Source organism: Cuculus canorus, chromosome 1, assembly GCF_017976375.1.
Source record: "Cuculus canorus isolate bCucCan1 chromosome 1, bCucCan1.pri, whole genome shotgun sequence".
Taxonomy (NCBI): domain Eukaryota; kingdom Metazoa; phylum Chordata; class Aves; order Cuculiformes; family Cuculidae; genus Cuculus; species Cuculus canorus.
The window spans coordinates 204,241,365-204,385,543 of record NC_071401.1 but is presented as its reverse complement, the minus strand read 5'-3'; the positions used below and the strand labels follow the sequence as shown (position 1 = coordinate 204,385,543).

Here is a 144,179-nt window from a genome sequence, read left to right as displayed (position 1 = left end):
GTCCATAGGCCTGTTGTTCCCTTGGGCCCAGCAGAGCTCAGGAAGGAGGCTTTTCCATGCCAATAGCTCCCTTCATCTGGGTGAAAACAGCATTGGGAATAGAGCAGATTGTGCCCTTGTAACACCATTCAGCACCCCTTCCCTGAGACTTCCATAGAAGCCCCACCAGGTGGGCACGTTACTGGATGAAGCAACATTCCTCCTGAGGAGCAAACCTGCCATCTAGATCAATTCAGTTCCAGTGGCAGACCTATTAAAGGGTAAACTGCATGGGTCTTTAGGACTTCCAGCCCTGCAAAGTAGGCAGAAGACTGGAGAACGCAAGTGAAACACTGAGCCTGATGGCCTTAAGTTATTTCTATATGGCTGCCTTTGGCCATCCAAGGATTATTTTGATAAGAAAAGGAGACAATATAAACTAAAATCAGTCCCTGAGCTTTTTCTTTTTGGTTGGAATAATCCAAAGAGCAAGGCTGGACTCTTCTTAGATGACACCTAGACCATCGTGTCATGTTAATTTTTTTGGAACCGTGTTGCCACTAAGCAGATGATGAGGACAACAGAGTACAAGACAAATGGCAAGATTCATTTTCTCATGTAATTGTGTTATGCTTCCATCCAAAAAAAGGATAACATTGTATGCTGCAGTTCCAGCCTTAATGAGGCCCGGGAGGGAGAGTTGATAATTATGCTTATGATTCATGCATTTGGTACGAGTTTCTATTTGAATGCTTTGCCAATTAGCGCACACTTCCTGATCAATAGTAGGGTAATTATGAGATTAGGGTTAATGGGTCATACTTACTGAAAGCTTCCTATTCTATGCTAATGACAGATTAGCTGAGTCTTGCTGTCATTAGTTTTACCTTTCCAGGCTGCTGGCTACAAAGGAACAAGGAGCAGAAATAGTTTGTAATTACTTCTGGTTTGCACAGGAAGATTCCTACACCAAGGTTCATAGATGTGAGATATCTAATTTCCCACCAGCCGAGATCTAATCAATGGAGTCAATGATGTCTACAGAGAGATTCATCCTGCCCTGGAGAGGACAGCCGGAGTGGGATTCCATTGCCTAAACACAACTGCCAAGTGCAAGGGTTACCCTGGACATCCACACAGGGTTGGCTGATATTTTCAGCCTGGAGAAGATAAGGTTCTGGGGGGGATCTTATAGTTCTCTCTGAGTTATGGGTTGAGTAATCCAAGACCCCATATGTGAAAGACAGCACTTGAATGAGTCAAATGAAAATGAAAATCCTTGCTGGTGGGTATGGAAGAGAAACACCTTCTAACTGATGATGCCAATCTCCAACCCCAGGAATAAGATGAGAAGAAGCAGGTTCTTCTTGTCATTTACGGGATAGTTTTGCTGGCTCCAGATAGAGCTAAGCACCTACAGGGACACTTATGAATTTCCAGTGACCAAGTAACTGTCAAGACAGTTTTGCTTCCATGACTATGCCTTGGCCCAAATTTTAGGTCTGCTAAAGTCTTCCAAGTCATTCTTTTCTCATGTCCATTGAACCCTTTGCTTTTTCTGCTACACAGCAGGCAAAAATGGTTCCTCTGCAGGATTATTCTAATGAGGTGGTGTGAGGGGACCTACTGTGCTACAACAGGTTCTGTTGATGTAGCAGCTTGGCTGAGAATGAGATATTCGTTGCACAGTTTTGCAGTGTTCATATTTCCCTTGTGATGGGACCTGAAGCAAACCTTGACATTGGTTTCAGCCAGTGCCATGACAGTTTCAGTCATTTTAACTAATCATCTGCATAGCTTTTAAGGTTTAAAGAAGAGTGATTTGATCATGCCATATTATGCCAGTTCGATTTTCACACTTTCTCCAGACTTTTTTTCCATTCTTTTAATTCCAAAATCATTTAGTGGTCTTTAAAGGCTCAGACTTCTTTCAAGAGGCACAGCCATGCTGTAGCTTCTCTTCTGGGATATTTGCAGCCAAACATTAAAATAACTGACACACCTAGCAACAAAATCTAACATCTGCCTGTGAAGACAGACAACACAGGCATCACTTTTTTTGGGGACACAAAGAGGCTCTTATCCAGCATTTCAAAGAGCTAGATTTGCCCTGTAGAGCTCATGCATTAGTACAGCAGCATTGGCTTGAAAAGAGTTACTCCAGATAGCAGGGCTCAGGCAAAATCCTATTTATTTCACAGTAGTGGTCCCATTAGTCATCCCTAAATATCTCAAATCCGACCTTAGAAAAGACATAGTTTTAACATCTGAGGCTTTCCTGTGCCATGTGCTGTTGTCCTGTTTCCCTGGAACCACAATTCTACCCTGGGAGACTGCTACTCATGGTGTTACAATGTCTTTAAAGCACAGGGATGAAAAGAAAAGCTGTACATATCCGCGGATATTCTCCATTGCCAGGGACATATTTTCCATCACTAAATACGCCACAGACAGAGTCCTGCTGCTTTCAGGGTTTTGAAATTTATTTGGACAAATTCACTGGGAGAGGACTAAGGAAAAATGTGGCTGTATGTTTATCTTGTCATATTTTCCCTTAAGTCGCCACTGTCAACTATAATACTGGGCTAGATGGCCACGATGTAGTCATTTTTATGTTGTTTTGTACAAATGAAAGCAGCAGTTGGGTTTGCACTCTTTGTTTCTAGACCACAGTGTAAAAGACGAGCGCAGGAGTGGAATGAGAGTGGGTTAGTCCAATGCCATCCCTGAAATTAGGGATGAAATTATACAAATATGTAAGAACGCAATCAGCACAATAGAAGATATACAGGGTTAGATCAATGGTCCACATAGAACATTGCCTGCAGGGACCCTCAAAAGTGGGGTTGGATGACTCTAGCCACAGCTGTTGGGTGTTTTTGATCCTGTTTTCTTCAACACTGGGTCTCAGCTGTTCAGTGCAAAGAAGGTAACTTAAACAGCAGCAAGGAACTCTCCGGAAATTCAAGGGGACCTGTGGTACAATGAGCGAGTGGTGTTAACACAGTTGTATCCACAATTAGGTGCTGCGCAGGATAAATCAGGAGAGCTGAGAGAGCTCAGGACAGAGGGCACACACAGAAGAGGTGCTTTCATTGCCTTGAAGCCCAGACCCTAAATGTAGGTAGCATCAGGGACAGGTACTCCAACCTCCATCCATGAGCAGAAGAGTATCACCTAAGCAGGGACAGAAGGATGGTGAGTGCTCACGACCCATTGCCAGACTTGGTCAATAAACCTGCCTGGAGTAGCCCTGGAGGAAAAGTCAGCAAAATCTCTGCTCTAAAAGTTCATTATTGGCCAAGATCTCTTCTCCAAACACTAGGCAAGATTTCCCCAGGTGGGCCTGCTTTCTTTGATCCCTCAGCCCCAAATCCTCCTTTATTAAAACAAAACAAAAAAAAAATAGTAGAAAAGGTACCCCTTTGCATTTGCATAGGAATATTATTTCTACCTTTTATGAGCAGGGTAGCAGTTTTCACAGAGGAATAACTCAGGATAGAGTTATTAAAAGATTAAAAAACACACCCAAATAAAACAAATCCAGGCTGAAAAAACAAATATCTTTACCAGAACTCAGGGGCGTTTCTCATAACATCTTGCTTATGTTATGAAGCCTGATTTTTTTAGAAAGAATGAGGTAGACTCAATTACTTTGCCGAAATTCATATGACCTTTGGATAAACCAGTTTAAAATTCTCCTGATGTAGCTTTGTGTAGTGCTGCAAGAATCTCTCCAGCTCTGTAACCTGGTTGGTTCCTTTACCGGCAGGTGAGGCTTTGTTTTGCTTCTGTTTTTGATGGCCTCATGCCTTATTCTCATGACAGCTCATAATTCACCTCCCATGTGGGTGTGAGTGTGTGTTACCTGTGGCATCGCAGGTCCCCAGGACTTGTGACTCCTGGCAGTGCTGCATCACGGCCACGAGCAGCGCTTGTAACGGGCAGGGGATCTACTTGTCCTGGAAAGGAAAGGTGATGCAGTTACAAGTGGCTCTGTTGAAATCTAACCAAAGGACTGAGGTTTCAGGGCAGTGAACCTGCAAAATTGTGAGGAGAGCTAAAAAATAAGAAGAAAACCTTTAAAAACTATAAAAAAAAATTTGTGATTTCACAGAATGGTTTGGGTTAGAAGAGATCTTAAAGATCATTAAGTTCCACTCCCCCTGCGGTGGGCAGGGACACTAGTAATTTGCAAGTAAATCTCAGTGGAAAGTGAGAGTTTGTAAAAGGATGAAGGATTTTAGATGATTTGTATTTGGGCTGGTGCAAAATTTGCTGCACTGAGAGCTGCTGTAAACAGCATCGATACCAACATGCTGCATCAGTGCTGGCTTTGCTTCTGTAGGATGAAATAAATTCTTCTTAAAGGAAAAAGTGAAGGTATAACAGCAAGAAAGGAAAGCAGGTCTGTTTATACAGCTAGTAGTGTTTGCCTGAGCCGGCAGATGCTAGGCATGTCTCAAATACCTTTACCGTTTCTTTTTTTCTTAAGTTGCTGAGTGTCACAGAGATGAAGTCACTCTCAGAGGTGAATTCAGGACACGCAAATCACCCCGAAGCTGTGCTGGACTTTCGCCTTATGTCTATACCAGGTGTTTTATAGCACAGTTTGCTTTATATGTACTTCTGGTCTCTTGAGATTCCAGAGACCAAAATAAAGCAGGGTGTTTAGTTTTCTGTCTTTTGCTCATTGAAACCATACAGATTCCTTATAGCAGGTGTGCACAGGTCCAAATATGTATATTATTATGTATATTTAGTGGAAACAAAACATCCCCACTCTTAAAAAAAAGCCAAACAACCCTCCCTCCCCTGTAATTATGGTTTGACATAATGAGTGAGTGATATTTATTAATTTTAGCTCTTGTAGCTGATGTCACCACAGAGTCAGGGTCCGGGAAATCTCTGAGTCACGTGGAGATGTAGAGCCAGGAAACACCAGTAGAAGAAAAAGAAGTAAATATTAAGGCAAAAGACGTTAAGACGTGGTGGCAACTTCCTGAAAGAAGCTGTGGGAGCTGGTTGAGGCTAAAAGCAAACTGTGGCCTTGGGTTAAATGCCAATATTAAGTTTGGTTGAGAAATTAAGGCAGAACACCTCCCTGATGCAAATGCCTAATGATGTAAAGGAGGAGGGAGGAAACACTCTCAAATATGACCCACGGTTCTGGAATGTAAACTGTTCTCTTTCTTTACAGCTTCAGCTAATTGAAAAAGCAATCAATGCCTCTGCAGGGGGGTAGAGGGGAAATATGACCCGTTTCCATCTCTGTTACTATTTCCACCAACCCCCTCTCTCGCAATATATGGATTAGGGTTGGATGATACTGAGTGGTTTCATCTCCCAGTTACTTCAAAGGCTCAGGACTTGGGCTGAAGCAAAGATTTGGATGGGCAGAAGCTCCATGTGGTTCCTGCCTGAATTCAGCAAGTAATTGCAGATGAAAAACAATTTGGAAACATATTTCTTTTTTTAAAGCTAAGATTCAGTAACCTTTTAGTATTCACTGACTGCTAAATTTTATGCAATTTTTAATTTTCCTTCCTTGTTTTTATCCAACTTGTTGGGAGTTTTTTTCATCACTAGATAAGTAGAAAGAAGAAAATCTGGAGCGGGGGGAGGGGGAGAAGAGAAACCAAGGACCCATGAGAACCTGCTGCTCTGCATTGAGTATAAATGCAGGCTGAGCTGCCTGTACTCCAGGTGGCTTGGTGGGGTGTCTGAAACCCCATGGGACTAAGTCAGACCATGACTTCCGAAAAAGTAGGAAAAAAACCATCAAAACCAAACCCCAAAGGTTGTTGGTTTTGTAGTTTCTTTTTTTTTACTTTTCTCTTATTTTAAGTTTCTCATGAGATCATCTCAGTTACATTGATGCAGGACTTTGTATAGACAAGCAGCGGGACTGAGTAAACAGAGAAGAAGATCTCTCCTCTCCTGCGTCAGTGAAGAGAAAATATCTGTCTGGTGACTTCAAGTGAAGCTGGCATGTTTTGGCCTGATCTGCTGAAGACACTCAAGTTTCGCTTCACTGTGGGAACTTCGCCTGTGGTCTGAGTTTGCCATCACTTGCAACACGACGTGCTTTTGATACAAAACTTTTGCTTGTTTGTGCTGAAGCACAGCAAAATTTAATTCGTTCTCTCTTCTGCAACTACATCCCTGGCTGGGGAAATGGAAGGCTTGAGTTCTAGGGTGGTTCAAGACTTTGGTTTCAACACTGGATGTGCCTGGCTGTGGAGCAGAAAGGACACATTTGCACTTTCCTGTCTCAACTCCTTGCGTACAACAGCACATCACAGCCTGCAGCAAGGAGGAAGCTGCTGGTTTAGGCTTCCTTTCAGGTGCATCCTTTTACAGTATGACTCATTTCGTGTTCATGTTTGCCACATGATTATTTTTTTTTTATCTCTCTTTGGTCTGAAATAAGAAAGTCTGTAGCCTTGGAGAACAACTTTTGCCCTTCAGGGATATGTCTATGAAACCTGAAGAGAGATGGTGGCATTTAAGAGCTATTTCCCAATGAGATGGTCCCATGCCAGCAATCATGGACCTTTTCTCCAGTTTCTCAAAGCCATTGAGAGAAGCTTTTCATAATCTCCAACCTCTCAGAAATCCCAAATTTGATGCTGGCAGCCTCCTAAGTGGTTTGGTGAAAATCTTGGTTGCATTTCTTCTGAACTGAGTTTTACGGTGGGTAAAGCACGACTTTATGGAGATGCTTGGGGATGGTTTCTTTCCTGTTGCGATTATCAGTGTTATTTTGCAAAGCCCAAAGGTAACCAGTTAGTTCTAAAGACAGGAAGGGCCTTAAGAGAGATGCAATGCCAATGCCAAAGACCCTAGATTGCATCCATGGGGGCATCTAGACCCTTGTGATGCTGTGGGCAAACACGTTTTCACTGCAAAGGGAGGAAGGTGAACAAAGAGGTAATGCTGAGGAGACTGGTGCTCCATCCTTTCTTGCTCTCGGCTTCAGACCCCTGTAGCACTCTCTGAAATTAAGTGCTTACTTTGTCCCTTGGGCGAAGCCACCAATCACTCTTTCCCTTGCAGAAACAGCAGTGCCTTAACTGTTGTTTTACAAATGCAAGGCTCAGAGCCATGGAGCTTTCTTTACTTTGAGAGCTACAGACTTGCCTCTCTGTTCCCCTTTTACCCACTGGAGAAAGCACATCCCAGGGGGCTCGTGCTGTGGGACCCTCTCTGACCTTCTTAGTGAAGCTGTGGGACTTCACCTCAAATGCCCAAGAAGCTGAGGAAATGCTTAATTAATGTACTGTGAGCTCCACAAAGACACAGCTATGTTAAACCACTGGTGCCTAAGCCATGCATTAGGTCCTTATTTCCTTTGAGCATGGTTATGCTTAAGCTGCATGTTGATAGGCATGATTTGTACTGTTAATGACAACCAGAGCCTCAGAAAACTGGACAATGAATTGCAGGATTTCAAAATGTACATACTGAGATTTTGGTGTATCTATAGCATGATATCTTTTACTGGTAGTCACAACAGTGGGGGTCTTTTGGTGCAGGGACCACTTTGTTGTTTGACATCCCAATGGACAGCCTAGGAACAAACCCTGATTGCAGGGCATTCACAGTCACAAAGGCAAGAGGCAAAGATGTACCCGAAGGTGTAAACGGACCTAGGAACACGGATGTAAATAGGTTTACGTAGCTGGGAAGTGCAGTCACTATTATCAGACCATGCTGTCCCCTTTTCTCCTGCTGCCCTTCCTCCTGTCACAAGCGTCACAAGGACTCCTCACATTGACTCCTACAGTTGCGTAGTTTAGACAACCTACTCTTGCACAAGGTCCAAAGTGAGCAAATACAGCTGCATCTCACGCACCTTGCAGTTCAGTCTCATGCATTTGCATTTTTGTATCATAGGCCCTTCTTGCCTTTTGTCCTCATTTTGCTCCTTTGAACTCTTTATGACCTCTTATGAGGCATATCTCTCCCTCACGTCAACTCCTGATACGCTCTGGGAAGTCTGTTTCTGTAATGGCAGATGCTGGATAAGGCCGTGAAGGCTGGCATAATATCGTGTAAGCACATGTGGAAATAAAAACTTTGAATGAAATAAGCAGGATTCAGGTGTTTGCAATTTCCTCTTTTTGCCTAACTCCAAAGAAATCTTTGGCCTGTTTTGAAGCACTGTGAAAACAAGAGGAGGTTCTTGTTTTCTTTGGTTTGTTATATTTGAAATATATAGTGAAAATGATTTTAAAATCCCTTCCAAAGGGCTTTGTTGCCCAAAAGGCTTGGCTCAAAGCCTTTTGCAGAGTAATTCCTTCAAGACTCAGATTAATGCTATTTACAAGATGGTTAACGATTAAAGGACAAGTTTAGCATTAAGCTCTCTGGTCATTAATGCCACATGACTTCAGATTGCTCCAATAGTTTGACAACTCTGTAATCCTAGTTTTATCTTCCATTGCTGTAGCCCAGCTGGATAAAAAAAAAAAACCATGGGAGATAGCAGCAGTGCTTCTGGTTGCTTTCTTTAGGAGAGAGCCAAAACATGTAGCACACTGTATATTACTACACGCTAAAAAGTGAAACCAGGACTTGACTGATCACAGTTGTTCATCTTCCCCTCTAAAAGGACCAGTCACTCATGAGGGGCTTTGCAGTGCCTTTATTTAATCCAGGGGACATCTGTATTTCTCACCATGTGACTTCTAAAGTAAAATCAGCCCCCATAAAATTGTGCTCTGTACAAAAGGAGGGAAAAAAGCACTGAAGGCTGGACTTTTCCCCCAGGCCTCTTCAGGCCTTCAAATGGTGGTACGTCATGCCCTGATCTTCTGTACTGATCCAAATTTATATTGTGTTGAACTCTTCCCCCTTGTTTGTTTCAACTATGGGATGTGACATCTACCCTACTGCAGTGTCTGTTTTAAGGAGGTGAAGACATGCCAAGCAGAGAACAGTGTTCCCCAAGGGAGGAATTAGGATGAGGATGGAGGTATGCAGCAGCTTCATTCTTGAAGAAAAGGTTGTGTGGATAGGAAAGGGTAAGAAATGAGATCAGATGTGTAATCCTGAAATGACTGGAAGGGAAGGATGAGAAATGTGAACTTGATGCAGAAAGAGAAGGACTTGGGGGTGGGAGAAGGCCTTCGGGGTGCTGGTCAATGAGAAGCTCACAGCCCAAAAGGCCAACCGTATCCTGGGCTGCATCAAAAGAAGCACGGCCAGCAGATCGAGGGAGGTAACTCTGCCACTCTATTCCTTCCTTGTGTGACCCCATCTGGAATATTCTGTCCAGTTCTGGAGTATTGTGTCCAGAGAAGGGCTACAAAGATGATCGGAGGGCTGGAACACCTCCCAAATGAGGACAGGCAGAGAGTGTTGGGCTTGTTCAACCTGGAGAACAGAAGGCTCTGAGGAGATCTTATAGCGACCTTCTAGTACCTGAAAGGGGCTACAAGAAAGCTGGGGAGAGACTGTTCACAAAGGCTTGTGGTGATAGGAGTAGGGACAATGGGTATAAACTGGAGAGAGGTAGATTTAGATTAGACATGAGGAAGAATTTCTTCACTGTGAGGGTGGTGAGGCACTGACACAGGTTGCCCAGGGAAGCAGTGGATGCCCCATCCCTGATGTTCAAGGCCAGGTTGGATGGGGCCTTGGGCAGCCTGATCCAGTGGGACACATCCCTGCCCATGGCAGGGGGTTGGAACTGGTTGATCTTCAAGGTCCCTTCCAACCCAAACTATTCTATGATTCTATGAAAGTAAGTAGAGGCCAAAAGATTCAGAAGAAAATGCATACTATCTATCATCTGCTGTGTTTTGGGTGGAGAAGTATGGGGGAACAGGCAGGAAGAGTGGTGGGAGCTCACATTTTTTGTTCTGATGTGTAGGAGTTACATGTCTGCTGTAGAGCTATTTGTATATTTCAGGGTGTGATTCTGAACTTTACAGATATTTGTTCTGGAGTGGGATGAATTGTGTCCTAAAGGGGCCTATGGTGAGGCCCTAAAAGGTACATATGTCTGCACTCTGTGGTGGGATTCAGAGACCTCCCTTTTCACACCAACTTGAGTGTTGGTGTCCTCATGTGATTCTGATGTCTGAGCTCCTAAACTGAGATCCAGGGCACCTTTCAGCTGCCTAGGCATAGATGTCCGCTGTCACCTTAGACATCATGATATATCTTGTCTGGTCTTCAGTTGCTGCTGTAGAAGAGCAGATGTCCTCTGTGTTCTTGGGCAAATGCTTTAGATACTCTTGGATACTGTGAATGCTTCTAGACCCAGATGTTTAAGTGACTCTATCCTGCTCTTGTTCAGCATATTCAATAGGACTCGGAAAACTAATTCCATACAAAAATACCCAGGGCCACTTGAGCTGTATCCTATGCGGCTTCAAGGTGCCTCTTCAGCTGCCCCTGACCTCCCACAGGTGCTGTGTCACATCCAGAAGTCCTTTGCAGGTGTTTCAGGCAGACATGGGTGTCCAAAAGGGCACTAGGTGCATCTATGATGTTGAAACAATCAAATGAATTGAGCTCCTGAATCTGATCCCATAAGGCACTCCATAAGGCACAGAGTACCAAAAGTAGCATTAATGTGTCTGCTTGGAGAAACTGATTAGTTGGATGTGGATGTATCAGAACTCAAAGCAGTAAGGGGCAATTAGTAAGAGCAAAAAAAGAAGGGCAAGAAAGTAGTGGTTTGGCTAGAAAACAAGGAGATCTCTCCGCTGTGATTCCTGCCTCATTTGTGTTGTTTCCTGTTTCAAGCACTGGTGCTGGTAGCACTGTGGACCCTGCAGAGAACTGGGTGGTTTGAGCATATGTTTTGCATTGCAATTACAAGCTTCCTTCCTGCTAGTCTAAGAAAAAGGAAAAGTCAAAGGAGGACAGAGTGCAGCAAACACCATCAATGTATGAACACCTTCCCCACTTACTAAGGGGTCGGTGTCTCTACTTAATGGTTCTGGAAAACTCTGGAGGGCTGCACTAAAGTATGAGTAATAGAAGCAATATTTAAAGACAGATAAGTTATGCAATGACTATAGTTTGAAGGCTGTGAAATATGGCCCATGGGGCAGAAAAGATGTAATCTTAGGCTTGAAGGAGACAGAAATGTGAAGCAGAAATGAGTTTGGGGAAGTTCACTGTTCCCATCTCTGACAGCCATTACGCGGAGTCAAAATTAAATGCATATCATACCTCTTTGAGAACATGCATGTGAAGATGCCAGCACAGTTTGTAGGACTTGGTGTGGGGAAGGCTCAGTGTCTTACTTTTGCACCTACCCCTTTCAGGTGGATACCCCAAAGATGTGTGGGGTTGGAGGTGGCGATTGCCTCACTCCTCTTCAGGACCTTGATTCATGTGCTCAAACTTGCCCCAGGTACAGGACGTCCACGTGGAGCGGGCAGATGTGACCCAGGATGCACAAGACAACAAAGCCGCCTTTGGGACTGGCAATTTGAGGCTAAACAGCTTGTGTTAATTGACACTGGGTACCCACTTCGTCAAGGGATTTCAATATCATAAGGGTGGTAGAGTAGAAATCAAGGGGCTGGATCCACAGAGATAACGAGATGTGGGACCTCCATTAGAACTCAGTCACCCACAGGTCTTTATGAAGGCTTTCTCTGAGTTGCCCTCACCCAGGGAGAAGTGGCTGCTCCAGATAAAGCCGAGCTATTATGAACCTGCCCTGAAAGCCAGTACTAGAGATGACTAGCAGATTAGAAACACAGTGTGAGAAGCCAGCCCCTGCTCTGAATTACTGTGCATGAGGCTTGAACATCAGCTTTGAAGAATGAGGACCCTGACCTCTCTCTCAAGCACCCCATGAATTTAAAAAAAGAAAGAAAGCTACAGATGGAATTTAATAAAATACTCCTTTTTTCCTCTTCCCCACTCCTTAGCTAAATTCCTTTCCTTATTCATTTATCTTTTCCCAGACTTTTCATGCAACAGCCAAGAGTCATCTTTATATTGACTTGTTTCCACTGACAGCACCTTGCTTCTGGTAAAATCACAGCACATTCCTTTTGTTTTCAGACTCATAGACAATCACATTTATCTGTTCACTGCCCTTCAATAGCAGACAGCTTCTAATGGATTTTTGTATGAGTACCGTACCCCCTACCTACTAATTGAAATTCAGAGCACGGTGTCACATTAGTGCAGTGTGATGGTGAGGAATATCAATGCACAAAGCCAGGAGGGGGAAAGGGCAGAGAGAAGTTTCGAATTTTCAGAGCCTTGCAGCAAATGCAACTGGGACTTCCTTGTGGGACAAAGCAGTGTAATACGGTTATGTGCTCCAGACTTTCCTCTGAGGGTCCAAAAATATTAATGAGGTGGACATCTGTCCTCCAATAGGTTCAAGAGTGTGCTTAGAGGCTTAGATAAACTGAACATTGGAAGCTTCATTACTTTTCAACCTAGAGTTACGGGAAAAAGGGCAGCCTTCAGCCAGCAACTGAACTCCACTATCTCCTGTGCTGGATCTGAGAATCAGAAGCTGAGATATACAGTTTCACCTCTTGGTTACAGTCCTGGATTGACGGTCAGGAGAACTGGGCTTTGCTCCCATCTATGCCTTTTGGATGACCACAGGCATCTCAGTTCACCTCTCTGTGCCGTGCCTTCCTCATCCTTAGAATAGCTCATTTTCCTTTCAAAATTCATTTGCAATGCAGCTAAAAAACAGTCACAAGAACAGATGAACTTATTTATCATATTTTTTTTAGTAGTAAAACTCAATATAAGAAAGAACACGAAATATTTTTAAGACCCAACAGGGAAGGTTATACTGGATAGCTGGGGTTTAACTCAGAGGTTAGGGACATGATTCAGTTTTCCAGCAGAGATGCCCGGTGCCATGCATGAGGCCTTACAGTGCCTCCCAGCCTTCAGCTGCCACTCTATAAGGGAATAAATTTCCTGAAGGTCTTATGTCTCATCAATTTATGCTGCTTAGATGTTTCAGGTAAGCCAGAGGATCTCAACTATGTTTGGGCACCTCTAAGTGGGCATTTGGGTAGAGCACTAGGTCTCCACTGACTGTAACAGGAGATCAGATGTCCACCTCACAGGGAGGCATGAGCACATAAAGAAGGATCTGTTACTTAAACAGTGGTGCCTGTTGTCACTTGAGATGTTTCTCCATGGGACAGGCAGGCATGACAGAGGTTTAAGACAGCTGTGCCCTTGGGGTGACACAGATGAAGACCTGCTGGGAAACTGTGAGGTGAAAAAAACGACACAATGCTTATGCTTAGTCAATTGAGTCCTGTCCATGCACCATTTTAGACAGGGTCTCCCATATACCTTGTTACCCTGATGCCCTAGAAAACAGATGCCTTTTTTGAATTCATAGAATCCTAGAATAGTTAGGGTTGGAAGGGACCTTAAAGACCGTCTATTTCCAACCCCTCTGCCACGGGAAGGGACATCCCACTAGATCAGGCTGCCCAAGGCCCCATCCAACCTGGCCTTGAACACCTGCAGGGATGGGGCATCCACAGCCTCCCTAGGCAACCTTTTCCAGGGTCTCACCACTCTCATGGTGAAGAAATTCTTCCTAATATCTAGTCTAAATCTGCCTCTCTCCAGCTAAATCATCTCTAAGAACACAAACTGGTCTGCAGTTTGGGGACTGTGATTAGCATGGAGTCAAACCTCTACTCTGGTACGTGCACCACTTAGGAGACCAGGCCAACCACTTGACCTTAGTGGGTCTTGCCTTGAAATCTTGGTTTCAAGAGATGGGTCCTCCTGGATCAGACAGCCCAGGCACTGGCTTCTGTAATCAAACTTGGTTTCTGTGTGTTTCAACTAGGAAGGGTGAGCTTAGGGAGATCTTCCTGTAGGTTTTGGGGCAAGTTGCTTCATCTCACTGTACCTCAGAAGGGGACAGCAATACTTCAGTCTTTCTACCTCTTGCCTACTAGGAGATAAAACTCCTTGATAAGAGGAGCTATCTCTCAGACAGACAATTTGGGCTGCACTTAGCATAGCTTTCTTGCATACCCTGAAATCAACTCTGCTTGTACACACAAGGCAACCTTCCTGTTACTGAAAAGGAATATTTTTTAACAGCTTTGTTTACTTTTTTTCTGGGAGAAGGGACTGCCTTTTGCAGTATTTGCAGGCAGCCCTTGCTAAAAGGAGATCTGATCTCAGACATGGCCTACAACCAGAGCTATAATTCTAGTGGTGATAACAATAATAAACATGGCAATAAGCATGCCCAATATAGCACTTGGCATTGTTTTTCCTGTTCGAAGATCCATTCCTGTGACTGCCATTCTTTGCATGCTTCCAAATACTGGCATTTGGAAATGACAGTGGCTTCCAACAACAACTTTTGTCCAGAAGAGATTATTTCCAGTAGACTGCACTGCAAATTGCGATGCTGCACTTCATCCCTCCAAGGTAGAGATGGGGACAGCGTGTGACTAATGCCTTTCATATGATCCTGAAAAGAGAATGCATCACTGGTGTGGGCTTCAACTGTGTGTACTGATTTCACCTTATAAATTTCCCCATTTCTACCAAAAGAATTCCACTCTCATGACTTTCCTCTATTGGCTTTAGAAGCTCTCCAGAGGTCTTCTTTCCCCACTTTTCTTGCAGTCCTTTCCTCAAAATCCTTCCTTGCTCCACCTTTTCCACCCTCCAAAAGTCTGGTCAAGGGAGAAATGCATTTCTCATGGAAGATGTGCCTTGTGTTCCCAGGTGTGGAGACTATTGCATGTGAGGCTCCATTCCAGCTAGCTGGAACAAGAACTGTGGTCTCAGAGGAATGTTATTGTTTTCTTCCCAAATAAATTCAAAACAAATTCAAATATTAGAACTTTCCAAACTAGCTATCCCTCGCCTAGAATACGTCTCTGTAAAGACCTCATTTTGATATTTCTAGTCCAAAGGAAATATTTTCAAATTCCTGAATTTAATAGATTTTCTGGGTTTTGTTTTTGGTGTTTTATGTGTGGGTTTTTGGTTTTTTGTTGGTTTTGTTGTTTTGTTTTTTTTTTTTTTTGAGGGAGTGTTGATGTTTTTCCCTATGAATTAGCCTGAATATCTCTAAGCTGTCACCATCTATTTTCTGGTTTATTTCTATCAGGCCAGGCACTGCACTCGCTTCTCTCACTGGATGAACATGGCACGATGGGAATAGAAGTCCAGGTCATACCATGGAAAGTGTTGTTGCCTCAGAGCTAAAGAAAAAGTCTAAGAGTCTGGAAAGCACTTTTATGAAGTCCCTGTATAATGAAAATAGGCAGAGCATGAGGTCAGTGTGACACAAGTAAAATACTTCCTTTCTGCTTAACAAAACAAACCAAACGGATTCAAGTGAATTTAAGCAGAATTGGAGTTGGTTGTTTTCATTCTCCCCAAGGGAAAAAAGTAAAACTCTGTCTGTGAAGATTCACAAATAAATTATAGAAATATTCAGTTATACAGAAACCGCTTTTTTTCTAGGAACATAATGCACAGGAAAAGGGAGACAATCCTCAAGCTGATGGAGTGATGGGACTGCTCAGACATGCTTGATTTCATGACATTTCAAGAGAAACCAATGAAAATTACAGAGAAATTTCAGGAAAACCTCTTCATTCAGCAAGAAGAGCAGATCATCAGCTTCACTTGCAACGTGGAAGGCAATAAGGAGAGATAAAAAAACGTCAACAATATCCTAGATGGACAGGAACATGGCAGGGCTGGGAACAGCAGTAAGGAGAGAGACGAGAGTCAAAGGGAAGATGCTGGAGGAAGAAAAGAGAGGAGATGAACCCAAAGACAACACTTCTCCCTGATTTGATTCAGATAGAAGATTCTGCTGGAGACATAAAGAGGAGTAGACAATGTCTTCACCTCTTCTTCCCCTCTGTGCTCTGACTGTCTCATGATGACAGCATGGTGTGATTGCATAAACCTTGGAGACACGCTTGCACAGCCTTCTGACAGATCTGGAAGGCCTTCCTACCAAGCGCAGCAGCTACCCTCTTCGGCACCATCCAGCCCTGCTGCCTGAAGTTTCTCAATTGCCCAGACATGCTCAACAGCTGATTGGTGGGAAGAATCCTGTCAGCATTTAGACCTAGGCTTGCTGCCGTTGAGGGAAGCCCACATCTCAGTCTAGACCCATAGACCTCACACCCAGGACAGATTCAGAACAGGAAGCTGCCCTGGATAGACTCAAGGAAATACCCAGAAGAAGTTGTGCCTGGAAAAACCCTCCCACAGCCTGGAGTCACCTGCATCGGGCTCATGTAGGTAACTCATTTCCTCCCAGGAGTCGTACCCGTGAACTCCCCTTGGTGTTACAATGCTGAACTTCCTTTACCTTGCTGTGAGGCAAAAGGAAAGATCAATACTTTATCAGCCATGACCAATACACTTGTGACTGCCAGCATCGGTAGCTTTCTTTACCAATTTAAGCATTTCCCAGTACCTAAAACTAATGGGCAGGTTCTAGGCACAATGCTGTAATAACAATCATCCGATCTCTTGTTTCCTTCATTCAAGGAAATGCAATTGTTTCTTTTTTATCATTATAACTGCTGTCTTGGATGACAGGTTGAATGGGTCAAGCTTGGACACGTCTTTGCTCATCAGCACTGAGAGACAGACCACCAAATTAACAGACAACAGTAGAGGGCGTGGGCTTGCCAGCCCCCTTTGGTGTGATTTATAAATAATCACAGATAGTTTTGTAGGTCAGAGAGAAGCATCGTGATAATCTCATCTGGCCTTCACGCCTATCAGAAGCCAAGTGATTTCACCCTATATTTTCAGCACTGCAGCAAGGTCTTTGGGTCAGCTCTCCCGGATTCTCCATGCAGCTGAACCTATGGCCCAGAAGAAGAACTCTCTTCTTTTGCTTTTCCAGGGAAGTGATTGAAAGATATTCCCTGGCTCGTAACCTGGTATGTTTCCCTTCCCGAGAGGTAAGAAGGCATTCTGGACCATTAAAACTGCTTTGAAAAAAGGAAGTAAAGGGATAGAGGTTTGCTTTTCCTTCTGTAGTAATCCTGCTGAATCCAAGCAGTGCACGTCCTTACCCAACACAAGGGATCTCCACTGAAAAGCCAGTGCTGACCACACCTGCCCTATTGGTTGCACTCACATGGGAAGGATGTTTCCTTACTTGCTGTCCTGGTAAGAGAGGCTCACGGATCGTGGGGAGCTGGCTGGAGGCAAGGGCAGAGGGAACTGCCTTCTAAAATCTGAGGAGCTGTGGGAATCCAACAGAGCAGTGTTTGAAACCCAGCCATCCTCCTCCCAGCCTGCATTTCCTCCCAGCTGCCCAGAGCTCCCAGTGAGCACTTGAACCTCCTGCAATCTTCAGGAAACCACATGATTTTGGGAAATGACGTGTGAAACAAGGGGGATAGCATTTAGGTGACTTTTCTTCTTTAGATGACAGTGTTTGAGCAGCTAACCTGCACTCTCAATGTTTCCTGTTCAGACGTCACTTCCATGCTGACCACTGACAGTTCCCCTCTTAATCCCTGGAAAATATCAGGCACTTGAAAGTGTGATTCATTTGCCCTACTTAGGTCTGGACACAGCTGTTTCTTTGTGTTGACAATATAAACGAGTAGCTTAGATGCTGATAGAGCTGTATATATTTGATTTGCTGTGTCCCATCCCTACATCTTAAATCAAGCTGGATGTTTTCCTATAAAGTGGTCCAGCTCAATCAAGAAAGGAGAGTTGAGTCACTAGCAGGCTCATGAGATGGTCATGATGACCTCTCTTGGGTTCCAACATTTGCACCTGTGAATAATCACTGCTGTGTGGCAAAACCAAAGTCTTAATGAGATTCAGAGAGGTTTTCTTGTCTCAGTCCTCAAAAGCTAGCAGTCATCATGTGTTATGTTCTTCCTAATTTGAAGTTAGACTCTGTAGTTGCTGAGCTGAGGATTCACACCAATAGCAGCAAAATCTCCTCTTCATTTTCACCTTCCATGTCAGAGTTTCAATACAGATTGTTAGAAGGAGGGGAGTAAATCTTAAATGCTAAGATATTTGGCTTTTTTACCTGTGTATATGTTATTTTACTCCTGCTGTCAGCTTTTCTACACTGGAAAAGTCCTTAAAAAGCTTTATCTTGTTTTACACGTGCTGTGGGGTGTTTGATGATGTGTCAGAGTCACGATCAGTGCAGGATCCAGCAAAGGATGCTGGATTTATCTGCCCCTGGCATGATATCCTCGATCTGACAGTTCCTGATATTGTATACATTAGTGTATGATGAAAAAAACCTTGTCATCTACTTTCCCCACTTCTCACCTTCTGCCCCCTTTCCCTGGCCTCTCTACATGAGTTCAGGTCCCACACTCTGCCATGAGTGTGACCGTGTAAAAAGATCAACTCCATTGCCTTTCATTAGTCTAGTAAAACACAACAATTTAAATTGCAACCAAGAAAGTCAACCATATCCTGGGCTGCATCAAAAGAAGTGTGACCAGCAGGTCGAGGGAGGTGGTTCAGCCCCTCTGCTCTCGTGAGAGCTCACTTGGAGTACTGTGTTCAGTTCTGGAGTCCTTAGCACAGGAAGGACATGTCCAGAGAGGAATAAATCCAGAGGAGGGCAACAAAGATGGTCCGAGGGCTGGAGCACCACCGCTATGAAGACAGGCTGAGAGAGTTGGGGCCGTTCACCTTAGAGGAGAGAAGGCTCTGGGAAGACCTTACTGGACCTTCCAGTACCTAAAGGGGACCTACAGGGATGATGAGGAGTGGCTTTTTATCAGGGAATGCAGGAGTTGGAAAAGGGATAACAGTTTTAAGCTGAAAGAGGGGAGATTTATATTAGATATTAGGAAGAAATTTTTTATTGTGAGCCTGGTGAGGTACCAGAACAGACTGCCCAGAGAAGTCATGGCTGCCCCATCCCTGCAGGTGTTCAAAACCAGGTTGGATGGGGCTCTGAGCAACTTGATTCAGCGGAAGATGTCCCTGCCTGTGGCAGGGGGGTTGGAACTGGATGATCTTTAAGATCCCTTCTGAACAAAACCATTCTGTGATTCTATGAATTTATCACAGCTCAAAACTTGTTTATCGCTGCTGCAGGCATGTTGCCAGTTACCACAGGCTATGATTTTCACTAATTTGGTTATGTTTTTAGGGTTTGTTTTTTTTTTTAAAGTAGCCTTTTTAGGTAGGAATGGTTATTCCTTTGTGTAAGAAACAAGTGTCAGGAAGAACAAAATCTAAAAGCTCAAGAGGTATCCAGAGAAATTGCTTCCCTGGGTTTTAGCAAGGAAACCTGGAAGCTCTTCCTGTTAGTTGCAAGTGCTGGAGGGCTGGTTTGCCGAGACTCAAAAAAATCCCTATTAGACCAAGTTGGGGAGCAGTTAAAATGACAGAAAAGAAGATAATGATAGAAAGAACGATATTTGAAGAGGTAGAAAAGAGAAACAAGATTGTTTCCTGCTAATTTTATTTTCCAGGCTGTTAAATCTTCCCTTTAAGTTAAGTTTAACCTTTACTTTCAAAGGCGGCTGAGGAAATGCATTTTCACTTGAAAAACAGGCAGCTGCTCTCTGAGACAGACTTCCCCTTTGGGGCTGCCAAATCCCAATGCAGCCCACAGTGCTGTCCTCATTTAACCTCTTCCAGAGCCAAAAAAATATCCAAATAACTGGCCGCTTCATGTCCTGGCCATTAACTTGGTTAGCGACAATCAGGCAAATTAATTCCAGTGAATTTGAACGAAACCTTCCTGCGGCTGTCAGACAGCTGGTTAAGTTTTCCAGTTTACTGGAAAGAAAGTGAGAAAAGTAAATGAGTCAAACCCAAAGCCCTCTCCAAGCGTGTGAGTGCAGCGGTCCTGGTAGTTCTCTGTGTGTAGAGGTGGAGGTCCCACAAACAAAGGGGACCTTGTTGCCCTTGAGGAACACACCTCAGCAGAATGTTCCCACCAGGCTGGTCTTGCCAGTGCAGAGATGTCCCAGGACACACTTGGATTTCTGTTCTGTGCCCAGAAGCTCTCTCCTGAGTGCCTTAGCCAAGCACCAGTCAATTAGCACAGTGAGGTGGGTCTTCTCATCATATCAAGAATGGTGATGGAAGAAGCTACAGAGAGCTTATTGCTCTCTACAACTACCTGAAAGGAGGTTGTAGAGAGGAGGGTGCTGGCCTCTTCTCCCATAAGGCAGATGACAGGACAAGGAGGAAGGGCCTCAAGCTCTGCCAGGGGAGGGTCAGACTGAATAGCAGGAAAAAAAATTCACAGAAAGGGTCATCAGGCTCTGGCAGAGACTGCCCAGGGAGGTGGTTGAGTCCCCGTCCCTGGAGATGGGTAGACGAGGTGCTCAGGGACATGGTTTAGTGGCAGATAGGAATGGTTGGACTCAATGATCCAAGAGGTCTTTTCCAACCTGGTGATTCTATCATCCCCTGATTCTAAGCTACCTATTGCAAGGTGACTCCATCTGGAGAAAATCAGGCCAGGCTCTTCCACGGCATTTTAACAGAAATCCTAAGTATTTATTGTGGCACAGGACCTTATGAATACAGTAACACCAGTTGCTTGATGCCAGTTGATAGTACAAGTGTCAGTCTTACAGCAGGAGACTTGGTGTCTGGCTTTTGAGGGTACAGTATGAAAGGCCGTCAGCTTGCCTCTACACTGCAACCCCAGTATCAGGCAGAAACAAGTTGGCTCCATGATTTCAAGTACACTGTTGGTAGACATGCTTCTTCACATCCCTTGATCCTAGAAAAAAAAGAATTAGAGGATGACTTTCCTTGGAAGCACTTTGCAACTTGCTGATGAACAAGGCTTTGCATAAGCTGATCTAAGTCTTCTTATCATTGCAATTATCAGTGTTAATACATGTGCAATCATGACATGAGATTTTCAGAAAATTGCTTATCAACGAGTGGCATCTGTTGGTAGATACAAGTGCTAGAAAACATTTTGGTTCTATTTACATGTTGTGCAGGGAGTGGGAAGATGAATGCAGGAATCCTCCAAAGGCTTACAGGCAAGAGTTAGAGCAAATCCCCATTAGCCCTCATCTGCTTGATATTATTTAAATAAGTGTGTTTTTAATTTAAATATATAATTTTTGTTTCAATAAATAAAACCTCCAGAAAAACACATAGAGGTACATGGCCATTTCCATATGCATACACATAGATAAGTATATAGACAAATATATATATATACACATATATATGGCAGGGAGGTTGGAACTAGATGATCTTTAAGGTCCTTTCCAACCCTAACTATTCTATGATTCTATGATTGCTATGATTCTATATATACACACACACATATTACCCCCATGTATCATAGAATCATAGAACCATAAAAGGCCAGGTTGGAAGGGACCTCAAGGACCATCTGGTCCAAACATTTTAGGAGATACATAGTTTAAATGAGATGGTGCAGCACCCTGTCAAGCTGAGCCTTAAAATTCTCCAGTGTAGACGAATCTACCACTTCTCTGGGGAGATCATTCCAATATTTGACAGTTTTCATGGAGAAAAATGTTCTTCTGGAATACAATCAGAATCTCTCCAGAAGCAACTTATACCCATTACCCCTTGCCTTTTCCATGTTACTCCCTGTAAAAAGGGAGTCTCCATCCTCTTGGAACACACCTTTATGTACTGGTACATAGTAATAAAGTCTCCCCTAAGCCTTCTCCTTTGAAGTCTGAATATATATATATATATATCTCTGTGTGTGTTTATGATAGTTTATGTGTAAATATGGTAATATATTTAACTTTTAATCTATTTGTAGAGACAGAGTAGTCTTTTGATGCCTGGTGCAGTAGTTTTAGCTTCAATGCGCTAGATTCCTAATGAAACTTGCATTTGGTACAAGTGCCTTCTGCAGACTGATGTCTGGTGTGAACCCAGGCAGCATCCAGAGCTCGTCGAGGGCCTTTTTAAGGAAGAGGAGGCATTGCAGTGAGGCTTAAAATGAGGACCTGTTGTAGAGAAACATGGGTTCTACATTTTTCAGCAGATGCTGCAATATTAACAGCTTCCTCAGCAGAGAGTGGACAAGTACAGAATGACATGTGAGCACTCTTAGCTATCCTGGGGCAGAAAGAGCTATTTCAGGGATAATAAAATGAGAGGGAGAAGTGAAACCAAGACAGATACGGTGCAAGGCCTTTGGCACTGCTCCAGTGAAAATCCACACGGAGTTTGGGTTTGGGATTCTTCAAAAGGACTGTGATTATCACCATGGCTGAGGCAAACAGGCACTGTTATTACCAAGCAGCATGGATATGTTGGTGATGGTGGTCGAGCTCCTCAAACACCTCATCTTGAGCTGTGATTGTAGTGGCCAACTCTACCACACTTCTCCTTTGTTGTTGCTTGGTTTCCTGTCTGCTCAGAGGTCACCAACTGCAGCTGGGTCAGAAGCCCTGGAATAGTTTGGCAGGTTGCTGTACCAATCCAACACCTCTTAGTGAAATGGAGCTGTGAAATGGCATGGTGCCATCTGCATCAGGTGGGCACAAACATGTTACTGTCCATAACGGAGACCTAGCTCCCTCCCAGGCATGCTCTACAGGAGTGTCAGGCTTTGTTTGGGATGTCACCTTCTGTCCATCCATTTGCTGGTCTAGTATTGACCGTATTGTCCTCTTGAGAGCGAACATACACATCCATAGCACTGTGGAAGAAGTTATAGCCCCAAGGAGATGGTCTTCAAGGCTAAAGGTAGCTCCGTCTCTTCCCTCATTTCTGCTCTGATTTAATTTCTTACTCTCTTCTCCAATCATTCTGACTCATTGATGTCATCACCTATGGCTGTCAACCTGGCTCATGGTTTCTGGAGCTACCAATGGCTTGGAGAAAAGAAGCATCATGTTTAACTTTTGATCAGCTCTGAGCTGGTCAGACAGTTGGACTAGGTTACCATTCTGGGTCCCTTTCAAGTGAAATATCCTCTCCTCTCCTCTCCTCTCCTCTCCTCTCCTCTCCTCTCCTCTCCTCTCCTCTCCTCTCCTCTCCTCTCCTCTCCTCTCCTCTCCTCTCCTCTCCTCTCCTCTCCTCTCCTCAAATGATGCTGTATAAACTTACGTGGGTGTCAGATAATGATGTGACTGTGGAGTGGATCCTGAAGTCCTTTCCAGCCCCATGTTTTTGCAGACACTGAATTTCAGAGTTTAACCAAGCAAAGCGGGGAGCTGAGCGGGTGCAAATCAGGAAACTGGTTGTTTGGGAATACTGGGGCCAGACTGCAACTGGAACGGGTTAAATTCCTCCAGCAGGAACTGGCGATTGCTGGACATCTTTGCTTCCATTTCCTAGCTGCTTTCATAAAGAGTTTGTTGCTGTCTGAGTCTGCTCCAGCCTGACTGTCTGCAGCAAAGTCAACAGTCCTGAGCAGTCTTGGCCAAAGCGCCTCAGCTTAGAGGAGCGACAGGATCTGCAATACCTGCCCTGGGCAACGCAGGATGAAATCCTCTTCTGCCTTCACACTCCAGCTCTTGACTTAACAAATAACTCACAGTAGCTGTCACATAGCTGTGCTGAAGTCCCCTGACAGGGTCAGGCTGAAATGAAAAATCTTCTAATAAATGAGAGTGCTTTGAATGACCTCATGATATTTGATTAATTTTATTCTGCTTGTTGCTGGCTGATAACACAAAGGGATGAATTGTGTGTTGTTGCCTAATTCTGAATAAACCCACTGCAAATTTCACGAGATGCATGTAACATAATCAGATTCAAGGGGTCCTTTCTAGCAGATGCCTGAAGCCAAAAACAGAGAAAAATTTTTAGCGGGGGGTTGATTTATGGTCTGGCTTGACAAATATTCATATGGGTGTGAAAAAGCTTCTGAAGATGTGCCATGGAGCATTGCAACCCCTGTCATCTTCCTCACTGCTTGTTCTATCTCAAATTAGATTTGGTATTTCAAGTGGTTTCAGCTTCAGGCTGATTTTTTTGCTTCAGTTAAATCTCAGGTTTTAAGCTGAAGATGTTTCACACATAGTAGATTGGCACTTGTTATCCAAGGGTCCGACAACACTGACCGTGACTGAGTTTGGACCAAATTATACACTGAAATAAATCAGCATGGTTGATAAAAGGGATTATTGCTGTACCGTTTTACATGAGATCAGTTTTACTCTCAGCAGGATTGATAACAGGTCATTTTCTAATGAGCCCATGAAGTTCTGCCTTGGTGTAATATGAGATCTTTGCCCTTTTCTTCCAATAAAACCTGCAGTATGCTTCTGTGGCTTCAAATGCCAGGAGCAACAGAGGACAATCTCACTTAGTTTTAATTGCCAAATGTGCATGCAGAAGCCCAGCAGAAGGCTGGATGCAGAGCACAGGCATCCAAGGATAGGGGAAGAGGAGAAGGCAAAGGAAATGTATGGTTATATAGCAGTATGGAAAAAAGTAATGCAAAGACAAATATTTCATGCACACACAAGAAAACTTTTCTGCTGCAAGTAATTTCCAAAAGGATGTCAATTTGTCATGGACTGCCCATCCCTGGAGGCGTTCAAAACCAGGTTAGATGGGGCTCTGAGTAACCAGATCCAGTGGGAGGTGTCCCTGCCCATGGCAGCGGGATTGGAACTGGATGACCTTTAAGATCCCTTCTGCCCCAAGCCATTCTATGATTCTATGATTTTCTGGAGTGTTTTTTTTTCTTTTTGTTTGTTTTTTTTTTTTTTTTTTGACTGAAACAATTAATATAGCACTATTTCTTTATGTTTTGAAAGAAATATGGAAGAAGGCAACACTCACTCTCTCACGCACTCATACTCCTGTGTTTTTCTAGCAACAGCAATAGCAGCTGAAAATGTTTCCCTAAGAGAAAGACATGAAACCTAGGTAGGGTGGAGATAAAAGAAAAGCAAAACTCTTGCTTGACAGCTTGTTTTCCTCTTGTGACTAACACTGCATCTGTGCATTGACTGTTTTCCTGCAGAGCTAGGGGAATGACTTAAAACCAAATATTTTCTTTGCAAGACCCAGTTCCCTTGTTTGTGTAAGTAAATAAATAGATTGCCAAGGTTTTAACCAGCGTTTACTTCTCTTGATCTCAAAGAGCTTTACAAAGAAAGGGGAGGTCAGAGTGAGGAATCAGATCTTCATTTTACAGATGGGAAAACAGAGGCATATAGAAGTAGAATGTCTTCTAAGTGCACCTTGAAGCTTCCCTGCAGCTGGTGAAACCTCTGCTACCTGTTCTGGCTGTGCTGCTTCTAGCAAAGATATATATTTTTAAAGCACCTGAAGAGGGCAAGTTACACAAATCCCTCTGACCTGACCAAAATTCTGATGTTTTGAATGTCGCTTCTAGCCTAAATATCCATGTTTGTTTAAAGGACAAGAAATTTTATGCCTACTCCAGGCAGGGATGCCTGGAGGACCACTGACCCAATGAAAGACATAGCCTCGTTTGAAAGTTTCATATTAAGCCAGTTGGCGACACAAACTTTTTACCAGAAATGTCTACTGAAGATTTTCAGATGGACAATTGCCATGAGCTTATGACAGCTCACACAGAGTTGTTTTCGGAAACTAATACAAAGAACAAGCCAAGATGGAGAGTCTGCAAGAGGGAGGGCCACAGGTGGGTCACTGGGACATTGGGTGTTGGAGCACAAAATTGATTAATGAATGACATCTCAGAACTTGCAAGAGAAATGTGTAGATACAGCCTCTCTTTTCACCCACCGTCCTCCATGTCCTATTAGGGAAGACCAAGGGAAACAAAAAAAAAGTTTCTGAGTGCACAAATCTTCGTAAAATCTATTGTCGCCTATTTTTGTCTCTGGTTAGTTGTATTATGACATGGCTCGAATTTCCTGAGAAATGCTAGCTACGTTTGAGTTTGCTTTCAGGCAGAGTTACCAATCCCCTTTGTGGCTTGGGATAGGAAGTATTGATAATGGAAAAGGCCAATTTTTTATGGAGCATCCACTAGCTTTGGAAATCTGACTTTCTCAAACACACCTGTTGGGAGCAGAAAACAAGGAAATCAGAAAGAAAAAGAGAAATAAAGGGCAGAAAGGCAGTCAGCACACACATTGTGCATTTTCCCCTGTTGCTATTTGCTCCTATGCCTGCTGAACCAGCATTTTTTCTGCCAGTGTATAAAGATAAGACTAAAGAGGATGGTAAAATTGTCCAAAGAAGCCCATTCCACTCTCTTCTGCTACTGCTGACCTCAAACTCTTTGGATCAAGTAGAAAGTCTTCATTGATCTGATGGCACAAAGCCTGGACAGTCCTCTCTGAAAGCCTGGCTATTGGTAAAATGCTTTCCAAGCATGCAGAGACCTCTGAGTCCCTCAAGAGGGGGAGCCAAGCCACTATCCTCAGCTGTCATAGCCATCATGGCTATGTAAAGATTGTAACTCAATGCAAGAGAGAAAAGAACTGGCAAAAGAGAAAAGGGTATTTCTAGGCAAGAGAAGTTCTTGGAGGGAAAGTTGCTTCTCACATCACTGGTAAAATGTCCAGGTTGCAGAACAAAGGCTTCTTGGTCCTCTATTACTGAGAGCTGAAAATAACTTATTTTCTATGAATTCAGATGCTCTATAGACCTGGACCTGCTCAGTGCTTGCACATGTAGACACCACAAGCATAACTGAAGAAGTGAGGGGTCAGCATTATACTCCACAAAATGCTGAGCTTAAGAAACAAACCCCACCCAAACCCAACAACAACAACAACAACATCTTTTCAGCAGCTTTGGACTGGCAGAGGGGAAATGAGAACTTTGCTGAGTTGACTCACAGGGTACAGACTGTGTATCATTGAATTTGCTCTCTTTTTGCAGGGATTTCCCTTCTATCAGAGAAGTAGCAGCTGGGCTTTAGCAAAAAGGAGAAACAGATACGTTTGTCACATGCTGGTGATAAAGACAGGCTTTACAATGAACTACTTTCTTCTTGACCTGAACAAAGAGCTTCAGTCACAGAGAGAAAACAATATCATCTGAAAACCTCTCTGTTTCTTCATCCTGCAGAGGCTATCAAGGATCAGACAGGCTGGAGAGAGTTACTTCCAACTCCAAAGTCCCAGATCAAATGTTTATAGACTGGGGTGACCACAAGATGCCAGGGGATTTATGCATGTTGCCACACACCACTAAATTCCCTGAGGTTTTCAAAGTGCATGGCATGGATTCCCATGTCTAGGAGTAGAAGAAAAACTTGTTGGACCAAAGTCACTCATCAGGGACACAAAAAATGATGGGGAACCTTCTATTTCATGGGAGAGAAAAGTCATATGAGGAGGCAAGCTGGCTACGTGAACTGCCCTGTGAGGGCTCATGGAAAAGCTGACTTTCTGCAAAAAATACGAGCAGCCTTGGGCACAGAAGGAGAGAAGCTATTCTGCCCTGTAAGGTCTGACTTTTTCCCCGTGGAGTCAGGGAGGCAGATGGCTCCCCACATAATTTCACCAGCTTCTTAATCTGCAGGTTGGGTATGAAGTGGCACCTGCTCAATGAGCCTTTCTGTGGATTTGTCGTCAGGACTGCACATGCCTCTGTAAAACTTGTCTCTGTTTAATTGATGGCAAATTGTTAGCTGAATCTTTTTAGGCTTCTTTAAATTTCTGCAAAACTCATAACACTAAACAGGCCTTAGCATTCTCAGTAAGAGACCAATGGCCCCTTCCATCCTGGCTCTTTTTGGGGTGGAAAATATATCCATATGTGTATAAAAAGCACTTTATGACAGATTGGCAGAGCCGATTCAGCCCATTGCTCAGGCTCCAGGGCTGTTGTGTTTGGTAACCTCTTGAACTTGTATCTTCACCAAGAGGGCATGCAGAACGTGTTGAAGTCAGGGAGAGTTTTTACAGGATCTGATCCCTCCAGGCTCCTCAAATGTGTCACAGTGTTCAGTCAGAGCCAATTTGTGGGATGCCTTGTCAAGTGGCAGACAGCAGAGAGCACCCCACAGGCTGGTTCCAGTGATGATTTTGAAGAGCTGAGGTCTCAAGAGACATGAACAGACATCTTTCTATAGTCTGAGAGATAATTGCCTGGCTGGAAGTATTGCACAAAGCCGTCTTTTGGAGCACATCTCAAAAGCAAAGCAGTACAGCTCAGTAACAGTCTCAGTCGGTAGCCACATGGGGTCTCCTACTGATGTTCATAGTCCAACCTAAACCCCCAAAAGCCATAATGCAGTCAAGTCTTATCCCAGTGGAGAGGCTGTGAGAGCCCTGATATCTTGGTCATGGCTGTGCTCTGGTAAATCTGGTGGACCGCTGGCAGATCCATTTCCCTGGAGAGGTCTGAGCCATGCCAAAGAGCAGAGATGGTTCGTAATGTGTCGTTCGTTAGGAGGGAGCTGGCCTCTTCTCCCAGGTGACAGGGGACAGGACAAGAGGGAATGGCCTGAAGCTCCGTCAGGGGAGGTTCAGGTTGGATATCAGAAAAAAATTCTTCACAGTAAGAGTCATTGGCTACTGGAACAGGCTGCCCAGGGAGGTGGTCGAGTCGCCTTCCCTGGAGGTGTTTAAGGAACGGGTGGATGAAGTGCTTAGGGACATGGTTTAGGGATTGTTAGGAATGGTTGGACTCGATGATCCAATGGGTCCTTTCCAACCTTGTGATTCTGTGATTCTGTGATTCTGTGATTCTGTGTCACCTCCTGGTGCTCCTGTTCCTGGCGTCCAGCTGTGGCCTTATGGACATGTGTGCTTGTGTCGCCATCTAGTGGCTGTCCCCAAGCCTGCAACATGTCCCTTCCTCTTCTTCAGGTGTCATTTACTTCAGTGGGGAGAGCTTTGACTCTGCTTTGGTGGTTTTGTTTTTGGGGTGCTATGTAGCTTGGGATAGTGTCTTTTTGCAGTTGGGCTTTGTGGCATATTCTTTCATTACTCGTGCACAAAAATCCTGGGAGTGGGAGTGTGGGGAGCTGGGCAGAGAATCGAAATCTGATAGCAGACATTCAAGTGCGGCAGAACTGTTGTCTCTTACTATTGTCCAGGTTCCCCACACATGATCTGGCCCAGAGGAATATTTCCTTGCATGGAGCTCATCACCTCAGCTAAAACTGCAAAGATGGGGAAGAACACTTTGGTGATGATAAACCAGGTTTTCCCTCACTCTCATGCTAATGGTTTACTTTTGTGCAAGAAAACTTTATTTTGCAATGTGATTACAAATTAAAAAAGTCCCCCCCCAAGCCACCACCAGCAACAAAAAAGGATGATGGGTTCAGAGGTGAGCTGCTTCCCCAACTGCAAGACAAGCTTTCAGGCAGATATGACAAGTGAAAGTGGAAGCTGCGTGTAAACATTTGGCTGCTTTGTCAAACGCTGGGAAAGAATATGATGTGATTTTGGTGCCAAGTGTAACTGGAATACCCCAGCGAACATGAGACACTCCAACAGTCATCTGCCTTTTACACAAGTATGCATTACTCATCAACTCTAATAGTAATAAAAAGGGCTCGCTGTTTTCTGTAGGTACTTTCACAGCTCTTGTTACAGAATTATCTTGACTTTTTACAACCTTTATTGTATCTCTCCCACAACTCTTCAGGCCGGACGTCAGAGCTATTACCATTAGGCCACTGGGAAAACTCAAGTACATTGATATTTCTATGATCCCAGAGGAAATAACTAACAAAGTAAGTAGGGAACTTAACTTAGATCTTTGGCTTTCACTGACCTGTGTTATCTTAGACAAATCTTGAACAAAAGCCACAGTATCTCTCGAATTCAACAAGACACAAATGTCACCACAGGACTCCAAGAGGCGTCCCCAGCACTGCTTAAATGCTTCTTTGAAGTTGAAGGTAACTAACTGTGAGAGCGAGGCAATGGGTGCTCAGTGGGATCCAAGAAGGATCACTTACTTGGCACTTTGAAGAGGAGGGCTTACAGGAAAGCTGGAGAGGGGCTATTCATAAAGGCTTGTGGTGATAGGACGAGGGGGAATGGGTATAAACTGGAGAGGGGCAGATTTAGACTTGACATTAGGAAGAATTTCTTCTCCATGAGAGTGGCACAGGTTGCCCAGGGAAGCTGTGGCTGCCCCCTCCCTGGAGGTGTTCAAGGCCGGGTTGGATGGGGCTTTGAGCAGCCTGATCCAGTGGGAGGTGTCTCTGTCCATGGCAGAGGGTTTGGAACTGGATGATCTTTAAGGTCTCTTCCAACCCAAACTGTTCTATGATTCTAAGATGCCCATTGCACAGGTTGGAAATCACCTCACCAAAGGATGGTGGCAGCCACCGGGAAAAGAGAGCAGAAAGTCCCCCTTGAGTATTATCTGAACTGAGTTGCTCCAGGCTGATTTCATCGAGCAGTTACAGAAATGGCTTCTGATAGTGACTTCAGTGCCCTGGAGAAAGACATAAATGAAAGAGAAAACATTAGAAAGAGCCTTCTGCTCTTTTTGTCTTTGCTCACCACTCCAGTCTGACAGAGCTGGACCTGCCATGCTTATAATAACAGCAAGTTCATAGAGATCTTAAATTTGCTTAATGAATAGATGTCCTCTAGGTACATCCCCAGGGCTTTCTGGTTTCTTTTGCATTGCATACCTTGGCTACCTTTGGAGGCATACAATTATTTTCATCAGAGACAGCTGACTGACAGCTCTGTCAGTCAAATACATTGGCAAGGATGAGGCTCAGGACCTGAAGACGGGCTTGATGCTTGCCCTGGATTTTGTTCTTACAGCTGGTGGTAAAGCAAGTTATCAATGCACAGTGAGTATCTGTGTTTTCCTGAAGCATTGCTTTTAGCTCTCTGATGTATTCTTCTGGGCTGGTTTGAAAAAATCCACTGGGCTCTCCAGGGATTTGTCCAGTACCTCCTTTGCTTTCTCTGTGTTGGGGCTTTTTGTAGGTGGGCTTTCAGTATCAAGGTTTCTCCGTGCAATGCTCAGCACACATCACAACATTGTACAGGAGTGGCTGTTGTATGGAGGGCCAAAGTGCTGTCTGAGTACCACACTTTCTCTGTTAATAATGGTCAGTCACTCCTTACTCACCTTTTTCAGGCCTCTCATGACATTCTGGACATACTACGCCACTTGCAACACTCTGTTTCTAGCTGAAATGCTTAATTTCTTGACATGCAGGGTCAGATCCATATCTCAGCCCTCCTTATTGTACTTCTCTGTGTCTCTTCCAGTTTTGCTTTTCTTTTTTGAGAACAAGAATTGCGCTTCACACTAGAGATGTGGAGAGGGGCCTGGATATCCATGGTACTCTATCCTTTCTTTTACTTGATGAACACAGTCAGCATGGGTCAGATTTCCTCAATCTGGCTCAGATATATGGAAGAAGGATCTCAAAACATGATTCTCCCTTTACAGTTATTAAGGATTCATCTCAGGTCTAGCTAGAACTTCAGACAGGACCGATCAATCACACTCTAGAACAGTGTGTTTTTCTCCTCAGATTGTCAGCTTCAACTCAGATGAAATTGAGACATCCTAGTCATAGGACCCGTTTGCTCTCAAATCATATCTTGCTTAAGAAAGCCTACCTGAATTGAATTTTTCCTTTATTTTGGACCCCTTTGGTTTCCACCAAAGGAGGATTAGTCCCTGATCTTCTCCAACATTCTACAACTCTCCTTCAACTGGATGACAAACCTCTCATCTCAGCTCTTACTGACAGGAGTCCCCTTTCCTGTTTCAGAAGTTTTGGAGCAAGGTTTTCTTCTTCCTCTTTTTGTTGTTCCTTCTTTCCCAGGATTACTCACAAATCTGCCTTTCCTTCCTGTTCTTCCAATGTCCTTCTTCACCACCCACTCTGAGTTGTCTCCAGTTGTCTCACATGAGAAAATGGAGAGATGGGTAGTTTCTGGTATACACCTTTCTCTGGTCTTTTTCTCCCAGAAAAGAGCAACAGCATTGCGTAATCTCCCAGGATTAAATCCTCCAGTCAACACCTTTCTGGGAATGTAGTGGGGAGCAGGATGATCCTCTGAATTTGTTTCATCATCCTCTCAGCTGAAGTTCATCAACTGAGTAGTTGTCTTGCCAAAAACTGTCTGTTTCAAACTAATAAACAAGTCCCCTTGGATGCAGGCTAGTTTACACTTGGGCTGGAAGAGAGAAGGAGAAAGACTGTTTTCCAAGTCCTGCAGTGATCCCAGATTTGATAAACCAAGTCTTTTCCTTTCTTCTCCTTCCCTCACCTCCCGGGGGTACAACTCAACTGTTTATGAATGTAAATGCTTCTTGGGTCAAAAGCAAGTCAGAAAACGCTGTGCAGGCAGGATAATGCATTCCCTGTGCCACCAGGGCACATATTGCAACACAAAAATAGTGCTGCCTGTGCCCTTTAAATGCTCTGTTCTTACCCACCTTCCTCCACTGACTTGAGCCCCGTCCTGCCCCGCAGAGAGTTTGGCTTTCTCAACTCATGAAAGATGAATCAATATCAGACTGATCTGTTGAGCAATCATGAGTCAGCATTTCTAAACATAGAAGACCTTATGTAATATCTTCTGGAGGGGGAAAGTAAAGGATGGAAGAACACCATTGAAAGCTAAGGCTGTGCTCGTCAGCTATGGCTCGCAGCAAAGGCGGAGAGGTTTCTCAGGAAACACACAAAGTGAGCCTCCTGTGATAACATGTCTTTAGTGCCAATGGGTTTTGGAAGAGAAAACATGATCCTTGGCTTTCCGAGGCGCAGTGCCTCATGCAGACTGTGGGCCAGGCTGAGATCTTGTTTTGGTTCCTCATTCACTTGCTGATAAGCCTCTTGGGGTTGTTTTGACCCTCATTCCCTGCTTTTGTCATCTGAGTGTAGAGGACTGAGATCTACTGCTCCCCGACAGGGAGCAACCTGAACCTTCCCTTTCCATCTCTCTTGGTTGCCAGAGCAGTCCCGGTGATTAAATGAGGTGCCTTTGTTGTATGAAAGATGCTGTGGGCTTGGCTTGGCTTTCATTGAAGCTTGAATCCAGAGAAAGTTCTCCAGATCCATGCTGGCATCCCTGCCTTTGTATCATAACCCAAGCACATCCTCGCATTGTCTTGTGTTTCTGTCTGCCTGGGGGACAATGACACCTTTTTAACTAACCGGACCTCATGACAGACCTATGATGCATCTGTTCCAGGTCAGGGAGAGGGAAAAACCAATTTCCACCATTGCCTGGGCAGTCAATGCCTAACAAGGGGTGCAGATCCATCCTCCTTAGCTGCCAAGCATCCAGCCCTCTCCTGTCTGTCCACAGTGCTTTCAGATATCCCTTGATGCTTGCAACAAGGACATTTTTGAATGCTCATTACGCTCAATCCTCTGCATAAATTCTTCATGAAATGCAAGCAGGCCCTGAGCACGTCATAGTATATTTATACACTAGTTATTCTTTCAACTTTGGTCACTTCTGATCTGTAAGTACTGATGCTCTTTATGTATTGGCTGTCAAGCTAAGCAGTGTCAAGCTAAGCAGTGTCGTAGTGACCTGGCTGCCCTCTATATGGAGGGCTTTTAAGACTCACTGACAGCTGGAAGGATAGGGTTAGCTGTCACTGTGATGCTTTAAGAATGAGTTTATAGATAACCCAAGAAATCCATACCCACTTTGCAGGTAACCCAAAAAATCCACTCCCTTCCTTCCCTGTTTGTTATCTGCTGAACAATAGTGGATACAGATCATGTTGTTTTGTGAACAAAGGAGGCCACACTCAGTGGAAAAGAAAGTTGACTCCTGAGACTGTGAAATCAGCTCTGAACCAAATTCAGTTTTTGATGTCAGTGGTAAAGCATTTCCAGCGTGGGCTGTACACGACACTGCCCTGCACTAAAGTGACCCATGTGCAAATGAGCCTGAAATTGCACTGGTTTCTTAGAAAAAGGTGATACAGAGATAACACGGAAAACCTCATGGAACTATTTGAAATCATCCTCTTCAGAAGCGAGACTAGCAGGGAAAATTCACCTTTTAGAACAAGTAGTTGCTTCTGTAACTTTTGCTTCGTTCACTGCTCTCCTTCCTTCCCCAGCAAAACATTGACTCATCTTTGACTTCATCTTTGAAGAGTAGTTGATTCTGTGCATGCAGAAGGAAGATGTTTTTGGGAAGAAGAATCCAAAGACCTAGTCATGATGTGTGAGGAGGTCAAATTTCAGTTCCCCAAACATCAATAAACTGTTTCCAACACTTTACCGTCACAACCTGAAAGTTCACTTATCTGATGGAAAACACAAGAAAGTGATCCATACCCAGTTTTGCAGTCAGAGATTAACTTTACTTCTAACACTCATGGTCTTTGTAAAGAAAAGGATAGCCAAATGCAATTCAGTGGATGTATTTCTATTAAAACCCGTGTGCCTGCAACTGTCTGGGTTAGAACACGCGCAGGCTGACTGTAATTCCACTCCAAATGAGGTCATTTGAAATGGTACAACAAACATTACTAATGCTGCTGTATCATGCCTGGCTGTCAGATAGATCCTAGGGCTTTCATGCAGCGCTATACATATATTTATACTGTTGTCCATACTTCTTTAATTAGGAGATGCAAATGCTAGTCAGAGACAAAGCAGAAAATGCCAACAAAGGCAGATCATGCTTCCATTCACATTGAGGCATTCACTGTTGACATGATACAGCTGCATCAGCTGTTTCTTTTGGGGTTTTATTTGGCTCTGTTAAATCCTATTGATTAACAGTAAATTGTCCAGAGTGATGTCATTTCCCAGGGGAGGTAGAGGGCTGAGGCGGGAGGGTTGGGACTGTACCTACACGGCTGGTTCTCTGGGGGGCTGTACTCAAGGCTTGAGACACCACTGCCTGGACTGAAAAAACTCATGATCTCAGACAGAAGTTTGAAAAAGTTGCCTGGCATGGGCCAACCTGGAGGTGGCTATCCCTGCTTGCTCTCTTATCACAAATTCCTGGTTCTGCAGCTGGGGGTAAATGAAGGCATGAGAAAGGTGAACATAGTGCCCTTTTCAAATCACAGCATGGACATGCAGGATGGGGCTACAACAAGCAGTCCAAATGAAACATGTTTCAGCTCTTTCTTATCTCCTGGTCTTCTCTCGGCTGGGTGTGTGCAGTCATCTGCAGCAGTAGTGGTGGGGAATGTCAAAGATTGGGATCGAGAGGTTTCGTATTTCAACTGCTTGGTGTGAAAATGGGAAAGAGGGGAAGAACTGAACTGTAACACCTTGGTGGGACATCCAGACACCTGCCTGCAGGCAGACTGGACCCTAATTCTGGTGTTGAGCATCTCCGAGTCTGAAGATGATTGGGAGCTACCATAGCTCTCTCGGCAAAATCCCTTTGCAGAGGCAATTAAGCTAGCAGGGCTTGTGTTGGCCTATTATATTATTGTAAGGAGGTGGCAGAATTACCTCAGCAGCTAAAAAGCCTTTATCAGCATTCAAAGTCTCTACAGCTCTCCTTTCCCTGGGCAGGTGGGAGGTCTGCTTTTCCTGAGTGAGTGGGAGGTGAGGGTGGAGTAATGAGTGGGCAGCAGCCCTCACTTCCCGTGCCTTTACTGTAGAGTGACTATCTGGGTTCCTCTCTGCAGCTTCTGTGGCTTAGACCATCATGCATCATGCCCTTGTCCACAGCAGGTTGTGTCAGTCCCACTCTGTTCTCTGAGAGTAATGCTGGGAAGCATTACTCTTCCAGCAATGACAGCATCCCCTGATGTAGCCACATCCTGCAGGCGTAGTAGTGCCCAGGGATGCAACGGTGGCTTGATGGACAAGATATATGCCCATCTGATTAACCTTCAGGACATTCCCAGTGCTCCCGTTTAGCATAGCTTTCCCTAGCAAACTGCACTCGTGCTGTTAGGAGCAGGATGGCTGAGGGCAGGGACCAGGGGCAAGGCTGTGTACATACTTAAGGCTATGGAAGTCACTATAGGGAAGAAAACATAGAAACCACCTGAAAGCTCAGCTAAGTTTAGTTTCATCCTAAAAGCAATTACTATTGCAACCTTCATTTGGCTCTGAAGTAGGATTTGAAGTGAGTCCTTCACTATTAAAAATAACATTCCTTGGCCTAGAAGGCTAAATTATCTGACAGCTGGAGGATGCTCATATTCTTCCCTATAGCACAGTTCAAACTTGAAAGACTAAATAGCCATGCTTCTGATTTCTTAGGGCTGTGTCTTTGTGGTAGTTAAATAAAATGTTACTGATTAGCTGCAGAAGCACTTCTTTTAACAAAACCACAGTGCAAATTGTGCCTGCAAGAGAGTGATGTTTTAACCAGAAGTCCAGTGTAGACAAGTCCTCTGTGTGGAGGCTAAAACTAGGATTCAGTCCTGGCTGAATTTCCAGCCTGGGATTTTTCACTCCTATGTTTTTCTTGTCAAATGTGTAAATCCTGAAGTTAATAAGTTTTCTTCTCTGATTTCAAAGAACTTGATGTTATTCTCTCGACAGGAGGGTGGTGAGGCAATTGCACATGTTGCCCAGGGAAGTCGTGAATGCCCCATCCCTGGAGGTGTTCAAGGCCAGGTTGGATGAGGCTTTGAGCAACCTGATCCTATGGGAGGTGTTCCTGCCCATTGCAGGGGTACTGGAACTGTATGAGCTTTTAGGTCCTTTCCAAACCAAACCATTCATGATTCTACGAAATAGTCAGATCCTGAAGTGTTCATTCTTACTAAATCCCCAGTGAGTTTTACTTTGAAGCAATAGTGCTGGGATAACATTTAGTACCCAAGAGGAGATTAGGAGAAAAGTCATTCTTCTATCAAATTTGAAGTTCATCAGAGTTGCTACGATACAGATTTAGAACAGAATGAAACTTTTTGGAGGATGTTGTTATATTTAGTTTTGGCAAATCATGCTGGTTTGAGCTGCCTCCTATTCCCCAAAGAATCCTGAAAGTAAAAGAGAAAATTGTTTCCAAAATAGAATAATTACAGCTTGCATAACACAGTGTTGCATCCAGTTACAAAGTCAAAGAAAGCAATCAGGGCATCTCATTTGTACAAACAATGTCTTAAATTGCAGTGAGGAATGTTTCATGATGCCCTGAGTTTCACAAAATATCCGGCTTCATTTTGTTCTGAGTTTGAAAGTTCAAAAGATTCACAGGACCTAAACAATCCTCATACTTTTCCTCACACCCTCTTGCCAAAGACCTGCCCTGAAAGTGGATTCTGAAAAGTTTGGGTAGAGTACATAAAGGTAAAAACATCACAGTTTCATCCTTGCATTTCTCTATGCTTGCTCTGAAGTCTTTAATTAGCAAATAATCATGCACATTTTTCACACTTACTTCTTTCCTTTCTCATTTTTTTCAGTCTGCACATCCTTTTTGGGTCATGGATGTCCATGAATCAAGGTTTTTCTCACAGCATCTAGGGAGGTGGGGAGAGGCATCTCCAATTCTCTTGCTATACCCTTTATAAGCAAATAATAACCGATTCAAGGGTGGTTGGCTCTTTAGGGCATAACACTATAGTACAGCCCATCCTAAATAACTCTGTCTAGGCATATTTTGGGAATAGTGCCTAATAACGATAATTCTGGGGAATTCTGTTTCTCAAAGTGAAGGCTTGCAGAGCAATGCCCTCCCACTCTAAAGTGTATCTATCTGCCAACAACCTGGGACGCTGCACTGTGGTGGCAATTACTGAAAAGGCAGAATAGACTTGCAGTAGTGCCAGCAAATTCCATCCCGTTGAGAAGGAGGGGTGGCAGTGTTGGTAAGAGCCGGACCCAGATAAGCAAAACACTGCTTTTCAATAGCTGGTGCTAGTGCACTGGTGCACTGTTATGCTACTGCTTGCACATGTTAAAACCCAGCTACCTGCAAAGAATTTTCCAATACTGGAAATCACGAAGGTCCTGAAGTTCTGTGCTTAGGTCAGCCACGACCCCAGGGCAGTGTGTGCAGTTAGGGGACAACGCTTCGAGGGTCCTTCTTCTTCAGATCTGAGGTACAGTGTGACAACTGATCAGACAGCATTTTCCCAGGTTTTCCACAGTCTGGGATAACTGGAGGACTTGTCTTGTCATTGTCATAGATTCATCATAGAACAGTTTGGGTTGGAAGGGACCTTTAAAAGGTCATCTAGCCCAAGGCCCCTGCAGTGGGCAGGAGCATTCTTAAATAGATCAGGTTGCTCACAGCCTTGTCCATTCTGACCTTGAATGTTCCTAGGGATGGGGAATCTACCACCTCTCGGGACAATCTGTGCCAGTATCTCACCACTCTCACTGTATAAGAAAAACCTCTTCCTTATATGTAGTCTAAATCTACACTCTTTAAAAACTTTTTGCAACAGAGCTTGTGGAAAATTTGTTGCTATTGTTCTTACAGACCGCTTTGAGTACTGAAAGGTTGCAATAAGGTCTGCCTGAAGCCGTCTCTTCTCCACGCAGAACAACCTAAACTCTCTCAGCTTTTCCTCATAGAAGAGGTCTTCTATCCCTCTGAACATTTTCATGACCATCCTCTAGACTTTCTCCAACAGGTCCATATCCTTTCTGTACTGAAGGTTCCAGAGCTGGCCACAGTACTCCAGGTCAGACCTCATGAGACTGGAGTAGAGGAGTAAAATCACCTCCCTTAACTTGCTGTTCATACTGCTTTTGATGCAGCCCAGAATATGGTCAACCTTCTGGGCTGCAAGAACACATTGCTAGCTCACATCCAGCTTTTCATCCACCAGTATACCCAAGTCCTTCTCAACAGGCGTGTTCTCAATCCCTTCATCCCCCAACTTACATTGATACCAGTGGTTACCCTGGCTCAGGTGCAGAACCTTACACTTGCCCTTGTTGAACCTCATGAGGTTCACATCAGCCCACTTCTCAAGCTTGTTCAGGTCTCTCTAGATGACATCTCATGCCTCATGCATGTCAGCAGCGCCACTCAGCTTGGTGTCATATGCAGACTTGCTGAGGGTGCACTCGATTGCACTGTGTCATTGACGAAGATACTGAAGAGTACCTGTCCCAATACGGACCCCTGAGGAGCACCACTTGGCACCAGTCTCCACCTGGACATTGAGCCGTTGACCACTATCCTTTGGATGCAAGCATCCAACCAATTCCTTGTCTGTCTGTGAGTCCATCCATCAAATCCATATCTTTCGAATTCAGAGAGAAGGGTGTTGTGGGGGGCCGTGTCAAAGGCCTTATAGAAGTCCAGATAGATTATATTCATAGATTTTCCCTTGTCCACTGATATAGTTACTCCATCATAGAAGGCAACTATGTTGGTCAAGCAGTACTTGTCCTTGGTGAAGCCACGCTGGCTGCCTCAAATCATCCCCCTGCCCTTCATGTGCCTTAGCACATGAATAGGAGGATCTATTCTGTGATCTTCCCAGGCAAAGAGGTGAGGCTAACAGGTCAGTAGTTCCCAGGGTCCTCCTTTCTACCCTTTTTAAAGATGGGCACAATGTTGCCCTTCTTCCAGTCACCAGGGCCTTCACCTGACTGCCATGACATTTCAAATATCATAGAGGATGTCTTGGCATCTACATCAGCCAATTCGCTCAGGACTCTGGGATGCACGTTGTCAGGTTGCTTATCCTCGCTGCCTGTCTGGAAGCCAGGTCACCATTTCCAAATAATTGAACAATCCTGGGGAAAGCTACAGTTTCATGTCCTCTTATTTCAAAATAGTAGAGTATCTAGATATTTTCTCAGGTCCTACTACTTCAAGGAAGGAAAAACGCTGGATTCTTGTTGGAATGTCATGTTGGAATCTTGTAACACAACCTACCACAAGATAATCCAATGTGATTGAAAAAGTTTTTGCAGTAAGGATGAACTGTTGTGTCCATGGAACAAGCAGTGAATGATCTGCAAATTCCAGGGTCATTTGTAAGGAAGGAGAAATTTTTATTTAAGTTTTTTGCTTCTTTTGTGTGAAAAGAAGAGAGATCCCATGGACCAGGACCCAGATATGCCTTCATTATTGGAAAGCCAATGTAGGGATCAAGTTCAGCTTATTGGTATAGACATCCAGCGTAGGCATCTGGATACAGGTATCTCCATATCATTTGGGATCCCAATGGAGATTTACTTAAAACAGGTAACAGAACATAGGCAGGGATCCACATGGTCATAAGCAGGTGTGTGATACAGACTGAGTTATGTCCCTCTCCAGACTACTGACCGTGTTGACTCAATGTTTGATTCAGTTTTCTAAATACAAATGTGTAGCAAATAAATTGTATGCTAGAACAGTTGTCCTCATTGGCTGTAGAGGGAACGTAACGCTGCTGTTTCTTATGTAGAGGACATCTATGGGGAGTTGGTTTGATGAGCTCCATCACACTGAGAAGGATGACAGCTCAGTCTCTATAGAGCAAGCAATCTCTACTGCATTGCTTTGACAAATGTACAGAAGGACAGACAGACAGACAGATGCTTGTTCTGCTCTTCAGATTATGCTAGTAAGAGTTGCATCTTCATTCTGAGCCTTTCCCTGTCAACCCATGTTTCTAATTAGATAATCTGGGTAAATATCTCTTGTTTTCTCACCTGTTCCCTCTTCCTCTTAATCCAAGAAAAGAAACGGGGTTTGAACACCCACATGGAAGTCCAGGGAATATTTTCAAAAGACAAATTGTCTGTGTTGCCATTTTCAGATAGTTTTATGAATTCCTGTGGTTTGTGTTTATTTCCAGAGGAAGATGTTAAAATACTGATCTTTTCCAACAGAAGTAAGGATCCATAGACACAGATAATGCAGTGTGCAGTACCCTTCATGATGTGCTCTGCAGCCCTGGTCACCACCAACACATTGTCTGCCGGGACATGGAGGGGTCCCTTGTGTCCAGGCAGCTTCACTGTGACACCAAGAGCATGAGACCATGGCATGGGCAACAAGCGGACCAGGACTGTGGAGCACATAGTCCATCCCTGCAGCATCAATACAGCCAGGGACCCTCCCCAGACCTTTTCATGACCATCCTAAGTGATCCACAGCCAGAAGGAGCTTTGTGAGCACAACTTGGATAGTTGGGGAAACCCAAAAGGGAGAATGACAGCTAGGAAGGCAATGCCTTGCTGGCTCACCACTCACATTTTTGTCTCTTGTATTTACAAACAGTTTTAAAACTGAAGGTAAGCCAATAGGGTGAACTCTACAGAAATCCCTCCTAATGGGAGTGGTGAAAGCCACTTAAGGGCAGGAGAAAGCCTCAGCTCCGGCCTGCAGTGCCAATAAGAGATAATATGGGACAAACATTTATCAATCATTTTCCATCAAGCTTTTCTGCACTGGAAGCATTTTACACTCAAGCTTTCCTTAAATCCAACATATTCTATGTTCAGAGTTGAATGTAGGAATTAATTTTGATTTTGGGGCCATGACTCTGCTTCAGAATAAATTGTCTTTGAGTGTACACAGGAAAGGAGCAGGGTACATCATGTCCTTCTGCGTTACCCCCCAGCTTCCTGGTCAAACTCAGGCAAGAACAATAAACAAGACCAAGCCCTGCTGCCCTCCTGCCTGAATTCCCATGGCACGTGATGCTCTCACGCGGCTCCTACCTGAGACTGGAGAGTTTCAGAATGAGTTCAGAATGAGTTACAATAGCTTTAGTCAGTGCCTCTCTCCTGCCCTGTGCTGCTTGATCTTATCTGACTGCGAGAATGATGACGGAAAATATTTTCTTGCAAAGGGGAAAACACCAGAGATGTTATGAAATGCATTCCTAGTGCTTCTCCTGCCTCTGTGGTGGGTGGAATGATTTAAAAACACAAGTGATTTCTCTTTTTTTACCTGGCTTTTCTCTGTGTGAGTATCCTAACCTTGCTTGAGGAGACTGAAAACTCTCCAAGCTGGAAATGCCCAAGTGTCTTGCAGACTCGTTGCTCCTTCAAAATTGTTTCTGTGTTTGGGTTCTGTCCCTACTCATCTGTCAACAGGGCAGAACACGTCTGCCAGCTTTTCCCATGAGGACAGTGAAGCTCACTTCCCTCTGCGTGGCCTCAACTTGTTTTGGGTCAGATTAAAAGCTACATAAGCCTGATGTTGCCTTTTTAATGCATAGTTGTGGGCTGAGTACCAGGGAGCAATGACTTTGCCTCTACTTTCTTGGTAGGGAATAAGGGTAGAAGGAAAGGAATACACCAGAGAAGAGCAATCAGCTCTACAAGCATCTCTCTGTCCATGAATTAGGAGCATCTCAGGTAGACAGGGTAAAAAAGCATGGCCAGCACGTCAAGGGAGGGGATTCTGCCCCTCTGTCCCTCTCTTGTGAGACCTCATCTGGATTATTGTGTCCGGTTCTGGAATCCTCAACATAAGAAGGATATGGAGCTGTTGGAACAGATCCAGAGAAGGGCTAAAAGGATGATCAGAGGACTGGAGCACCTTCCCTACGAGGACAGGCTGAGAGAGTTGGGCTTGTTCAGCCTGGAGAAAAGAAGGCTCCAAGTAGACCTTATAGCGACCACTCAGTACATGAAGGGGGCCTACAAGAAAGCTGTGGAGGGACTTTTTACAAGGGCATGTAGTGATAGGACTAGAAGCAATGAGTATAAACTGGAGAGGGGCAGATTTAGACTAGACGTTAGGAAGAATTTCTCCACTATGAGGGTGGTGAGGCACTGGCACAGGTTGCCCAGGGAAGTTCTGGCTGCCCTGTCCCTGGAGGTGCTCAAGTCCAGGTTGGATGGCGCCTTGGGCAGCCTGATCTAGCGGGAGATCCCTGCCCATGTCAGGGGGGTTGGAATTAAATGATCTTTAAGGTGCTTTCCAACCCAAACCATTCTATGATTCTATGAAATCAGTCACACATTTGCAATTAATATCATAACAAATATAACTTTTCCCTAGATTTTGTGGGGCCAGTGACTGACACATTCACGAGAAAAGCCTCATTTCTAAAGCAAGCCAAAATCACAGAATTTTCCACCTTTATCCTCAGTTTGCGGCTGTCAGCATGCTGTACAGGCAAGGTGAGTTCTTCCACCCTGGCAGCTTCAGGATGCTGCTGACTGTTTAAACTGAACTTGGCAGGGAGGCAAAGGATGCAAAAGTACTCATTCCAAAGAGTGTAATGAAAATAGGTAGCCAGAATAAAGACAGAGAACATAACAATGTCTCCCCTGAGGAAAGGACTGTGCCATGAATTCAGGCCTTACAACACACTAAAGAATTTAGATTAAAACTTGAGGCAGAAGAAAAGCCTCACTGGAGTTCACAGACATTGCAAGTCCAACCATGAGCTTCAAATCAACAAATCCAGGCAGGTCCTGCCATCCAGGAACAGCTTGTTTAGCCCTGATTAGAATAAAATGGATTTAGAAATAATAAATAAACTTTCCCTTCTACCCCGCCCTGCTTAGGATCTTCTAGAGGCTGCGATGGTCTTACACTTCAATAGCTACCTTTCACAGTAACCTAAAGGCTTTGAGCTGCAGCTGCTCAGTCTTGCAGAAACATTGCTGATGCATTTGTGATGATAAACACAGTACTATTAAAATGGCTTTCTGTGATTTGCCTACCCATAAATAATAAGAAGATGTGTTTACACAATGATTCATTTTTAGACCACTTCAAGGAAGCAATATTCAAAATTATGGCTTCTGCCAGTGTGAGGAGGTGGAGAAGCCTCTCTGTTCTTCTTTTAGAGGGAATGCATGAAAACTTGTGAGTAGTAGGTCTGGAAGAGTATGCTGAAGGAATTTATGGAGTCATGAAGATGAAACAAGATCATATTTACAGAGAAGTTTTGAGCCTCTATAAAGATCTGCAGGACCTCACCAGTTGCATGGGAAAGAAGAGGCAAAACAGCTCGAGACCATGACAGGAGAAAGGACAGTCTTCCAGATCTGAACACTAAAGCTGCAATCTAGCAAAGTAATATCACAGGTAATTACAAAAGGAATTGCTGGAATTCAATGAAGAGTCTCAGCTCTCCCACTGAACAGGAGAGGGTAAAACAACCCTTGAAGAAGACTCGTGGTCTGAGGGGTGGATGCAGCCATGCTATGGAGAGGTGCAAACATTTCTATATTCAACTGTGAGACCAAGTTACACCACTTGGTGTGAACGGGGATTACAGTTCCTGTCAGGTAAATAAAGTTTTTGGGGAAGTGAGAGATGTTTCCAGTCCTGGCATTTATTTCACTCTTCCCACCTCTACTTATTCATCAGTCTTTCCACCTCTACTTATTCATTGCTCTTTCCACCTCTACTTATTCATCTTCTTTATCCACCTAGTCCCCTCCTGGGTGTGACTACTGTGAGAAAGGAGAAGTACAACCACCAAACCGTTTCTCCGGGCTTATGTCTGAAAAGGGGCATTGCTGAGGGTGTAGCTCCATCTACTGCCGTAAAGAGAAATGTCAGTCCTCCCTTTACCTCGTGTATCAAACAAATTGAATCCAGCACAGAAATTACTCCCTTACCTTTTTTTTTCCTTAAAAAAAAGCCAGCAAATCCAAACAATAAAAGACGACAAGATAATAAGGAGCCAGTTATAATTTCTAGATAATCAAAATTCCAGTGAAAAAAATTCTTGGAAAAGAGAAAATAAAAATACATAAACTTTTTTTTGGTGCCCGTTCTCCACCTCATCCTAGAAGTGCCATTTTACCTCCCATAATGACCCCAAACTGAAGAAAGTTCTGGAAAATCTGGTCCAAAGCACAATAGCTTAATCTTACAGAAGAAATTTGAGATACATGGCTGGGTCACCTGCTTCTGTTGCTGAGAAGGTAAGGACTTAGAATAAAGTACTGGTTTGATTCTCCTAGTAGCCCATGTGGGAAAGACAACAACTCCAGAGGGCAACTCATCCTCCTTCTCTTGGATGCCTGGTTCAGTGTTTCATGGCTGTCCCTCTCTCCAAGGAGACACTGTAGGTGGAAGCAGGAGCAGGAGGTATCCAGAGATGGAAAGAAGACTTTTTCTTTTTAACTGTGGTAGGAAAACAACTCCCATGGGACGGTGTCATTGGAAAGGAAAATGGATTGGGTTCTTTCCCTTAAATACACAGTCTTCTGGACCTGAGTTTGAGGAAAGAACTTTTTGGATGACTCAAGCAGAGCTATGTGGGTCTGGAAAAAGGCAAAGGCAACAGGCAATGGGTCAATGGGGCAGTGCTGGTGGGCAGAATATGCTGGATATAGATTGCCACAGCATTATTCTTCCCAAGAAGGCCAGCTGCATCTTTAAAGAACCCAGATCCCTTGTGACACGTCCCCAGCACTGTGATGCTGCTTTATATCTTGGTGCAAGCTCTCTGTTGCTTAAAGGACTCCAGGAAAGGATCAGCAGACATGGATTGGTTGCAGGACTTGCAGGTGAAGTTTTTTGGCCTTGCTTTTTTCTTTCCCCAGATCTAAGAATCATTGTAATATTTGTCAAGGACTAATTAATGTCAGTGATGTTATTAATTACACAAAGCCAGTGAGAGGAGTAGAGTTTCCAGCTGTTCAAGAGAAGAATCCTGCACAAGGATGTAACCCAGAGGATTTTAATTTTGAAGATGAAACGAGTTCTTGGCTCATTTAAAACAGCCAGCAGACATTTGTTTGTCTAGCCCCTCATTTCCCAGCTCCTTCTTGCACTAGAAACGGTGTTTCTGTACCCCAATAATGGTTTCATATGACACTGGGGGCAACTTCCAGGAGAAGCAAGCAAGCTTTGAAAAAGAATTATACAAAGGAGAAGATGTGGTTGGAAGAAGTCCGTCTGAGGGCAAGACACCCAGAAAACAGTAAAGATATGTGGGAAATCTAAACCTTTACCCTCTAAAACGTGTGGAAAAAGATGACCACAGATTTCAGCATCACTGGGCCTCCTGAGGGGTACATGCTATGGTCCCATTTGAATTCAGTGGTGATCACTGGTAATATTTGTATTCATTACAACAAAAGCAGAAGCCAGTCTAATTTTGCAGAATCCAGGGACGGTGCATTTGTCACCATCGACAATGACAGCCTTTCTATTGACTTCACTGGGCTCAGGGTACCGCTATGAAAGCTGGTCTTGTGTTGCACAGAAAGGGAAGGGCTTTGAGACTGCATAGCTCCAGGGATTAGTAATAAACAAAGAGCCTTTAACTTCTAGGTCACTGCTTCGAACCCCTGCCAAGCTGCTGGTGAGTGAATGCTATTACCATTTGTGCAGTTGATGAATACATTTGACAGTTCTCGCATGGTCCTGGACAGAAAATGTCTATATCATTGTAGAGTCAGTCTTCTGTGCCTTCCTTTAGGAATCAAGGAGACTAGACAGATAGATCGTTTAGCCACCGGCAGTATCCCTAGATGTACGGTACCTGCCGTCAGGGAGTGCAGCAGTGCTTGACCCTTGAGGAAAGATGTCTCAGCTTTAGTTGAGAGTTTAGGTGCTGCTGGAGTGTGTGCAAAGAAGGGCAAAGAAGCTGGTGAAGGGTCTTGGACCCTAAGTCTTATGAGGAGCAGCTGAGGGAACTGGGATTGTTTTGTCTGGAGAAGAGGAGACTGAAGGGAGATCTTATAAGTTTGTAGAACTACCTGAAATGAGATTGTAACGAGGTGGGTGTTGGTCTCTTCTCCAAAGTAATAAATGATAGGACAAGAGGAGATGATCTCAAGTTGGCCAGGAGAGGTTTAAACTAGATATTAGGAAGTATTACTTCATGGAAAGGGTTGTCAAGCATTGGAACTGGCTGCCCAGGGTAGGGGTTGAGTAGCCATTCCTAGACGTATTTAATAGATGTGTAGATTTGGTGTTTAGGGACATGGTTTAGTGGTGAACTTAGCAGTGTTAGGTTTATGGTCGTACTTGATGATCTTAGAGGTCTTTTTCAACCTAAAAGATTCTGTGTAATTATTTTACTGGCCATGGATGTGACTGGAATAATGTTTATTACTGCTTAGCATCGAGCCCAAAAGTTTCAGCTGATGATATATCAGCTTAAAAGTGCAACTCTAAGGACCTGAATTTCTGATCATCATCTTTCTTGGAATGCAAGTACCTAACAAAAAAATGCCGTAATATAGGAGACTTCCAAGCATGTTATGATCCTCTACATCTGTCCCTGACAAGGTATAGTGGTACCAGGAGGTAACTCAGAAAAGCAGATGCTCTTGTCAGCCACCAGAAGTTGTCAGGCTTGGTGTGGTTTCTACCCCAGCGGCTTTCCTTGGTCTACTTTTTTCTTTCTAAAACCTGGTCACCTGCTTAAAATTTAAAAAAAAATCCAGAGCTCTAGGACTAGTGAGCTGTGCAAGTCTGCCTGTAATGGGTTTTTGTCACCACATCCCCACCCGTGTTGTATTTATTTTAAAAGTATTAGATATCACAGAAATAGCAACAGAAAGGAAGAAGCTTGTGTGACAGTGGAAAGGTATCAAGTAATTGCAAGCAGTCTTTTCAGGTGGGGCAAGTCTCCTCAAACAAGCACCCATGAAAACAAACTAGCATAAAGTAGTAGATTGGTTATTACCAAAAGTCAAAGTAATTTCAGGGAAGTGGTAGCTAAATAGAGATCTAAAGGATGAGGATTTGACCATAGTAGTCAATGTTCACCCTTTGAATTGATGCAGATCCGAGCCACACCATAATTTTCTACTGCTTGGTTTATTCAGCTCCAATCACTCAGCTATTAACTTGATACACTATCAAATTGCAAGCGATTCGCAGAGCCTAGCCTCAAATTATAGGCACTTCCAGGTGAGAACTGACATTTAGTAATGTCTGTTTGTGCCTTGTAGGAGGAAGCTTAGAGACTTCTAGGAATGGCATCAAACCAGTTGTGGGGACTGAAAGAAGATGGTTTGGTTCGTGTTGTTGTGCAACTATCAATAACAGCTTGCCTGTCTTCCCTGTGTTACTGACACCTACCTGGACTGCAATTCAGATGTTACCAGGATGGCAGCTTGAGGTACCTCCACTGACCCACTGATATGGCCATGGGAGGGGGAAAACATTCTGGTTTTGATAGGGGAAAAAAAAACCCACCTGAGAAAATGTGAAGACCACATCTCTGCAAGACACAGCCTTCAGTCCTGCCAGAGCAAAGCTCCATAAGTGTGAGGAGGACACCTGTAAAAGATCTGTTCTACAATGGGAAGCCAAGAGATTAAGAGCTAGTCACTGTGAGCCTCAGAGCCAAAACCCACAAAACAGCTCTCTTTCTCCTTGTGAAAAGGGTACCCGCGTTATGCTTTTGAAGTGTACGTCCCCAATGAGGAGAGAAATGTTCCTGTAGCCTCATTTGCTTCAGACAGAGGCTTACACAATGCTGCATGTCCCACCAAGACCCATTGAACCAGTTGGCTGGGTTTAATTGCACTCAGCAGAGAGTAGGACAGATCCTGGGAAATTACATTCCCAAGGATTTTGCAACCAAGTGTCTGGGTAGAAAGAAGAGTTGCTAAGGGCTTGTAAGAGCCCCTAAAGAGGGGACGGCAAAGCCCAATGTAAGAACCATGGGCACAGTTGTGTAGACCATAAATGTCTTAGTCACCTGCCTACAGAATTTATGGAGTCATAGAATCTCAGAATATCCTGAGTTGGAAGAGACCCACAAAGAGTGAGTCCAAGTCCTGCCCCTTCATAGGACAACCTCAACATTCACACCATATGTCTGAAGTTATTGTCCAAATGCTTCTTGAATATTGTCAATCTTGGTGCCAGGACTACTTCCCTGGGAAGCCTGTTCCAGTGCACCACTCCTTAAGTGAAGAACCTTTTCCTAATACCCAACCTAAACCTTCCCTTGCACATGTTTCTGTCATTCCCTCAGATCCTGTCATTGCTTGCCATAGAGAAGAGAACAGTACTTCCCCCTCCTCCTTCCCTTGTGAGGAAGCTGTGGATTCCGATGAGGTCTCCCCTCAGTCTTCTCTTCTCCAGGCTGAACAGATCAAGTGACTTTAGCCACTCCTCACACCACTTCCCCTCTAAACCCTTCACCAACTTCTTGGCCTTCTCTGGACACTTTCCAGTACCTTGATATCCTTTTTATACTGTGGCGCCCAAAACTGTACTGAATACTGCAGACACAAACATCAGGAAAGGAAGGTTTTTGAGTCTACGAGGAATTGAATTCCTGTATTTTCATTAAGAATTGTTAGTTTGGCACATCTTTTTCCTAGTGCTTCTCATCATAATCTCATGACTCTGGAAGCAGTGAGTTGCTCTCTGCTCCATCTCCCTCGTACCTCATGCCTCTTTTCCCTGTTCCTTTTTTGATGTTGGCTCAGCTTTGTCCATTCCTCAAGTCTCATACACATCAATCATTAGTTTTTCCTTTGAGAGGGTCAAAGTACTGGCCTGGGAATTTGCATTGCATTCGCAGTGGATTGGGAAGTCTTTCCCAAATGCTGACAGTGGTGAGAACACTGCAGACACAGCAGATCTGAATTTGGTTACAGTTTAATCCTGGACGGTGCATTTTCTGTTGCTACTTTATACTCAGTTTGTGTTGCATTTGCCTCTGGCACTTTCTGCCTGGACTATTGAGGATTTTGGTGGGTATCATGGCATTAACCCAGCTCATCTCCTACAGAGACTCATCACAGGAGATCACTGCAGTGGTCATTTTTCCCTGGGGAATTTTCTCCCCGCAGTGAGAGTTATGGTGAGTCCTTGAGAAATACTTCATGGCATCTTTTCTTGCAGCTCTTGTGCAACATGAGTTTAACCCTGTCCATTTGTGTCAGGCTGCCAGAGAGATGTTTTAGCTTCTCATTCTCAGTATCCCAGAGACTTCTTGGCAAGTTTCATCAACAAAGGATCCAAAGTGGGCTTGTTTTTAAACACCCTAAGAAGTAGAAACAGTGTAAAGCCACATGCAAGGCTGGCTGTCGGTGGATGGCAGCACCATCTTGTGTTCACTTCTGGAGAAGGGACAGAGGCCGTTTTCATCATTGAACACGCTACAGATTCTCAATCTCTTTGGCAGTTCTCTTGAGAAAAAAAATAACTTTTGGCAAACCCTGGATTGACACAGGACAGAAGCATAAATTATGGGCCAGGCTCCAAGCCTCCATCACCCCCCAGGTCTTCAGCCAGCACTTTTCTTCTGTTTGCACATCAGAATTGATTGAAGATGCATTCCGCTCATACCCTGGGAAGTGCTTTAGCTCTGTGCTCGTTCCTGTCACATATGGTCCAGCAAGTCACTAGAACCACCCTTTAAAATCAGGCATTGGAGGATTCCCCCACCCTTTAAAGTTTTAATGCATAGGAACTTTGTATTATCTAGTCTGATGGGATATATCTGGACTTGATTATCAAGTTATTAAATCCAACAGGCAATTCCCTCCCAGGGCAGCCCTTGGAACAATTAAAGACAGTTTCAGCCTATTTTAAAAGACACTTTGTACAAAAAAGCTTTTACCCAGGCCACTGAAATAGTAAAATGAAGTTAATTAATGACTCCTATTATTTCACATTTGCAAATTCACACAGATCTCCCAAATCCCTTCCCCCAAGTTTATAACCTCTGTGTATTTCCTGCCTCCAGATTCCCCATGGGCAGGATCAAGTCTCACTCATTTACAGAGCAGCACCAAGACACCTCATTTTTGATGTAGCAAATCACATTGTAGACATCTCTATATGATGACAGAGGGGTGGCAGGGAAAGAGAGGGATTGACATGTTTGCAGGAAAACAGGAGAACACAAGGAAGGAGCAGGGAGCAACTACCTCCTTGGAGTGTGAGAATTCACCTGTCTGGTGAAACAGGTTCTCAATATCACCTAAGTGTTTTGATCACCAGGCTGTCAGAGAAAACGACTTAAGGGAATTGTGGTAGGAAAGATGGATTCACCTTAGTCACAGAGAAAAAGTATGTAATTTTCCATGTGTCTGAAAGAAGTCTGCGGGAGAGCAGATGTGCAAAGCTCTTTTGGGTGTACCCATGTAACACACTATCTGCTGGTGTCTGAAGCAACAGGACCATGGCACAGCTCTATACCAGCTGACAGGGCTCACTACAAGGTCCTGAGCCTTTAGGGGCTCCTGCTCAAAAGCACCTTCCCAGGCTTAGCCTAGTGCTGGGAGTCTGTTTCCCCACCCTCTGGCCTCACTTTATCTTCTGCATTGAAAAAATACCTCCATAGGAAAGTCAAGTGTGCGCCGTCTGGCCAGAAACATGGAGCACTGCCACATTAAATCTTGTCCAGTGAATCTATGTATGAAAAAGGTGCTCCTAGCAATTTTTTTTACATATCATTGTATGTAACTGCTACCATGCTGTCACTTCGGTGACTGTTTTTTGACCCAGACCTGCGCTAGAGATCTGCAAGAGAAACCAGATGACATTTGGCCAGATTTGAAGCAATGACAGATTTGCTGCTGGTTACAAAACGTGTATGTAATAACTTGTTTGTGTAAACTGTGAGATTAGAGACCATGGTTTGGAAACAGTGATAAGATTGACTCTGTACTATTATTTTGTTTGTTATGTGATCTGTTTTGGGGCACAACTAGGAATTCCCAGTGTGGATCAGCTCCTCCTGGCCATTACCACACTGGAACATACACTCCATAGATAAAAACTGGTCAAGTGTGCTGTGAACATTGTTGACCGCAGTTCGTGTTTGTGAAGTGTTAGAACATTCACGTCCAAAAATTTGGCCTATTTCTGTGAAGAGCTGCCCCATAACTGTTCTCACATTTGGCAATTAGTCCATTCCAGGGACCATTCCTAGCTTGCAGCTTGCCCACAGCCTTACTTTTTCAGCTTGCAGGTCAGTAGCACAGAGCAAACCTGTGATATGCAAGGTGGTCTCAGCACATGGGAGTATCCCCTGGCATACCTACATTAGTAGCTTCGATGGTTTCAGCCCAGTGCACTGGAAATATGAGAAGTTTTATAATCCAGATAGAAAACAGGACATGAGACATTGATACAGGAACAGGGAAAATGCAAAAAATAGCAGTCCTGTTTCAGGAATTACCTTCTATCCATCCTTATTTATTTGCATAATGTCAAGCTGGGAAACGATGCTTGCCTCCACAGAGCTGACCTAGCAAGTGGTGAGGCAAAAACACCTCCTCGGGAGTGTGGGAAGGAGGTTTAGCACTGATGTTGTGCACCAGCCCATGTCAGTGTTGGAAGAGATAATGCAGCTGGAGAGCATTTGTAAAAGCCTTTCATATCCAGCCACATGGTTTGGGAACTGGTTTCTAACCTAGGAGCAGGGCAGGTTGCAATTACTTTAAATCATTTTTGCAATTCTTTAAAGAAAATTAATCTCTCTGATGGTTTTGCTTCAGCTGAGTTTTTTTCCAGACAGCTTTGCTGAGGAGCTGCCACCATATTCCCAAGACACAGTGAATAACAACAGTGACCAGGATGGGTTTAGGCTAAATGAAGGAATTCAAGGGTGGAGGCTGGGGCTGAACAGATATATCCATGAGGACAATCTATTAATCTGAGGCAAGGAGACAAGGCTTTGGATGCCACAGAAACCTCAAAGAAAGGGATAAAGAAGTTGGAAACATGTTGAAAGTAAAGCTATGTGAATTAAGAAGGACAATCAGAAAGGGAATTGACTGCTCTAAGGCAAGGGGTGCATCTAACTACCTAATGCTGATAGGAGCTGGGACCCCTCTTAGGGGTGGCATAGCAGAACTTGAAGATTTTTCTTCCAACCTGTCCAGTATCCCTCATTTATCACCAGTCTTACTCTGCTGAAGCCAGGCTTTAGTAGTCATTTTAAGTCTGCAGGACTGACAGCCTTTTCCTGGGCTGTGACTCCTGGGGTCACACTTATGATATTCATAAGAACAAGTCTTATGAGAAGTGGCTGAAGGAACAGGGATTATTTAGCCTGCAGAAGAGACCTTATCACTCTCTACAACTACCTAAAAGGAAGTTGTAGCAAGGTGGATGTTGGTCTCTTCTCCCGAGTAACAACTGATAGAATGTGAGGAAGTGGCCTGAAGTTGTGCCAGGGGAAGTTTAGATAGGGTATTAGAAAAAAATTCTTTACTGAAAGAGTGATGAAGCACTGAAACAAGCTGCCCGAGGTGGAGTCTCCATCCCTGGAGGTGTTAAAAAAAATGTGTGGATGTGGCACTTGGGCACATGGTTTAGTAGGCACTATAGTGTTGGGCTGATGTTTGGAGTGGATGATCTTAGAGGTCTTTTCCAATCTTAATGATTCTATGATTCTGTGATTGACAGCCAGGGAAAATGAGGAAGAGGCAGTGTTTTAAGATCCAGGGGTGTGTAGTGTCATTAGATAGGGCTGTAGTGTACTCTCAGCAAGTTTGCAGATGACACCAAGCTGAGTGGTGTGGTTGCCACACCAGAAGGATGAGACCTGGACACATTGGAGAAGTGGGCCTGTGAGAACCTCATGAGGTTCAACAAGGCCAAGTGTAAGGTCCTGCACCTGGGTCGGGGCAATCCCAGTTTTCAGTAGGTTATGGGAGGTGATGTGCTTGAGAGCAGCCCTGCAGAGAAGGACTTGGGGGTGCTGGTTGATGAGAAGCTCGGCATGAGCCGGCAATGTGTGCTCGCAGTCCAGAAGGCCAACTGTATCCCGGGCTGCATCAAAAGAAGTGTGGACAGCAGAGCGAGGGGAGTGATTCTGCCCCTCTATTCCTCTCTTGTGAGACCTCACCTGGAGCACTGTATCCTGTTCTGGAACCTTCAATGTAAGAAGGATATGGAGCTGTTGGAATGGGTCAAGAGGAGGGCTATGAAGATGATCAGAGGGCTGGAGCACCTTCCCTACAATGACTGACTGAGAGAGTTGGGGTTGTTCAGCCTGGAGAAGAGAAGGCTCAGAGGAGATCTTATAGCGACTGTCCAGTACCTGAAGGGGCTACAATAAAGCTCAAGAGGAGCTATTCATAAAGGCTTGTGGTGATTGGATGAGGGGGAATGGGTATAAACTGGAGAGGGGCAGATTTAGACTAGAGGCTAGGAAGAATTTCTTCACCATGACAGTGGTGAGGCACTGGCACAGGTTGCCCAGGGAAGTTGTGGCTGTCCCATCCCTGGAGGGGTTCAAGGCCGGGTTGGATGGGACTTTATGCAGCCTGATCCAGTGGGAGGTGTCCCTGCCCATGGCAGGGGGTTGGAACTGGATGATCTTTAAGGTCCCTTCCAACCCAAACTATTCTATGATTCTATGATTCTAATATAAACAAATGGTAGTATTCCCCAGCCATGCAGCTCTTCCACAGGCAGCACAGAGGAGGCCCTGTGGGAGAAAAAGTGACTTGTGGTCCTCCTGTATTAGAGTGCATCATCATGTAATAGTTCAGTGGAGTGTGAGCACCCTGTTTTCCTGCCCTGAGAAGGGGTGGCATCTCTCACTCCCTCTGAGGTCAGAGGTGACCTTGGGACTAAGAAGCAATCACTCTGATTCATCCAGTTTCAGGCTTCTCTGCAGGGAACAGTGTTAGGGTTGGCAATTATTGGTATGGCCTCTCAGCAGCAGGAGATTAGCTATGATTGCTAGCTCATTTTTATTTAAACTAACAAGCGGGTGTCAGGTGCAAACAACTTTCTGTCATGTGCAACCTCAACCGGATTCAGCATCTGTAGAAGTGAAGAGGAGATATATCCCAGACTCAGACACCTTTAGTACTCAGGAATCATTTGTTCCAGCCATCATTCCCACCCCAATTTAATACTTCATGCAATTACTGTCAAATAAGTACCACAGACATTCGTTCTAATTTCAAGACACACTCACAATTCATATTCTTCTGCATTTACCTTCCACGTGTATTCTAGTAAATGAGTTTGCTGGTGGAAATCTCCACTCATTGCTAATTAAAGCAATTCATTAGGAAAGGAGATTTCAAATTGCAAGCACAACATACAGCCCGCTGGAAGTGTGATATAAGTGTAACAGTCGACAAGGTGGGTACAATTAAAAAATGCTCTATCCTACCTAAGTTGGGCTCACAGCCTTGCAAGGGTGGCTTCAATCACAAACGAACACACTTGGTCACCCAGAGTAACGAAGTATCCCCTTAATTTTCTCCTTTTCTCATCAAAAAGCTTTGCCTAAAAGCATTGTTGGAAAGTCACAAAATTAGAGCTCTTTCCACCAGCATCAGATGACAGTTGATGTGATCCACACCTACAAGTTGGCCTTAGTCGGTAACAGTAGGGAAGTGTTGCTTGTGGAAGAACTACAACTGATTTAAGGGAATTAGGCAATAAGTGACCATCCTCTTCAACTCAGTCTGAAGGAAAACCCCCATCTGCTGATTTTAAGGATGCAGGCAAACAGAGAAAGAAGCCATTTGGGATTATTATTTGTCATGTGTTCTCTGTGTAGTTCATGCTGTCTTCCACATTAGAGCAATTTGGTAAGGACCAGCTTCTTTCAGAAAAGCACTCCTCTTCCCTCTTCAGTATTCTGAGAGCATTTGAGGCTCTCAAAAGTAGAGATATTTAGTTATCTGGCAATACAAATTGTCTTGTAGGCACTTTTTTCTTTCTGTCCACTAATTTTGTCATAAATAGGCCCAGAAGTTGAATGGAGCACACTGAAATAAGGAAGGAAACAATCAGAGAACAGCACTGTAATCCATATTTAGCTAGAAAAGGAATAGGATAACGAGGACTGAAATCCTTCCTTTGTCCAAATTGGTTTTAATAAGGTATCTGGGGTACTAATTTTATAAGCACATTCCACTTCACAAAGTCTGCTGAACCTTCTGTGAAATCATCCCATTTAATGGTTGGACTTGATGACCTTGAAGGTCCTTTCTAATCTAAATGACTCTATCAATCTATGATTCTATGAATCTGAGGAGTCCTCAAGCCTGGATTACATCCTGACTTCAGCTCTGGTGCCTGAACTTTAATTACTGTTTTTCTCTCCACAGTACAGGATGGCAGACACTGTTAGACTTGTGTTTTCAGTGGCTGAAATCACTTACTGATGCTTTCACACTGGATTTATTGAAGTCATGTTGATAAAGCGGGATTACAGTGTCTGACTTTAGGACACAGGTACTTATCCTAGTGGCTTGAGATCAAGGTGCTGTCCTAAATGGAGTCATAGTCCCTGCAAGTCATCATGGTTGTAAGTCACACGCCTAGCTGGGATTTCCCTCTTTCTCTCTGCCTTGCATGGGAGCTGCTGTGGGTTGTGCTAGGAGAAGTGAAAGCAATAACCTGTCAAATCTTTGCCTTGCAAATTTATTCTGATAAAGAAGAAAAATAGTTTTTGAAATGAACTCAAAATAGGAAAAAAATAATACTCCTTCTTGTTTGCGAGAAAGAAAGCTTGAAGGAAAGGACGTGATTTGCTTCCTTCGTGAAGTGTGACAGGAGTGCAAAGTGAAAGTTGGGAAATAGAGGAAAAAAATGCTCTTTTATTTTTCTGTGGGCGCATCCCTTGAACCATCGGGATCTGCCAGACTTAGCCTCAAAATATTTTAAGCACATGTACTGCCTTCTCATCAAGGGTCTCCAACTGGACATCCCAAACTTAAATAACTACACCACTGACTAAGGAGTTCCTTCTTCCCCAAACAGAGGGTTTCAGCAAACCCTTTGGAATTGGAGAGCTGTGAGCACAATGGTGTTGTACTGGAATTAGACTAATTTGATGTCATGGGCAAAGATCACCCACCACCCCTGTCCTAGCCACTATCTGCTGGCCCCTTCTTTCTTTTGTCAAGAAGGCACTGACACAGCAGTTCTTCGAGAAGACTATGATGGCAGATGGGTATTGCTGGATATGTCCTTTTCTAATCAAAGGGGTTAAAGAGTAAGCTACTTAGAGTCAATATAGTAGCACCTAATATAGTTAAGACTGGTGTCCTTGAAGGATTTCTCTGAGATTGTACTGGAAATGGATCAATTATGAGTCATCTCTGTCTTTGAGAGCCTTCTTTCATGCCATTTTTGGTTTTGAACTTGTCTGTACTTTTTCAATCTGACTCAACTATACACAAAGGTGACCTACTTGCAATGTTTTGCGTTTTTCTGTTTCAGAGAAAAAATATCTCTGAACCATGAAAAAAAAAAAAGGCTGGTGCCATTGCCACGTGAAGAGGTAGCTGTAGTTATAAGGAAGAGGAGTTCTGAGAAGAGAGGACAGTTCTCTGGCACATAAGAATTAGAAAGTTCCTAAGAAGGTATCTTCAAGACTAGACTTCAAAGCTGTAGGACATTTACGCTGTTTAAAAGCTCAGACTGAAAATAAACATATCTCTGCATTTTTACCTTGTTTAATACAACTTTTGATTTCATTCTGTTCTCAATCCAAGAAGAACAAAGTCAGGCGAGATAAAATCCATAGACAAAAATACACCTCAAAAGTCTCAAACGACCACCCATCAGAACACCATGGGGAAGCTTACAGATTTAATTTTACCTCATTTCTCAGTCAGGGCTATAAACAAAACCAGACTTTTAATAGCTGAACACTAGGGATTCATTATATGAAGATATAGTGTATAGTTATTCCTGTAAACTGAGTGTTCCATTTAATTCTTAGTTCAAGTTGTTTACCGAAGAGGGGTGCCTAGAAGTGAAGTGTGCTACGGACTCAGAACCAGTGGATGAAGGGAAGATTTACAGTGAGAACATCATCCAACCAGGCTAATGAAGTGCAAATGAAAACAGCTGTTGCAAAAGAATAGACTACAAAGATAAACAATACGATGGATGCACAAAGCACTCTTCAGAGAACTGTGACTGACAAATGAGTCACAATTAAAAATCTGTGCACAGATAATTGTTGAACAGAAGATGCTGTGGGTTTTTTTTTTCCTCCCCAGTGTTTTGATATTTTAACTGGCTCCAACAACCAGATGCTGGACATGCAGCTCTGGAGCTCCTGCCTTCACGTATAATATTACCATGTTTGGAAAAATGAAAACCACCATCTCTTACGTTCCAGTTATATCTAGAGAATCCATCCAAGACTCTTCTGAGTTTTTCTAGATATATAGACACAGAGAGACTAGATCTGTGCCAGAGAATAGAGTAACTACACTTTGCTGTGTTGTCTAATGTTTCTTCAGTTTTTCATCTCCCAGGGAAAGGAAGTTAAGCATTTCACTGTCTTAGATAAACAAGGCAATGAGTTATAATCTGAAACCTAAATTCTACCTAATTCTGTGAAACTTGTTCTTCCGACCATAGCTCTGAAGGCTTTGAAACAAAGATGGTAAACACTAGACAAGTGGGCTGAAAAGAACTAAAAGCTAATTCTGGCTTGAGTGACTTCAACCCTTCTTTTATCTGGGAACATGGGTATCTAGAGGGTTCAGTGATGGATGTTGTGGGTCACAGGCTCTTCTAGTGTCTATTACTGGAAACACAACTGTCAGAAGTCAACTGTGCACAGGGAAGGCAAGAGACATACGAGAAGGGACGTGGTTCACAAGAAGTCAGTTGTCATTTCAGCCTTTATGTACATTTCCTTGGTTGAGTTATAATCTGGCTGTGCTTTTTCATGAATCAATAAGCTGTTTGTCCTAGTGCTTTCCCATTGCTGCACATGCTTTTTTGCTACTCTCTGATTTTCTCTGCATCTTCAGATTTTTTTTACAGACATCCACATTCAATGAGATCAAAAGAAAATACTGAATAATTCATTTGAACGAATAATTGAACTGCAGTGACCTTTATGTTAACAAAAGTGCCCCTTTCCTCTGTGCAAACACTTTAGCCTTTGCAAAGCAGGGAATTCACTGCATCTGTTGAATTCACAAGTGGCTTTTTTTTTGTTTCTGTTTGTTTTGTTTTAAATAACTGCCTAATAGCTGGAACCGGTATTGTGTTCCTCCTGCTGACTCACTGGTTTCCAAAAGCTCTGCAATGAGTGTGACATCTTTAAACACCACAGAATATACTGTTTCCTTTCAGCCCGGCATAATCTGCAATGATTCAACTCACGTAAAAGAACCATGTGGTTACAAGTATTCCAGCTGAATACATCAGCCTCCACACCTCCAGCCTCTCTGCCTTACACTCGATGACATTCAAATCGTGTTTACTATGGCAATCCATAAAAAGACTTTGCCTTAGTTTCAAAAATCATATAATGAGTGTGGAACTTGACTGAGGCAAAAGAATCTATGGTCATTAAAGTGGGTAATTCCAGTTTTTGCCTCTGCTAGGATATGAAGTGTAATAATATTAACTATGAAGTATATATAGGGTACCCTGTATAAGGTGGCATGTTGCCTGGAGTTGTGAAAGTGTGTGAAACAAACAACCCACACTTTAAAAAGTCTCCAAATCACTGCCTGGTTAAAAGTATCTAGATCTAAACATTGTGTAAGGAAGAGAATTCAGAGAGAGTAGGGGTTAATCCTGTGATTCTTCCATTTATTATGTAATTTAGGACAAGCCTTTCCACTGTAGTCAACATCAGCTCCTCCTCTGTAAAATGAGGACAGTATCAGGTCATTTCTAGTGCCTTTAGTATCATAGAATCACTAGATTGGAAAAGACCTCTTAAATCATTGAGTCCAACCATTCCTATCTGCCACTAAATCATGTCCCTGAGCACCTCATCTACCTGTCTTTTAAATACCTCCAGGGATGGGGACTCATCCACCTCCCTGAGCAGCCTGTTCAGCCTGTTCCTTTGGACCAAATTCTTCAGGAAGGAGGTGATTTTTCATCTGTGCATCTCAAGAGCTGAACACAAGAGGGCTTTTCTTCGGGGTGAGATTTCTAGATAGTGCCGCAAAATAAGCAAGCTGCGAGAGTTCTTGTATTTATGTGCAAAACCTTTTTATTTGCTTTTTTTTTTCCCAAGACTGTTTGAGTGTTTACTTGTAAGGATGTCTGCGGAAAGTTAAGTTGTCAGGGAATTGTTGAGAATAAATATTCATGAGAATGCTCTCATTGCAAAGAGTTTTGTGGCCATCTGTAAAAGCTTTTTTTATTATTCAAACAAAGCTGAGCTTTCTGTAGATAATTTGCCAACAAAAAAAAAAAAGGGAAAGAGTTTGTGTCGGTGTGTCGGTGTGTCGTGCCTCCCCTTTCCCCCCTCCCTTTTAGTTTTTTCTTAGATACAGCTCATGCTGTAGCAGCACAGTCATCATCACTGGTTTGTGCTTTAATATCCAACACGTGGCATATATAGCCAGGAAAGAGTGATGAGAACACTACTGCTCTGCTATCAGAGAAAGGAAAATATGTTTACACCAGCTATTTTGAATAAAGAACAAATTAGTTAAACTACCACCTGTTTGTGAATAATTAAGGGAAGCAAAGAAAAGATTCTCCATTTATCAAATAACTTGTTTACAGCAGTAATTCCCTTTAATGCTAGTGTGATGCCTTAGTGGTGTTATTTGACATCCTTCTGCTCTGCAGGAAAATTTTTCATTGTGGGTATTTCCGTCTTTATTTTTTTTAACATGAATATGGAGAAGCGTGACTTTACTTTTCTTTTGTTAGTCTTTTCATGTAGACGTCTGTGTTTTTCACCATCGTGCATGTCCAAAGAGTTATGGCTTTATGCTTACAGCACCTTCTTTTTAAAGAAGACTTTACATCTCTATTTTGTAGGAAGGAAAATGTGGTGTACACATAATATTATACTTGCCTTTTGTTGAGAGCACCCCAGAAATCTCTGGCAAATCTGGGACATGGAATTTTAGCCAAATCCTTCCTGTACTGCCATTACCACAAAAACATCTTTCGTCTTGACAGGTCTATTCCTTCTTTATTTTCTTCTATGGAGCTGAAAGGGAGGATAAAATTGTAAGGATCCCTCTGTTCTTAGTCTTCCCTGCACAAGGACTTCTCACCATGTTTGGAGAGATGTTGGTGTACCACAAAGGCTGACCCAGCTCTGAGTTTTCTCATTATTTTTTTCCTATCCCATAAGAGTTTCACCAAGAATTACTAAAACATTTGATGTGCTCTTAAACTCCCTACTGTTCTTCAGCAGTGAGTTAGGTATTCATTACATGCAAAGTTATTATTTCAATTTTTGTAATAGATATTGTTTCTTTCCTGCTTAAAAGAGTGCATAGGGTTTCTTGCTTCACTGCACTGATCTGTATTCCTGCCTGTCCATATCTCAGATTACCGGGTTAGGGCTTCTGCTGCAAATCCTGGAGCCACATATTTGTCTCTCAAAAGAATGTTTATGGTATTTCAGCTTCTCTGAAACCAGCTGTTGAAAACTTCTGAGCAAAGGAGGGTTTCCTCCTAGCTCATTGCATCAGCATGGGAAGAAAGCAAGGAGCTCAACCCCACATTGTGGATGAAATTCAGGACTCAAGAAGAGTGTTTCAGATTGTTTAGCAATTAGGGAAGCCCCATAAACTTTGAGTTGCTGCTCTGTTTGGACAATTCTCTCTAGGGAGATGAAGGCAGTATGATTCCCGTGGGATCCCAACTGGAGTACTGCATCCAGCTCTGGATCCCTTATCATGAGAAAGACCTTTTGGAGTGCATCTAGAGGAGGGTGACAGAAATGATTGGAGGGATGAACACCTCTTCTATGAAGACAGGTTGAGAGAGTTGGCATTGTGCACCCTTGAGAAGGATCTGTCAAGACCTTACTGCATCCTTTCAGTACTTAAAGGAGGCTTATCAGAAAGATCGGGATGAACTATTTACCAAAGGGTGTAACGATAGGACAAAGGGCAACGGTTTTAAACTAAAAGATGGCAGATTCAGGCTGGATATAAGGAAGAATTTTTTTTACAATGAGGGTGGTAAAACACTGTCACAGGTTGCCCAGAGAGGTGGTAGATGCCCCATCTCTGGAAACACCCAAGGTGAGTTTGGACAGGGCTGTGAGCAACCTGGTCCAGTTGAAGTTGTTACTGCCCACTGCAGGGGGGTTGGACTAGGTGAGCGTTAAAGGTCCCTTCCAACCCAAATTGTTCTATGATTCTATGATTTATTTCTGCAGCAGCAGTAATGAACACTTGAGGGAGGCAATGTCCTTCTGGAAGAGGCACCTCCAGCATTTCAGAGGAAAAGGCCAGCCCTGCCGTCAGTGTGGGTGCATCTGCATGGGTGCATATCCGTGTGCACCTGCTTGAGTGTCTGTAATGTGGCTGTGCTGCTGAACCATCTCTTGGCTATTGATTGAGCTGGAGCTAAAACAGGTTAATGTGAAAACAACAGGGAATTGGTCCCCAGGAAAATTCTGTTTTCTCCCAAATAAATATTTCGCAAGACCTCTTTTTGGTGAAAATATCCCATTCCCCAACTTGAGCTATCATTATAATTTTAAACATTCTTCATTGACTGACTCAGTCTCTGCCACAGACTTTGACCCAATTCTGATGGATCGGCACAAATGTAAATCAGGAAAGCATTGCATTTACACCAGTGGTAATAGCAGTCCAAGTGCAAAATCAATTTTCTTTCTCCCGATCTCCTCTTTGTTGCCTGACCTGAAAATTTAAACCTATCTTCCTACTTAACATGACCATTCAGGGTAGCTTGGTACCATGTGGTTAGCGGATGGAGGGGCAGATGGATTCTGAACACAGACTTCACAAACCTCTCAGTTCAGAAGGACTTCACACATAGCAAACATGAACCAAAATCAATAAGGATGCATTTCATCCATGGCTTTATACCATGCTCTGCCTTAGACCCCAATCTGAATGTCACACACAACAGAGTGAGTTTGTGCCCAGACTCTGAATTTATGATGAAAAATAAATTTCCCTCTCTACTATGAACAAAAATGGCTTGCACTCTGCAGCTCCTGTCCTCCTGCTCTCTCTCCCTCATCAATTCTCTTTTCCCTTTCACACATCATCTGCAAACATCTCATTTGGCTGGGATGTTGAAGGCAGGCTCATTTCTAGCAGTTCCAGACTGTTAATTCAATCAGCTCTATACCAGCCTTAACATAAGTAAGTGAAAAAGGCTCTTGAATTTCATCACCTTGTTAAAAACTTGAATAGATTTCTGGAAGGATTATTTGATTTGCTTCACTAGGTTTTATAAAGGTTTGTACATAGCATTTAAACTATTATTATTTACTCTTAACAAGCTATTTATGTCCTACTCTCAACTGCATAATCAATACTGCTCTCCCATCTGTTCAGAGATCCTGACATCAGCAAATTTCTCCACTGAGTAAAAGGAAGGAATATTTTAAATGCAGTGAGTGAATGCGAGAAAAACAGTCTAAGAGAGACTGATATGAACTAAATTTTCATGATCAAAGATGGCCAGGCTTTCAGGAATTGTGCATCCAAATCCTAAACTTGCTGAGGACATTGCTGAGAGCAGTGAAGAAAGCTGCTATGCCTGGCAGTAGATTAAACTGACTTCTGTCCCACACAAGAAGAATATTTTGAGGAAACTTTCTATTTATTCCATTATTTCTTGTTCACCCAATGAAAGAGAAGAAAATATGTGATTTTGTGTGGACACAGCCCTGCACAAAGAAAACAGCTAATGCTCCACTATTCCATCTGAATTCCAGTGTCACCAGATCTCCTGAAGAACTAAAATACACCATCGTTTTCAGGAAAGGCCACTTTGTGTCACTGCTGACTCCTACCCCACTATCTCAAAAATGCCACTGTGGTCTGGGATTTATTATCCTTATGATAACAGCATGCTCCATTTTCCCCATTTTGTCAATTTTTTACTCTTTTCATTATGCCTAGCATGACCAGAATTGCATTGATTTTCTGGGTAGATTATTGCTTCTTTTGAATGAGGGTTGCTATTTTGTCCCTTTTTCTCCACTACTTTGGCCCCATGACATTATGGAGGAGAAAAAGAGAGGCAATGAGAGGTTATATCTTGTATAATTTCACCCTGGTGGAAAATACCAATGATTTAAAATAAATATACTCTCTGAGATATCACATTACCCTTCCGAGCTCATGTACAGCAGAGATAAAATGGCTTTTTTGGAAGTGATTTTTCTTTCACCACCATCTGAATGGAATATCCAAGTACACATTTAAAGCAACTGTTAGAAAAATAGTTATATACAATGCTATCAACAGAAAGGAGCTGAAAATTAAATGGAAATGATTACCAGAGAACTCATTTCCTTTGCTACTGGGAGGCTAACAACAATAATAAAAAAGAATTTAGAAGTGAAAGCTGAGATTTTTCCTTTGATGTCTGAATATTTTCTGTTTATGTTCCTTTAAAAGAAAGGGCCACATCATAAATTAAATGTAATGCTTAATTTTTACATTCTCTTCGCTCAAACAGTATGTTTTCCTCTAGGTGGTTCTTAAAATAATGGTTCACCTCTCCAGCTGCTGTATACTGGCAGGTTTTTGTTTAGGCAGCAGAGCAGTACAGGTTGAGTGATAGCTGGGTCCCAGACAGATAGAATCCAGTTGCTTCTTGGAACAGAGATTAAGGGGTTTGTTTAATTTAACATGTGAAAATTAGAAATGAAGAAGAGTCTGTGCCCTTAAGCATTCCTGTAGGTTAATCTTAACCAAATTATTTAGCTGAGCTTTCAACCTACTTGAGCTTTGGAGGCAACGTCATTGCCTTGATGAGAAATCTCAGGTCTGGGGACTGAGTATACTCCAAGGTCTTATACAGCAGTTACGCCAGAGTCCTGGATGGGTTTAAGGTGTCCCTGCCCATGGCAGGGTGTTGGAACTAGGTGGTCTTTAAGGTCTCTTCCAACCTTAACTATCCTATGATTCTATGATCCTATGATTCAGTTGCTTACACCAAGGTGTCCATTGCTGCTGGAGGTGCCTTGGGGTAATAGGGCTGTGGGATACATCACAGACTGTAGGAAAGACCTTAAAGATCATCCAGTTCCAACCCTCCTGCCATGGGCAGGGACACCTCCCACTGGATCAGGCTGCATAAAGTCCCATCCAATCTGGCCTTGAACACTTTCCGAGATGGGGCAGCCACAATTTCCCTGGGCAACCTGTGCCAGTGCCTCACCACTCTCATAGTGAAGAAATTCTTCCTTATGTCTAGTCTAAATTCCTCCTTTCCTCTCTACTTTCCTTTTCTGTGCTTGTTTCATCTTCCACAGCTCTGTGTTTTTCCTTTGTTTCACTTTTCTTTTTCCATTATTTCATATCTTCATGTATATATACATTAAGGTAATACAGAGGACAAAGGATTCCATTCCATCTGTTACCAAACAGTAGACTGGACCCCAACATGTCAGGTACAGTCTCTGATCTGTACAGGACTACTGGCTTGCAACCAATGCCAGCTACAAAAGATCTAGAAATACATTAATTCCTTATTTCACCAGCTCTGCATGCACTGTCTTGGCTGCTGTGATACGGCAAAGATAAAAAGCAAAGAAGGTAGAAAAGCTTCCTGTGGTGTGCACTGAGACCTCCACTGGCTTCACAACACCGCAAGGCATGCTTTGGGCCACATATTGGTTGTGATCCTAGCTGCTGTAGGTGATAGACTAGCTAAGCTGGCATTGTTTGGAGTAAGACAGCAGTTTAGATCCCATCTGTAATCTCTTACTTGGCTTTTAAGTACCTAAGATACAAATACAATAGTAATGGGAAGAACATACCTACTTGCTGTACCAACTATTTGGAGCTGTACTGGCAGACAGGGACTTTTGGTGATACATCTCACTTCAAGATGTGCCTGGTAACCACCAAGCAAAATTGCCTTTCCTGTCTGCAGAGGCAGCAAAGAGCATGGTGGGTTACAGGATGGTAGTCAGTCTTCTCTATGGGATAGGCAACCATACCACTGGGCTTCATGCTGAGGAGCTGTGAGACGAACCAACCTCCTCTGGAAGAACCCTGAAGGTCTTTGCAGGAGACCTGAAATCAGGGCTGTCACTCACAGGTGACTCCCACTTGTCTCGCCCTGTTTATCAGCCTGAGGTTTAGTCTGGTGAATGTCCACAAGCAGAATTTTGTGCATCTGTCAGTAAAGCAGCAGTACTGGGGAAGGAGCTGTAGGGTGGTTAAGGATCCCAAAACCTGAGCTGAAGTGGGTAGTGCTGGAGGTCAGACCCTGATGTTTGCAGGTTTCATGGACCCACAGCAGCACTGTGATCCCATGAGTCTCCTAAATAGGATTTGGCCATCAGCAAACGAATAACCAGACCTGGCAAGCCCCATCTACTATGCTGTAAAATTAATATTTTATGGAGAAGGGGAAAGTATAAAAAAGAGACGAAAAGATGGTTATGGAGGTGCCAGGTTTAACCAAGGCAAAGGAACATCTCTGTGAGTACCTGGGCTTCAGCTCATTTTTTGTGTGGGCGTTTGGCTTTCAGCCCTTATCAGCTCCTATCTCTCAATCGCTGCCACCACAGGAAAACGCTTTCTGCTTATCACGTCACTCTTTGTAGGCTACAGGCACAGCTGGGAGGGTTTTCAAGCTGCGGCACTGGTAACACACGGCACGTTCGTTTGTGGTGGCTCGTGCTCACCTCTCCCCGTCTCCCTCCCCCCATTCTCAATGGGTTTTGGTTTTTTTTAGCTGAACACACCTGGTAGAGAGGAGCCGGCACTGCTTGTGGTTTGCATCAAAAGCTCTACAGTAAGGCTAGAACTGTGTCAGCTCTAGCAGTTACTCAAATGTGCTCCTTTACGAGTCACTCTTACTCTTGGCTGCTTTAGATACACCGGACCATAGCCGGAGTGTAGCCCTGCTTCTGGTCAGAGAGGTGTTTAATCCTGTTACTCTTCAGTTACTCAAACACAAGAAATGATTCAGCACCCTTCTTCCTTAGCTTACACTCTCAGGGTGTCCCTGCTTTGGTGTCAAGCACAAACTACTGTGCCGTTGCAAAGAACACATCCCTAACAGTCATTCGGCGTGGGATATTGCCAATCTTCAAATGCCTAGAAATGCAGCCTCTAGCCTGAATAAGGCCATCCAGACTCCATCTATAGCATGTGGATAGAGTCCAGCCCTCTCAGGACTTGGCTGATCCAACCTCATTCAGTTGTCAAAGGAACATTGTCCTCTAATAATAATGACCTCTGTACATCTGGCTTTGCAAACCCTTTGAGATAGCAGACCCCATTTAGATCTGTGCCACGTTCTGGTAGTGAAAAGGAATATTTTACTCCCTTCATGGACACCTTTTGCAGCGCCAAATCCTCATTTTACATACCATTTCGTAGAGTAGTTACAATTGTTCAAATGCTCACTGATCTCGTGTATCTATGGGTTGAAATTCCCCTGGGAAACATCCCCCCCAGAAAGTGCAGAGCTGTTTCAATATCTTTTCTAAGCACCTCTGCTCTTTGTCCCTATTTAACCACTTCAATCCCATTTTCCAATTGTACACAACATTTTATTTAACTGTACAAACAGCACTGGCATTTAAAAAATTCATGTTAGCTGTTCTAATTAAACACAATGACCAGCTGCACAAACTACGAGCACAGATGCCCCCTGTGTTTCATACAGCACAACCAAGGATTTTATGAGAGTCACTGGACTGAAACCTTTTCCAGGGTGCTCTGCTTTTACTGTTGGTCTTAGGCACCTCTGCTCTTGGTCTTCCAGGATCTGGTGCCTGCAACCACTGCCAGTGGTATCCCAGCACTACCTGCGAGGCTGTGTTCACTCTTGGGAGATCCAAGTTGACAGTCCAGCAGAGCCAGAAAGGTACCTTTGAATGGAATCTGATTGTGTGACAACTCACCTTCTAGAGCTCCTCTTCTCCATGGACTGGGTTTTTTTCTGCAATGAAGCTCCAAATGCATACACTTCAATTAGGTCTAACACCAGCTGGGGTGATTATCCAGGACTAGGATATTACAGAATCACCTGTTTGGGCTTTGACTTAATTTTGACCTGGCGTTTAACCAATGTCTCATTGACAAGGAGTCACTGGTTGGTTCATCTCTCCAACCTCAGAAAACAGAGCACCTTTACTTAAAAGGATGCCATGATGAAAGGATCACAGAAAAGTTTTTTTTTAACCCATCCACATTTCCACAGAAATGTTCTGTCCCCTGCAAAGGGACAGAACACATAGCAAAATGTCATGAGGTGAAGGAGAGGACCACCTTCACCTGACATGCTGTCCTGCCTGTGACTGCCGGATATAACTTGTTGACCTACGACTGTGATGCATGCCAAAGAGCTGGGACATCATTTAGAGCAATACAAAGCCTATCAGCATTTGCAAGGACCAATTACTAACTTCCAAGTAAAATGTGCCAATGCTGTGACTGGAAGGCCAGTTTTACAATGCTTAAATAATGGTTTGAGGAAACGTCTTCCACCTTTTTCATGCAGTTTTAGGATAAAACTCCAGAAAGCCTAGTCCAGATTTTTCACTGAGCCTGGTGGCGTGAGGACAGTTAAAGCTTTAGAACAGGGGTTTTCAAGGTTTCCTGCTGGACATGGCGACAATTCTCCTTTGGGGTTGAGTCCTTAGATCCAGGGCCTCTGAGTGAGATGTATGGATGCTGGAATGAGCACCTGCAAAGTCTCTGTCCCAGTGGAGCGATATCAAATCCTAACACCTGTGAATATTACTTTTAAGACGTGTAGAGAGTAAAATTGCACCTATGCAGAAGTCTGCACATGTACAAGTGGAAGTTACCAAAGCACCCAGCCTGAAGTGTTCCCAGAGGCCCTCAAGCCTTGAGCAAACCACTTGTCTGTCATTAGGATGGTGAAGAAGGGCCAAGGTGAGAATTGCAGAAATGGGCACTGACATAACCAGAAGATTAAATATATTTGTTTTGTCTTACAGAGAAACCCATTGGCTGTGTGTACAAGTAGTGGAGAACAGGTTTTGGCACCTCCTCATTTTCAGATGCTCTCAACTTCGAGAACATTGTGAAAAGGGAGAAGACAGACTAAAAGATACCATGAAGAATCTTCATCATTAATGAATGAGTGGCTGGCATCTGCCACAGACTGGAATAAGCTCCAGGCATGGTAAAATGTTTAATCGTGGCATTTTTCTGTCGGGTTCTTGATAAAATTAACCACGATACAGTCTTCAGTTGACAAAGTGTTACTCAAACCACTACTGAGAATTCCCTCGGTAAGGTAGATCTCAGGAAAATATTTTCTCCATTTTAGGGTTCACAAAAGAAAAGTTGCTGAACATATTTTGGTCCATGCTGTTAATCAGTGCTCTGTCGGCACACGACAGTCTAGGTTTTTCATTGAGAAATTCCTTGTCGAAGTTGCTGCAGTCACTTGGAGATTTCTTCAAGAAAAGAGAAAAAAGAAGATGTCAAACCACTAATATTGAGATCTGGATTACAACGGTACTGACCCTATCAAACTGCTTCTTACAGGATCAGCTCAACTAGCTGGATGCAAGCTCAGCTGAGCCAACAAACCTGCAATGCATTTGCTCTTGGTCTTTTGCACAACGATGAGTTACTCCAGCTCAGTCAGTGCACAGTAACATATCAAACTGCAATGAACTTTTGTCTGAGCTCTTAATATCCAGCAGGCAGTGCTAATCACTTATTACCATCCTATTGAAGTAGTAATGGGAATAAATATTATATATGAGGCACTGAGCCTGTGATGATTGAGTTCCGCCAGGCAGGGATGTTACAACTGTGTAACACTGCAGACTGGACCCTTCAATTAAATAAGAATTGTGAAAGACTGTGAAATGAAAGCATTATGCACTTGTCAAATTAAATTATGTTATTACTATTAATATGAATTTAATAGCTTAATAGGACTCTTATTGATGGTCAGGACCATCCTGCCTTAGCTGATCACTCGGTTACTCAAACTGCTTTTCCTTCTATACCCTGTGCTGTGAAATGGAAGATAATCCCTACAGAATGGGATGTACTCGTGTGACTAAAGAAAGGTGTTTTTAAGTGGCATTCAGACCCCTGCTGTTGTAACTGAGAAAGTGATGAGTAATTTAAAGTTTCTCAGGTCTGGGCATGCCAGACACGGTCTTAAAGCCATCCAAAAAGAGTAGTCATGCTGACTAAGCCAGGCAACCCAGCCAAAAGAGCTACATAGCTCACAATTATCTTCCCAATAACTGGACACCATGGCAGATATAAACTGTAGATGCCTTCAGCTGCTTGCATCTGATACGCACAACATACCAGGCAACTTGTGAACAATTTAATCTGCATTTGGACATATGAGTAAGAGTGAGCACATTCCATCCTGACTGCCCAAGACCAAGTTACTCCATTTGCTTTTAGACAGGGAGGCTCCGTGTGCAGAGCTACCCAAAAAGAAAACCCTGACAGTTTGAGGGCGTTTTGAAAGCCTTAAATTGGCAGCTAAAACTGTTAGTTCCAGGGTGAGGAAGACATTTATACATCTTTAAAATGCTAATTCCATTAATCTAAACAGGCTTTGAGGTCTCTGACATTAAAGACTCATGTCTGAAGGCTTTGGACAGTGCCCCTAAACAAATGGGTTTATAACATTACTGTGGGTCCTGGTTTTGGTTTATTGCTCACATGTCCTGGAGAGTTTAAACATTTGGGCAATGAATGATTCAGGCAAGAAAGACACGATATGGGTGGAAATGGAAGATACATGCTTACCACTCTTGGTTTGAAAGGAGGCTCCATCCTTCTTTCTTCTAAAGCCTCCCAGTTTATTTCTCGGAAAAAGGCATGTTGGCGTATGTTCCCTCTTGCTCCCAGTCTCCTTTCAGGTTCTCTCACAAAAAGCTAGAATGTTGAAGAAAAATACCTTACTTTTTCATCAATAAGAGTATATTCATTAGGACAGAGTCTCAGACTTCAAACTCAAGCACAGTTGATGAGAATGTGAAGACTCTGCTAACTTACTAAATTTCTGATTGGGGGATCAGTTTAGATTCTTAACCTAATATGTCAGTAATGAGAGATGTTGGCCTTATTTTTTCTTTGCAGGAAAGAGAGGACAAATTTGCCACAGTGGCAACAACATATGTGTCTGAGCACACAAATAAGAAACTACACAGGTGAAATATCTGGATTGCACTTGGAAACTCTTGTTCGGACAGCTCTTGTTGTCAAGATTTATTTTGTGAAAATACTAGTCTGGCCTATGTAAGGTTGCATCCACCTCCTATGCCCTGGGACATCTGGAGTGTCAGTATTTGACCTTTTATAATTAATCGAGAAAACCAGGTATCTTACATGCAAACAATCTGACCTCCTTTACACACTTAAAGAAGAGATAAAAGACACCCTGGAAGTGCTTGCTTTGTTCCACTGAGCAGCTCCAATGCTGACAACCACCTACTTTTTCAAAACTCCCAATTTAGACAGCTTGCATTTGCTGTACACTACAGGCTATAAGTCATGTGGATGACTAATTCTTTTAGTCCTAATTAAGGTAGGAAAAAGCTAGAGCTGGGGCCATGTCTTTACACCATCAGCTACACACAGGTCTAAGCCCACTCTTCAGTTTAGCCTCTTTTGTCATATAAGTTTTTATGGTGGGGCAGGGGCCATTTGGCTCTGAAGTGTTTCTGGAGGAGAGCTTCAGGAGTGCTAAACATTTCAGAGCTCCTCTCAGTGTTCATGAGCAGGAAGTAATGCTAAAATATTGCTGTACTTGTGGGTGTGAATAGTTTAAAATTTACCTTTACATCTGCAGTAAAAGGTCTGGGGCCTCCAGGCTAGCTGGCCCATAGCACGCCAGATCCTAGATGGATGATTGGTAAAGTCAACGGAGAGGAATAGTGGCAACACTTGATAGCAGGTGACCTGAATAGACCCAAGATGTCCTACTTCAGAAGTAAGGACAAATGTTCAAAAGCACTTTACTATTGGAGGTCATTTCAGAATGGATTTGGGTTGCATACAGTAGAAGTTTCTTGTTACTCTGCTCGGCCAACAGTGAGCGTACAAGTCAGCAAAGAACAAACAGAATTATGTAATGCCAAAAGCATCTGGTTGTATGGACCACGGAGGGCCTGTTTGAAAAAAAACCCTACAGACATCAGGCTTTGGTGAACAGTGTGGCCAAAGCCTCACCAAAAATGAAGTGTCCTGCAGAAAACTGATTACACAGCAGTGCAGATTCCTTAGGTTAAGTTCTGTGCTCATAATACAGGCATTAAGCAGGGTGGAATATAGAGCTATAGAGAGAAAAGCCCTAAGAAATGAAGTTTATTGATTGGTATAAAGATGATTGCCATCTCCAATTCTGACAGAATATACTATATACTTCTATACTATATACCTATACTTCTTCTGACAGAAGTATAGGTCAGTTGTGCAGAAAGATGGCAGTGTATGTCCTGGAAATAGATGTTCAAAATCTCAGTCTGCTTGGTACGTCTACCTGAACAACTGCTTTTGATTGCTTTCTTTACTATCATTTTATAGTGATACTTAAACATCTGAGACCTGCTGTACACAGCACAGATGCAAAATGAATCTGTTCTCCAGTTGTTTTCTAGCGGAATGCTACATGTTGTCTTGTCGCTTTGTAAATACAAAAGTCAACATAGGGACTGTATGTCAAATAGGACCAAAATCTTGTGACGAACAAGTTATCTCACATCAGCTGAGCCATTATAACCCCATGTACAAGCTCTCTCACCATGCTCTATTGCAAGGTAGGACATCTTAGATCATGTTCAATGTCAGTTCAAAGCCTGACTGAGGGCAGTGTCTTGTTAGACTAGTTGTGACTTCATTGCATTTTTATCTTGCAGCAACTCTAGAATAATTTGCATCCCAAACCATGCATGTTACAATGCTAAAAGGGCTGGGGCTAGGAAGGAGGCAATGACAAAATCAGTGTAATAATAGAAGGGAAGCTAAAAGATGAGAAGGATACCCATTAGAGGGGAATGGAGAAGTGCTCTACTCACAAAAGACATTATGCATTGCTATGTAGGAGATTAAAAGGGCCCAAAATCCAGATGACATGGCGCTACTAGCTTCAGTGGGCTCTGCTACTTCAGGACACAGCTCAAGCTTTATAAACTTGCTCTTCAGCTCAGTGCAAAGATGTAACACATTCTCCAATGAAAGTCAACCTGAACATCGAAGCAAACTACCCTATATGTCCTCATATCTCTGAGGCACAAGAACTACTTCGACCTCCTATTTTCCAAGGACGCCTGTAAACCTCAGTTGACGCCTGTCAAAATAACTTTTCCAGAAGTTAACATGCCTTATACCTAAAGAAGTGCTCTGCAAAGAAACTGATCTCTGCTGCTATGTGATAACCTGCAATCCTACTTACAGGATGTGAAGAGCCATCATCCATAGCTCAGGAGAAAGAAGACACAAAGATGGCCTTATGACTTAGGTCAGGTGTTCTTTGAGGTCCACAGACAAGGAATTGATTCTTTCTGGTCCTAACACACTGTTTTTTTTTCCTCTGAACAACAGCTGAAGATGCACAAATCAAAGAAGACAGTTCTGGTGAAAAGACTTTTGTTTGATATGTAGTTATTCTTACCTTCACCAAAATGTCCTTCGCATCCTTGTCAAGCCAGCGAGGGTAAAATGGGTTATCCATACGGATAGACTGGAAAAGCTCCTCTTCATCTTGGCCGTGAAAAGGAGATTGGCCAATAAGCATCTCGTACAAGAGGACACCAAAAGACCACCAGTCAACGGAGGTGTTGTACTTCTGCCCCAGCAATATCTGCCCAACGAAAGGAATGACAAAGACAGAGGCAAAATGCCTTATGTCAGTATTTCAACTTCAGAAATGTGGCCAGATCCTGAACTTTCAACAGACACTTTGCACTGAGTGGGATAACAGAGGTGCTTCACCCTGCTTGCAGCGTGCGCCAGAGCATCTGCCAGCGATGCAGGGGCTGTGGCTGAGGGAGCTCCAAGTCGCAGCCACACACTACAGATAACAGGTTGCACGTTTCTCTAGATATTTAAAGTTACCTGAACAAATCCTTGGCTACCAGGGAGATCTAAAGCATGAAAAGTGAGGCAAGTCATCTTTTGTCTGCTCTCCAAATTATACCAAGGGCACAAATCAGGCTTCTGAACTCCAGGAAGACAAATGGTTAGGCATTAGCATTTTGGGACTGATTGAACTCACAGAAGCTGCATTTTAAAATAACAAGTTTGAAAGTACAAGGGTACTTTAGGACTATCAGTCAGCGGAAATGGTGTGAAATGATCTCAGCAAAATCTGCCGCAGGAAAAGCATGATGAGGCAGTTGCTGATCCGTCCTCTTCACACCAACTGAGTTATAGGAAGAGGAATGGGAGTTTGTCCTCCTTAAGTCCATGGGTTTGTGACTTTCTGCGTCAGCTATAAAGTGAAGGCTACATCCACTGTGCAGGGGGTTGGTTGGAGTGACAACCTCTCCAAAGAAGAGATGTGGTATTTTCCTCCTCTACACACCTGACCAGACACCACCAAGTTCTCAAACTTCCCCTCTGGGAAAGCAAAATTAATCTCACCTGCCTTTAGATATCTGCTATGGAGATACCTAGAGCTGAACCAGTTATCATTAGCTCCTTTTACAATCAAAGAAGAAAATTAGTCAAATTTTAGGCATACAGCTGAACATCTACCTGCTGTAAAATACAAGCCCCTATTTGTTTACTTTGGTTATCAACTTGCTCACATATACATATTTACCTTGCAGATGTCTAAAGGTATACACGATGACTATAATGTCTAAGATCTTTATCAGGATTTTAGAGCTCGAGAGAGGAACAGTTCAATTTAAAGCACAATCTTTACTCTCGAACCCACAACTTGGTTGCAATGTGATGCTTTATCTATAACAACGGTGTAGGTATCAATGACAAGCCCTGGAGATGGCTTAACACCAATGAAAACAACTATCCAGATCAATGCATATGAGTCTGCTGACAGTTAAAAAAAGATGATTTAGAGATCTTTACTGCTGGCTCTGAGGTGCAGTGGAAGTAGGTAAGTAATTTCATGACTGTTTTCATACCTTGTGTTCATTGTAAGTTGCCTCTTGGGCCCGGATTCATCTTACTGCCTAAAAGTTATGTCTCTTATTAATTCCATTGTGCAGAGTCTCTCTATAGTCAGTGGAGGGAAAACAGTGATTTAACTGATGTACACACCTAAGGCAGGAAGGGATGACTTGTCTTTTGGGATGTTTGTCCTCCTCCAACACTATAAAGTGCCATCTAATGCTTCATTTTCAGATGGATATCCTCACATTAGGTGAGAAGCATCCCCCTCTGATGTACCTGTGGCATCTAGCAAAGCAGGACTTTAATATCAGAAGTCTAAACCCAAGCTGATGTAGAGGCTCAAGATTAACACATCTGTCTCCAGAAACGACAAAAGAGGAGATGCAAAAAGGACAAAAAACCTAATTGACTATAAGACACAATACATACAACATCCTTCACTCAGAGCCAAAAAAACGAATCAAAAAGATTGCCTAATATATTTCTTTTGGATCACCTATAAACAAAATCATCTCAACTTTTCCTTCTTAAAAGACATATTATTTTTATAAGGCTTTACCTTTTATATTATAAAATGTCTGGAAAATTGAAATTAAATGCTTTATGACAGTCCCAGAAAAGATTTGTTGCAACTCTCTGGGAAAAAAATAAATAACCTCAGCAATTTCTGGCTTTTTTGGTCAAAGATTTTTTGAAATAAAAAAAATTGCTTGTATACTGACCCAAAGTCCCCTTATTTGCACGGCTGTAGCCAAGGTCTGTAACAAACTACAGCGCTAGAGGCTGCCTTGAAATACTGACAAAAAGTCCAGAGCTTCTGCCTTTGGCAGGAGAGATGATCCATAAACTCTAACAGTGCTTTCAATTTAGAGGTAAAATGTTTTATATGCACTCGTTGAATCTCTAAAACAAATGATGGCGCAGAAATAAAACTCTGAGCTATTTTAGTCATTGTCTTTCCTATGAAGTAAAATCACAGATAACAGATTATCACTTGGCTCTCTTTTTTTTTTCAGTATCAGAAAATAGCTTTTTTTTTTTTTTAAATAAAGGCGTATTGAAGTATAATAAAAGACAATCGCAGCTTGATTGCAGAGCACACTTACACCTGCTCTAAGGCAATATAAATCCAATTGACTTGAAGAGATCAGCCCTCACGTCAGCAGTGGCGTAACCTAGATCAGAACTGAGCTCTCGGTGCACAGTGAAAAATCAATGAATTCTAGTGGAGGGGAAAAAAAAAAAAAGCTGTAAAAGCTATTTGAAAGGACCAATATCCATCATGAAAACACTAAAATCAGGAAATGGGATCTTGAAAGGCAAATAAATGGATTTCAGTGTGATGGCAGACATGATGCATGGATGACTCCTAAGTTCTTTTCCAAGCTGAAAAATGTTTTCTTTGGCCCTAATTTGCTACGTAATTAGTCAAAGCCTCTCTATAGTAAGATCTATCATTGTGTGAAGTCACCAGGTTAAGGGAGGTTTCTCTTTTCTAGAGGGATCCAGTCCAAACTATCTAAATTTACTATGGAAAAAAAAAAAAGAACAAGTTTCTGTCTGGGAAAAAATGGAAAGAAATAAAGGGAAGGGCAAAGGATCTTGCCATGGGCAAACTGGAGTCTGATGTCTGTGACCAGTCAATTTTATTGCATGGGTACATGGAGAGCCAGTTCAGCTTTTCTCCACCAAGTATCAGGAGGTAACAGCTGCAGAAAGAGAAGAGGAACTGTTGGTAGGTTTTTGCATGGAGCTTGGAGACTGTCTCTATGCAAGCCCCAGCCTTCCTAAGTCAAGGGAACTGAGCAGGACCTTAACACAAGCCACAAGCTCTGCCTTGCCCTTGTTAGCTCAGGCACAACCTGACCCTGACACAACTCCATCATCTCTAGTTTTAAAGCCTCCTTCACCAAGGGGCAACTTGTGAAGGCATGTCCTCCACGAAAGGACTCATGCAGTGACAGGTGCTCTGGCACTGTGCACAGTCAAAGCAGAGAAGCAGGTAGTCCAGAGCCCAGAGTTAGTAGGTCAAGTTCCAGCTCTACTCCAGACAGCAACATCCCTCCTTTGAGTGGTGCCACTTAGAGAAGAAAAACCAGGATGTATAACCACTCTCATGTTTATGTCTCCAAGCACCTCTATCCCCTTTACAAACAGGTATTAGTCGTTTTTTATCTAGACAGACCTTCAAGCCTGTGCTCAGTTTTAAAGTTATGCCTCTGACAGTAGAGCATTTTCAGATCATATCAGCTATGGGAGGATGCTTGCGATGCAGCCTGTGCAGCCAGCTACGAACTTGTGTGACTGAAAGAGAAGTCCAAGCTAATGGTTCCATCATTATTCAAGCATCAGAGCATATCCCAGATGGAAGGTGAACCCCAATTTCTGCTTTATCATGGACGCAGCCTCTCTTCTCTATCTAAGAGGTGGTTAATCAATGAGGAAAAAGAATCAGCTCCAGGTGGGCACTGTGTCCCACTTATCTGTATCTTCTTTTTTAAGCTGTGTTGAACATCATCCCCTAGAAGCGCCCATAGCTCCCTACCAGCTGTCAAGGAGCCTGTACAGCCATGGAAGCCTACTATTGGCTGGACAGGCAACATGTTCCCATTCCTTGTGCTGTTGCAGTCCTTGAATTGCAGGACCTACTTCTTGGAGCTTCTTTTGCCATGGCCCAAACTTGTTTGCCATTAAGCATTCTGTTTCTTGGTTAAGCCAAGCACCACCTGCTTCCCAGGCCCATTTGCACTAAATATGATTATGCAATGCCAGACAGCAACACAGACTCTGAACCAAACTGAAATCCAGTTTCCAGCCTGGAACTGTTCAAAAGCAGGTTATTACTCTTTGCATCCTCCACCACTGACTGACAGTCTTAAGACATTCTCTGTTCCACAGCAGTTTGCTGCCCTCCCTGGACCCCACACCTACCTCAGGAGCGATATAGTCAGGAGTCCCACAGAAAGTACTTGTCTTCGCATCTCCGAACATGTTCTCCTTGCACATCCCAAAGTCAGCAATTTTGATGTGCCCCTCATTGTCTAAGAGGACATTGTCTAGCTTCAAATCTCTGTGAAGGAAGAGAAGGAAACCCCTTCTTTAAAGTGTTACAGAGCCACACAGCTATTTTACCAGGCTGTACTTACTGACATGCTACCTGCCTTTATGTAACGCCTATGTGTTGGAATTACAAACGAAGGCTGAGGGCTAAATAAGCCTCTCTCTTGGTCTTCAGTATCCCTATCCCTCATTCCTCCTGTCCCAGTATTGATTCATTTGCTGGAGAAGACTTTTAGCCAAGATATCTTCTAGAAGCTGCCTCCTTCGAGGATGCAGAAGAGTGAAGCTAAAAAAGTCTTTGCGCCAGCCGGTGCTTCTGCCCCAGCCTGGAGAAGGTGAGCAAGAAGAGACCAGCTAATGCTCACTTTTTCCTTCACTGGGAAGCTCAATACTCTCTCTGAAGCTGCTGCCAGCATTCTACAAATGTTGGAAGGGGTAAGGACCCACAAGCCTTGCACGGCTTGCAGAGGGTGAGAACTATCCCCCGCATCAGCCGAACACCCACTACTTTTTAACTGTTGGGTGGCACTGTCTGAGCGCTGGGCATTTACAGAGCCCTTCACAGACAGCTGCCAAGGTGTTATCAGGTGTTTTAGGTTCTGTGCTACAGTGGGAAGCAAAGAGCCCAGAGAAAGAAAAGAAAAGAAAAGAAAAGAAAAGAAAAGAAAAGAAAAGAAAAGAAAAGAAAAGAAAAGAAAAGAAAAGAAAAGAAAAGAAAAGAAATGCACAGAGGAGGAGATAAAAGCAAGTGAGCTAATGAATCATAGCCATTGATAGAGAACAAAGAGGTCCTTACACGGGAACAACCTCTGAAAGAAGAGAAAAGCATGCAAAGAAAGAAAGAAAAAGGCAGAAAGAAAGGAAGGCTGGCATGGTTTCTATGTTAATTTTTTTATGTCTTATCCAAGTTATGCTTTTCATTGAAATAATGACAGAGGGAGATGTTTGGATCAGTGATGATGCGCATCACTTGGGATGTGGGTAAAATTTGGGTTACCTGCTGTCATAGCACTCATGTTCCTGCACTGTCCATCCTGTGCTACCAACCACTGTGCCTCCTCAGGGCTCCTAAAGAACCCAGACACAACAACTGCTTGTGCCCACAGCTGAGAATACAATTGGTCTTTCCCAACCTCTGCTGATTCACAGTCTACGCACGTTCTCTACATGTCAGGCAAGAGTCCTAATCATGAGGCTGCTATATGGGTTCCCTCCCAGTGACAACTGTTTTGCAATGTGGGGTTTTTTTCAGAAATACCTTTGACTCCCTCAAAGAAGGTAATTTCTAATGCACGGTGCTCCTGATATCATAGAAACATAGAATAGTTTGGGTTGGAAGGGACCTTAAAGCATATCCAGTTCCAACACCTCTGCTGTGGGCAGACACCTCCCACCAGACCAGGCTTCCCAAGGCCCCATCCAGCTTGTCCTTCAACACTTCCAAGGAGGGGGCATCTACAACTTCCCCGGGCAACATGTTTCAGTGTTTCACTGCTCTCATCATGAAGAATCTCTTCCCAACATCTAGTTTAAATCTTCTGTCTTTCAATTTAAAGCCATTCCCTCTCGTCCCATCACTCCATGCCCTTGTAAAAATTCCCTCCCCAGGTTTCCTGTAGCCCCCTTCAGGTACTGGAAGGCCTCTATAAGGAGGCCTCCTCCTTGGAGCCTTCTCTTATCCAGGCTGAACAACCACAGCTCTGAGCTTGTCCTTATAACAGAGGTGATCCAGCTCTCCAATCATCTTTGTAGCCCTTCTCTGGATCCATTCCAACAGTAGATGACTACCTAAAACTGCAGGAAAGATAGCTGTTTAGACTCCCTCTGTGCAAAGCTCCTCAACTTGCTTCAGTCAGTTCCCAGTTAGGGAGGGGTACCTCGTTGTGTCTACACAGTAAATTATTGTCATGGAGCAATTGTTTGTTGCTGCTAGAATATGACCCAAGAAAAAGTGGGAGTCATCAATCAAAAAGAAATACAAAGACAACCGAGACGTTTGCCTTCCAAGTGGCAAACACTCATGTTGTCACAATTTCCAGCTGGAATGACTTATTTTAGTTACACCATTGAGATCAATCTCTGGCTGCCAGTAATGTTTTTATTCATCCCGTAGATCGAAGCACAACCAAAAAAACCCACAAACCATCACTTAGAGTTTGCTTTCATTATTTTGATGAGTCTTAAACTCATTGGCTCCAGGGACTGGAGGTTCTGCCAAAAATGCCTCGTCTCATTCATTAAAATTTAAGCCAGCATTTCCATATGTGGGTGCATGAAACACAACAGCTGAAATCATTATTCTTACTACATCACAAGTGATGTACTTTCAAAAATGATTTCTACTCACTTTCCTACGTGCTTAGTTAGCTCTGACTAAGATACTGATGGCTCTACATTCTCAACAGACCTTGTTGTCATTGTCTTCAATGAAAAAAAGAAAAAAGGAGCAGGACCGCTTAAATCTTTTATTTCAAAACTTGACACCCTAAGCAATGCTGGCACTGATTCCCGGGAATGGGATATTTCTTCCTTTCATCATGCTACCCAGTGTCTAGCTAGCCCAGTTTGCGCATGTTTCCCAAGGCTCCAAACTCTAAACAGGAATCATAGAATCATAGACTGATTTGGGTTGGAAGGAATCTTAAAGATCATCCAGTTCCAACTCCCCCTGACATGGGCAGGGACACCTTCCACTGGATCAGGTTACTCATAGACTCATTCAACACCTTGAACACCTCCAAGGATGGGGCAGCCATGACTTCTCTGAGCAACCTGTGCAAGTGCCTCACCACCCACACAGGAAAGAATTTCTTCCTAATATCCATTCTAAATCTCTCCTGTATCAGCTTAAAGCCATTACCCCTCATTCTATCCCCACATTTGCTGATAACGAGCCCCTCCACAGCTTTCCTGTAGGGCCCCTATAAATACTGGAAGGCCACTATAAGGTCTCCCTGGATATTTCTCTTCTCCAGGCTGGACAACCCCAACCATCTCTCTCAGGGCCACAAAGATGATCAGAGGGCTGGAGCACCTTCCCTATGAGGACAGGCTGAGAGAGTTGGGCTTGTTCAGCCTGGAGAAGAGAAGGCTCAAAGCAATCTTCCAGTACCTAAAGGGGGCCTACAGGAAAGTTGGAGAGGGGTTATTCATAAAGGCTTGTGGGGATAGGACCAGGGGGAACGGGTATAAACTGGAGAGGGGCAGATTTCGAGCGGACATTAGGAAGAATTTCTTCACCATGACAGTGGTGAGGCACTGAAACAGACTGCCCAGGGATGTTGTGGCTGCCCCATCTCTGGAGGTGTTCAAGGCCAGGTTGGATGGGTCCTTGGGCATCCTGATCCTGTGGGAGGTGTCCCTGCCCATGGCAGTGGGGTTGGAACTAGGTGATCTTTAAGGTCCCCTCCAACCCAAACTATACTATGATACTCTCTCCATTCATGAGGAAATGGGTCCCAAATCCTGACACACCACTGCTGTGGCAATTCCAAAGAAAAACATGAATCATAAACAAAATGTCATCATTAACAGTTCTGCCACAAAGTCACAATATCCTGCAGATATTTTTAAGCAATTTCTCAGAGAAGTCTGAGTAAAAATGACAGACATGGCGAGGTGATTTGGGCACTTCAGAAAATGCTTCCTTTTAGTCATCCTGAAAAATAATTAGAGTCAGAAACTTGCTGAGACCCTAGAGATCATCTTAGATCATCTTAATGCCATTGGTATTGATGTCATGTTTACACAATCACCATCATTGGTCAATAAAGACTACAAATGGCTCCCACACAAGTACTTATAATGAATAATAAGGCGAGTTTATATGAAACAAAGCTTGCTTTTTAATGGGAGAGTGGATTGTAAACAAACCATTCAATTTTAGCATTTGTTCTAATGTTCACACTACATAACAACCATTGAAATAAGCTCATTTTGGTTTCATCAAATATGGCTGCTTTAGTGAGCTTTCTCATTTGTTTATGACAAGTATTTGCTTTCTGCTTTCACAGAAGGCTGCAATGTCGAAAGCAACTTTTGCCATGAAGATGAGCTGGAGTAGAGCTCCCCAGAAATTCAGCTCCTCCTTTTGGCCATGGGAAAGCAGACGGTGGCCTGATTTCTGCAGCCCTTCTTGCTTCCTTCCTCTGTCTGTTCTTTTAGATAGATCTGAAGCACAACAGTTGTGCATTAGATCAAAGCATCTGTGATAACTCTGAAGCTCCTAGGGAATTCAAGCAGAGGCTGGAATGGGCACTTTCTTAGTAGAGGACTTCTTCTTGGGATTTGATAGCCTGATGCATTGTGGACTAAGTTCATACCAGTAACTTTCCGAGAGGACTCTTCCATCTGAGTGAAGATGCCTGCAAGTGTCCCATCTAGTCACCACTGGCTCCCTATGGAGCCTGCTGGCAGACATGGGCACTTCTCACACACACCTTAACATCAGTTTGATGAACATAAAAAATGCTCACTCCTCTCTGCTTACTAGAAAAGCTTGGGTGGCTAGGTCAGACTCATGATGGTAGGCGAGATGAATCCCATCTTCCCATGGAACTGTACAACTGTACACAGCAGATCTGTTAATAGCCCCAAAATTAAGGTATATCACTGTCTCTCAACCAGTGCAGTACATATACAAAATTTCTCATGGCTAACTTAAGCTTATATACCAAATTTCTCAGGGGTAACTTAACCCTTATTTATCTTCATACACGGAAAGCTTAAGTTGGGTGTCTATGTTGGGTGCTATATGAATAACTCAGCGTAAACGCACCAAAGGGCTTGTTTTAAGGTTAACTGAAATAGGACTGGCTTCTCAAAAAGGGCTCAAAACTGCCTCTTCCACACTATATTTTCAAAATAAACCAGCCAGACTCCATAAAAAGGAAATCTGCATAGAAAGGCAATTCCAATAAGTGCATCCAAGCAACAGTCTCTCAGTTACCATTAGTGCTTGCAGGGAAAGCAGTAAAGGTTTAGTGTATTAGACACTAAAGAGTAAAATTACCTGTATATTATCCCCTTGGAATGGAGGAATTGGAGCCCACATATGATTTCAGCAGCATAAAACCTGAGTGACAGAAGGCACAAGTTACAGTGGATACCTCCCAACAGGCACATTTCAACTAGACCTCAAAAGACAGAAACTTTATCTCCACAGGAGCCAAAATTTCGTTAAGTTCCGAGAAGGCTTGGAGAGTTTCCAGAAGACCTGGGTTAACTGAGTTTTACAGGTAACCGATGGATGATGTAATGTTCCCAAAAGCATGCCACGCATCTGGCAGCCAAGATCCCACTGAAACCACTTTGTGAAATGGTAGGGATTTGGAACCTACTATTTTCAGGGATTTGGAACCCACACTGCATGGCTAGCTGCATTTTTTTATATATATATAATTGACTGTGAGGATATGTCTTTCAGTCCCCAAGGATGTCTCCAGATCAGCTGTGGAGTGAAAAAACACCCCTCAGCTCCTACTGCCTACCCTGCCTCATCTCAAGATATGGTCTTTGTCACAAGGAAGGCAGACTGGGTGGTATCTGTGTCTCTCCCTTATTTACATATTTAAATTATATCAATGAGTTACAGTGATGAAACCAGACTGCAAACTGCAAATTACAGTTAATGCTTCAGCCCTCAAAAGAGCAGCTTATAATTTGCCGTGTTCAGTAACTGCGGCACAAACAGGGGAGTGGTCCCAGCAATGGGACAGACAGGTGACCATCTGGGTTTGGAGGCACAGACAGTCTCCTTGGGTTGTCAAACAGACCTCTTGACTGCTCAGATCTATGGCTTGCTTTTGAAATTTTATCCAGGCTATGAACTAGCTAGCAGCTTGCTGACCTTTCTCTAGAGACTTTTTGACTTTGAGATCTTTCTTCTCAACACATTTCTGCCTAAAGGACAACACCACATCCTGCTGCAAAGAGGCAGCATAAGGTTGGAGCACCATTGCACAATGAAAATGCTCTTCCAGAAGGAAATGTAACTGCAAGATCGTATGCCCCTCCAGTATTGCACAGCTCTGCTCCCTCGGTCTTCAATGCGTTGATCTTTACTTCCGAACATTCAAATGCTTTAGAAAGAATCACCAAATTAAATACTGATTTAAATAAGGTTTTTTAATTATTAAATAAAAAATAATTCCTATAGTAGTTTCAATATTGACTTTTAAAATACCTCCTGCTTGCAGAAGGATTAAAAGCACCTTTCAATTATTCTAATTCTTATATTTATTTTAATCAAAGCTAAATAATTTTTTAATTCTTTGTTCGTGTATTAGTTTTTTGTTCAAATTTGCTTTTTGTACTTCTGATAGGTTTTATCTCTTCCCTCTCCTCCCCCATGAACCTTCAAGAGGAAAAGCAATAATCCCATTACTTCTAACAAACATCAGCTTCACCTCTGATCACTGGACTGGGAACCTAAGTTGAAGCAGGTCCTGCAGCACGGCTATAGGGTGTAAATAACAAGATATTTGGTTCTACAGATGGCTGAAAATGCATCTGCAGGATTTCTTTGATGGTGATACATCTGGGGTGGAGGTTGGGTCCAAGATGTCATTACTGGGGCCTCCAATTATGGGTTGAGCAAGAAGTCAATTAATGCAATGAAGAGCAACCTCAGGACTGCTGTAAATCACAGCAGACACCTGGAGGTTGCTTTAAAATTACCCTTGTCCATGGGCCATGTAAATAAGACCTTAGGCAGGCTTGAGGCTGTTTATAGACAGTGGAGGCACTTCCAGAGGTTAGGTCTCAGATGGGTTGAATGGCCCCTCTGGAACCTCTCTCTGGTTGAAGGACTGAATTCCTGAGAAGGAGACTAATATAGCAAGTAGGGCAGCCTAATGGGCAGCTTCCATCCAGCTCCGCTCTCAGCTCTGAACAAATGTTTTTGGGACTATGCTAAGCTTAGCACAAAACAGAGGAGTCAGGTCACAGGCTTAGAAGGAGGTCCCTGGTTTGCAGGCTAAAGGATAAGCCTGCGGGCAGATGTAATGCTGACAAGGGTGTAGCAGCATCTGTAACGCTTCCAGACAGAAATAGCTTCCCTGGTTGACCAAGAATGCAAAGCGAGGTCACGTCTGACTGAAATCAGCTGTGCGGATGGGCTCTAAAAAGCCTTGTGTGGGAGGAGAAAGAAGCCAGGGAGAGGAAGTGACTTGCTCCAAGGCCATTGTTGAGTTGGGGTGATGACCCACATATCTGTTTTGTTCAATTAGGAGAAAGCTGGAATAGAGAGTGATTCTCCTTCCAGCACAAACATTATCCCCACATTGCAGTTGGGTAAGGTGCAGAGAGGTCAAATGATTTATCCAAGGTTTCCTCTATAGTACAGCAGCAGAGCTGGGAATAAAATCAAGATCAATGGTGTCTGCAGCTGCTGCCTTTGCTTCTACCATGTGTGTGACCTACAAGCCAAAAGTTAATAATAACATCTTACGTTGCTCTGGGAAGGTCGAACTTATGACAACTCTGGATATGGAACATGAGGTCTCCTCCATTGAGGTATTCCATCACAAAAAAGAGGTTTTCCTAGAGAACGAGACAAGATGACAGTAAGGGATGGGGAAGAGGGAGATAAAAGTGAATAAAAAAACCAACAAACCCAAACCACCCAGAAAGCACTCGAAAAGAGGAAGAGAAAGATTTACAGCGAGGGTTCATTTCTCCTCTCTGTTCTCTAAGGCTGTACTCACCCTCTCTGCCCCGATTTGTATAAACAGAATTAGTAAACATTGCAAATTCACTTAATTACCAGGTGGTGCCATTGATTTTTAACAGGAGACCCCAAGGCTCAGTAGTAGGCGCTGAGTAACTCTACAGTGCCTGTATTACAGAAGGACAGATGGACAAGCTTCCTGGGGGACTAGTGGATGAGTCAGAAGTAAATCCTAGGTCTCCTCTGTTTCCTAGCCCAGTGCATTATCCATCTAGTAGAGGGATCCCAAGCAAGTGTTACCTGCATTCCTGCACACCTTTTGTGGAGACACATGGGTCTGACTTTTGCAAGTTATAAGAAACACTGTCCAGATGCAGCAATCTGTTTTAAGCACATGCTTGACTTTAAGCCTGAAAGCTGCTCCATTAAATAAGGCAAGATGTAACTTGCTAGTGCGAAGCTTCATGAACTAATCATATTTCTGGATGCCCACTGAGTGCCTGCATGTCACAGAAGCCCCAAAAAAGATCCAGTCCTTATCCTCAATTGCATATAACTGTCAGCTCTTTGACCAGGGCACTGGAAAACTCTCCTCCTGGTAAACAAGAAGGATGGAGGAATCTGTAAGCAAAGAGCAGAACTGATCACAAAGGTTTCCTATGCAATCCTTGATGTATGCCACATTGATCGCTTTGCTGCTTCCCAAGCCATAACTTCCCCACCAGGCCTCCATGGTAAATGGTAGATTCACACCAATCCCTTCCACACTGAATTGTGTCTACAAAGCAGGAGAAGTGCCTTTTTCTGGAAGAAGAATATGTATGCCATAAGGTATGCCCCAGTTTAAACAGGAAACTCAGCATTTTTTCTTGCATCAATGCATGAATAAAATAAAACGGCTGCAGCTTCATTTTTCTCAAAAGCCTCTCTCTGTTCTGTACACACCTGAAGTTAGTCATCTCTATGCTATGTTAAAGTTTATGAATAGCTTCCCTTTGTTGCATATCACAATTTTTTTTGGGGGGGGAAATAAGAGTTCTTTTCACTTATATTTTTAACAGTTAAAAGAAGATTTTTATCCATAAGACTTAATGTAAGCATCTCCGGTAGCAAGCCAAGAGCCGGCTATTTAAAAGAACAAATGTTTTTTTTCAAATAACAGCTGTCCGCAATAATTAATGCAAGATTTCTTCAGCCGATCCTCTTAATTACAGTATTCTTATTTAAACAGAAGTCAGGTTGGAACCCCTATCTGTCATGCAACAGGCACAGGACCACATCTGGCCTCCCAAAGAACCAATACAGATTTTGCCAATAAACCAAACAGATGAAGGTTTCCAGTTTGAAGGTCTTGCATCTGCTGAGGTCTGGGCACATCAAGTCAGTGTAGGCAAATAAGAAGACCAAATGGAGATGGGTAATTTAGTATAGAAATATATGAGTCGTGGAAGCAATGTGGGCTCAGGAGCCCGGTCAGGAAAACACTTGCATAGATGCTCTTTGTGAAGGTACACTGGAAGATGACGAGGTTTAGCCCACAACAGGTCAGCAGCCACATGTATCAGTGGGACAGAAGAAACCTCATGGGTCTTCAAATGGGCCAGATTCAGCTTCAGTGGACTGGGAAGGAGAAAATCCATGGGTTTCTGTGGACAGTCCACAGAGTTTGGCTACAGCTTATCATGCATCTTTAAGTATACTTGAAGTTCATGTTTATTCAGCTGAACAAGCAGTCATGCTTGGCTCACTCATGGATATGAGCAACCATCTCATGCACCTATTTAATTGAACTAGGGGCTCTAACTTGAAAGAGGACTTTGGCAGCATCCTTCTGCCATCTGAAGAAAGAAAAGGTGGACAACTTCTAAGATTATCTGGCATGCAAAAATCATTATATGAACTCTGTTGCTCAATTATCCAAAGCTGAAGATTATAAATTTGACTTAGGCATGATTAACACTGAAGTTCATAGTCTACCTGGTGCTGCAGAGTGGTATAAAAATGCTATTGAAAAGAAAGACAACATCACTCTGCCTTTTCTGCTCTGAGACTAGAGAGTTCCTCTCGTTTCTTATAAAGGTCAGTAGTCTGGAATGACCCATGAAGAAAAAATACTTGAGATTAGCCCTAAGTACGTCATTATGAGTAGCAAGATATAACCAAGCAATGCAAGCAGCAACAAATTATTGGAGACAGCTTCCTAAGATGAGATACAGAGCCACAGAACACATGCTTGAAACCACTGAAAATTTAACAGTATACTAGAGGTTAAAAGGCTAGAATGACACAGGACACGCTTGCAGATAGGCTCTGACCTACACTTCCTCTTGTCCTGGGTAAGTTATCTGATGGCTCCTGTCTGCTACTGGCAGTCTCTGAAGTCTGTCAGCACCTGGAGCAGGCGGGAGCAGGTTAAGTGTGTATTTCTCAAGATGTGGCAGCTCAGATGGCGTGACTTTATCATCCTCTTATCCCCTGAAATGGTCCTAGTTCAAGGATGCTAAGCAAACAAAGAGGAATGCTGTTCCTCAGTGCTGACACCTACACAGCTCTGAAGGAGGCTTGGGAAAAGCCCTTCACTTTTACCCTACCTGTCTGCCTTGCAGACAGATAACAGGCAACTTGCTGACTGCCCACGAGAGCACCCTCGGATAGCAAACACTCAAGCCAAACTTCTGGCCATGATCCCAGACTCGCACAACTCAACAGAACAAGTCTGGTCTTACAGCAGAGCTTAGGGCCATCTTCTACCACCACAGAGCTCAAGTAATTTCCTGCACTCAGCTATGGACTCTGCCTCAGGATAGTTGGCGCTTGTTGTCTCCAGGACATCCACATTCCCTAATTCTAGATCACAATCCAGGGACTTCTCCATTGTAACAAAGGGACCATGACAAACACCTTTGCAGGGAAAAAAATGATGCTCGTACAGCAGACAGAACCACACAGCTGGATGTCATACAACACAAAACTAGACACATACAGATGTGCATCCTGCACACCAAATAACACGGTTAACTAGTTGACTCAATCCTGCCAGGTGCTGAAGGTCTTGATCACTGCAAGAACTCAATTTCTTGCCCCATAAGTCCCTCAGTGCCTGTGCTGAGCTGAGCTCTTCTCTGCAGAGCCACTGAATTTTTCTGCTTTTCCAGGACATGGCAGGGATGGAGTTAAACCAACCTGCTTCTGTTCTGTATGCAACTGCTGTGAGACTGAATAGTCACTATCAAAGATGCTTTCAACTTTATAAACAATGAGTATAAAGCAGGCAGCATTTAAATTTATCTTCTGAAGGTACATCCTATAACAGGCTCTTAAAATCCTCAAACCAGCTGGAAGCCCTCCAGAGCACTTTTCTGCAGATATTCAGATTTTGTTTTCTTTGCATTTGAAAGCACTTGCATACATACAAACACATAATTTAACATCATTTACCGAAGAGCAAAAATTTTTCTTCCCAGGGCTTCCAGAGGATGAATATCAGAATAATTAATGCTACAGGACAGTGTTATTTAGAGCAGTTACCCTAGCAAGTGGTTCTGTGTGGAGAAGAATCCACACGCACATTAAGTGACCCAAACTCACCGCATGCCCATTGAATTATGTTGGCCTTTGCCAAGAGACAACTTTGAAAATATGCAATTCTTGCAGCTAATTCTGGTCTCACATTTTCCTGTAGCTGAGTGCAGCCCACTGTGGGTGCTCATCCATGCTCTGGATCTATTTTATTTCATGGGACAGACAAGTTAGAGTTCTCTCAGCCCTTCTCCAACATACCACCCAGTGAGTTTTGCCGTCTCATCACAGCACCCTATCCAGTGGGAAAGCAAGCAATTCATGTGAGCCTCTCACTGTGTCTCCTTCCATGATGAACAACTAATGCAGAGTCAGTACTTGCTAGCAGGTGACCACAGGAGGTATGAAAATTGCTGTTTGCACCATCTATGGACGAGCAACGTCATAGAATCATAGAGTAGTTTGGGTTGGAAGGCACCTTAAGGATCATCTAATTCCAACCCCCTGACATAGGCGGGGACATGTCCCACTAGATCAGGCTGCCCAAAGCCCCATCCAACCTGGCCTTGAACACCTCCAGGGATGGGGCAGCCAAAACTTCCCTGGGAAACCTGTGCCAATGCCTCCCTACTCTCACAGTGAAGAAATTCCTCCTTATGTCTAATCTAAATCTGCCTCTCTCCAGTTTATACCCATTACCCCTCGTCCTATCACCACAAGCCTTTGTAAACAGTCCCTCCCCAGCTTTCTTGTAGCCCCTTCAGGTACTGGAAGGTCGCTATAAAGTCTCCTTGGAGCCTTTTCTTCTCCAGGTTGAACAGGACCAACTCTCTCAGTCTGTCCTCGAATGAGAGATGGTCCAGCCCCCTGATCATCTTTGTAGCCCTCCTCTGGACCAGTTCCAACAGCTCCATATCCTTTTTACGTTGAGGATTCCAGAAAGTCCATTTGTTACAGATTAAAGCAACCTCAGGTTTAACTTCGTTGCTTGGTCTAACTACTTTTTTTCTTCTCTCTTGTGTAATATCATTCTATCTTCTGGAAATGCAAGAGAAAGTGGCTTCCCCTATCAGTATCGAGTGGGATCTTGAAAAGAGAATAATTGTCTCAAGGGTGGATAAAAAACCCTGTGAAAATTTGCAGATTAAAATATCACCAGAACAAAAACTAAACAAAAAGTAGTCAAATTTACAAAATGTAAATATTTTATCAGCTGAAAAATAGAGGGAAAAGGTAATGTTTTTATTTTAAGTAGCTGGCTTTTTTTCAGGACAAAGAACCGAGCAGATACACTGCAGACTTTTAGAAATCCCATGCAGAACTGAATGTATTTTGGGCTGATTTTTCTCAGAGCTGGACAACAGGAAGGCAATTAGAATATGTGTATTTAATATGTTGATCATCTATCACCTAAAAACCTGTGCTTGGAGATGGCCCCTTCTTTTGCTTGCCAATACACTCCACCTGTTCACACCACAAGGGTTGACATCATTTGATGAAGTGCTTAGGGACATGGTTTAGGGAGTGCTAGGAATGGTTGGACTCGATGATCCAATGGGTCCTTTCCAACCTTGTGATTCTGTGATTCTGTGATTCTGTGATCTAGAAGTGTCTTGTAAAGACGCCATATTTTTGATGTTATAATTACAGCTGCTCACACCTTCTCTGGCAGAACCTTGCTGAAGCCCCAAAGCTCTGCTGAGATGCTGCTATTTGTACCGAACTGTGGTGTAATTTGGCCAGGAACAAATGAGAATTTGCCAGTTCTCGAGCCTGCTGGTTGCAAGAAGCAAAATTCTCAAAGCCTTGCAAAACTTCCCAATTCTTAAAATAATAATCATGAAATTGTTAAGGTTGAATAAAATCTCTAAGATCATCAAGTCCAACCATCATCACAATACCAACATACCAACATGCCCACTAAATCATGCCCTGAAGCGCCACATCTATGCATTTTTCGAACACCTCCAGGGATGGTGACTCCACTGCTTCCCTGGGTAGCCTGTTCCAATGCTTCACCACTCTTTCAGTGAAGAAATTTTTCCTAATATCCAATCTAAACCTTCCCTGGCACAAGTTGAGGCCATTTCCTCTTGTCCTATCGCTTGTTACTGGGGAGAAGTAATAAGTTCCCATTAGCTGGTTCATATTTGGCCAATCAGCCTTGAAGCAGACATTTCCAAAGCTGACTTATCCCCCGTAAAAATATTATACTAGGAGGATGGAGACTTAGAAACCATGCAGCTTCAAGACTGTGTCTTCAAAATGGCTGAACATCAAGGCATGGGATGGTTTGTACAAGGGAAAAAACACTGAAAATTTCGCAGGAACTGCAAATTCCTCCAAGAAGATATTTTAATGAGAAATCTCCAGAAAGTACTCATGGAAAACACTTCAGAGCCTAAGAATTTTTAAATTATTTAAGTTTAAGTTTAGATTTTTAAACTCCTTATTTACAATCCTTTTCTCCTTCCTGCTAATATAAGAAATTAAAAAGTCCCTGGAAAGATCATCCTGGACGCCAAGCATCTGGAAGAAAAGAAGGTCATCAGGAGTGGTCAACATGAGTTCACCAAGAGGAAGTCATGCTTTACCAACCTGATAACCTTCTATGATGGCATAACTGGCTCTATTGTTATGTCTACCTTGACTTTATCAAGGCTTTTGACACTTTCTCCCCCAACATCCTCATAGGCAAGCTTAGGAAGCATGGGTTAGCTGAGTGGACAGTGAGATGGATAGAGAAGTGGCTGGATGGAAGAGCTCAGAGGGTTGTCACTGGCAGCACAGAACTTAGTTAGAAGCCAGCGATGTCCCCCAGGGGTTGTAACTCTGCCCAGTTTTGTTCAACATATTCATCAACAACCTGGATAAGGAGACAGAGTGTATCCTCAGTAAGTTTGCTGGTGATACAAAACTGGGATGAATGGCTGATACACTGGAAGGTTGTGCTGCCATGCAGTGAGACCCAGACAGGCTGGAAAGTTGGGCAGAGAAGAACCTAATGAAGTTCAACAAAGGCAAATGTAGAGTCCTGCACCTCAGGAGGAACAACCCTATGTGCAAGTACAGGTTAGAGGCTGATCAGCTGGATAGCAGCTCTATGGAGAAGGATCGGGGAGTCCTGGTGGACAACAAACTGATGATGAGCCAGCAGTGTGCCCTGGCGGCCAAGAAGGCCAATGGTGTCTTGGAGTGCATCAAGAAAAGGATAGCAAGCAGGTCGAGGGAGGTTATCCCGTCCCTTGATGCTGCCCTAGTGAGGCTGTACCTGGAGTATTATGTCCAGTTCTGTGTTCCCCAGTTCAATAAAGACAAGGAACTACTGGAGAGAGTCCAGTGGAGGGCCATGTAAATGATGACGGGACTGGAGCATCTCTCTCACAAGGAAAGGCTGAGAGACCTGGGTCTATTTAGCCTGGTAAAGAGAAGACTGAGAAGGGATCTTATCAATGCTTATGACCATCTAAGGTGTAGGTGTCAAGAGGAAGGGGCCAGACCCTTCTCAAGGGTGTGCAGCGACAGGACAAGTGGCAATGGGTACAAACTGGAACACAGGAAATCCCACCTCAGCATGAGGAAAACTTGTTTTGTGTGAGAGTGACAGAACACTGGAACAGCTGCCTAGAGAGGGTGTGAAATCTCCTTCTCTGGAGATATTCAAACCCTGCTTGCATGCACTGTGCCACCAGCTGGAGGTGATCCGGTTTTAGTAGGGGTTGGACTGGATGAGCTCCAGAGGCCTCTTCCAACCCTGACCATTCTATGATCCCATTACTCTGTGAAAGGGTGGGAATAAAAACTTTGTCAAAGAAGTACATGAAGTCAGAAACAAAACTGAACTTAAAAACAGGAAACCCTATTTTTATCACAGAAGATCACTCAAATGCTAAAAGAAGAATAAAATACAAGCACTGGCATGCTAGTTGCTATTTTGGTATTACTAATTTTGGGATTCCACAGAATTATAAACATATTCTTCCTCCTCTTTAACATGTGTCCCTTTAAACCTCATAAAACAGCTCTCTGAGCTTGCTGTTAAAATTCACACCATGTAATTGTTATCAGCTGAATATCTGGAAACAAATATTACTGCAGTAAAATAAAACAGTTGAGTTAAAAAAGTGATAGGGAAAAACGTTCCATGGATTTGAATTTGTTCTCATGTAACAAAACACGACAAGTATTCTGAGTTTCAAAAGTACTGATCATTCAGTCTCCACAGGAATAAAAAGGAACATTAGGTGCCTGGTGCCTGCAAATACCTGTCTGAAGGGCTGTCAAGGTTTCTATCTTTCAGCATTCACTGATTACCTGGGTTCAGGCCAGGAAGAAACTCATGCCAGAGCTCAGAGAGCTGTCAACAGATTACATGACTGTTTTTCCCTCTGGAGACATGGGACTACTGAGGTTCTAGTTTCAGTGCAGGAATATTCCTGGTTTTACAGCCCTTCACAGAGAAACTCGGTACACGAGGCAGCTCAGAAACCTTGCAAGCCAACGCATTAGAGATTCAAAAAAGCATTGACACATGCATTTCTGTTTGAAAAGACTTATGTATCCAGTGATGTCTTAAAAAAAAATAAATCAATTTTTCAATTGAAAATCCAAGTTTTCAATATTGAAGTCCAGAGAGGGACTACGAAGCAGTGCCCTGACTTCTAAAACGATTCCCTTAAAGGATATTACAACTGAACCATGCTGTTCTTTGAGCCGTGAAAGACTGTCCATGGCTTGTCACAGCTCTTCTGCCCTGAACGACTTTCATGTGCTGAGTGATTGCTGCTTGGCTTGCAAAAGTCAGAGGAGAAAACCATAACCTAGAAATCAATCACAGCCCAGAACGGCTTTGGCCTGGGCAGTTACATTCCAGCTTCTGTATCTGTGCACTTGAGAGCAAAACGGAGAGATCAAATAACTTTAAAGTGGCAATGTTGACTTGGGATCAGACGGATGGAGATGCTTTCTATAGGTCAGGAGGGCAACACTGTGATGCTGCCTATAAGACATCGTAGGAAAAGATCACTTGGGTTTTTGAGCTTGGCGTACATTTTCTTCAGGCACTCATTGCCTTTCCATCCTGCAGGTTTTCTTTGCCTCAGCCACAGCTGGAAGCAGTTCTTCCCTTAAACAGATAGTAAATCCCATCTGGCTCCTGGCACAACTCTATTAGGTCTCTCATCTTTTTGCTATGGTCTCATGAGGAAAGTGGACACTTACATGCATGTGCTGCCTGAAACCAGAGCTTCAGGGTGCCACTGCTGTATCCATCCCAAAGCTGACGTATACCTTCCCAACCAGGGCTGGACTAGGCTGAACCACAGACAAAACGATTCTGCTGCTGCATGCAAGTCAGCTGCTAGAATTAGTCAACCTCCCCTTGGGCACCTGAAATAGTAGGCATTGCAAGCAGCTCTCCCTGATGTCATAAGCTCCTTCATAGAGCTGTGACTCTTGTGAATATAAAATCATAGAATCACAGAATAGTTTGGGTTGGAAGGGACCTTAAAGATCATCCAGTTCCAACCCCCCTGCCATGGGCAGGGACATCCCAGTGGATCAGGCTGCTCAAAGCCCCATCCAACATGGCCTTAAAGATCTCCAGGGATGGGGCAGCCACAAATTCCCTGGGCAACCTGCACCAGTGCCTCACCACTGTCATGGTGAAGAAGTTCTTCTTAATGTCTAGTCTAAATCTGCCCCTCTCCAGTTTATACCCGTGGGCCTTTATGAATAGCCCCTCTCCAGCTTTCCTGTAGGCTTCCTTCACGTACTGGAAGGTCGCTATAAGGTCCTCTGCGCCTTCTCTTCTCCAGGTTGAACAACCCCAACTCTCTCAGCCTGTCCTTGCAGGGAAGGTGCTCCAGCCCTCTGATCATGTTCATAGCCCTCCTCTTGACCCATTCCAACAGCTCCATATCCTTCTTATGTTGAGGATTCCAGAACACAATACCCCAGATAAGGTCTCACAAGAGAGGAATAGAGGGGCAGAATCCCCTCCCTCGCCCTGCTGGCCACGCTTCTTTTGATGCAGCCCAGAATATGGTTGGCCTTCTGGGCTGCGAGCGCACATTGCCGGCTCATGTCGAGCTTCTCGTCTACCAGCACACCCAAGTCCTTCTCTGCGAGGCTGCTCTCAATCACATGACCTCCCATCATGTACTGAAAATGGGGGTTGCCCCAACCCAGGTGTAGGACCTTACACTTGGCCTTGTTGAACCTCATGAGGTTCTCAGAGGCCCACTTCTCCAATGTGTCCAGGTCCCTCTGGATGACATCCCGTCCTTCTGGTATGGCAACTACACAACTAATATTTTGCCTTTCTTATTAAGTCTTATTTTCTTTGCTTTTGGAGTCTAGTAATTTACAATTTCCTCTGAAATCTAGCCCCTCAAAAAAAGGGAATTGATTTCTTTCCTCTTCAGGGAAAGGCTCCATTCCTGGGATATGCTGTCCTCATTGATGGTCCTAAAGAGGTTAACATGAATGCCTGGGCTCGGTGTCACATTGCCTATGGCAGTTCCCTGCTATAAATTCAATCTGTCTTTAAACAGGTGCTGCATCCCACAGGCGACTAGGATATACCACAGAGTTTATATTCGTTTCTCCTGACCCTGCAGAAGCAGTAAGCCTCTTGCTGAGCAGGTCCTAACCTCACACGGACCATGGCTTTTGTCACTGAATCCTGGAACTGAGCAGGGACTGGGAGCATCCTAACAAAACGTTGAACAAACAGCCTTAAGAGAGTGATGTTGCTCTGAATTTGGGCTCAAGGATAGCAAACATCTCTACAGAATCGTTTGGGTGGATTGGACAGACAAGATGATCTTTCCAATTTCCTTCTGTAATTTTCTTCTATGCCTTGTGTGTGCTTTAGTGTTAAAACGATTGGTTGTGACTATAGAAAAGGTTCTGAAAAGCTAATCAGTTGATGGTTTGTTGCCACGTAGAGCCATAAAGCGACATATGTGACTTAAATGGCACTTCACTTTGGATGTCTAAGTGGGATTTCTGTTGAAGATGCTTTGTGCTGCCTCTCTGAACTTCACCAGGAGTGGTCCTGCGTGAATTAGGAAGAGTCTGGTGTGATTTAACAGTAACTGCAGGCAAAGAAAATTCCCAAACTGAATGACAGCATACGTGTTCTCCATAACCAGAGTTTCCTGAGTTAGTTCTGATGCAGGCTAGTGGCTGCAGCGTACTGTTTCACGGTCCAAGAGGTTCAGATAACACCAGTGTGGGTACATCTATATCGTGGCCATGGATGTGGCCTTTGCACATTGCACATCTTCAGTCCAGGGTACCAGGATGGAGATTTTAATAGCAGTTCTCTGCAAGGCTACCTCAATCGGTCTGGTTATCATAATCCTTAAATGCCCTGCTTTCTCCTACCTTAATGTGGGGAAGGCAGATGAAATTTCTGGAGCCACTTTCCAAGTGGTTGACCTGAAGATCCATTCCCTTAGCACCACCTCATGTCCAAGCTACTCCCTAACACCTAGAATACTTAAGCACTTCAACAAGTATCCGTATTTCAGCAAAGTAGCCTAAGCCTGTCGAAAAGGTGATAGATCCTTGTCTTACCTTGGTCTGGAACGTACAGAACACATGAGTCAGGAACGGGTGCTCCCAAGCTAAGGAGAGGACTCTCTTCTCCACCATCGTACATTCAACATCATCATCCATTAGCACCACATCCTTCTTCAGGGCTTTTACAGCAAAATACTGGTCTGTGCTTTTCAGCTCAGCGAGGAATACCTGCGGTGGAAGCAGCTGCTCAGAAAGAGTGATGCTCTTCTATCAGAGCTCGCAACATAGCCATGCGAGGATGGAAGCTGAGCTTTGGGGAATTCACTAGCATAGACCTTAAAAAAGATGATGTTTAAGGCCCAATTCTGCCATTAAGACTTTGCAGGCTTTGAGTTTGTTCCCCACACCCAGAATAGTTTTATGAAGCTGAACTCCACAGAAGGACGAGAAGGTCTTTGCCATTACAGAAGCAGAGGTTACATGCCTGTATGGATGGGACACTTCTGGTAACAGAAACCATCTTTATGCAAATACTCATGAGATACATTTCCTGTTTTCTGACTTCAAATAACAAATCATAGAATATTGCTTTGTCAACATGTGAAATGCAAATACCCTGCACCAGATCCTCAGCAGGTGTAAACTGATGTCCACCAGCAGTTAGACTGATCTATACCAGAAGTGATTTTCTCCCTCCCAGTCAGCAGAAGGCCTGAGCAAATAGGCTGAGTCTCCTATGCTTCTGCAGGGCATTTTCTCTGAGAAGAGCAAAAGACAATTCAGAAGAGTTAGGACCTCTATCTGTTTTTATGGGCAGGGAAAATGAGGCACGGAGCAGCAGAAAAGGGTTTTTGAGAGACCACAGATGTCGCTGGTGGAGGGCTGTGCCAGTCCTGATCTTAATGCTAACAGTTTGTTGACACATAGAATGAATAAATACACAAGATTCATCAAAGAGGTCTTTGAAGTTCTCTAGCAGACACTATTTACTGAGTAAGCTCAGCCATGTTTTAGCCCTGACAAAAGTTTTATTTACCCTTTTGGCTACTGTTGCATTTCACTTTGTAGCACTAGACAGAGAGTAGAGCCTAGAGCCTCCCTCTGTCTCTGCAGTGAATAACCAGAAATGCTAACAGTGCTGATACTGCGGGAACCCTTTTTACTCCCATTTCTGTGCAGGGCACTGGTCTCCTGGGGAAACTAGGGAATGCAGTACATTTGTGACTTGGGCTGTGACTTCCAGAGTGCAGGCAGGCAACGCCAGACCTCATGCAGAGGAGGCTTTCTCACAGGTCTAGCCCTCAACCTCTCTGGTCCATGCAGAGCTGGAGAGACCCCTCAGGCACTGAGGTCTGCGTGCCCCCTTTATGGGGAAGTGAATCTCGCTCCAAGCAAATAAGGGCACCGGGAGCAACACACACACAGGAAACCCGTGGGTGATATTTGCAGAAGAGCATGAAATAGCCCACCGTCTCCACACCCACATAATGTACTGCAGAGAGATGCAGACACCTGTAGGCTGGAAGAGGCCCTGTTAATAAAGGAGGCTCAAGCAAAGTACAGAATCAGCTTCAGCAGAGGTACTCAAGTCTTGAATCTACAAACCCCTGAGTAACCTCATATGATTAGACCTGTTTTGAGCAGCAGGTTGGATTAGATGACTTCCAGAGGTCCCTTCCTTCCAACTTCAGCATTTCTATGACATCTATGCTCTAGAGTCTAGGTTAGTTTGGGCTGTGGATTTTGACGTATTCTGTCTTAGCTCTAACTGAGGTGCCTCAGCTCTGCTTCCCATGCAAACTGCAGACATGCCAAGTATTTTCAGGTATGGAAAGCCAACACAGCAAATACTTCACCGGTTTAAGAATTGGCAAAGCAAGTGCTCCAGCTCACTTAACAGGCAAAAAAGCAGCCCTTCTTTAAGGCATAGTTTCCACCTTGGAAAGATGTGGAATCTGAGCAATATGATATATAATAACACTCGTTCTCCTTATTGGCTGTGAAAATACAATGGCAAGTTTCTCTGAAATTGCTTCACACAGTTCTGCGCTGGCAATGAATAACATGAGTCCCCTTCCAGGGGACATCTGCAAGAAGGAGGAACAATCCACAATTCATCAAGATTAATGAATCCACTGAAAACAGGTGGTTCTTGTTTCAAAAGCACAAATTCTTGGCTGTTGCAAAATTTCCTTAACGCTCCAGCATAGCTCAGAGCTGGGAAAGAACAGTTAGTGTTCCCAGCTGGGGACTTGCTGCTCTGGGGAGAAGAGGCGATCCACGCTAAAATTTTAAGCTAATGCTTTCACCTCCAGGGCTTTCTCAGCTACACCAGCAGGAATTGCTGCACGAAGCGGGGACAGCACAGCGATCTTTCCCACCTGGCCCCATCAACCTGCACGGAAGTGGAACTTGCAGCTTTATCCAGCTGTTTTCCTCTCCTGTGATGGGCACTCATGAGACAGCAAATAATGGGGCAGAGGGAAGGGTGAGGAGGATCGTTATCTTAAGCAAGGAGAAGATTAGTTTCAAGACTCAGCAACGCCAGAGCAAGGGTTCTTTGAAGGCTTGGAGATAATCTTTCCTAAGTGGTTTTCAAATCACATGCTATTCAGTGCCAGAATAAGCAATACTCCAATACGCGCAGCGATGTCTCAGTCCCACAATGCTTACCTTCCCAAAACTGCCCTTCCCCAGCATCTTGTGCAGAACAAAATCTTCGATGGTTAGTTTTAGCTGCATTTGGTGCTCCTGCTGCTCCTGGGGCTGTTCTCCTCCCAAGTCTGACTCTATCAGAGACTCCCCCTTCATTGTGTCTTCCACTGGAGTCTCCCAAGAGATGCCCTGCGGTTCTGCAACACATATCAAAACATTTAAATAAACCCCTGTAAATGAGCAGAAAATTCCCAGAACGCTTACAGGTATCGTGCTTGGAGTTTTAAAAGAGTTTTTGAAACAAAAGGAAATGTGGTGGCCAAAAATACTAAGTAGATTGGCTCCGCTCCCATATTGCTTTCTCTTACGAGGATATTTCACTCCACTGTAACTCCAACTTCTTCAATGGTATCATTTACCCTTTACAAACTCCTTCATCTGTCTTTCTGTTTTGTGGCAGCAAAACACAACCAAACCCTTCATTTCTGGCTGTGTTCTTCATCAGACACTGGAACATGCTGCTCAGGGAGGTGGTAGAGGCACCATCCCTGAAGGTATTTAAAAGACGGTTTTAGATTAAGTGCTCAGGAATATGGTTTAGTAGTGGACAGGTACGGTTGGGTTTGATGATTACAAAGGTCTTTTCCAACCAAACGATTCTCTGACTCCTTCTTGCTGGCTGCTATTCTGATCTGTTCCCATTTTTAAAAGACTCTTGGCAAAGCTAGCATGAGAAACAGATGGGATGGTATTTTCATATTTGGTCTCTACTCTGAATGTGAAGCTCTCATCAAATACTCCAGCTGTCCTAGAGTGGAATGACTCAGAATTCCTTCAATACTCCAATCATTTGGATGTAGGTGAATTATTAAGAAGTTCTGACACTTACTGGATTGATCCTGTGCACTCAAGCACACATCTGCTGTACTGTCCTAAATCACTGAACAGCAAGAACATCACTCAGCAGATAAACAGACCCACGCATGAACCAGATGTGAAACCATTTTGGGCTTTGGTGATTCATATCAGCATAGCCAGTTCTACTTGTAGAAACAAAAGAGAATAAGCACAGATAAGGACACAATTATTTCCCTTTGAGGCCAAAGGGCAGCGTCCCCTTAGCTCAGATGGTACCAAACCCAACCTCTGATACCTGATAGCTTGGTTCTGCACAGTACCAAACCCAGAGCACTGGTATAATGCATCTCTGCTGGGCTTTAACCAGTGCCTTCTGCCATTTCGCTCAAGGTTAAGTTTCTAGGATATCATCTCCACATAGGATAGTTTTAACATTCATTGGGAAAGTAGATGATATTGGGGCCTGGAATCTCTGCTTGACCCTTGGTTAGGTTTGGAGCTGAGGACCCACTGTCCCGGTCCTTTCTAGGTTTAAGTATTGATTCACTTGCACTCTTATTTTCTCCTTCTCCTTCCCTTTGCTTTCTGATAGATGTGTTTTAAACCTTGTGGGATGCAGAAAAACATAGTGTCAGTGCCATAACGGATCCACTGCAGTTACATACAGTTCTTGGATGAACACTGTGGACCATAAAGCTGGTGGGGTCTTGAAATAACCTTTTACATGAGCGTAACAAATCTAATGAAAGATATTGACATTTTTGCTCAAAATATTCAGTTTTCTGACCCAAACACAAAACAGACAAACAAGAGATCTCTCTAGGAAACTGTAATTTTCATTTCAGACTCCTGAGCCCCCAGTAGCTTTTTCCAAGGTCTGTTAATCAACACTTTTCCACAATCTCTCATTCACCCTCCTAAAAGTCTGCTCTTGTAGCAGAGAAGGCTGTGACACCTAGATCAGCTCCTGGGTGAATGAAGTCGAGATCTGTTAATGATTTTGAAAGGTACTGTATGTCAACCCCCATGCAAAAATCTGAAATCAGAAAATGAAGTGGCAATGCTGATGAGAAGTACTCCCAGCCTCCTGTTTAAGAGCTTGATTTCTCTTTAAATTTACCATATATTATGGTCTATGAATCCCAGGAGGGGAATAAACACACTATTGCCAGTGTAGGCAACAGGAACACTGAAGTACTGGGTCCAAACGAGAATTTAGGGGTTAGCTGAATGAGTGGTGGTTGATGTCTCATGTCAGCAGAGGTTGTGATGCCATGGGGAAATCGCAGTTTTATAGAGAAGAAAGGAACCAGGTTGGGATCTAGGTTATCATGCTCAAGTGACATGGCTGGCAAAAATTGTTGATATCCTGGGATGAGAAAGGATATGTCTTGCTCTAGACTGGTAAGGTGCGTGAAAGATTCCCTGGCTAATATATTTCCCACCCTTGTCACCTCTACATAGCCACATATAAACCAAAAGACTAAAAAGATCAAAGCTTGCTGTTCTATTTCACTAAGGGAAACTACCTTTTTTTCCTGTTGTGGATGCTGGCAGTGCCTGAAGTGGTGTCACCTCCTTCACAGGAACTGGGAAGCCAATTTCAAGAGGTCCATCCCTGGAGATCTGTTCAGTGTCACGCTGAGAGCGAGCCTGGTTTACAGAAAAGAGCAAATTATTTCTGAGCCATAAGTTTTGAGCTTACAGCTACTGTTGCTTCTTGACTCTTGACTGCCACCCAAGCCAAGTCTAGAAGAGGTGTTTGCTCATAAGAAGTGCATCTCTGTACCCAATGCGTAAGGGTTTTTAAACCTTAAGAAACCCGCAGCCTTCTGCAAGATGTGTGCAGGTGTCAACAGGAGTTTGTACTGCCAGAATAGAGATCCTCTCTTTTGCACAGGGGTCTGAATCCACAAGAAGGGCATTTTAATGAGCAACTTCCTCCACAATAATCCTCTTTGAAGAGAAATCTGGAAAAATACTACAAATTGGAACATGCTGCAGCTTGTACAGTGTCCAGATGTCACTCTGAAGAACTCCTTGTACAGGAGTTCTGTTGCAGAAGGTAAGAGTTTGTCTTGATTCAAGCGTGATGAGACACCCTTGAATCACTACAACCCCATGTAACACAACATGCTTGGGGAAGAGAGGCTGGAAAGCAGCCTTGTGGAAAAAGACTTGGGGTGCTGGTTGACAGCCAGCTGAACATGAGCCAGCAGTGTGCCCAGGTGGCCAAGAAGACTAACAGCTTGCTGGTTTGGGCCAGCAAAAGTGTGGCCATCAGGAGTAGGGAAGGGATTGTCTCCCTGTGCTTGGCACTGGTGACACACCTTGAATCCTCTGTTCAGGTTTGGACTCCTCACTACAAGAAAGACAATGAAGGGCTGGAGCATGGGCAAAGAAGGGCAACGAAGATGGTGAAGGGCCTGGAGTACAAGTATTATGAGAGAACTGGGGCTGCTTAGTCTGGAGAAGAGAAGGCTGAGGGTAGACCTTATCAGTCTCTACAACTACCTGAAAAGAGATTGTAGTGAGGCAAGTGTTAGCCTCTTCTGCCAAGTAACGAGTGATACAAAAATAAATGGACTCAAGCTGCACTAGCAGAGGTTTAGATTAGATATTAGAAAAAAATTCTTCATGGAAAGGGTTGTTAAGCATTGGAACAGGCTGCCCAGGGAAAGGGGTGAGTCACCGCCCCTGGAGGTATTTAAAAGGCGTGTAGATGTGGCACTTAGGGACATGGTTTAGTGGTGAACTTGGTTGGCCTTGATGATCCTTAAGGTCTTTTCCAACTTAAGTGACTCTATGAGACAAAAGCTTGAGAGATAAATTACCTGAGAACTACTAGACACTAAGACTAAATTTCTGGAGATCAGAAAAGTAATTTGGGGAAAGTATACAGCGTTTGCCATCTTCATCTCTCAATGTTGACTCAAAATATACAGTGCAAGGAGCTGCAGGGAGACAGTAGGTAGGAAACAGAGAAGTAAAAGCAGAAAAAAAATCTCCTCTTTGGAGGTTTGGCAGCACTATGTATTGCATAAAGGTGAGAAACATGCAGAGCTAAGCCTGGTAGATAGCCCCTAAGGAAGTTATAGGCAGAAAACCACCTGCTATATGGATTAAGATGTTGCCTTGGGATATTTGAGGAACTCAAATACTGAGGACTCAGTATCTACAGATTTTGTCCCTGTCTAAGGCTACTCAAGAGCTGGGAGGTGTCCAAACAATCCCGATTTCGAACTAGTAACTCTAAAATCTTTCATAGTTTTCAGCTTGTGACAAGCTATTTTGCCTTCTTTTTAATTCAATTTTCTGTGTTCCTACACTGTTTATATGATAGTAGTATCCAGGTCCTCCTCCCAGGGCTCATGTGTCTTCATGAGAGTCCCTGCTCTGAGGACTTTCATTCCAAACAGATCAGAGAGTCATGGGAGAAATTGCTAAATGACAACCATGGAGCAAGGCAGTGACAATGAAAGGACCAAATCCAGCCTCTCTCTTCTAGTCCCTGATACACAACTTCTGTTATGCATATAATGTAAATACAACTGTACTGAATCAGAGCGAGAGTCCATCCAGGTCCTGTTCTGTCTGCAGTAGAGGTCAAGTAGACAGCAGGTAAAGATCTAAGAAGAGTGCAGGCATGCAAAATGATCTTACAGAAACATAGAACGGTTTCATTTGGAAGGGATCTTAAAGATCATTCAGTTCCAATGCCCCTGCCATGGACACCTTCCACTGGATCAGGTTGCTTAAAGCCCCATCCAACCTGGCCTTGAACACCTCCAGGGACGGGGTATCCATGACTTCTCTGGACAGTCTGTGCCAGTGTCTCACCACTCTTACAGTAAAAAATTACTTCCTAATATCTAATCTAAATCTCCCCTCTTTCAGCTTAAAACCATTACCCTTCATCCTATCCCTGCATTCCCTGACAAAGAGTCCCTCCCCATCTGTCCTGTAGGCCCCCTTCAAGCACTGGGAGGCTGCTATAAGGTCTCCTTGGAGTCTTCTGTTCTCTAGGCTGGACAAGCACAACCTTCCCAGCCTGCCCTCATATGGGAGGTGCTCCAGCCCCTTCAGAATATTCTCTCTCCTCAGAATATTCTCCCTGTCTCCAGAGATATGCTGCTAAAATATTCACCAATTCAGAGGTAGTCTTTTTCGATTAACAGAATTCATTTTCCTACTAGTCTTGAATGAATTTCTTTCCCATGAACACTGGAGACTGTCACTTGAACACATGAAAACTTTTGGCCTCCAGAAATTGCTGTGAGGATTTTAACTACCTATTCCATGGAGAACCCAGTTCCTACTCTTTGCTTTGAACTTGTTGCTCACAGCGCTCCATCTAATGCCCTTTTTTCTTGCACTGAAACAAGAAACGCAGTAATTGCTCGTCCTTCCTCCAGGTCATTCGCAGCTTAAAAGTTTTTACCTGCTGGGTGCTCTCTATCATTGCCAGAGCTTCGGCCATTAGTTTCTGGTTAACACCACAAAGGTTTGCTACTTTTGTCTGGCACTTGTGATGGACGTTCATGCCACATGCTGAAAGAAAGAACAAGAGGTGTCAGGATAACAGAGGATAGCTAGGCTGTAAAGGGTTTGACATTTGGTTGGACAGGAACATCTGCTGCTGCTGGCCAAGGGCAGAAACCAGCCACATAAACAGCTCAAGGCCTGGGAAGCATTTACATCCCATGACGTAGCGCTCAGGTTGGTTTTGGTTCTCTGTGGAGATTTTTATATCTTCTTCTGGGCAAAAGGTTGCTTTTGCTCACCCATCAGTCTTTGCAGTTACAGGCTATGAAACTCCACGGACTGATAGATAAACACTAATCACAGAACAGGTTCTCTCCACTGGTGTAAGATTATGAAGATGGTGAAGTGTCTTAGGTCTGTCTGACAGTGGAAATAAGAGCATGAAAGTCAATACTAGGAGTGATTTTGGAAGACCAAAGGTGGACATTGAGATGTTCTCTGCCTCTCTGGGAAGTGAGTTTTCAGTCTTGTGGATCACATTTCTTTCTATATGCTGACAGTGGTCCTCCTCCTTGAAGAATGATTCTCCTTGAAGAACAGTACCCTTGACTACCACCTTGGCTGCAGTCTCATACAGGTCTCATGGAGATATATGATAAATCAGATTTGTTTCTTTAGCTTGCAGCTCTCTAAAGACAACACCCCACTTCCATGATCAACTTGCGCCACATACACCAGGAACTCACCATCACATTTCAATCCTTGCCGCGCAAGGCCCCAGAGGAGCGTGCCGCAGTGCTCACAGAAAGTTGGGCTCTTGTAGTTGTAGACTTTGAAGCGGTGAGGCATGTCTATCTTGAACCTTTCTTTATGGAACTGCAAGAGAAAAGCTCTGTTGGCAATTCATTCTCCTCCACATCAGCTCCGCATGGAAAATCAACAGCCCCCAGGCCTGGACCATAGAAGATGGGTTTTCTACTGCCATTTTATCCTTGGGTACGACTACCAGGTAAAAACTATCTATATCTGTAACTATCATTCAGATACACAAAGCCAAATATCAATAAGCAATATCTGTGCAACACAGTGGGAACTGAGTAATCTAATCCCAAGGCTTTATCTGACCTGATAGCTGCTTGCATGTCAGCTACGCACCCAGACTCCCTTGATGCTCAATGGAAAAAAAAGGAGTACTTCTAAAAATTATCAATCTCATTCTGAAATGGATGTCAACATTTTTTTTCATGATTTAGTCTTCAGAAGGATCTATTTAGTATATATACGGAGTCAAAGGTGATGACGAAGTTGGATACAACTATCCTGCAGATGTCAGAAGGCAGCTGAGATGAATCTCATCTCTAAAGGCTGTAAAAAGATAGCAGCCAGGGTGGGATTGGAAGCAAAGAGCAGCTGTGGGACACAATTCAGTAAAAGGGTACAGTCCTATCAAGAGTTAAAGCTCCACTTTTTCCTACCAAAAATGAAGTCTTATTATAAACTCATAGGAGAAAAACAAAACGAATAATAGCAGAGATTCTGGATCTTCCACAGAGTGTTTTGAAATCTCAGCTAACACAGAGTGGAACGTTAAAATACTGCTCTGAAAATTCAATGTGATGTTCTGCTTAACACTGGATAGTGAAGAATTTCCTCCAGTAAATCTCTACCTCACATGCATGACTTTCCTCTGAGTTATACTTCATACACTAGAAGAATGTCAGTCCTGATTCAGCAACTGCTTATTCAGTGGCTGCATCTGAGTAACTCACAAGTAGGAGGTAATGAAACCACTGGGAACATAAAAACCAAAGGGCACAGATCAGATCACATTGCTTTTAGTTCAGTATCACCTTTTGCTACATCAGAAGCTGTTTTACAGCAATGCAGGAGAGATCTGAATGACCCCTGAGGTTTTTAAAAGCAACCAAATAATAACAATACGTACCATTGTTTCTCTGCTATTGATTGCTGATCCTGTACACTTGGCTATTACTTTATCAATGCACTTCTTATGAATGGCAGCGTTACATTCTGAAAGAAAAAATGTGTCATGAAGTTAATAAAAAAATGCCCCAATAAGAGATCAATTAAAAAATGATAAGTCACAAAAAAAAAATCTTACGTCTGCATTGATAGCCTTGTTTATTCAGACCCCTGAAATAAACAGAGAAATGGTTAATTTTGAATTTTCTGAAAGCCTCCACAGAAGAAAGGAGAGCAACACTTAAGAAAGAAATAGAATAAAACAGCTTTGCTTTTCATCAGTCTTTATAGAACTTCTCTAATCGAAATATCTTCATTCAATCTAACTGCAGAGTGATCCTCTGTGGTTTTCACAGCCTTTCCAGCATGGATTCACATGCTGAATTTCACTATATCCAAACAGCAAACTGAGCTGATGAGAAATGTCTGAGCATTTGTCCAAAGACAAATATATCTATTAAAAATAAACTAAAAAGGTTAAAAGAATTCTCACAGTTGGAATTATAACTGTGAACCACATCCTTGAAATGATGCAGTAACTCCATATGTAAGATGTCAAGGGTCCCGTCCTGCTGCCTTTACTGACAGCGGGAGCACAGATAGTCATTGGAGAAGCATGTCCCTAGACTTAAAGGGGAAAATGCACAAATCCATTTTCATTTACCATACAAACTCATGACAGACAGAGCAGAAGGTGGGTTGTGGAAAGAAGGTGGCTGTGAACTCGTGACACTTGACATTATGGATTTTGGCCTGTTTGATGGCTCCCCTGCGCTGGTGCAAGGAGAAAAAGCCTTCGGTCTCACAGTCAGCCAGGTCCTTTGCATCTGAAGGGAAAGGAAACAGATTAATTAGGGTACCCTGCCCTGATCAGGAACCTTAAGAAGATGCAGCTGCCAAAATACTAAGTGACTGAAGCTGATGATTCACTCATGGGAATGAACATTCTTTAAAAATTCCATTTTCTGAAACCCACACAAGGCTTGTCTGGATTTTTGTTTTCATCTATCTTTACTACAAGGACACTAAAATCACTTTGAACTTGGGACCCTGAGCTTCCTTGGATATTCACAATGTTAATTTTGAAATGTAGACCAGAAATTTCCAAAAGAGAGAATTTGAATTAAACATAAAATTCCGACTTTGCATAGCACTGAAGAACCATACCCTAAAAAGAGATGAAGTTACATTGAAAAAGTAATTATTATCTATATATGCTCACAAACATACATAAATATATATGTGTATATATAGGTGGGTTTTTAACCGAATCCTTTATGTGTACACGTACGTGGCTATGAATAAGCACGTATGCATATTCCTAAGATATTCTTTTTATTGTTACTTTTCCATGCCAACAGTTGCTTTACTGTGTCCATCCCAATATTCACAGTTCAAATTTAAACTTTTTAGAACAGCAAACAAATTCTGACTACACATGCTATTTATACAGGTGCTCGTGTCTACAAAGCTAGCTGTACACACAATATCTCACTCTCAGTCTCTGTTTTGTTTTACTCATGCATTACACAGCAAATTATATAGTTATTCTGTGCAAACTGGCCCTCTGTGTGATTTGATGCTGATCTTGCTATTCGTAATACAAACACAATTGGCATTTTCTATGCATTGACCTCTCTGTTATCTTACGACATAGAAGAAGGCAACAACAGCCTGTTCCATATTAAAGGTAGAAATGGATGAAGAAAATATCAGTATGGATCTGCTATTAGTTGCTTTCAGTACTTCCACGTCTCTATAAATGAAAGGTCCTTCTAGATACCTACACCTTACAGCTTCACCCCACATCTGAGGGTGCGAGAGTTTTGGCATCAAAGACAGGAGAATAAGACTGAGCATCTGGATTGCAATCCATTTTCTTCAACAAAGCAAAACGCGTTGAATACATCAAACTCTGCAGGTGCAGTCTGGTTCCCAGTGAAGACACGTAAATGATGGTGTGTCCCTACCCTGCTGCCAAGTCCCTGCAGGTCTAGATGGAGCACGCAATAGAGCCCAGAGAGTGAATCAGCCCACCTTGCAGCAGAAACCTGCATTTGATCGAATGAATCACTCTATAGGTTCTTTTCCTGTTGCCTAGACTGCCCTTAATCTTCAAAGCCCAACTAACAAGAATACTTGCTGTTTTCAACCCTAAGTTCTATCCCAACCTTTACACCTGCACTATAATGCACAGCACAGCACGTGTCACATGCATACACGCAAGCGGAATGATTTCAGAGGGAGCTGGTTCCTTGTGTATCTATTCTGTCTTGAATTGCATAATGAGAAAATCTACTATTTTAGCGGTAGAACAGCCAAAAATCTGTCTTGCAAATCACAGAGGAGCAGCCAATAGTCATTCCTACCATGCAATAAAAATTGCTTTTCTAGACTTTTTTCCAAAATGCTATCATATTTTGTATGAATAAATAACACAGGCACTGCTTTCAGTGAAGACACCAAGTCTGCCCCACATAACCATAAATCACACCTATCAATTAACAAAATCACTTGCCGCTTATTTCCAGGAAGTATCTTGCATTCATCAGCATTCGCCCTTGAGGTTTCAGTTCTAGCTGGTTGAGAGAAGTGAAAAACAAGATAAAAAGACCAGTGCAATCATTAAGAAGTTATTCAAGGAAGCAACAATCATTTCAAATGACTCAAGCTATCTCCTTTTCCCAGTGGGAACTGATGAATGCCAGTGAACACTAATTTTCGGGTTACTCGTACACTTTGTTCTGCATGTCAAGAAGTGGTGGAGTCTCCATCCCTCGATATATTAAAAAAGTGTGTGGATGTGGTACTTTAAGACACGGTTTAGTAGGCATGGTGGTGTTGGGTGTAATGATCTTAGAGGTATTTTCCAACCTTACTTACTCTATGATTCTATGATTCTAAGTCTAATGTCCATTACAATCAATGTGAATGATGCTACAAGCTTACTCAGGCATTTTTTGGGGGGCTTTCCAAGTGGACATGGAAATTCGCACTCATCTGAGATTCTGGCCATAGATGCCTTTGTACTTTTGGAGCCACTTGTTTAGGGATAAGACCCACACTCAAGGATTTCTTCGGCCTGAAAACCACAACAGTACCTTCCCCCCCACCTCCAGGACAGCCTGAGCAAGGTTACCCTTCTACGTGCCAGGTAAAACACTGCCCTTGCAGGATGAGGTATCTGGGACCACCTTCTCCAAGTTATAACTTGTATGAGGGAGTGAGCAAAGAGAAATTCAAAGGAGCTGCTCCCAGGTTAGGACTCAACAGGACCAGAGCTCCCCAACTCCACTTGATCTCCGGTCTGTCACTGATGCTGTAAGCAGCAGCACCCCAGGTTATGTGCTCCCTTTCCTCCTCACCAGGCTACTGCCTCCTATGGCTTTAAAGCCTGGGATTGGAGTCATGCTGAACAATGGCTTCTGGTTTTCAATTCTGTCCCTAACTATCTAAATTCCTTCCAAGTTCACAGAATCATAGAATGGTTTCGGTTGGAGGGGACCTTAAAGATCATCCAGTTCCAATGCCCCTGATGTGGGCAGGGACACCTCCCACTGGATCAAGTTGAGCCTCATCCAACCTGGTCTTGAACACCTCCAGCTATGAGGCATCCATGACTTCTGTGGGCAACCTGTGCCAGTGCCTCACCACCCTCACAGTAAAAAACTTCTTCCTATTATCTAATCTGAATCTTTCCTCATTCAGCTTAAAACCATTACCCTTCATCCTATCCCTGCACTCCCTGATAAAGAGCATTTCCCCAGCTTTCCTGTAGCCCCTTTAAGTAGTAAAGGCTGCTAAAAGCTCTCCTCAGAGCCTTCTCTTCTCTAGGCTGAACAAGCCCAAACCTCTCAGCCTGTAAAGTTATGTGTTAAATCTCTACCAAATCTTGCTCTTAGATCTGTTAAGTGGTCAAGGCCTTTTTGGTTTTCCTACTTTCTGCTTAATCCAAGCAGTTTAGCCTGAGAACTGGCATTAGAAATAAAACAAATGTTTTCCAGGAAATCAGTTTCCCTCCAAATATCTTTCCTCTTTATTGTTATTCATGTCATGGCTTCTGAATACTACATTTTAAAGACTATTATTAAGAACTTTCTTGCTTGGACTTCAAGGCCAGGTTGGATGGGGCCTTGGGCAGCCTGATCTAGTGGAACACGTCCCTGCTCATGGCAGGGGGGTTGGAACTGGATGATCTTTAAGGTCCGTTCCAACCCAAACTATTCTTTGATTCTATGATTCTGTGACTACCAGAGAACACAACCATACATTTAGCATCCTTATGAAGAATGTTACTTCAAATTTACTCCATTAGATATCCATTGATTTGCAAGGAGTTCCTCTGACATACCTCTGCAGTCAGGCAGCTCTGAATCAGTTACCTGATATTAGATTAAATTTTTAAAGCTATCTCCCCAGAACACATAAAATAACTCACAATTAGCCATTCACAGAGCCATTTGTCCCCAGTGGGTTTCCTAAACAAAGATTAATACATGGGCACAGTTCACCTGAACCAGAATCCTTGTTAACACAGGGAATATGTTTCAATATAACAGCAGCAGGTAATATAAATGTGCCATGCTCTTTTTTTCCTGATATGCATGGAAGTCTTTCCTTCAAGTCATACCTAAGTAGACTCACAACATTATTCCTTGGAAGGCAGCCAGTTCCTGCTGCCCTGCCGGTTACAGTCACAGCCTGGCACAGACACAAGATATTCCCCTGTCCCACAGCAGATCCCCACCACATCCTCCAAGAGGAGATAACAAAACTCACCCATATCTCTGTCTTGCCATTGCTCTTTTTGCACCTCTCTGCCAGCACCTTGAGTTCCACCGTGGTCTCTGAAACCATTTCAGCACTTTTGTCCTTGACGACGATGTGCATGACCCTGCCGTTGTTGATATGGGCATCGAAAGTACTGTTCCAGGGTGGGTACATGGTAGGCTTCTTCTGCACATACACTTGGCCACTTTCTGTCAATAAGAAGTGTTTTGGATTGACTGGTGCCGCTTCTCATCTGCACTAAGGCCACCGCTTTACAGTCCCTTAAGACAGATCTGTGTTAATTTACCCATATTAAGGTCTATCCCCAGACAGGACATGTAATGGGTCATGTGAAGAGTGTCTTACAAAGTTAGTTTGTCAAGTGAAACCTAGGATGGGAGTCATCTCACTTAACTTACAGCATCTATAATGTGTACAGCCATACCTGAGCTGTCTGAGCATTGGGTCCACGCAGAGCCAGTGAAAAGAATATAACCAATATAAATCACTGGATTTAGGGTGCATTCATTTGACCAAACACAGACATCTACCTTACAGAAAACAATTTCACCTTTGACTCCATTAACTCTATTGAGTAGACCTCAACTGTAAACTCTGACATCACAGATACCTAATTCAAATTAGGTGAACTGCACCACAAATAACCAGCTACATGTATCAACTGTCACATAGCAATGCAAAATGAAAAGGTTTCCTTCAATCTCCCTAAAAGCTAGATGCACTTTATGAATAAGTTTCAGCTGGAGCACTTGTTCAGTCATTTGCAACATCCCAGATAACTCAGGGATGTTGATGCATGAATTGTCTCACAGACCTGCAACTACATCCACAGCGGTGTAGACATTCCAACCTAGCAAACCTTTCCTGTACCTCTTCCTCATGCATTAATTCCTCTTCCTTCACAGCAGAGACACCTTAAAATGGTGATGGCTAAAAAACAGGTATCTGTGAGGCTTAGCTTTAGCTTGCGGAGTGTTATCTCTAGTTAGTGCGCTCCAAAATAGTCTCAGCTAGTTTTATTTATTTCACACAGCTTGTTTTATTCCATACAGCTTGTTTTATTTCATACAGCCTTGTAAAAGGTTTGGACACTTACTCAAGGTAAATTCTATTTCACAGCTACCATGTGCAAATTTTCAAGCCATCAAATGCCAAAGCTGGAGGAGTAAGAGAATAAAAAGCTGTCATGTAAGCAGCAGACCTGGAACTCCTGTCTCCTAAAAATATTACTCCTGTTTCAAATAATCCCAGCCTTTCCCTCATCCCACGTAGCTGGAAAAGCACATGCAGCTGATAGCCTGGTATGTTACATGTGCTGGAGAAAATACTTCCCTAGATGGAAGGACTAATTAAGTTTTCTCCCCTCTGCTCAGCTCTGATTTACACAGGCAGGAACTCCAAGATTTCTGAGGCTTCTAATACACCTTTAGGATGGATTAAAACAGGCAAACAAAGTTATTGGAGGCAGGACAGAAAGAGCAAAAAGGAGACAGTGATTCCTGTACATGTATCATTCATCTCAGGAAATGAGAGAATGTTTCACGGGGAGAGAACAAATATCAGGGCAGTGAGATTATAACAAAAATCTCCCTTTAACACTCCATACACTAGAGAAATAATTGCAGAGACACTACATAAACTATACCCACTAGATAGATTTAGGCTGAGAAAGCATCTTCCCGAGGAGAGGCACGCAGGATCCTGAAATCAATACTGACTCGCTGAAATTTCACTACGTGACCCAACTCTCACCAAGTAGTTTGGAGCTTGGCTCAATCATATAAACTTGATTTAAGCTGAAGTACGCTGTGACCATCAGCAATTCTCTACAATCACAAAACGGAGTGGAGATCATTCCTGCAGCATAAGATCACTTCTCACACTTGTCCTGCCCGGTATGACAAGTAATTGTGCAGTTAAATCTTACGTTCAAATTCCAAGCACCTCAATCTAAGGTGAATCTATCTCTATCAGGTAAGTGTGGTTGACCTTTCTCATATGCAGATTTAGGCAATCATTATTGCATTATTGCTTATTGCATTCCCATCAAGCTTGCATATATATACACAATGCACTCTTTCAACGAAAGAAGACAAAATGAGACATTAAAATGAGACATAAACTTCCCAGCATCACAGAAAACAGAAGAGCATTATTCCTTTCCTACACCAGTGAAACTCCATGGATGTGAAACGCAGCACTTGCAAAACAAGTGTTTTCATTTGTATTGCACTCCAAAACATATGGTTTAAATAAACCCTGGAATGCAAATGAACTGACCAATACATGGGATCAGCCAGTCAGCCCTGGTGCATCCCTGCTAGTGTCTGTGGAATTCTACCAGGGATTAATCTAACCCTAAGATAATGAAAAATAAAATAGCGTCTGTATTTCCCAGGTAACAGCTTCCACTGTAGCTGGGAGTGCTTTTCCTGGCGGCTTGCTGAGTTCAAACACGGAACAGGCTCTTTCACAAAGCAAATGTCACCAAGACAGGTGGTAGAATGGCACCAGGCCAGGTGGCTTGTGAAGGCAGAAGTCATTTTTAAAGGGCAGATTTTTTATAACTCAGAGGCACCTACGATCTCTGAAACGTTTTGTCATCAGTAATATTTGCTATCGTACTTCACACTGTATGGAGCTGTGGGGTTTTTTTTTTTTGTTTGTAAAGATTACATCAGAAAATACCAAGGTCTCTTTTACAAAATAAGCAAAATAAACAAAAAGACTGCCCAAGATCTTCCCCGAGCTTCAGAAATGCTTTAGGGTGGACTTGTTTTGACACTCATGTCCACAGACAACGTGCATTACTTCCAGACACTCCCAGACGCCTGGGGACCTCTGTCCCAATGACTTATTCATCATGACTGTTTGACAAAGGACAGTCTGTGGCATGAACCCAATGTCAGGGTCAAATTCCCTTTTTTTTTTGGAAATAAATGTGTTTATCATCTACCACTGCTCTGTTTGCCAAAAAAAAAAAAAATAAAAAAAAAAGAACCAACCAAACAAACCCCCTCACAGTTTGCTAATGCTAAACATGGTATGTATGTAATCCATAATAGGACATTGCAAAAGTCAGAGCAGAGCCACCTACCAAACCAGTGCCAGCATAAAGCTTGCAGGGATTTGGGATTCGATCTGTCCTGGATTCAGCTCTGGATTTAAGCACGCCTTGCACACCCTGCACTCTGCATTCACAGCTATTGAGCAATCATTTGCCCTGAAGAAATCTTTATGGCCATGTGTCTGAGCACAGTGCTGAGAGCCAGGACTGTTTGTGGACTGTCTAAACTTCCCTAGGAGTCAGTGAAAAGCACTGGGCTTTTCTAGAGTGTGATTCACCGGACCCAATATGGATGTCTTCCTCAAGATGAGATAAGCCCCACCACGGAAATCCCCATTTATTCCACTGGGCTATAATGCCAGGATAGCTGACTTGCTCAGATATCATCAGATATCCTCACAGAAATCTGGAATTATAGGGGAGATGGATCCCACCATCGCCTCGTCTTAGTCACCTTAAGGTAAAGTTAGCCATCTACACATTACCCACCCTCTACCAACAGCAGATTAACACCTCCCAAGGGTGGGAGGAGGTTCAACCCACCCTAAGAGGAGAGTCTGAGATTAATCAGTCTCAGGAGGTTTCTGCTACCATCATTGAAATCACGAGGAGTCCTCTGGCTGTCCCACCACGCTCTGAGCAATTGCTAGACAAATGCCACTATAATCTAGCAAACAGAAACCTTCTAATAGAGGATGTTGTTTTTCCTATATTCAGCCCTCAATAACAGAGAAAAGTTCCCCCAAACACACTTTTTAATTTCTTGTTGGTAGAGATTTATTATTATAGCTATTATTGCTGTTATTATTACTATTGTTATTGTTATAACATATCTCTTAGTTAGCACTTTGATGTTTGTTAGATGCCATAAACTGCTTTCAGTTCTGTGTAAGATGCATAAATTCAGGTCTGTGGTGACCAAATTGATTTTATTCACTTTAGAACTGACAAAGACTTCAATTTGGGTTATGGTTTTCAAAGGCCTCTTTAAAGCAAACAGCCAAGCTCTGCACAGAGCTGAAATAGGACATATTTTTATTAAAAAGTGAATTCTTAAGGATATCTTGTTATGTAGTATTTTCTTTCCTTTTGAATTTACCAGTAACTACACCTTCCAGAATCATTTACAGTATCATTTAAGCTAAGCTAAAGTTCAATGTGATAAATACTCTCTATTAAAAAATAAACAAACAAAAAACCTCAGTGAAATACTGACTTATTTTAAAATTCTAAAATTTCATTTTTTTTAAACTACTTTAACATCCTCTAGAGATTAATATCCGGATTCTCAAGGCATAAAAATGGATTTCTGAGTTGATCTAATTTTTTAAAGAATCACAGCATTCAAGTTAGGAATTTATCAAATATTTAAGGTAAATAACAGCCAATACGAGGAACTGACTAACACTGAAGGTCTTGATCTTCAGGATTCTTGAAAAGCAGAACTGAAGAACATGTCATCCACTTGCTGGGACTATTTTAATGAATAAGACGTGTGAGAAATGTTGTCCCAATCAGAAAAAGTGTGCAACAATCCAAATATCCAGACACAGAAATCAGCTCGGCAGGAGGTTTCACTTTCAAACATTTCACACAGTACAGCAATTACGCAGAGAAATTAACTCTCTCTGCAAAGACTGCAGCTGTCTGAGATCTATGTTTTTTTAAATGCTGGAAGTTGCTGGACCTGTCAGTTCCTCAAAAAAATGTGATAAACAGCAACAGCCCTCCGAGGATATTCCTAGGGTGCCCAGATTTCATCTGTCTGGAGTCCCACTGACAAACTAACAACTGCTCATATAAAAGTGAAACTGAATACAGCTCAGCTCATCTGCTCTGTCACATCTTGGGAACTGTAATTCAGTTGATAATAACCTCAAATTGAAGAGACAGACTTGCTAGGCATCGTCTTTAAATCAAGTTTTCGTGTCGGCCATTCCAAACCCAAACTGCACTGTGCTGAGACACAAAAGGCCCTTCACAAACACTTATAAAGATTTACCACTGTTCTTCCTACACACCAGCAGGGACACAGTAAGGCATACACACATCTTATAAAAGCTCACATGCTTTTTTAACACCTCCTCACTTACCTGACTCCACAGCTTCTTTAACCATCACAGCACAGTAAGGGTTAATCACCTCCCCCTGGGATGGCAGGTAAGGGCCACTGTCATAGTTGGATAAACCAATACGCAGAAAGGGAGACATGACAAGTCCTGTGTCAAACAAAAGACAGGCGGCGTTTGGGAAGAGTCTAAAAACTTCCTTGGTTTCAACCAGCCTCTTATCTCAGTTGAACACGGCTTTGCTGGCCGTTAGTTATCCATCCAGCTGGAGACTCTCCGGCTTCCTCCACTGTCCAGCAAGACGATGGACTGACTGAGCTTAACGTGTGTAAGGTAGCATGACTTAGCTGTCGGCTTAACTGTGTAGCTAAACTCATTGCAGGGCTGGGAAGACTCACACCAGCAGCTTTGACTACCAGTGACTTGATGCCAACCGTCAGCAACGAGAACAACAATACACAGAAGCCAAATTGGGACTTTCTTGGCTGGGACAACCTCTGCTATAATTTATGTTAAGTCACACGTTCAAGAACCCGAATGCTATGAGAATAGAAAGGGTTTCGGGAATACAAGGCTGTTGAAAGCCTGCAAGTTGAATTTGAAACCGTGAAATAACTGCGTACTATTTATACCCAGCATGGAAATGATCTCGGGCATTCAACTGCCTGAGTGCTGACCCATATTCATAAGCGAAGCTATAAAGAGAAAATTCAGCTCAACGAACCACCCTGTGTACAGAGTGGAGTAAAAAAAAAAAAAGCCAACAAAAAAAAAAAGGATCTCAGGATAATTTTAAGGAGCTGAAAACAGAAACATGTAAAATTGAGATGCCAGGAAACACAACAAAGCCTCTGAGTTGGTCTTCTCTGTAGGCTCTTTCAGAGCTTCCAGAGAGAAGATTTAGTGAAGTCAGAAATGATTAAGTGCTGTAGCTGGTGCCCATCATGCGTCATCTAGCCCTAAGGGCTAGGCCCAGCCAATTTCTGTGCTTGTCATTCTTGGCTCCCCATCGAGTCAATGGGGAGCAAGAGGTCCTTTGAACTCAGCTGCAGATGTCTGCTTCCTGTACCACTAAAGTCAGAAGACATGAGTCCTATCACCAGCCGATATCTGTCAAATATATTGACAACTATATATTGTTCAACTATAACAGCAAAAAGTTGAACGACTTGTGGTGTGGGATGCAGCCCAAGTTTTGTCTCTTTTTTACACATAAATTGCTCTATCCCAATGGCAGCTTCTCTAACCTCACACAGAAGAAGATCCAGATTAATTGCTTGGAATGGCATTTTCTTACCTGTAAATGGTATTCTCCTGACAGACAAGTTCAGTCCTTGGCAAGAAGGGCTTCTATTTTCATCACAGTTCTGGACAACATGGAAAGGATTTTATCACTTGAAAGGATGAGAATTACTGTTCTTGCTGGGCTGACTTTAGAACTTGGACAGTCTGTTCAAGAAGACAGGAGGCAAGACCATCAAGGAGAGAGTAAAACTTGAGAAATCAAAACGTAGCCCCTTGCTTGAGTATCTTCTCTCTTACCAGGCAGTGTGGAGTGATGAGTTTCCATCAGCCCCCTTCACAAAAGTCTAGGGTGACTGTAAAAGTCAGAACAACTTTTTGTTAGTGTGTGGCCAGGTTGCGGCAGGTTGTTGTTTTGCTTGAGTCCTTGATATGGTGAGATCTTCTTCTTCTTCCTGTGTTATAAAATGAAGACAAACAGCTACAGTTAGCACTGGGACGGAAAAACACCAACTATTCTAGACCAAAAATTCACGAATACTGAGCGCTCACACTGCAACACTTTCTGACAGTCTTGCTCTGATAGAGATTTCAGTAGGGGAGGCTTCCCAGGAGGTTCCCCTAAAACTGTTACCTTGCATAAGGCCAATCTACACAATGGACAGCATAGGAAGCCTCTCCTTCTCATTTGAACTCCTGGGGAGGTTAGCTAGCAACTAGGCTGAGTTTCCAGGAAAACAGCAAGAGCTCGTTAACTCTCCTGGATATTGCACTTGAAAAGAGGGGAAAACCATTGGGTTCCTGGGGAAGTTAGGTTAGGACAGAAAGAGAGAAACCCCCCTATGACTCATATCTAGTGCATTTGCCCAGAAATGGACAGATCATGGGCCACCAGCAGCTACCAGACCTCCTCTGAAGACTGTCTAAGGACCTCTGCATGTGGTGTTGCTTTCAGCTTGGAAAACATCATCATTGTGCAGTTTTACAGACGCTATTTGGAAAGGTGAATCATAGCCTGGGGCTGGATGAAAGAGATTGGGACCATCCTGTTCTCCTCTAGGTGAAGGCAGCATCTCTTTGAAGGGTGTATCACACACATTAGACAAACGCCTGACAAACCTGCTCTGGAAAGTTTAGACAGTCAAGCATAGGTAGCTCTGTGAGGCATTTGTGAAATTGCACAATATAGTATAGTGAACAGTTTATGAGTGGTCTGTGGCACAAAAAGTGTAAACTATCTGCCTGGGCTGACAGATGCAGAGAAATCTGATGAAATTAGATAGGGAAAAAGGTCTCTTTAGCAGGAAGAAATATATGTATATATTCCCCTCCTCTGTTTGATGCAGTTTTCTAGCCCCTTTGTTTCAAAAAGTCAGAAACCTATAACCTATATAGTCTAAAGACAAAAAGAAAAACAAATCAAAGGGTCTCTAGTGGCAGAAGGAAAATCCAAGTAGTTGGCTGTTCTGTCTGTGCAATGCAGCATCACTGTGAAAAGCAAATAAGAGCGAAAGACTTAGGCCAACACTCAAAACACCTGCATTACGCCTCTTTGTGTGAAAGGAGATGTATTTTCTCTGCCTTTACCACACTCCACTAATATTTCTGGTGACTGCTGGGCAAGAGAAGGCTGGCATTCATCATATTTCCAAATCAATGCAGTTATAATACAGTTAAAATTGTGAAAGAATCTTGTCCTGCTAAATACTAACATCATTCCTCAAAAAATCACTGGTCCGATGTGCTATTCACATCTGTGGATTTTTTTCCCTGAACACTGGTATTTAAGAAAAACTAAGCTAGACACCATCCGTTCACCACCCAGCAATCTCCTCCCCCAATGCAATACTTCATTTTGGCCCTGCAATTACCCATAGAGGTTGAGGACTCTTTGGCCTTGGAGATATTCAAAAGTTGTCTGGATATAGCCCTGGCCAACTAGCTCCAGGTGGCCCTGCTTGAGCAGGAAAGTTGGACAAGATGACCTTCAGAGGTCCTTTCCAACCTCAACCATCCTGTGATTCTGTGAAAACACCTAATTCTAGGTGTCTATAGCATTGGTGTCTCTATATAAGGCATCTACAAGGGCTCCTGTGAGAGGAACAGAGAGAAACTGGCATCCCCAGACCACGAGCTGGACCCATTTTTAGACCTTCCTTTAGCATGTGATGAACATGTTTCTGTCCTTGGAGAGCCGGTGGATGATCTGTTCACACAGTGCACCTCCATTGTATAGATCTATTTTAATCAGATTCCCCAAGCAATTAACTTTAAAAAAAAAATCTCCTGCATTGTATCATATTGGAGAAGAGGAGGCTGAGGGGAGACCTTATTACTCTCTACAACTACCTGAAAGGAGGTTGTGGAGAGGAGGGAGCTGGCCTCTTCTCCCAAGTGACAGAGGACAGGACAAGGAGGAATGGCCTGAAGCTCCACCAGGGGAGGTTCAGGTTGGATATCAGAAAAAAATTTTTCACGGAAAGAGTCACCGGGCACTGGAACAGGCTGCCTAGGGAGGTGGTCGAGTCGCCTTCCCTGGAGGTGTTTAAGGAACGGGTGGATGAAGTGCTTAGGGACATGGTTTAAGGGAGTGTTAGGAATGGTTGGCATTGATGATCCAGTGGGTCCTTTCCAACCTGGTCATTCTATGATTCTATTATATTTAAAAGATTTATGTGGGGACTTCACATAAAACAGTCTACTGCATAAGATGTTTTGCAGCCACCAGGAACCAGTGAGAATTTTCTATCCAGCCGCAAAGCACATAGGTTTGTCATACCTAGCGTCAGCACCAGCAAACCAACAGCTGTCCATACAATCCTTGCAAAGGATGCCTAAAAGCTAGCTAACACCAGAGTTAACTGTTGCACCAGCCTCGTGTGAGCCCTGGCCAATAAATCAGACCGATAACTGGTTTCCTGCTTCTCTCTCATTGTCTTTCCTGAAACCACCTTGGCTTTGGCCCAAACATCTGTTTTCCAGGTTGTATCTTCAGCGTTTGCCACTACAGAACTGCTGCTTGGCTCAAATCCACAGCCATAAACGATTAAGGAACAACACAAGTTGGCTCCAGCAACTGCTCACTGTAATAGCAGCAGTTTAATTTAACACTCGAAGCAGCTGCAATGGATATGGAGAGTGTCTGCTTAATTTCCCAGTGGAAAGGATACTATAATGTATCTGAAAAGTAAGGATGAAATGCATCTTTCTATAAAAGGCCACCTGCAACCTCTCCACCTATAACACACCTAATACTTAACTCGGGTTCAACAACAATGCACACTGCTTTAGCGGCACAAGGGATCTTTGCCTACACCACACAAAAACTGAGCATATGGAAAACATCCCTGGATAATATTAGGAAGTAGTAAACTCACTAATAGCCTTAATCAGTTGTTGTTAAGGAGAGAGGAAGAAATGAGCTCCTGCTCCTTGTCAGTGGAAGAACAACCATGTTGAAGACAGATGCCTTTAGTGGGATTTATGCCTTAGTATTTTATTGAATGAAAATAGGTGCAAGCATGATACAATAAAGATGGCAATTTACTGAATGAGGGCCATCTGAGAGGGGAGGGAAAGTATTTCTGGATTCGAGATGCTGCTTTCCTAGTGTTATCAAACTCTCATTTTCTGAAGTCACAGGGAATACTTCCAGCTCTCTCCTCTTCCCGAGGCAAAACTGTGCATGCAAAATGAATTCATAATCTGAAGATCAGCATCACCAAGAGGGAAAGGAACCAGGAGTTACAGCTGAAGGGTATGAACTTTCCTTCACCTCCTGAAAGGCATCTCCCAGCCAAAAAGGCAGGTCCTGATGCTGTAAAGAACTGTTTATATAGCTGGTGGAGAAATGCACATGAGAATAACTCAACACACCTCAGGGTATTCCTCCAGATTTCAAGAGTGACACTGAACATCAAGAGTGATGGCAGGGGTCCCTGTCTCTGACCCTGACTACTCATCCCACAGACCATACAGTAAGGAACATGGACCTAAATAACTCTTGAGTGACTTTAATTTTGGGTGCCCACATCATCTATTATTTCAATGGAGATCAAACAAGCCTGTTCGTAAAGAAGGAAGTTCAGAAACCCCCTGGGTGTCACACAGTATTTCTCACATTTTCTTTTTATAATACAAGGGTGTGTATCAGAGGAAGAGGAAGACATGGAAAGTAACTTGAATCACCATTTAATTTTCCCTCTCTGCATAGTCAACCTTACCAGCTGCAGCACCTTGCAAAGGCAGTGCAGGGAGAGGGTAAGGAAAGGCAAGACCAGCAGTCTCTGATGGGACTGGTACAATACCAGACTCCATGCAACTAAAGTTCTTCCTAAAACTTCATGGAACAACTTGATTTCAAAACACAGGTGATGCACTCCACACAAATCCTTCTTCATCGCTTGCAGATACAGTGGAACCAGGCAGCGCATTTCTTCTGCCATAAGGAAATGAGGTTTGCAGAGTTTTCTCCGGCCAATGGCAGGCATAGGAATAGGTATTTCTCTTTAAAAGTCTCTGGGCAACCTTCAGATACTGTGCTTAGAGCAAGTTGTGTGTATCGGTAACAGGATCTGGTCTGGTACATATGGCCTGCAAACACAGCTGTTTGTACTCTGCTGAGTTCACGTGGTTTCTTCCTGTTGCATTTGTTGTGCACAAGACAAGACCACAGCTTCAGGTCTATTTTCAGATCTTGTACATGAATTCGCTACAGTGGTGATAATGCAGGTGAACACATTTACAGCTGTGCAAGGCTTGGAATTCATCCCACTGCAGAAACTGCAGAAATTTGCTACTGGGAATGCCAATATTCATTGTGTACATCCATGAACACTAAGGTAGGATCAATAATCATTCTAGCAGATGTATGTATAGCTGGGTCTTAAAACCCAGGAATTTATGCTTTTCAGTCTTCAGGTCTCCATATAATTGCTTTAAGATAATCTAAATGCAGGCTATGCGAAAAGACATTCAGCTTTCCACCCCGTCACAAACTGTGGGTTCCCAACAACTTCCAACACAGCCTGGTTCTTGTGTAGGATTTGGGATCAGGGATCAGAGTTCCCTAAAAGCAACTCTTCTTCTTTTCTTTACTTGACAAACAAGTTCACAGCTGCACCCATTCCCCGTTTTGACCAACTAGACAAGGACACAGAAGCCATCACTGGGAGTGATGACATGGGGGATGCTATACAGCAACTGCATTTTGATTAGGATAAAGGGTCTAGGAAATCGTGGCCTCACTGTCGGTGAAGAGATTAGGGTAGACTCACATATATACACAGACAACTGCAACAGACATATGAACTACCACCCCAGCTCCTATTATATCCAGTAAAGAGATTTAAGTATTTGTAGGGTGTATATCACCCCGTTCTGAAGAAGATATCTAAAGTAAATTAAGCCAATCCCATCCTGGAATTGTTATTACCCCTCTATGATTATGTCTACCCTAAAGATGGCCAAAATCAGATATGTCTTAGCGCTGATGTTTCAATGTCCAGTGAGAAGGACTCAAATCGTAGGGTTGGAGCCAGCAGTAGACGGATTCATGTCTAACAGTTATGACAGCTTGAAAAGACAGTGAAATACAATTGAGTTGACCCCACGTTGACTCCACACGTCATGCCTGACTGGGGCCATCAGCTCTGAAAGCTGCTTTAGAAATGGAAAGTGTCCATTTCTAAAGGGACACTCCTCAATACTCCTTAATCTGCTTATACAGAAGAAGCCAAAGTTTCCTATTAAAAGAAGAATCTTTCATATATGCAATCTGTTTTCCAATAAACAATGTGAATTCACATCTCACTGGAGAGGCAAAACTTTGAAAGCTAAAACTCTATTTATTTCTGTAAATTGGAAAGAGAACCAGAGCAGACCCACCAAACTTTTACTGGGAACAAACCCCTCCAGGTCCTGTCCCTAAATCTAGGTCATAACACATTTTTTCCTCACATTTAACAAACTTCTATCATGTGTAGTCCTGAGACAAAGCAAACCCTCACCTGTCCCACCTGGAAGATGCACATCTATTCAATTTACTCTCCATTGTAAATCTTTTTCTTTTTTTCCGCATTTGGATTTGCGTTCAGAGTATTAAAAGCAACCTGTTGGGTTTGCTTTCTTATTTTCCTAAATAGTATCTGCTTAATTTTATTTCTGCAACACATGGGCCACACAAACTCTAAAGGAAAGTTTTCAAAACAATTATCTCCATTGCACTTCTCTATAATTTTTAATAGCGACTTCACTTTTCAGGTTTTAGTTGCCTTCTAACAAACACGGGACAAACTTGAAGCAGCAGCACCTGGTCTTTCAAATACCGCATACAAAATATTTTCAGAGAGCTTTTCATGTCTAACTGAGATGTGGCTAAAATGTCTCCTTTCCTTTGGCCTCTTCTTCACTAGCCCACCAGTTTATGTGTTCCTGTAAGATTTTGGCAGTGATCCACTGACTTCTTGTTAGTTTTTTGGTGGTTTTTTTTTTTTGGGGGGGGGAGATGTGGATGTTCTGACATGACACAGGTGGCATTTACCCCGAATACTTCACCCTCTTGTGTCAAGATGGTTGTTAATAAACCCAACTTCCTGCCAGTGCCATCATATGCATGTATTTTTTACTTCCTTTCCCTTAAAAAACATCCCAGGGAGGCAGGCAGGACCATAATGGGGCACATTAACATCCTTCCTTCTGCTGGCACAGTTTCATGCCTGTGGTTAACCTTGTTCAGCAGTAGATGTATTTCACATCTTAATTTATGTATTTTATGGATGAGGGGTAACGGTTTTGAACTGAAAGAGGGTAGATTTAAATTAGGCATTAGGAAAAAGAATTTTTTTACAGTGAGAGTGGTGAGGCACTGGTACAGGTTGCCCAGAAAAGTCATGGATGACCATCCCTGGAGGTCTTCAAGGCCAGTTTGGATGAGGATTTGAGCAACTTGATTCAGTGGGAGGATGCCCATGGAACTGGATGATCTTTAAGGTCCCTTCTAACCCAAACCATTCTATGATTCTATGATTCTATTTAATCTGGAAATCTGCTAAAGGTATGTGAACCTAGAGTCGTGGAAATGTTGGGCTGGAAAAGAGCATTTTGCTCATCCCTCTGCCTTCTGGCAGACTGTGTCTGCATCATCCTTGATGTATCTGTCTAGCCATCTGTCAGGAATGAAGCTTCTTGTGTGCTTGGTGCTACCACACACTCTTCAAAATCATGGATGTATTTCTCACAGAGAGATCTCAGATTGTAACTGGAGTCTACAGTGGACATCCACACTTCTAACTCTGAAGATCTATTTTAGGAAACTAGTTTTGATCGGGGATTTTCCTGTGTTTCTCTTGAGCTTGCCCTATCATTTAAGGAGAATTAATTTTCTCCTTGTTCCTCTCCAGCATTGAACATTTCCTATTAGGCACAGTAGATAGGAATTGTAAAAAGAGGTCTGACTGCCAGGTAACTTCATTTTAGGCACACCAACAGCACGAGCCCAGCCCTGGTCCACAGCCCTCAACAACCTTCTCCTTACCATGTAGTCCTCCCAGGAAGTCTGCAGGAATCCCTATCCCTATGAGAACCTGGCCCAGCTCTTACTTTACAATGAACACCATCACGAATATTTCAGCTAACTCAGCCTTCTCCACACTCTTGCAGTTTAATATTTATTCTGCTAAATACTTTAAGAGTAAAAACACTTCCTTTTCACAGCAGAGGTTGACAGACCTGCAGCTTCTGCCTTCATTCTCTGCTCCATCAGTCTTTGCTGCCACGGCTTCACCAAAATCACAACCAATTGAGTGTTTTGGTTTTTTTTTTTTTATTTATTTCCATCAATCACAGGGCTCCCTTCTGCAGGCACCACACCTGTGCCCTCTCTCATCAACACTATTGCAACACCAACCTCTATGTCTTTCCTACTCTCAATGCCTCTGGACTCCAATCATCTCCTTAAATAAACTCTGACACATCATTCCTTCTTCCTCAGTCAGACCAGAGTCCAGTTTTAAACTACATTTCTATTTAAATAAGGAAGCTCTGGCTCCAGTTAGGCTGAAAGCCCTCTTTCTACTTATAGTTTGGTGTCCTGTTCTCAGCAACAAAGCCTCGGGTGGGTTCCTGAGAGGCTTTCCATCTCTATCTCTTCATATCTATCTATCTATCTATCTATCTATCTATCTATCTATCTATCCATCCATCTATCTATCTATCTATCCATCTATCTATCTATCCATCCTACCATTTGATAGGAAGAAGAGGTCATTTGTCAACCAGCTTCCTTCTGCACCGCTGTCCTGAATTATCACCCTGACTAGAGGGGTATAGGGTATGGAGTGTGTGGAAGAACGAAATAAAAAACACAGTCAAAATTCGTTTTAGTCTGAAGTGCTGGGAATCTGGGTTTTGGAGTCTGTTGTTTTTTGATTTATTTTTTTTAAATATCACCTCCTGGCTGCTTAAGTGAACCTTCATGGGTTCAACTTCACACTGTGTGAAGAGCTAAGTCATGTTCATGCACACGATATCTGCCTCCCTGCTCCCCAAAAATCACACTGTTTCCCCTTCTGATTAGCTCATGGTCTCCCCGGAGCTCAGGAGGTAGCAGAGAGCCTTGTATAAAGCAAACAAATGTTGAGTCCATCCTACGCTAGCAATCTTGCAACTACTGTGGCTCATTGACTTCAGCATCACTCTCCTTGCTGGGCTAAACAACACAGGGTGCAAGGAAGATGCCTGTCACACACCACTGGCCACAGAAAAGCTCGGTTATGCGTTCAGATATCCAGGTGCAATAGTGCAAGTAGTCCTGGTGTATTCACAAAATCCCACACAGGGACTAGCTCGAAATTTGAGTTACTTCCATACTTCGATACTATGAGTTACAGCCACAGCAGCATTTGCAAAGATGCAACAAATGCTAGTTTATTTTAGGCAAACAAGGTGCCTTATTCTGTGACCAGAAAAGGATCGACCAAAGAAATCAAGGCAGTGCTTTGCTCTAGAGATGACAGAAGTTGTAATCAGTTCCCTCCCCTTCCTCACCACTCCCCAAAGGAAGAAAGTCCCTTTTCCTGAGGTGACAGCATATCTGTTGCCTAATGCAGAATTGCAGAGCCTGATTTTTCAAAGGGGCTGTGCCAGTGGGAACTGTATCATGAAAAGGCAGATTGATGGCTACTAGGACTTAGCAAGCACATACCGCGTTCTCTGAAAGGATTGAATTCAGAGGCTCACATCTGTGGTCCAAAGCTCATTCAGTTAACGCCATGTCCTCCTTGTCTACCACGCCACTACCCCCTGCTCACTCCTTATCCACTACCATGGCCTTCCTCTGTGCGATTAGCAGGAGAGGTCCATAGGCTCATGGGGCTATAGCTGGTGATGCTTCTGCTACCGGGGTCCCGTGTCCAAAAGGGACCACAGTCCGCAGGAACCACCCTATAATGACTTCTCCCACAGAGATATGTGACCATCTATTGATCCTTACACACTGGAGGTCTCCTTCCCTCCCCTCTTTGCCTCCCATCAAAAATATACAGCTGGGATTCTGTCACTTTAGAAAGTAACGCTACTACCTACTCCATATGCATCTGTATATGGTCTATTCACTATTCATCCCAGGCTCCCTCCAACGATAGAAAGAAAGAGACCTGCTGGGTTTTCAGTTTCCATTATCTCCATGTAGCTGACTAAAATGGGTCAAATGCCTGGTGACCTCAAATGCCTCTTTCTTCCTGCTGCCGTCAGAGATCAGGCAGCTAGTTCAGGTGGAGATGTCTGTCTGGCATTTAGGCTTCTGAGACAAGAAGGGATGGCTCCCAGCCATGGTGTCTCATCAGCCAGCGGATAAGCAAATTCAGAGATCAGCTTGTGGGTGTTTGTCTGCAACAAACCCCAAATGAACTAACACACGTAATGCAGAGAGATGAATAAGCTGAGGACACAACGATGGCCTACAGCTTTGCCCAAGTGCAAGAGACTCTGAACCAAATCTCACTGAAAACTTTATTTAACTTTCTGTGGGGTTTGAATTTGACCTATAAATAAAGCAGAAGAATAACGCTACTAACTAGGAACTGGAAAAACTGACATAAGCCATATAACTGAATTTTCTAATGATGAGATTCAGTAAAAACACCGTCCTTTCCAATTTCTCTAGAAAATACATCATAAATAAGCACCTTTGCTTTGATGAGGGGGGGACAGGGAGAAACAGAGCCATTTTCAAGAGACTTTCTCAATCTAATTTGCTCAAATATTTTAATAACCATGTCTGTAATTGCCCTGACAAACACTCTCCCCTTGTAAGAGGGGGAGGAGAGGTGAGAGGAGCTGAAAACGGAAGCTGGAGGATGCATGTTCTTTACTATTTTACCAATTTTATAAATCAAAACATAAATAGCAAGTGTTACTGCAAGGGTGGGAGGGGAAAACCTGGGTAAATTCAGCTCTCATCACGCACACAGTCCTTCAAGACAAAGAACAGTGACTCCCACATCAGCATTTGTCTCTCTGGTTTCCGTGGATAAGTAGTGTATGACCTTGTCTAAATCCCATTCACAAAGCCAGAACAAATCTCTATAAGCCTCAGCTGCTCTTTCTGGTCTCAACGTATCAGGACCAAAATGCCTCCTCTTTCACTCAGAGTGATTCTACCCCACCAAAGCTATTCCTGACTTGCACTGCTGATGCACATCAGAAGAGGAGCAAGCTCACCAGTACATAGAAACTCCACAGCAAAATCAAATGACCACATCAAAAACCTCCTCAGAAGAAAAGGCTTGAATCCACGTGAAAAATTAATCATATGCAAGTTTAGTTTCGAAATAAAATAGAAATTGCTGCTCCCAATGCACTTGTAGAAGCTTGGAGTGAGGCTCACAGGGTTTACAGTGCTAAATGATCCCAAAGGTTGGCCTTTTCATTAATGTGACAGCTGCCCTTTCACTGGCTGTGCAGTCCCTGACTACCTCTGTAGGTTTTTATCCACTATTTACAAAAGCACAAGGTCATTAAAAGACCAAATTGAATTAATACTTCACTTGTGCCAAGGCAAAGTTGCAACAAGCCTGCGTGTTTCAAGAAAGTCAATCCAGCCAGTGTGTGTGTTTCCAGATAATGCTGTCACCAGCATTTCTCTCTTTTTTTTTAATTAAAAAATAAAATTAAGGCCACATACCTGGGCAGGTTACAGGTTATTTAAGTTACAGGTTAAATTTAGCCTTTCAGAGAGAGACATTCGCATCACAGTGAGTCTAATGCTGCTGTGTGGTTGGACCTAAGGACAGAACTAGGTATAAAGTGTTGAGTTACTGCATTAATGAGGACAAACAGGGACAAAGTATACACCCACCAAACTGCAGAAAAACCTTACTGTCAGTCCAAAGTTATAAGTACCTTTTTTATAGGAGTTCTCCCACAAAAACACAGTATAACTTCACAAAACAATGAGTCAGCCAAAGCTCTACAGCAAAATCTGCTTTGAGAACACATCCTCTTTCACTGTGGAACCCTGCATCCCCGAGATGAGCTACGTTAAATCCACACTCAGCAAATGTGTACATTTAGAGTGGTGCAACAGCCCTTCTGCTTATTGGGATGGACTGGGCTTACTTGCTTTTTCAGAAAACACGTGTGCAATGACATATGAGGGAAGGATTGCACTCCTTTTCTTTGGAGAAGAGGAGGCTGAACGGAGACCTTATTGCTCTCTACAGCTACCTGAAAGGAGGTTGTAGCGAGGTGGGTGCTGGTCTCTTCTCCCAAGTAACAATAGGATGAAAGGAAATGGCCTCAAGTTGCACCAGGGAAGGTTTAGATCGGCTATTAGAAAAAACTTCTTTACCAAAAGAGTGATGAAGCATTGGAACAGGCTGCCCAAGGAAGTGGTGGAGTCTCCTTCCCTAGAAGTGTTCAAAAAATGCGTCAATGTGGCACTTTGTGACATGGTTTAGTATGGAAGGTTGGTGTTGGGCTGGCAGTTGGATCGGATAATCTTATAGGTCTTTTCCAACCTCAATGATTCCATGATTCTTGGCATGGGTGAGTGCATGGGTGAGTGGCTGCCCTGCAATGAAATATCCAAGTGTGATGACAGAAGACGAATCAGTGTTTGACCTAGAGCTATTGTTTGGGTGATAAGTTGTCTGCTGTTCTGTTACTGGATCTTTCAATGCCTCAAACTTATCAAGGTAAGAAACAGAGAAGTCCAGTGGAGCCTATGCCCTCACAGATGACTTTTTAGGGCTCTGATTTAGTCTACAATGCTTGGCCCACACAGAGCAGTGACAAGCAGGTCCATACTGGTGACAAGGGAGAGCCATTTCCTCTCACATTTTCTGCTGAGGTCCAAAACTTGCTATATGCAGCATGCAAGGATAATTAATTAGGTTAATTACCCCTTTCTGGCTACATCCTTTCCTGAGGGCAAGGCTGTATCTCCTTCACGTCCTGTGACCAGCACATAGGCTATAAGTGATTCTAGGGCATGGAAGTCCCACTAAATCCAAAGTAGGCATCTTGATTGCGTGAAGTGAAGCCCATACTGTTGGGATCAGCCACACATGGACACAGCACGTCCCCTACCAAGTGGGCCAAGATACCTTCTCTGGTCCCAAGAGCAAAAGCACATCCATTCCTGAAGTATACCTCCCTTCCTTGAAAGATCCTCATTCACCCTTCTGACAGGAATCAGTCCCCGTTAATAGGCTATTGTTCAAAGTGTGGCTGCCAGAGCACTGCTCAAACAAGCCACAACCAGATATGGGCCTCTGCTGACACTTAAATGGTCTTGCTGACTGCAGCAGTGATCAGCCATGCCATTTTATTAGCATAGCCAGTAACTCCAGACACGCAATAAAGAATGGGACACACTTGCTCTCGGAAGTACATCTGGTGGCTCACATGAGTTACCAAGTGAAGTTACCTATCTTACCCACTAGGGAAGAGTGGACAGCAGATCCCAACACTTTGTTTAACACCAAAGATGTGCCAGCAAGGAAAAGAGATATCACTGTGGGAACATGATCAGGCATTGTTGCTTTACTTTGGACTGGGATTTGTTTTGGGCCACATAAGACGAATATTTGGCTTGCCTAAGTTCACCTGGATCTCTTGAGACCTCACCTTCCACCCTGGAAGATGCCATAGAAAATTCTGTCAAACATATTTGATACAGGACCGTTTTTTCAACTAAAATAAAATAAATACTTTCTGATGAAAATTTGGATTTTTGCTCTAGGAAACTGAAGTGCAAAATCTGACATGTTTTGATTCAGACAAACTATCACAGTGTCTCATGGAAACTACAGATAAGGTTCTCCCACATCCTCATTCTTTCTGTCAAGAAGGTTCACCCACAGCACTGTATCTTCCACGCATATTGTTGTCAGGGACGCTGGTAATGGAGTCAACACCTTTCTGCACCATCTAAAAGGGTCATGGTGCACCTTGGAAACTCCAGGAAATCAAATGAATGGAAAAGTGTACAACATCTCTAACTACCTACCTATGACACACAATAACAGCATCCAGAATCAAAACATTTTTGTTGTGGACCAAAATATTTCCACAAAAGAAGGAGGAAAAAAAAAGCTGAAATGTTTCAGTGTTTTGGAAAGAAAAACACTTCATTTCTGTTGTCGTCTAAACCCAACTGAATCTCTAACCCTGAAGCTTCCAGTCTAGACCGTGCTCTTCTAACACCTTGCCTGCAAGCATGTCACTACGCCCATGGAGAGCTATGATCTTGCAGCATACAAGGTTGCAACACTTCCTACTTCCTTTCACCTCCTTATTCCACCTGTCCTACTTCCATATGCACCATGATTTTCCTATCTTTGTTATAAATCATTCCTACAATGTACATTGCACATGAACATTGTAAAATGTACATCATAAACTCCTTAGGATCAGCCGGTTTTATGCATTCATGCACTACCTGATCCTCAGTCCCTGGTTAGCGCAGCAGTAATTACGGGAGACATTACTGTAATGTTTGCTGATAATTATAATGTGCTAAGTTCAGAAAGGTTTTTATTGACACCTTTGAATTTCTTTACATATCATGGAAAATGTTCCAACCATCTCCTACAGGAACCTCTGATGTCACATCAAATTCTTTCCTTTAACCGTTTGTAGTCTGGCAACACTCTGAATGAAGAATGTCTGAATTTTTCATCATCGTAGGCACCTTTTTCTATACTAGGAGATAATTTCAATGCAACGATACTTGGGTAAACTAATACATATTTCTCATGTAAAAAATTACACTTCTTGTAATTGATTTTTCAGTTTTTTCTAGTTTGTAATCAATGGTGATAAGATGCAGAGCTTTTTTTTCTTTTTCTAAAAGCAGGTATTCAGCAGGCATTACTGATGAGATACAAATAAAAAAATGCTATGAAAGATACAGTTTCTTCATAGAGTCTCTTCTGCCCCTGGAAAAGTGGCTTCATCTCCTGATGGAAGGGCAAGAGTGTCCTGGCCTTGAGTGTCAGAAGGGGAAAGAATAGGGCAGAATGATCTGCTTTGTTTTGTTTGAAGTCTACACACAGCCCCAGTGAAACTTCTTAGTGAAGTTCATGGCCTGGTTTGTAGATAGCCTGTTTTTTTTCCAAGTTCTTCTGCTGGCTGAGATGCCTCTTTTTGTCTGCAAGCACTTCCCAGGCAGCTCAGAGCTGCTTTCTCCATAATCTTTATGCAAAGCATGGAGGTTTTACCCCTGTTTTAGCTAGGTCCAGACAGACACACAGCCTAACAGCTTAGTGACAGTGTCAGTCAAACCGTTGTAGGTTACAACACTTGGCCATGCAGGGAAAGCATAGCAGAGAACACATGACGAAGTGCTCACGCGAAGGGCTGTACCCACCAGCCCTTCTCTTCTTGTTGACCTGGCAGAGTAAGGATCACCAGATGATCATGAGGATGCCCTGAACAAATCTGAGCATTAAGATTCCTTTCACTTCCCTGATGAAACGACAAGTTCAGTAGACATAACAGAAGTTACAGAAGCAGCAGAATTAGCCTTAGCATGATACACAGTTTGACGCAGGATTCGTAGTGTCCTTGTTGTCACTCCTTTATCAACTGGATTTTTTTTTGTCTTTTAGGGTTGGTATTTCCTATGTGTACACTCTGATTATATTATTGTATCTCCTGAAGATAAGGGAGACATTTGTACTTGACAATGATAAGGAAAAGACAATGATAAGGAAAAAAACACTTCATTTGAATGAATGTCAAGCAAATTCAAAGACATAATAATTGAGGCAGCTGATGACTGAGAAGTAATCTAGCCCAAATAGGTTGAACGAGGAGTGGAAATGACCATTCACAAAGACCAAAAAAATATCATGTAGTGATTCTGATCTGTAAATCTCAGGATTCTTTTTGGCTCAGATAACTATCAAGAAATTCACTTTAGAGATCACTTACATCCACACCACAAAAATAGCACTGTCGTGAGAGAGATAAGGTATGGCTACATGAAACCAGCACCATTTTCCTTTCATCTTGCCCTGGGCACATCGCCCTGGGTACATCCTATACAACCGTAAACTTCTTCTGTTCATATTTCTGCCCCAAAACAGCAAACACAGGAATGGATTCTTACAGATACCTGGAACTAAAAATATCACCAAAATGCCATGGCACAATTGGGACCTACTGGAAATCGAGGGAGGGGCTCTTTATCAGGGAGTGTAGTGACAGGATGAGGAGTAACTGGTTTAAGCTGAAAGAGGGAAGATTTAGATGAGATATTAGGAAGACATTTTTTCCTGTGATGGTGGGGAGGCACTGGAACAAGTTACCCAGAGAAGTTGTAGCTGCCCCATCCCTAGAGGTGTTCAAGCCCAGGTCCAATGAGGCTTTGAGCAACCTGATTCAGTGGAAGGTGTCCCTGCCCATGGCAGGAGGGTTGGAACTAGATGATCTTTAAGGTCTCTTCCAACCCAAACTATTCTATGATTCTATGAACTCTGCCCCAGCAAGCTGCTCCAGAGCAATGGTGTTGCTGCAGGGTATGATATAAACCAGAGGAACTATCCATTGCCAAAACAACTGTGCAAAAGTTGAAAAGCAACCTGCGTTGATTCCACAAAGTTAATAAACATTACCTTTACTACTGAATGTGATCTGGTTGGTGGTAACAGATAAATCTCCAACAGACCTGCACTGATTCCACAAAGTTAATAAACATTACCTTTACTACTGAATGTGACCTGGCTGGTGGTAACAGATAAATCTCCAACAGACCTGATATATCACAAAAGCAATGACACAGAAAGCATTTTGCAACTGGCTACAAAGAAGGCTTTGCAGTTTACACTGTCTTTGCCAATGTTTTCTTTCCCTACAAGCCTACAACCAGGAGTCAAATGCTTTGGTTAGGATGCAAGTGCGAGCAGAGAACAACATCATGGAATGGAAACAGAACCGTCAAGGTGAGCTCGCAGGCTAACACAGACTGCCTTCTGATGTCAATCACGAGCACAATCCAGTGAACATTTATTTCTACGCGAGAACGGGTAGTTGGCACATCAGTAACCCTGCGAGTGTGCACACTAAGCTGTACATACCTATGATTACAGGATCACGGCTCTCATCAGTCCTATAAATGACTTCACACACACACATTTTGGATGTTCATACTACTGTATAAAATTTCTCTTCCTTTTCTATCTTGAGAATCACTGTTTCAAAGCTTAGGCAAAGAATAACACTGTTAAACTCTGGCTTCAGCAAAATGGGAAGCAACAGCAGAATTTGCAGCCAAGTTTCTTAACTTCGATCCACAAACACCTATGACAAAGACAAGAGCAGCCCCCATGGAGCAGCCCTTCTGAGGTGGTTAGTACTTTGCCTCTTTTCTAGGCTGCTGCAGAGCTCTTTGCTATTAAACCTAGACTATAAGAGAAGAAATCAGAAAGTTGCCATCAGAAGTTGTTCACCACATTACCTTCTTCAGAACAAAGTGGCAGGCTATACGAAGACTAACCTGGAAAAGATCCCAAAGAGGAAAAAGTAAAACTCGTCATGCTGGGAAGTTAAGCTGCTGTGGGTCTCCTTCCCTCCATCTCTCCTTCCTTATGTCTCTGTCTAAGCCTTTCCTTTGAAGCCCTCCAGCTCTGACATGGTGGTGAGACACATACTACATCCGCAAGAAGCTTTGAGCGTCAACTGAGTGACTTTCTTTGAAAGGAAACACACTTGAGGCAGAAAAAGAGATTAGTTAGCTCCACCCTGGCAGTGTGAAAAAATTCTGCCCTTAGCTCTCCTTGATGTGAAAAAAATTTAAAAGCTTTACCCTGTGTAGCAGTGCGACTACAAAAACAGCCCAGGAATGGCGTGGGGTTGGGGGTGGTGGTGCTGAGATGCAGGATGGAGATTCAGGAGGGGGATCTGAATCTTCAGTAGGTCTTCGAAAACAACCCCAAACGACATGTAGAAGTGAGAATAGAGTCTAACTAAGCTCTGCAGTGCCTATGCCAGTGCAACTGTGGCATCATCTTAAAGCAGGGACTCTTCCAGCTCAGAAACCTCTGCACAGGTTGAGCGTTATCTGCTTTAGTCATCATGTGTCCTCATAAGGGGGTGGACAAAAGAAATCATGTGAGGAAAATAAGGTGTTCAGCATGACTCGGGGGCTTTGGCAAGTGATGCTAGTGGATGCCAAAGTCTAGCCTAGGCACCAAAAGAAAGACAGAGCAAACAACCCAGAGCCTGCACTGGCAGCTAGATTCAACTTATGTCAGGTGTTCAGCCAACGGCAGCTCGGTGGGACTGTGAGCCCGAGGAAAGCAGCTGTCTTAGGTGGCCATCTGGTACCTCCAGCTGAACACAGCCCTGCTCCACCGCAGGTGGACAGGAACATCCCTGGAGCAGGTGCTCCTTGCTGGTCCCTCGACTTGGCTCCTTAATCACATTTGGTGGAAACTCAAAACTGGCTGGTGGCTCCAAATGGGATATAGAGTCCTTTCTTAAGTAGAAGAAAGATTGGAAAAAAAAAAAAAAAAGACATATAAAAGAAATACAAAAAAGATAGGTCAAATACCTCAAGGATTTGGCTGTTCAAAAACACAAAAGTCAGAACATTGTCCTATTCTCCACAAACAGTTCTGCTCTTCACTCCTCCCCCTGCCTTTTTTTTTATTTTTAAAAGCAAGTTAGTGAAACTTTATCTCTTCCTGCCCTAGTAACCCTGCTAAATAATCTGCTATTACCATGACTCAATTGAGTGGCTTTCAGCTGCTGAAGTAATTTTCTTTGCTACTGTTGTTTCATGGTGGAAATTAAAAGAAGAGCCCATATAAAGTTTCCCACACCCGCAAAGCAGGAGAGAAAAGTAGAGCCAAGAAGTTAGTTATAATTGTAGCTACAATTATAGAGGATCTGATTACACCCAAGAGTTTAACTTCATTAGCATTCAACGTGAATGTGGGGAACATAACCCAGGTGTCAAGATTGAGTTTCCAGGCTGGGTTTATGGGTCCCCTCCTTCAAAAGAAAATGCAGTTCGCAACACTAAGCAGCGGAGGAGGAGGAGGGATGGAGGTAGTTCATTTTACAGCTCAAATCTGCTTTCAAACTTAACACAGTGCTAGTTTGTACTCTAGTTTGTAGAGTACTACAAACTTGATCCAAAAATGATAGACCCAGCTACTGAGACACAACATCACCTCTAAAATGAGACTCAATCTACCTCTCTTATTGCTGTAACCAAGAAACACCTACAAAATATCACAGAACCCAGCAGGGGAAAGTATTTTCCCTCTATATTTTCCCCAGTTTGTTTACTGTGTTGAATAACGCTTTGGTTATAGTCGGTTTTCATTGTTTTTCTCATTTTCTTCTCTTCTTTGTATTGCATGAAGGTACATGGGAGAAAACACCACTTTTTAAAGGCAGGAAAATGTGATCATGATACCACAAAGAACCTGAAAGTAATTTGAACTCCTATTTAATTTAAAAAAAAAAAAAAATTACTGGCTAAATGACAAGTGGACCATTTTAAAACCCTGAAACAGCACACTGTTGCACATCGGAAGCCCCCGAACCCCCAAACCCTTGCCACCCCACTTCCCACTAAGGCTAATACCTGCTGCCCCCGCAACTTGGCTCAGTTCAGCTCAGCTCAGCTTGGCACAGCTCAGTTCAGTCCAGCTTTACTCGGCGTAGCCTAGTTCATTCAGTTCAGCTCAGTTCACCTCGGCTCAGATCAGCCCTTTTCAGCTCAGTTCAGCTCGGTTCAGTTGCACTCAGCTCGGCTTGGCCCAGATCAGCCTGATTCAGTCCAGCTCAGCTCGGCACAGCCTGGATCAACTCGTCTCAGTTCGGCTCAGCTTGGATGAGCCCGGTTCAGCTCAGCTCAGCTTGGTGCCGCTTGGATCAGTTCAACTCAGCTCGGCTCAGTTCAGATCACCCCGGTTCGGCTCAGCTCAGCTCGGCTCGGCGCAGCCTGGATCAGCTCAGCTCGGTGCAGCCCGGCTCAGCTCGGCTCAGCTCAGCTCAGCTCGGCGCAGCCTGGATCAGCTCGGCGCAGCTCGGCGCAGCTCGGCTCGGCTCGGCTCGGCTCAGCTCGGCGCAGCCTGGCTCAGCTCGGCTCAGTTCGGCTCAGCTCAGCTCGGCGCAGCCTGGTTCAGCTCAGCTGGGCTCGGCTCGGCTTGGCTCGGCGCAGCCTGGTTCAGCTCGGCTCAGCTCAGCTCAGCTCGGTGCAGACCGGCTCAGGTCGACTCGGCTCAGCTCGGTGCAGCCTGGTTCAGCTCGGCTCAGCTCAGCTCGGCTCGGTGCAGCCTAGTTCAGCCCAGCTCAGCCCGGCTCGCGTCGTCCCGGCACAGTTGGTCCCGGTTCCGCCCGCCCGTGCTGGCTCCGCCCGGCTCAGCACACGCCGCGCCGCAGCCGCCCCCGCCCCTCCGCGACCCGCGGGGGAAGCGCACGCCTTCCTCCTCCTCCTCCTTCTCCTCCTCCTCCTCGGCACCACCCGCTCCGCGCCGCCTCCCCCCCTCCTCCCGTGTTTGCCCCCAAAAGGGCCGATCCCGGGGACTGAGCATCGTGAGGGCTTCGGGTGCTCATTGATGAGAAGCTCGACACGAGCCGGCGGGGTGTGCGCTCGCAGCCCTGAAACCAACCGCATCCCGGGATGCACCAAAATCAGCGCGGCCAGCAGGGCGAGGGACGGGATTCTGCCCCTCTATTCCTGTTCTTGTGAGACCTCATCTGGAATACTGTGTCCATTTCTGAATCCTCAACATAAGGATATGGGACTATGGAAACGGGTCCAGAGGAGGCTACCAAGATGATCAGAGGGCTGGAGCATCTCTGTTATGAGGACAGGCTGAGAAAGATGGGGTTGTTCAGCCTGGAGGAGGCTCAGAAGAACTTATAGCAACCATCCAGCACCTGAAGGGGGTGTAGAACAAAGCTGTGGAGAGAATTTTTACGAGTGATTGAACAAGGGGGAATGGCTTTAAATTGGAAGGGGGAAGACTGAGATGAGATATTAGGAAGAAATTCTTCACAATGCGGGTGGTGAGGCACGGGAACAGGTTGCCCACGGAAGTTTTGGCTGCCCCATCCCTGCAGGGTCTGGTGGGAGATCATAGAATAGTTTGGGTTGGAAGGGACCTTAAAGATCATCCAGTTCCAACCCCCCTGCCATGGGCAGGGACACCTCCCTCTGGCCTCATCCAACCTGGCCTTGAACACCTCCAGGGATGGGGCAGCCACAACTGCCCTGGGTAACCTGTTCCAGAGCCTCATCACTCTCATGGTGAAGAAATTCTTCCTGATGTCAAGTCTAAATCTGCCCCTTTCCAGTTTATTCCCATTTCCCCTCGTCCTATTGCTGCAAGCCTTGTTGAACGGTCCCTGCCCATGGAAGAGGGGTTGGAACTGGATGATCTTTAAGGTCCTCTCCAACCAAGATCATTCTATCATTCTATGTCCAGCCCTGCAAGGGACCCTACTCTGGGGCTGCACACACAGAACCCTCTATTGCAGACAAGGAAACCATGACTGCGAAAAAAAAAGTGCTCACCAAAAATGAAATAATTGGGACAACCTGATTTTTTTTCTTTTTTTTTTTGTTTTTGAGGCTGCAGAGCTTTGCTGTGGTGACTGGCAGGGGAGGTTTGCTGAGGGATGCAGAGAGGAAATCAACAGGGAAGTCTTGCCTCATTCATCTGTCTCATTGTGTTGCATTCTCTACAACTCCCCGAAAGGAGGTTGCACTGAGGCAGATGTTGGTCTCTTCTACCAAGTAAGTAGCAATAGGACAAGAGGAAATGGCCTCAAGCTGTGCCAGGGGAGGTTTTGATTGGATATTAATAAAAATTTCTTTACGGAAAGGGTGATGAAGCACTGGAACAGGCTGCCCGGGGAAGTGGTAGAGTCACCATCACTGGAGATCTTAAAAAAAAATATTTAGACCTGGTAATTTGGGACATAGTTTACTAGGCGTGGTGGTATTGGACTGACGGTTGGACATGGTGACCTTAGAGGTCTTTTCCAACCTTTATGATTCTATGATTCTTGTGCATGGATGTTTGAAACATCTGTCTTCCAGACAGGCCCAACCTCGGATCAGGTTGTGGTGTGAAAGAGGGCCAGGTGGTACCTGTTTGGTGCAGTTTCAGCACTTGAGGGTGTCAGAGATGGGTTTTGCCCAGGACATCCCCTGAGAAACCTTCTCAGCTCTACTGGTCCTGTAGTCTCTTCCTGTGCTGCAAGATTAGGTGTGATGTTGGGTGTTGTGTATCTGGAGGGGGAAACTGGCCTGGGAACCTGGGGGAGAAGCAACTAGAAGGAAAGGAAACCCCAGAAATTTGGGGAGCAAAGGGTTTTGGAGAAGATCATGCAGAATCCTCACATGCTGCAGGAGCGCACCAGCCCTGTAAGACTGGTGGGCTTTGCTGCTCTTAATGGTCCAACAAATACAATTACAGCTATAGCAAGGAGACCTACAAATGTCCTTCACATGCCTGATGTACCCATGGAAGACATCTTCAGGTACCTTTTGTGCGTCCTAATGATTAGTGAAGAATCTCAAATGGTGTTTCAAATGAGGGTGTTTAGAAACTTCAGGACCTGTAAGCGTTCACTTTGAACTGGCTGCAATGGTTCTTTGAATGCCACGGCAATTATTTTGCCCTTGCTGCTGATCCCTAAAATGTAAAGTATATATTAAAATAAAGAAAGAGAAGGCAAGGCAAGGCAGAGGGAAAGGCTACTGGGCTTTGGAAAATGAATTGCTTTTAAAGAGGAGTTCTCCTCTATTTTATGGAACAATTTGAGCTGAGTATAATCTGTGTTCCTGCTACCAGCAGGAGGGAAAAAGGCATTTCATGTGGCAGATGATTTTGCATTTTAATTGCTCACACACCATTAACTTACATATCTATCCTTCCTGTCTTCATCAGAGTTCGTTATATTGGGAGTGGGTGTGGTGTGGTGTTGACACTGCAAGCATGAAGAAGAGGTTCTTTCACCTCAAAGGAAGGTAAGCTGCAGATAATTAAAATCCCACCTATTCCCATCCAAAGCTTAAGTTTTCGGCTCCACTGGTTGCTGATGCTGTTGTTGCAATTTAAACAGGAACGTGTTGGCTGGAGGACCATCGTACCCACCTTCACCTAGACTGGATGAGCCCAAGCTTCAGTCATTGTAGTGGCTTATCCACAGCTGCGATGCAGCCCCATGGTCTTTTTCCCATTCCCTGACCCCACCAGCACATTGGACCACTTAGCTCAGACACTGCGGCAGAAAAAGGCTTCAGCTTGCATCCTCTCCCAGCAAAATATTTGACTGTGCTATGGTCTTATAGCGGGAAAAATCCTTGGCAGGATATCTTCCATCCTCTGCCCCATGGAAAAAATAACATGAGCCCTTTCTAGAGGGCCATTCACCCATCTTGTCCCTCCAGATCTCTGCAGACAGCTGCACACCTGCTCACCACAGCCTTTCCCAGACTTATCCTTCACTGCCTGACAGCGTTCCCTTAACGTGTAACTTAAACCTTCCTTACTGTGATTCAAGCCCTCTTCTTGTTATAGAATCACAGAATGGTTTGGGTTGGAAGAGGTCTTTAAAGGTCATCTAGTCCAACTCCCCTGCAATGAGCAGGGAGCATCCTCAGCTAGATGCTATCCACCAGGGACATGGGGAACAGATTTTCCCCTTCTTTTTTCTCAGCATATTTAAAGCTGACAGCGCTGTAAACTGGGATGCAGCTGCCGTATTAATTACCCACCTGACACAGAGCTTCCACTAAAACATGCATCAACTGCTGTATGTTATTATTGTCATTTAACTTGACATGTACAACTAATTAGGCATTGCCTTCTACAACAGACGAGGCCACTCCTGTGGGTGTAGGTATTTGGAAACCAGAAACCCTTAATGCTGCATCTTTCTGGTGGAAAATATCACCACAAGCCACCGTGTTTTCTTTCCTGTATTTGAAAACCACCCACATTTTCAGTAAGAAAAAAAAATAATTAAACTGATGGAGCATTTTGCCTGGGCAATGGGCCTTTCTGAAGAGTTGCATTCTCAAAATATTTGTTCTCTGTTGTTTGGTCTTTAGGGATGATAATTTGCCATTTATTTTTAATTTCAAAGACGTACGGGGAAAAAATAACTAGGGGATACATTTAGTAACTGCTGCAATAGAAGGCAAAACATTCCTGTTTGTTTTAAATTAATTGCAACTCAGTTAATGAGTCCATGAATTTGAAAAATAAAGAAGAAAATATAGCAGGTTAGGTGGTTTTTACTGTTAAAATAATGCTAAAATTGGGCCTTTTCTTTTTCTTTTCCTACCAAAAGATTTGCATTTCTGCTCAAACTGTACACTGTGTGTTAACATGATGTTTGTATTCCAGTCTCTTGTAGTAAGAAAGGACATTAAAAAAGGGTTTGGAAAGGACCACAGAGGTCACTTCATCTCTTCTACTATATGATGGGTCCATCACTCCCCAAGCCACACATTCCTGAGAGATGTCTGTCTGCTCTGCTCTCATACACTTCCAGCTTGGGAGCTCCCCAGCTTCTGCATGAGAAGACAGGAAATGAAGTGAACAAATCAAACCACTTGCAACATACCGTGTGACGGTGCATATCTCCCAGCCTTCACCAGAAAAGTTTGAGTAATTATGGGACAATCTTTCTATAGAGTCCACTTCCTTGGAAATCTTTGACTGGAGATAAATACTGTCCTTTTCAAGCTATAAAGAAAAATAAATTAATTGTGATGCTGGTCTTACTGCTTACTCCCTCCAGGAGCTGTTAGTATCATACCAAGGACAAACCAGATATATGATTCAAAATGTATTCCCGATTAATAAAGTTTTCTCAGTCCGTATTCATATTATAGAATGGTTTGAGTTGGAAGAGACCTTAAAGATCATCTGGTTCCAACCCCTCTGTCACTTGGGCTCAGTACTATGGTTTCTCAGCAGCTGTGAGCTGGTGGCATTCAAAATCATCAATTTATGCAGATGCATAAAATGCATCTGGGGGCACAGGTTGAGGGAGCAAAGCCACTATGTGCCCTCTCCTGCTGGTTCCCACACTCTGTCTCTCTCCTGCCTGTGTTCTTCACCCCCACCTCAGGCTTCCTTACTCTGCTGACTCAACTGATGGCTTCACCATGCTCTCACCCAGAGCAGCAAAACAGTCTGGATTTAAGAAAAACAAGCAAAGTAAAACTGAAAAAAAAAAAAAAAAGAAGAAGAAGAAGAAGAGTCGCCCTTTGCCTGTAACAGGCATAATTTTCACAGGGTATGACCACATGAAGGGCTGAGTGAACACAGAGGTGGAGGAGAAAGGGTGGGGTGGGTGGCAGAGCGGTAGGCGTGGGTAAAAACCTCCCCAGGCATCTCCATAGAGAAAAGGCTCATGTTGTGTGAACACACGCTGTACTTGACGCTATATGAGAGGTGTGGTCCTTTGAAACTACTGGAAAAGTACAGTCATTTGTCACTGAAGTTCTTCTGCTTTCCTGGAGAATAGTCTGCCATTGCTTGTGTGAAAACAATATCCCTTCATTGACTTCTGCACTAAGACACCACCTCTAGTAAGACACCACCTCTTGTAAGTCTCCCTGAAAAAAAAAGTTCTTTGAAAGCTAACTCCAAATTTAGCCTTTTCCTGTTCTTGGACATTAGCTATTGACTGCTCATGGAGAAAACTGCCCGGTCTGGGATTTGTGGAACTGCTAGCACAAACGTTCTGCCATTCCTGGGTCCTTTGACAACATTAATTAATTGCATGGGGGAAAAAAAACCCAAACAATCTTGAAGGAAAAGCAACAGTAGTAATATTTGAAATCACAGAATGATTGAGGTTGGAAGTGACTTCTGGCAGTCATGTTTATAAAATCATGGAATCTAGAATCATAGAATAGTTTGAGTTGGAAGGAACCCTAAAGATCATCCAGTTCTAACACCCCTGCCATGGGTAAGGACACTGTCCCTTATACCTGCTTGCTCAGGGCCTCTTCCTACCTGGACTTGAACATCTCCAAGGATGGGGCATTCATGACTTCTCTGGGCATGACTTCTATTCCAGTGCCTCACCCCCCTCATAGGAAAAAAATTCTTCCTAATATCTAATCTAAATCTCCCCTCTTTCAGATTAAAATCTTTACCCCTCATCCTATCCTGCACTCGCTGATAGAGCCCCTCCAAGCTTTTCTGTAGGCCTCCTTTAAGTACTGGAAGACTGGTATAAGGTCTTCTCGTCACCTCTTCTCCAGGCTGAACAACCCCAACTCTCTCAGCCTGTGCTCAGATGGGAGGTGCTCCAGCCCTCTGATCATTTTTGTGGCTCTTCTCCTGACCTACTCTAACAGATCGATGTTGTTCCTGTGTCGAGGACTCCAGAATTAAACGCAGGACTCCATGTGAGGTCTCATAAGAGCAGAGTGGAGGGAAAGAATCACCCAGTCACACCTTGTCCGATCTCCTTGCTCAAGCAGGGTCACATAAAGCTTGTTGCGTAAGACCATGTCCAGTCAGTTTTTGAATATTTCCAAGCATGGAGAATCCATATCCTCTTTGGGCAACCGAATCACAATGTGTTCTTTGTAATGTATTTATATATCCTCTGTATTTACTGTCTTCCCAGTTAAAGAGAAATTCGGATTGAATTCACTTGGGATTAGCTGAAGTCATTGCATGGGGGCGTCACAGGTGAGAGACCAGCAGGATTTCAGGTGTGCTCACATTGATCTTTGTAACTTGCATTGGTGTCCAGCACAGAAATTTGCACCTCTCTAGAGGGTACTCTAAGGCTGGGAGGTTGATCCATCTGCTGCTGCTGTGCTAACAGTTTAGGGCTTTTTGTTTTGAACATGAGAGTTTTTTTCAGTTTTAGACCTGGTGTCTGGATTCTGAGCCTTGCTCCTGACAACTCACCCCATAGTGTCTCCTTCTTAGGTGATGTCTGTACCAAGATTTAAGCTGCAGCATAACTGAAATCTGAAATAAGTTTCATGGTGCTTACGATACTTTTTGAGGTGGGGCAGATGTTCTCCTTGGAGACTTAGTCACTGCCTTCAAACTAATGGGCTCTAGCAGCACGGCTGAAAGGGGCACCTGCTTTTGATCTAGTGATCTTGCGCTTGAGGTTTGAATCCTCCTCTCAGGAATCCAGAAATGGTGGTGGGGGTTAGTA

General features: G+C 43.4%; 1 protein-coding gene and 1 long non-coding RNA gene across 4 annotated transcripts; one reads left to right on the top strand and one right to left on the bottom strand.

Annotated features, from left to right (window-relative positions):
• Nucleotides 1–67,023: 67,023 nt before the first annotated feature.
• Nucleotides 67,024–136,710, bottom strand: PRKCQ (protein kinase C theta). 3 transcript variants are annotated; one of them, XM_054083561.1, is made up of 20 exons: nt 136,603–136,710; nt 117,801–117,955; nt 117,556–117,707; nt 116,283–116,408; nt 111,111–111,310; nt 108,850–108,910; nt 106,996–107,158; nt 106,471–106,502; nt 106,294–106,379; nt 105,095–105,224; nt 104,305–104,414; nt 101,393–101,516; nt 99,024–99,202; nt 96,405–96,578; nt 85,083–85,174; nt 82,644–82,706; nt 77,504–77,642; nt 73,107–73,295; nt 70,241–70,369; nt 67,024–68,910 (listed from the first exon to the last, which is right to left on the bottom strand). In XM_054083561.1, the coding sequence occupies exons 4-20, from the start codon at nt 116,398–116,400 to the stop codon at nt 68,755–68,757; spliced, it is 2,145 nt and encodes a 714-aa protein (XP_053939536.1). In that variant the 5' UTR covers nt 116,401–116,408; nt 117,556–117,707; nt 117,801–117,955; nt 136,603–136,710; the 3' UTR covers nt 67,024–68,754. The 3 variants fall into 3 exon arrangements, with proteins under 3 accessions (XP_053939536.1, XP_053939528.1, XP_053939542.1); XM_054083553.1 differs by having other exon boundaries at nt 117,556–117,955; XM_054083567.1 differs by lacking the exon at nt 116,283–116,408 and having other exon boundaries at nt 117,556–117,955.
• A 1,637-nt stretch (nt 136,711–138,347) lies between these two features.
• LOC128854359 (uncharacterized) lies at nt 138,348–141,809 on the top strand. Its single transcript, XR_008453406.1, has 3 exons — nt 138,348–138,762; nt 139,922–140,001; nt 140,097–141,809. It is a non-coding gene; the product is annotated as an uncharacterized LOC128854359 (long non-coding RNA).
• Nucleotides 141,810–144,179: the final 2,370 nt, after the last annotated feature.

Excerpts from the sequence above, each read along its gene's own strand:
- PRKCQ (XM_054083553.1), bottom strand. The coding sequence starts at position 116,400 with ATGTCTCCCTTTCTGCGTATTGGTTTATCCAACTATGACAGTGGCCCT. Across the intron at positions 107,159-108,849 it reads ATACTTCCTGGAAATAAGCG|ATGCAAAGGACCTGGCTGAC; the intron begins GCAAGTGATTTT and ends CTTTCCCTTCAG. Across the intron at positions 77,643-82,643 it reads TCCAAGGGGATAATATACAG|AGATTTGAAGCTAGACAATG; the intron begins GTAATTTTACTC and ends CTTCCTTCACAG.